This window comes from Tachypleus tridentatus, chromosome 5 (assembly GCF_004210375.1).
Source record: "Tachypleus tridentatus isolate NWPU-2018 chromosome 5, ASM421037v1, whole genome shotgun sequence".
NCBI classification, from domain to species: Eukaryota; Metazoa; Arthropoda; class Merostomata; order Xiphosura; family Limulidae; genus Tachypleus; species Tachypleus tridentatus.
In genome coordinates, this window is record NC_134829.1 from 13,862,244 (window position 1) to 14,006,422 (window position 144,179).

The 144,179-nt window shown below is 34.9% G+C and overlaps 2 protein-coding genes across 3 annotated transcripts; one reads left to right on the forward strand and one right to left on the reverse strand.

The window, feature by feature from the left end:
* Window positions 1–12,860: 12,860 nt before the first annotated feature.
* Window positions 12,861–35,015, reverse strand: LOC143250570 (protein SET-like). Its single transcript, XM_076501329.1, has 7 exons — window positions 34,459–35,015; window positions 22,894–23,083; window positions 17,706–17,884; window positions 17,289–17,386; window positions 16,042–16,127; window positions 14,735–14,782; window positions 12,861–13,936 (listed from the first exon to the last, which is right to left on the reverse strand). The coding sequence occupies exons 1-7, from the start codon at window positions 34,729–34,731 to the stop codon at window positions 13,920–13,922; spliced, it is 891 nt and encodes a 296-aa protein (XP_076357444.1). The 5' UTR covers window positions 34,732–35,015; the 3' UTR covers window positions 12,861–13,919.
* On the forward strand, window positions 35,009–113,135 carry LOC143250566 (uncharacterized). Of its 2 annotated transcripts, none has more exons than XM_076501312.1 (8): window positions 35,009–35,345; window positions 51,150–52,798; window positions 74,159–74,347; window positions 74,784–75,067; window positions 75,498–75,659; window positions 84,245–84,353; window positions 92,174–93,182; window positions 103,088–113,135. In XM_076501312.1, exons 1-7 carry the CDS (start codon window positions 35,060–35,062, stop codon window positions 92,684–92,686), a joined length of 3,192 nt encoding a protein of 1,063 aa, XP_076357427.1. In that variant the 5' UTR covers window positions 35,009–35,059; the 3' UTR covers window positions 92,687–93,182; window positions 103,088–113,135. The 2 variants fall into 2 exon arrangements, with proteins under 2 accessions (XP_076357427.1, XP_076357428.1); XM_076501313.1 differs by having other exon boundaries at window positions 104,114–113,135.
* The last annotated feature ends 31,044 nt before the right edge of the window (window positions 113,136–144,179 follow it).

Sequence of the window (144,179 nt, forward strand, 5' to 3'; positions counted from 1 at the left end):
CATAAAAGTGTGCATCTAAACTATTTCAAATGTAATTTTGACATACTAGAGAGAACATTTTTAGAGGTAGCTATAAGCATACACAAAAGAAAATTAAAGCAATTTCATAATGGTAAACAGGAGCATAAGATCAATTTATACCAAAAAAACAATCATACTGACATTGTGTAGAATGGTCAGCTAACTACAGATCGTGTTTTACAAAATGATCTGATTTATGGTCTGCTTATCAAAAGATGGCCTGCTTGCACTAATACCTACCTGTTCAAAGTCTGAGAGGAAACTTTTTGCCAATTAGATGTCTCGTGGATGCTTAGACCCTTGTTTACAAGGACGACAGCTACTCTCATTGACTCTTTAGAAAAGGTTCCGATCTGGATTTTTCTTCGTGATTATAAAGAATAAAAAGCCTATCAAAAGAAAATTATGTAAATAATTAAATACAATTCAAAAGATATTAATTAAAAACAAGGTAAAACATACAAAAATTGCTGTAGGACAGCGTCACAGTCTGTCCCATTTATGCTTCATCGTGCTTCACACCACACTGGACATTTTATCAAAAACAAGTATGCACTCAGAAGGTCTAAGCTTTTCTGTTTTCAGGCTACTTTTCCATGTGGATTTTTACAACAGTGTTATAATTATTTCACCCAATAACAGTATCACTGCTTTCTCTATATCTTTTCAGGGAAATGCGAAACCAAGAAATAACAGATAAATTACCTTGAGGTTCCGAAAAGGACCAATAGCTGAGCATTAAACTTGGTAGTATATGCTTACAAAATTGCTGATATGATGCAACACTTTTACATAATCAGCAGTAAAGAAGATGCTACGAAACAATGTAGAATTTAAATGTTACAACTTTTGTCTCACTGAGCCACATGTCTCGCTGCACCCCATTCTCTTCTATGTTTTTGTTTTAATTTAACAATTTAACCCGAATATTTCGTTTCTCAAACACTTTAAATTGTTTATTAAAACTGATAAAAATGTTATTTTTTATCTTAAGCCACATTTTTATGACTGCTTCACCATATATAGTATTAGTCATTAATTATAATGTGAACCATCATTTCGAACCTGCAGTACTCAGTAGAGTAAACTTTGATCCCATTATCTTACGCATTATTAACTCAACACTTGTACAAAAACCCATCATTATTTGGTATGTACAGTCATGTGAAAAAGTTAGGACACCCTATGAAAGCCTGTGTATTTTTGTAACAATTTTGGATATATAGATATTTAATCTCAATTTCAATAATACTGAGAGATTATAGAAATATGACTAAACAATTAAAACTGAAGAAAAGACTTTTCAAGATCTTCTGTAAATGTAATTCTACAAAATGCATATTCTAACTGAGGAAAAAGTTAGGACACCCTACCCCCTAATAGCTAGTGTTACCCTCTTTGGCTGAAATAACTGCAGTGAGACGCTTCTTGTAGCCATCTACCAGACTCTGACAAGCTTTCATAGGGTGTCCTAACTTTTTCACATAACTGTATAATCTAATACAGAAACATTGACCCAGTCACATTCTACATTATTATACATTATTTATTTTGTAGATACTTATTTACCTCTTGTAATACCATGTATGTGAAACTATGATCTAATCTCATGTATGTAACTCTTTGATGATGTACGATCGGTTTCTGTTTTTGATATTGGAAATTTAATCACATTACCTCATACAAGTATAGATCATGACTTTCGTGAGGAACCAAGGATTAACACTGTAATACCAGGTGCGGAAAACTCAAAGCCAATACCATATACATCACTAAACTTATTTTTTGATGTATATAAATATGTTCCCACCAAATTTGGATTAATTTCCAAATTATCATCTCTTTCATGTGAAGAAATCAGTCATATCACGAAATATCCTGCCCATTCTTTTCCGAACGTTGTTGACACTAAGATAGAAAATGAATTGATCCAATTTTCCACATTGACATTTCCAAAGTTTTGATTTTCATTCATACGACCTGAACCAACAGAATCAGTGGAATTAGACACGTCCATAGACACGTCCTTATCCAAACATTTTTAATGCTGATATACTGCTAAAAATATACTTATTAATAGTGGTAACACACTGCAGTGATCGTTTTCGACATTTAAACGAATAAAAAGTTAGGTCAGGAACAGTCTTTCTATAATAAACGTAGAATGTTACATACTTTAGAAACCGAACTCTTCGAAACTTATTGATGAGTTCACATATAATAAATCAGTAAAAGAAATTATAGCTCTATACAGGGACATGCAGGTCCTAATGAAGGTTTCTTCATTATCGTTCATGACTGAATAAAATGTGTTTGCGCATGTTTGTGGTTTATTTATATTGTTCTCAGTGTTACAAGGCTATGTATATCATTAAAATGTTCTCACATGTATATGTTTAATATTGTGATTTTGACAGTAAAGTCAACACAGTATGGTAGAGGTCACAACATCTATGACGGGAAAGGGGTAGAGGCTACTCTTCTTGGTCCAAGCCTCCCTTCATTCGTCACTGCTTCTGATAATGTAGTAACGAGTTTATGAAGTTCTGACTCTTAATACAAACATATTATAGAATATTCATACCATATCACAACATTAGGCAGTGGTTTTTGAACTGACCATTGTTTGGACCGTGTTCTATCGAGTAAAAAAATTCTGATTATCAAACCTTGTGTACATTATTAAAGTCACTGCTTCCATGATAGATTATTTTCAAGTATGTGCAATAATATCATGTCTGAAAATCGCTGATCTTAATACCTTATACTGCAATAAAGCCATTATTTGAGCGATCATTATTCGTTTATCCATATAAAAAAAAGAGATGCTGGAAATCCTGAATCCATCGCATAATACACTGTTAATTGAAGTTATGATTTTTCAGAGCGATAATCGCTTTGCACATTTAACACTGGACATAATCCGTTCTAACGTGAAAAAAGGAAAGGAAGAAGGGTACTCGGATCCAGAGCTAAGAGCAACGATAAAGGAAGGTACCTTGTAACACCAAACCAACATAATGTGCTGTGACTCTAATTTTTCTCTCTATATACGAGTGTGGGTATAGGAAAATTATAATGAATTACCTTGTATGTAATTAAAGTGATGAATTATGTATAATATTATCATTTAACTTGTAGCATCATCTACTTTATATTTTGTACATTTAACATCGATTTCAGTAAATTTTCATCCTACTTTATATACATCATTAAATTCAATACTTATGCGATGGATAAACGTTCTGTCCATGTTATAGATTTAAGGAAGTTCCAACATCAATAACCTATACATAATCAAAATTAATTACTTGTGTCATGAACTATCTATCCTTTTAAGCGATGTAACCATGAATTTAGGAAATGCTGACTCCAACGTATATACATAATTGAATTCATTAGTTTTTTAATGATCTACCAATTATTAATCTAATTACAAGCTTACGGAAATCTGGCTCCAGCAGATGTAAAACATTAATTCTTTATTTGGTGATAGAATATTTTTTACCCATGCAACACTGAATTTAGAAAATTCTGACTCTAATAACTACACAGGATTAAACACATTATTTGTATTTGGAATAGTCTGCTGACTTACAGCGCTAGAAACCGGGTTTCAATACTAGTGGTGGGCAGAGCACATCAAGCTCATTGTGTAACTTCGTGCTTAACTCCAAATAAACAGTATTTGGAATATTCCATTAGACTATATTTAGGAAAATTTAACTTCAAAATAGTCCTCATTACTACTTTTTGAGGCTGTATGTTTCCAGTGTAATCTCCACTTAAGACAATTCTAACCCAAATATAGATGTATTATTTGAAATATTCGCTTTCATAATGATCTATCATTTTGCCCATGTAGCTCTGAATGTGGGGAAGTCTGAATACAGCACATATACAAAATCAAATTCATTATTAATCTGATGGACAATTCTTCCAGGCTAAGTAACACCGAGCTTCTAAAAACTGACTACTACAAATGTTATTCACTAAATTAATTACTTGGATAATAAACTATTTCTGTTATCATATGCCATTCAATTCAAGAAATTTTAACTCCAAAATATATAGATAATTCATTTCATCACTTGTATGAAGAAATGACAATTCACATCCATGTAAAACCGAGTTAAGGAAGTTATGACTTCTAAATATATACATTTTAAATAATAAATTTCTCCAAGGATCCAAAAGTTGGGTAAAGATAACAGTAATTCTTTGTTAAAATATTTTTATCCTAAGCATTAATCTTCTGGTTCTGCAAGTGCATTGAAGACTTATATGTTCGATAAAACTCATTTTAAGGCATTAACTGGCATTTTTGCGAAACTCTTTGCTAAACTCGACCATTAAGTGGCTGAAAATACCCAAAACCAATGTAGTTTTTGCTTTATCAGTTTCTCCCGTGAATACATTTGTTCCACATGTGCAACCATCGAAAGTATTTGTCACTGTACCGTTGCAGCCAATAGCGATTAGAATGTCTGTATTAACGCCACTTTCTTCTTGAAATTAAACCATTGAATAAAATGTGTCCTTAATGCTTCCAGACAGTGAAGTTAGTGATGTGGCCAAGGTATATCGTCTGTGGTTCTTCAATAAGAATAATATGCTCTACTATATTATTTTTGAGATAATATTTCATATTCTATTTACACTTATTCCTGTCTTAGCCTTTCAACCATCAAAGTACAGTTCCTTATGCTGCAATTGTTTGGCACTATTTTACGCCTCTGTCCTCTGCTTATTTCTATCTATTATGTGTGAGGTGTCTTCTTTATGAATGATATCAAGAACTTCTGTCATAGCATTAAAGGTGACTACTGCAGAACAAATAGGAATAGAAACTCAATGAGTTACATCACGTTTGCAAATATTTAAATGCACTGGCAAGTAGCTACATCCAGCAATTTCAATTTTTCCTTGATAAAGTTTTGTCATTTAGAATCAAAAGTAGGTGTTCCTTTTATCCATAGGTCTTTTACATTAAAAGCAACTTTCTCGGCAATTTCAGCAACCTTTGATTTGGCATTTCGTAGTAAGGATTTCAATTTTAGTCTTATATGCTGATAGAGTGAAAAAACAAATGCAGTTGTTGGTAGAACATTGATTTTCAATGGCCGTGCATCTAATCCTAATACGTGTAAAACACTGCAGATGCTTATTTTTAGCTCGTTGGGTCAAGCTCATGATGAACGATGAAATAAATGAAAAAGGAAAACAAGTATAGCATTACAGCTGGGAGACAACCCTTCTTCAAATCATGTTTTACTCACAACTAAGTACTGACTCGAAAAGTGAAGTGCATTTGCGCAGTAGCTAATAGCTTAGTGAAAGTTAATAACTAATACATTATTATACCTACTTAACCATGAAAAATGGATTGAATGTTAGGGCATTATTTCCTAGACACGAATAATGCGAAAAACGAACGCAATTTTACTAATAACAAAACAAGACGAGTTGAGTATCAGAACATTACTTTCTTGGCATAAGCATCAGAAACTTAGGCGTCTTACAGAACCAGTAAATAAATACAAAACTGAATAATATTTCACACATTTATTACAAATATACAACTACTATGCCAATGAAGATTTTGATAGACAAAAAAATCGCTCCACTCTAATATATATTATTAAAACACATATTCATAATAAAATTCATTACTTTTATGTCAAACTATCATTTTGAGCCATGTAACGCAAAGACTATAAAACTATGACCCCAAGAGATATGCAGAATATGTTCCAATTGTGATTGGGAAACCATTTATACCAGATAATTTCGAGTTTAACAAATTACAGAAACACATATACATAATTTAAATTACCACATCTATGATGGGCTCTCCTTACAGGCCATGTAATAATGAAATTAAGAAATTTCTACATGCAACGCATAAACATTATCAAAGTCGAACAAGTGTTTGGACTGTTGCTTTTCCTATGTAACAGAGTTCAGGTTTAATCAGTGTGACAAGAAAACCCATTTGTACAGAAACAATATATATGTAAAAACCGCTCGTTTGGGTTGAGTTTAGGTTTATTTTGAATATCTCGCAAAGCTGCACTAGCTGTCTCTAATTTAACAGTGTAAGACTAGACTAGAGAGAAGGCAACTAGTCATCACCACACATAATGGAATATATATTCCCTGAGACATTGCACATGAAACAAAACAAAAATTCAACATATTAAAAACCCAACTAAACACAACCACAAAACTATGAACATTCGATAAAATTAACTGAATAAAACGATGTTTCATCAACAAATGTTCTTCAAAACCGTTGAAAAAAAAATCACCCACCTACATCAACAACAAACAAAGAATAATAAATTCAAACAACAACAAACATGTTACCTACATACATTCATAAAATATGGAAAACACAATTGTCGTTGTTGCTTAACAATTAACATCAAAGAGACACAGATCTGCAGAACTCAACGTCTTCATTAAGACGGAAGTATGTATCATGCGTCCCATAGCAACGTACTGAATGCCCTGATACTCATGCGCTGTGTAATGCCATTCTATCTTGAGCTTTGATGAAGATTAGACAACCACGCTGATTTCAAGTTACAACAGATCATCAGGGATTTTACTGGATAAACCAAAGATTTCACAGCTATTTTCCCATTAATTTCATTTATCTTTTATTGAAAAGTAAAACATAGCATGCATGTATACGTGTATTGTGTATAGGTCAAAACTATGAAGCATTTAGCTGGCGTTGTGTCTTCTGTGAGATCATTTTGCATTGTGTATCAACCATTAAAACTGTACTGATGATTGTGGCATACACTTAAAATTGTGACTTACAATCCAATTAATGTTATACTTATGATTAGATAATAACCTCACATGTTAACTGACCAAATATTTCTAAAAAATTCTAGAATGAATTTTGAAATTGTCATTGGGTTATTTAGAAGTGCCTAATTTAATGTAATGTAGTAGTTACATTATTGTAACAGGTGCTTGCCACACTTATGATAATAAGAACAATATCACAATCACAGTTTGGCATGTATGAATAATGTGAACTTATGAAGAAACCAGCCTTTCTGTGAAGGTCAACTGCAATTTAGACATTTTGTTTTGGTGCTACTATGACCATTCAATATCCAGGCTGCGGGTGTGCTTTGTTTGAGTGCACGATTCCTGCCTCAAATGCCTTAAGCGTATGATCCCCGAGCCGATAACCATGGTGTATGCTCTGCGTACGACTAACGATCGGCTCAGCCTGATCGAGATCCAGATGCCAGCCGCACACACCCGCAGTTTTATAACATGTCCTATCAAAGCTGTGATTGTGTTCCCTAATTAGCCCTGTAATTTTACATTATCACCACCCTCTAATTAAGTACTTGTGCTATATGGTTAAAGATAAACACTTTCTCTAACAATATTTCACGGATATGTTCTGGATTTTCATGTGCTATTAATATAATTTGGTGATTTCAATGCCGCAGAGCAGTTGTTCGTAATGTTGAACTATGTTCAGTTGTTATTTGTTCCTTATTCATGAAGTGACCAAATAGTATGTATGTTTTATCTTTTTCTTTAGATTCTGATGTTTAAAATGAATATCCTTTGTAAGCCCTAATGCCAATATAAAGAGAGAAATTCCCATTCGTTTCATATAAACTAACACAACTTGAAAGTAAGAAGTGGTACAAGCAGTCAGCTGGCTCAGGGGTCACATTGACGTTCGCGCGCTCTGTATAAAAAGGAGTTATGTTTGTTTACGCAGCTCTCGCACTCTCTTGTACTCGGCCTCCCACTGGAACACACACTCAGTTTGGATTAATAAAAAGAAATCAAAATCAGCATCTCGTTTTCAAACGAGGACACCAACACACAAGACAAGAGTCAGACATCACCCACCAAAACATAAACCGGTCATACTACACATAGAGTTGATCATGCAACACTACCTGCTACCCAAGAGGCAGCGAGTAGATGGTCCTACAAACACGTGGTGCAAGTGAGGACAGTGGTGATCGTGATGGTGAGAATGCAGACACGACTAGTGTGGGACCCCAGCCGCAAAAGGGCACCACTCACATCCAGGGTAAAACTACCACCAGGACCTGAGCCAGCTTCCAGATAGTATTTCTCCCTGTCCAAACTTGAAGAGATACCTGGCCACAGAATAGAGCAGCCAGTCAAGGTCATTCAACAAGAATTGGCGTGATCAGCACTAGTGGTTGGAGTACTCTGTGACACAAGATACTGCATTCTGCTTCGCATGTCGTCTTTTCAGTCACACACACTTCAGTAAAACTGAGAAGTCCTTTACCCATGAAGGCTTCCAGAACTGGAAGAAGGCGACCACATCAACTCCCATGATAACTCTGCAGGACACGTTTGCCATGCAAGCTTGGGCATAGTTTAAATTGCAGAAAACAAAGAGTGCAAGGATCCAACATGCTCTCGATGCAAGCCATGCTAAAACTGTGGAAGAAAACCAACATTACATAAGGGCCATGAAAGATCCACTGCTCTACACAGCCTGCCAGAATGAAGCCCAGAGAGGTCACAGGGAAGGTAGTCAGTCACATAACAGAGTCAATTTCTTGGAACTTCTTGACATGATTTCCAAGTATGATGAAATCGTGAAGAAGAAACTGAGTGGTCCTGGCAATGTCAAGTACATGCACCATGATATATAAAACAAAATGCTTGACATCATAGCTGGAATGATCAGGAAGGATATCAGCAAAGAGGTCATGGAAGCTGAGCATTTTGCTCTAATGGCAGATGAAACAAAGGATGTGAGCAAAGAAGAACAGCTGTCCATTGTGGTAAGGTACCTCCACCAACAGAGCCTTCATGAGGAGTTTCTGGACTTCACAGCTGCTGAGGGTCTGGATGTAGATTCATTGCTCAAGAAAATCGTGGAGACTGGCTAAATGTGGTATTGAGCATAATGCCTGCATTGGCCAGTGCTATGATGGAGCTGCAGTCATGTCATGGCACATCAGTGGCACACAGGAGAGAGATGTCTCACGCTGTGTATGCCCACAGATTCAACCTTGTGCTAGTTGTGTGCACAACGTCCAGGCTGCAGCAGAGTTCTTTGTGACAATTCAGAAGCTGTACAAATTCTTCTCTACATTGGTTGTGCATGAAGAATTTTTGAAGGTAGAGAAAGAGCTTGAACCAGTGAACTAGCACATAGAGTGGAAGCGACTGTCAGACATAAGATGGGCCTGCCAACATGCTGCTTGTGGAGGAGGACAATGTCCACAGAGCCACTGAATCAAAAGGCCTGCGCATCCTCCGAGATCAGCAATTCGTAACCAGTCTAGTGGCCATAAAAAACTACTGCTGATGACAAAAGAGCTATCAAACCACCTCCAGTCACCTGACCTGCAGCTTGCCTCTGCAGAGGATTTAGTACAATCTGTCATCTTTGGTCTCTCAGAAATGAGAACTGAAGCAGCATGGAAAGACTTGGAAGAGTCTGCTCAGGATATATGTAAGAAAGTGGGAATACGTACTGAGACGGTGCATCAAGATGGACAGTGATCTGCCCCAAACACCTGGACGAATTCATAATCACATCTAGTACTGCCATCATAGAGAAGATGCTCAATGAGCTGAATAGAAGATTCTCCTCTAATGCCTGCAGTGTTCTGATGGGTGCAACTGCATTGAACCCCAAACACTCCACATTTCTGGACAAGCAAGCACTCTTAAAAATGGCAGCAAACTATGGTGTGGCAGAGGATGACCTCGCAGTGGAGGTCCACCAGTTGAACCAGCTAATTGCCAGGAAAAAAAGACAAGAGGCAGGAAGTATCCACACCATTGGAGCTTGCAACCATGCTGGAGCCATACAAGGATGCCTTCACAAACTTGTATGCATCACTGTGACCCTGCCTGTCACTTCAGCTGCCTCTGAGAGATGTTTCTTATGTCTGTACCAGCAACCTTGCTGTCATATAAGTAAACTCCAAGAGGGCAAAACAACTCAATATTGATACTTTTAAAGACACATTTGCTACCAATTACCAGAACAGGCACATTGTTTTGAAGTAATACTGACTATAAACACAACATGATGAAAGATAGTTAGCCTGATAGTGACCTTACTTTTCCTCAGAGTGTATTAACTTTTCATGGAATAATTCGTTTCTGCTATGTAAACTATGTCTTTATGTTATATTTCTTTTGATTTGTAGCTTTACTCTTAATGGTATATTAAATGTTGAATATAAGCTAATCTTGATTTTCTTCATTACCTTGGGTGGAATTTAGGTGAGCTTCCTCTTTTACATATACGCATATTTTCATAAACAGATTTCTAATTTGTAATAATGAGTTAGTAATCAGAGTGAAACCTGAAAAACTTAAATATTACTAGAAAATTAATTTAAATGACACCAGAAATCTAAGAAAAATACACAATGAGCAACTATAATCTGATGATTGTAAAAAAAATTGATGTAATTCATAATCAGTAAAACACATGGTATACAAAATAATTAAAAACATTTTTATCTTCTAAGTGTTGAAACATAAGTGATTAACTTGACTTTCTCTTTCTTCAGCTTCTGATGATAGCCCTCACCATGGATGGTTGTTTTTTGAATTTCGCGCAAATCTATTTCAAGGGCTATCTGCGCTAGTCGTCCGTAATTTAGCAGTGTAAGACTAGCGGGAAGGCAGCTAGTCATTACACCCTCGCCAACTCTTTTACCAACGAATAGTGGGATTGACCGTAACATTAAAACGCCCCCACGGCTGAAAAGGCGAGCATGTTTGGCTCGACTGGAATTCAAACCCGCGACCCTCAGATTACGAGTCGAACGCCTTAACCCACCCGGCCACCTTGCATGAAAGTGCGATAGTAGAAAAAACGGTGTAGGAACATTCATTGTTTAAAACATGGTATATATTGGGTTGAGGAATAATTCGTGAGCGTTTTTTCAAGTTAAAAAAAATATATTCATAAATGAAACGCTTTCGCAAAATATTTCATGTCATTTGGTAGATAATTTTTTGCTCTAATAGATGGTGTGTTTGATTTTCATGTCTTTAATTTTTGCTTTCATTTTCAGCTCATTAAATGGAATGTCAAGTGGACAAAATCGAGCATTTTCGACACCATCTGCTTTTCGCATTTAATTTCTTGCAATTTCGTTTAAAACAATGCATACTATATACCTAGGTATTACATGAAATAAAGTATCATAATAAATGTTTTGGGTGTAATGTGTTCATGCATTGAAGTATTGTATAATCTTGCATGTAATGCTTGAATGAAATTATTTAAAAACGCTCACGAATTATTCCTCAACCTAATATTATATAGCCTTTATTTTTATTGTAAACTTTCTTTTGCATTTACTTTGTAGTACTTGCTCAGTCTTCACGACTTTCATACTTTAATTTTTAGACTTGTGCTTCATGACTTATTTAATGTATCTTAATAACATATTTATATTTTTAAATTTAATAACTAGTTGTATTGTTCTTTTTTCTATTAACTGCTAATTTTGTTTCAACTCGTCTTGTTTAGACGTTGTGCACGCTACCCTCGAGGACACTGAATACATTTTAGAACCCATTATCAATTTTGAGATTTATCCATTTATGCTGTTTTTAAATTTAGGATAAAAAGGTTACCTCTCAGCAAAAAGGAAGGAAATGTAATGACAAACATGAATTCCAAGCACCTGTAACTAAATAACGAATATATCTTCATCCATTTATACGAGTTTTTCAATTGCCATGTTCTTTCTGCACGTTTATGACATTCTCAATGTTGGATATCTCAAATTCGCACGTTTACCTTTTAACACTGTTAAAGGTGCATATTACACCATTTCTTATCCCAATGTCTCAAGCTAGCTTGTTCACGTTACATTATGGATATTTTAGCAAATATTAAATTCAAAATGTATTACAGAAATCTGTACACCTGGCTTATGTGTAGGTTATTAAACTTGAGTGAAAAGGACTTGTTATGTTTGAGTATTTTTCTTGCTGCTGTCAACTCCCGCAGACTAACAGTCTGACTTGCACTTTACAGAAACTTTTTGGGTTTTTTGTTGAACATCAGTAAAGCTGAGTACCACACGACCATATGTTTCACTTGCATGACAGACCAAGTTCAGAAATTGTGGTATTTGATATCCGAAATTCACCGATCACTTAAACAATTAAATACCTTTTCATAAGACAAACCAATGTTTGGAATACATAATACCACACCAAAACAGATCATATTTTTAACAATTATAAAAAATGCAGCATTCACATTTTTAATCCGCAAATTTTAAATTAAAAAGCACCTGTTCTTAAACTCTTTATCACTCTTTTGATAACCAACATTTCATATCTCAACAAAGTTTACTTTGGTATTACAATATGAAAAACAAAGGTGAATTGCAGATGTGAAAGCATAATTCATAATTTGTATTGGACCATCTTATGTTAATTTATTGGATTTGACAAAGTTAAAGATTAAAAATAAATTATGAATACAGTTTATTGGAGAAACTAACCAAGTTGTATTAGAGGAGCCACACATCAGAGCAATCCTCTATAGATATGGTCTGGTAACTAAAACTGTTGCATATAATTACAAGCAATAAATGTTCGTTTAATATGAATATCGTGTATTTTGACATTATAGTTTTCCTATCATCAAAGCATTATATATTGCATAAACGTCTAAAAGTTTATTAGAATCAATATTACGTGTGTACCCTTTTGGATGAATATTTTCTTAAAATGTTAAGATATATTATTCAAAATGCATTTAAATGACACTATGAAACCAAGAAAAACACACAAAGAATGAGCAACTCTAATTTGATGACTGAAAAAACTGATGTAATTCATAACCTGCAGAACACATGGTACACAGAATAAATCTAAAGAATACTTAAAACACTTTCATCTTCTTGGTGTTAAAGGATTTTCATAATTAATGATATTAAAAAACGTCTTCACACTGCAAATTTATGGTACGCATCAATCCCTCAAACATCATTCTAGAATAACAAAATGACCAAAGAATAATTTGAACATGAAAAATGTTTTGCTATGCTAAAATTGTACACCCACACCAATGTTTTTAACACTACTTCATATGTGTTGTTAAAAGGACTATGACAGAAACACAAGAAAAATTACTTTAAAACCAAGCACATGAAAGTTTGCATTAACCCTCACCTAGATGATCTACTGCATGAGGTGGGAGACCATATAATTGTGAAGTTTCCTGATGATACATACATGTGAAAGAATCCTTGTGTAACTGTACAAGTGAATTTGATAGCCAATGGTTCTAAGTGTTTATCCCCATATAACAATAAAATTAAAAACCTAACATACTATGAAAGGTGAATATGTATATAATGTTATAAAAAAAAACAGACAGGAAAAAGAGAAACAGCAGCTTTTAAACCCTTTTAACTTTATCAACTCTTAGTTGTATGGTAGAATATTTTCTTTTTACCATTAACCTGGCCTGTTTCATTTATACATACAAACTCACTTTTTTTATATTTAAGTTTAAATAATCTACACCACCAAAACACACAAATTAATTGAGAAATATAAATCACAAATTTCCACTATTCACAATGAAAAAAGCTGATCTACTTAGAGTAAAAGCAATGGTCTTGGTCATAAGCTTATATTGGTTCAGCTGCTTGCTTGTGTGTAGGTACGGATGTTGCAAATGAAATCTCAGTATAAAAGTTTGAACAATATTCTTCTGATAAAGAAATGAAACATTATGATGTGATGAAAAAGGTCTGGATAAAATGTTTCAATGGCTCCAAAGTCATGCCATTTTACGAGCTGTGTCCGTGAGGGATTAACTGCAACAGGTTGTACAACATATAACTGGACTTGACAAATCTTCACTCATCACCTTCTCCTACAACAATACAAAGCTTTCTGAAACTACATGAAATCTATAATACAAGATTTTACCTGTAAATAAAACAAGCTTAGAATAGCTAGGTTTCTTAACCTAATGCTTTACCTGAAAATAATACACAGAAAACAAATTCTCAAATACAAGTATACAAAAGGGGATAAAAACAGACATCTTTTTGTCAAAACCCGAGGTCTGGATTCTTGCACTGCCAGCCAAAGTAAAACAAAGAAATACAAGTAAATGATTTAGGTCTACAGGAAGACCTTCCAAATCAACAAGCTGGAAACTTAACTACATATTTAATAAGAAATATATTTTTTAAATGTATAAATTTTTTGTACAAATTTTTAAGCTTCAACAAACCTACAACAAGTTCTGAGCTCAAATTATATAAATTTCAAAAAAAAAAATCAATACATTAATTGAATTTACCAGATGATGGAATATTACACGTACATGGTAATAAAGAATATTTTTCTTGATATGTTGGTATTATCACTGATGGCTTCAGAAGCCAAAAGATAATAAAGCACTAAATATAATCTATACCAAATAATACCATGATATTGTAAATACTGATTTTACTTTTTTTTTTAGTAGTAGTTTTTCCATGTAACATTTTTATTCTTATTAATAATTTACCCTTCTAAGTGACAAAAACAGACACCTTAATATATACCTACCTAAACAATTTAAAAGAACAAGGTACCTTAATTAAGACAACCATAGTACTGTGTCCACATACATATTAATTATAATGTCAAAATATGAAAACAGCTCAATAAACATTTATACCTCCATCATCCTCTCCTTCTTCGTATGCTTCTTCATCATCAACATCTTCTGTAAGAAACAAGTTATAAAATCTTGTAATCATCCATATATCCATAACATCCCATTTCCCCTCTTAACATTACCAACATGGGTCAAAGGTTATCATACCACTGAGTTTGTTGACCTGCATTAAAAGTTTTAGTGTTGTACATTAGTTAATTTCTTCAACTGTGTGTGTGTGTGTAACCACCTAAATACTGATTTTTGTCTTTCACATTGTATCTTGAATGTGGCAATGATCCAAATTAAATGTTTGTGGTGTCCAAATATAAAGTCTAGCTTCTTACAAATTAGGAACTCAAATTATCAACATTAAAGAACTACGATATAAGAACCTCCCATCTTCTCTCGCTGAAATATTGCTACATTTACTAACTCATACACAGTGGCCACACAATCTCTTTCCAGTTTTGGAAACACATTTACTTCGGTCTATGAGATGTGAATAACCAAATATAAGCAGGTGATTTTGCTTAGCCGTTTTTCAATATATGGATATGAAACATTTTTATACAAGATTCAAAGTGGTAAGGTAAGACGTTATTAAGCTTGAAAAATCACATTTCTTTTTTCACCTAAATACAGTTTAGCTACTAAGCCTGAAAAATTAAAGTGGAATTCTCTAGTATTGACATAGTAATTTATGATTTCTGACTACTGTAAAATGTATATTTAAAACCTAATAAAATCAGTGTTTCACATCCTCCACATTCATAATCTGGTAAGGGTTAGCAACTTAATGCAAGGAGCAAACAAGTACAAAGTTTGTAACTAGAAGAGATAATTGTTTGCTGTACTTTATTTACTGTTCTATATTTTATTGCAAATAGTAATAATGTATATATACACATAATGTATAATTGAAAAGTGACTGTATTTTACAAAATTCCAATCCATTAAAACACAGCCAAAACAGGTGACTTTGTAAAAGTCAGTTTTATATTACTGGATACAGTAATATGAGTGAGCATGTGTCACATCATTGCAACTTCTATAATCTCAGTTAGGTATTACTGGAAGATCAGTATAATAAAAGTAATAAACATATATAAATGTATAATGTTATGAGAATTTAAGTAGTTAGACTAAACATGTATTTTCGTGTCACAATCTACAGTTATACTATAATGAAAAAAGAATAATTTTATTTATTTCTTAATTTTTTATAATGTTTATTATAGCATTGCTTGGTGTTATGTCTTAATTGTATCCTAGTATTTCTTAAAAGTCTCAACCACAGAGTTAAAAAAACACAAGACAGGACTCACCACCTTCTTCTCCATCATCATCATCATCATCTCCTTCTCCTTCTTCTTCAACTACAACTATTGAGTCATCTACTTCTTCCTCTTCACTGAATCATCACGAAAACCATATTTTTTAAAGCTTCATTTGATAGTGTTAAACACTTATTTTAACTTCAATTCCTTTTACATTTGAAACATTAATGTAGAATAATAACCATTTTAAAGTAGTTGTCAACTTTAACCCTCTTGCCATGCACATGACAGTTTTATGGTCTTACATTAAAAATTTTATTAAACTACTTTTTAGATTAAAGCAGTTAGTATAGTTTGAAATCTTTAATAATCCATATTTTAATAATACCAAAGTTTTAAGTTTTTAATTCTACAAGGCAATATTTAAAAAATATCTAAACTTCCCCTGGTATGACATTCTATAGGCATCTTTTCTCTACCAACCTTCCATTAAGTATAAAAGTAACTTAAATGTAACAATAGGGATTTTTTCTGGTTATATAAGATTATATTAGTTACAACTAATAACAACACGATAAAAGTGTTTCATGCTTGTATGCAAGCACCTCATGAGTAATGTAATTTGACAGCATAACATCAGATGCATGTGCTTTGAACAATATACAACCCACTAAAAGCTCAGGTAGTAGTTACAAACAGTTCAAGGGGCAATAACACAACAAAATTTAATTATAAATAGAGGTATACTGTTAAAAGCTTAAGACTACTTAGGATAAACATAGTTTAATTCTACAATCTGAAGTTATTTTAGAAAGCAAAAATGGGAATTTAAATTTTAGATTTTTATTGGTTGTTATGAGGTTGGTCACATTGACCAATCTTGTAGACAGAAAAAATAAGAAATAAAGTTTTACTGGAAAAAAAGAAAAATATATTTACTTGGGAGATTTATGGGGACTACACAAAGAAAATTTGACATGAGAAAAAGGTATTTAATCTTAACATGAAAATTACTTTTAACACAGACTATTCAAAACATATTAATGAACAAATCTATTTTAGTTTATTAAAAATATTTCACACAAAATTATGATTTTTATATGGGAGAAACATATAATCGTAAGAAAGACTGCCAAATTTTGTGATGATACACATGCTATATTGAAAAATAGATGTATCAAATCTATAGAGTTTAAACATGTACAAAGGGGTCATTGTCGCCAGTCAAATTGATCAAACCCATCTTAAAAGAGTTAATGAGTGTCAGTGTTCTGATAGACATGTGGAATACTAACCTGTCATCTTCATCTCCTTCTAGCCCATTTTCTTCCACCTCAATGTCTGGAACTAAGAAATATTGGAGAGGATTTGGCCACATGTCGTCTTTAATAACCTGAAGTGTAAAAAAAACTTGCATTATACTTTTTGTACCTGGCTAGACAAACTAATAACCAGTGTCAAAAGTTTAATGATTAAAAAAAAAGAGACAAACACTAAAAAATACTTTAATAAATCAAAGTTATTAAGAACTTAGGATAAACTATCTTATTCTATGTAGTAATTAGACACCAAATATACCAACTAAATAGAACAGAAAATATTAGATTAATCATAATTTGATTTGCACTGTATTTATAAGATGTCATCATAGTACTTAAAATATGACAAATCTAGTTATATCTTTACAAAAATTTACACTGAGTTTAAATAACCTCAGCAATGTCATCAGCTGAAGCATCTCCATGATCTGTGAACCAAGAGAAAAATGTTCGTGGTTGTTCAAGAGCCCTTTTACGATTATTCTTCATCAATGCTTGTCTTTCCTTCTGTTTCTTGGTTAGGTCCATTCCTTCTTTCCATTTGATTGGAGTAGACTGAGATGCTGGATCACCTAATTTAGAGTTTACAGCAATTAATTTCTCTAATAATGTCACAATGTGATAAAAAAATGAAATAGTTGGTAGCAGCTTGAACAGATAAAAGACTTTGAGAACAGTGTTTATACCAACTGGGGCACCATAACATACATCCCAAGCAGACAATTTTATATCCTAAATGTAAAACATTTTGTGGTAAAATAAGCTTAAAATAGCAACACAGAACAAGTAGTGCCTGTTGTTCTAAAAGGCCAAAAGAATGGTTTAAAGTTCAAACTGATATCAGTGATAAATTAAGAAAACAACTATCCTGAAGCACCAAATGAACACACAACAGCAGCATATTAATTCACATTGTTACAGGTTATTTACTAGGAATGTAAGGAACATTGCAAGAATGCTTTTGCAATAACAATTCCTCTTTTAACAATGACAATTTAACAATACCCAATATTTAGAAAGATTTCAAAACAGTTAACAGTCCAAATGCAAACATGCAAGTCCAAAATGAAGTTTGTGGCTGACAACCTACACACAAATAGAACAATGGTTTATTTTCAGGTATGAAGACAAGACTAATTTTCTGTCAAAACATAGTATATTTCCCCCAAAATAAATCACTTTCTTATGGTAATAAATTGTTTTTAATATTAGCCATATATGCTTCTTTAAGTATAAACAAAGCTTAGTAACAATGCCTATCACACAACATCAATACAGATAACTTTATGACACACACACACGTCAAGATCACTCTTCTGTTCCAATACTACTTCCCATACAATTGTTTTTTCTATTAGTATCACCCTTCAATTAACTATAAATCACTTGTGATATTTCAAATCAGCAACCCATTGGATGGTTCATATTATTCTACCAGCAGAAAAAAAGATGCATTCAAATAATTTGAAACTGGAAGGAAACATCTGCAAGTAACAAGATCTTATTTCTATACATACTTGTATGAATTACTGTTTCATAAACTTAAAAATATTTCACTGTAATGTCTCTTTGAAGAAACTATTAAAAATGCCTGCCTTTGTTGTAGATTTTAATTTCAAAAAATGATTTCTGTCTTCTTACATTATTGTAAAACTTCTAGCAAATATTTGCTAACATACTCCAATATCTTAATTCAATAAAGTATAAATAAAGTAATGAGAACTGTAACTTAAACACCTTTCACAAGAACTTTCATTATATGTTAAGGTCACTTTTCTATAACTTCCTAGAACTGAGATATGGACAATCATTTCACACCATGATAACCAAGATTCACAAACTGAGAATGCCCCAAAAAAAATGAAGCTTCACTTATAATGAAGTTACAGCATTCAAATTGGCATTATTTCAAAACAGAGTGACACTTCATTGGCATTTCATTTTCCAAATCTTCATTGCACTTCCATTTCTGGCTAGAATTTGATTCAAAGTTTTCCAAATATTTCATGTCAAACAAATTTTCTAGACACTCTGAGGAAATTAATAGTTAATATCATTATAAGAAAATCTAAGTTTGATATGACTGCAAGCTTCAAAGGTAATATCTGTAAATAACAAGTTACAGTAACTTTAGTACTTAATGGCATGTACCTTGCATGCTCTTCTTAATTATCAACACTTTTCTATAATCCACTGGTAATAATTAACCCAATTATGAAGTCAGTTTTTTTTTCCTTATTTAAATACAAACTTTTAATTCCAGCTAAAGCACATAATTGGTACTGACATTTTCTCTGCAAAGTGATTTGACTGAGTGTGTCAATAAGCACACCCAGTTGGTAAAGAATGGATAAATGTGTACTGTCTTAGTAATCCAATTAATTTTAAGCCAGTAATTTGGAAACCAAAAGTTTTACAATACTATTTGTCAAATTTTATCATTGGTAACTCACCATGCTCAAAAACACTAACTCAAACTTTCTCATACAGAGATGAAGTAAAATTGTCACTTTAAATGTAAAATTAAAGCCACTTCACCCACATGCATAACAATGTTTAGAGACAAGGGACCTACTGATCCATCTCAGCTATTTTATCTTCTAAAGTATTATACATTTTTAAAAATTCTAGAGTCAACCCTTATGATTCACATGAAAGTAGCCCATTCTAGAAGACAACACCTTATTGGAAAAATAAAAAAACTGTTTTAGCTGAAGATAATTCCTACCTTGCCAAATTTTGTATCTGTATGTCTTAACTCTATAATTCTTGCTGTACAATTTTAAACACTTCAATCAGATCCCTTCTTTTTTTTTCCCAAAGAAAACAATCTCAGAGATTTTAAATTCTCCTCACATGAAAAACCTCCATCCTAGCAAACCTCTTCTAAACTCTTTCCAACAATTTAGTGTCCTTCCTTAGGTAAGGAGTCCATGACTGAATACAGTACTTTAAATGTGGCCTAACCAGTAACCTATGTAATAAGATTCTTACCTATTCAGACTTGCATTTAACATTTCTATAGATACAACCTAAAATCCTATTTACCCTACCACTAGCAACAACATGGATGGGCTATGAGATCGATCAACCGTTACACCAAGATCCCTTTTGTTCATGATAATATTAAGGTTATTCCCATCCACATTATACTAATAATTCAAATTATATGATAACCCACATATATTATCTTGCATTTATTATAACTAAAATCCATTTATCATTCATTTGACAAACTCATAAAATGTTCTAAATCCTTTCGTGAATAAGCAGCATCTTCTTCACAACTAGCAACATCAAATACATTAACATCAGCAGCCTTAATCAATTTTTCAACTATGTCACTGATGTAAATAAAGAGCAAAGGTTCTAAGACCGAGTCCTGTGACACTAACCCAGTTTGACTGAGCTCCATTTATAAGAACCTCTGCTTATTTCATTCCAAGCACTCTTCTATCCAATTTACTAACTTATCCTACATACCTATAGAGATAACCTTATGTTGCATTTTGTCAAAGGGTTTTTGAAAATCCACATATACCAAATCTACTCCCTTAATCTGCCTACTCCCTCATCTGCCTGAGCAGTGACCTTTAAAAAAAAAGTCAAAAGATCTGTAAGGCAAGATTTTTCCTTACTGAAACCATATTGACTATCCAATAAAATTCCAAACTTCAAAGCATCTTCTAAAAGAACTTCAAAAATTGTCCCCATAACTGATGTAAGACAAATAAACCTATAATTACAATTTTTTATTACCTTCCTTGAAAAGAGGAGTAACATCATATAATTTTCAATCCTCTGGTACCTGCCCACTATTTAAGGGCTTTCAATAAACAGTAGCAAGTAGCTCACCTATCCAGTTCTGAACCAACTACAAAACTCTTGAGGAAATATTACCTGAAACATAAGCCTTATTGTTCTTTAAACTTCCCAATATTTTCTTAATAAGCTCAGAATTAATGCAATTGTCTTGTTCTAACTTGTTTTCACATATATGTTCAAGGTATGGAATACTACTTAATTAGGAAATACAGGGGGGAAAAAAAATCAGAATTTTATAACCTAGCCATCTAACTCAAAGCCTTTCTTTATCATCCCTAAAAGGTTCTACCCTATCCTAACATTTTATCTTTAATATGCTTAAAGAAATACTCTTAATTTTTACATTTTCTGCCAGCTTTTTAGATATTATAATTTCCTTTTTGACCAACTTTATCTTCTTTAATCTTCTAAATCTCTTGTCATTCCAGTCAACTTAAATTACTTAAATGTTACCTTTCATACCATTTGTGAGCCAACCTGGTTTTTCACTTGCAGCCATCATTTTCTTTCTATAGGGAATGTTTACCTTGAGTATTTAAAATAATTATCCTTGAAAATCATTTCTTTTAATTTTTAATCAAAATATTATTTCTGATCTCTTTACACAGCAAAGCATTAAACGTAATAGAGCAACAATCACTTTCATCAGTTTCTATTATAATATTGACCTTGACTACCCTATTATTTAACTTCAATAGGATGTAACTCATTTTGTTATTTAAAGCTACCTCCCCTCTCTTTAGTACTATATCCCAATTTAATAACAAACCTTTAACCCTAGTCAAATTTTTATTGAATAATTTCAATTTCAATTTTCTATCTATAGAATAAAGCTACAAATTTAATTTATACAATTTCAATTTAATGGTATGATTATGCCCTATAGACAGGATGAATTCTATGGAAGCCACAGAATTAATGTTTTCTTGCAACAATATCACCACCACCAATGCTTTTGTGTTGTTTTTTTAAACAGGCTTATTCCAGTAGCATTCTCACATACACATTATTGAATAAAAGTATCTTTCCCTCATTACAGCTTTTTATCCCAAAACCAACTACCTATCCCATTAGGTAATTAGTTGTTTTTGGTTTTTTTTTTATACCAGATATTCAGAAGTTACTGTCATGTAATGACTTATGTAGCTTTGGTGAAATGAAAAATTTAAAATTAAGGCAAGCAGCCTACTATGAAACATTTTATTAAGCTAGTACAATACTGTACCAATTATAATTTTTATGTAATAAAGAGGAAACTTGTTTTCGAAATAAACTGGTACATAATAAAAATACACAAAAACAAAAAAAGGACAATCTGATGTTGCCTCTTCATTCCAGACTAGCATTTGGATTGAACTAGAGTATCAGGTATCTAAAATAAAATTCTGACCACCAATATCATACGATCATGCAACAGTTTGTCTCACTATGCCACTAATATATGGAAATGAAACATTAAAAAAATCTGAAAGTTGTTGATCAGATTTGCTCTCAAACTAAAAGTAATAACAGGAAACAATCTTTTGATACTGTTTGAGACAAAAGTGACAATGCATCTGTTATTCTCAAGTTCTATAACAAAACACCCACCATTCTACATGTGGTTCCTTACAATACATTGATATATACATTTATTAAAAACAAAAGTACAATCTCTTATCACCTAAAACTATTTCTTACAACAGTAACACCATCTCACATACACACACATATATATATATATATATTAGAATTCCAAAACTAAACATTTTCTCACCTGATGAACCCAGATGAAATTCTTTGACAAGAATGTCATTTTGGAAATAAGGGTTTTCATCAAAAAAGAACTTAATTCTATAGCCAGACTTAATATCTTCAAACTCCTCAACTTCTAGCTTGCTCAGAAAATGTAAACACTCCTCTTCTTCTTCATCAAGGACAGCAGAGATTTGTGGATGATTAACAAACTACTGTTCATTAAGGACTAGTCATAAACAAAGTTAAAAACCTATGATAATACTATTCACTTATTCTTGCTAAACCAACTGAAGACATGAATTTAATAATGCACATTTTTTATACTTTTTATAAATATATTGGAGCTTACAAGATGTTAAATGATTATATTCCCTTTTAAAGACTATTAATCTTAATTCTTTTACTATTAGTGTAACAGATAAGCCTGGGTTCATCCAAAAAATTATGTATATTTACATAATGGGAAAATGCACTAAAGATTAGGGTGCAGTAGCCTTTGTAATGGTTTCATTAGATCTTTGTCATGTAAATTATACCATTTTTGGGGTTTACTGTGAATTCATTAAAGATTCTTTAATCCTTATAAAAGACTTCCCAAATTATTTACACAACAAATGACCTGGCCATGTACACATTTAAACAGTATTTGCATCAGTAAAATAACTTAAAACTCATTATCAATCAACAAGCTGTGGTTTTTCATTGTTTCTTCTATGAATTTTAAATTACACACTCAAGGGATTGACCTGGTTTCAGCAACTTAATCACAAAAATATACAATCTCATCATACAAAATTCATTATAATGAAGGTTAATGAATCAGCCAAATTTTTACCTAAAAGTTTTTTTTTTCTTAAACAACCATTTTCTTTTTGAATCAGAATTTCCTGAAAACATCCAGAGCAAAATAAAACCTGTACAATTTCACATAGTTGTGGAAAAGGTTCACATTTAACATAGAGAAATTAAAGATTATCTGGAGCTCATAATGTGACATATTTCACTATACAGTAAACTCTCGTTGTAACGAAGTCGTAGGGACCAAAGAGAATTGTTCGTTACAAAAGAAGGTCGTTAAAAAGGATTTTTTTTTTTTTCATTCACTAGCCAAGTCTGGTAATGGTAGGCCCTATAACTGATGGCTGTTGCAGTACCGGTAATTGGATTAAAGACTCAGAAGTCACACGTGTGTAAACACTTAAAACACATTTAATGAAATTTAAAAGGACAATTAACAGCACTTGTAAAAAAAAAAAATAACATTCATAATATAGACATATGTAATTATAATTTACAGGATACAAACACCAGCAAGAACGTCTAACTGGAGTCACTTGAAATATTGCACAATGCTTTTTTGCGAACTGCTGTCCCTCTGGCACTTGGTCACAAAATGCTCCATCATGTTTAATTGAGAGATAAACTGTCCTGCGTTAGCCTGGTGTTCAAGATATCTCTGAAGTTGCAGGCACATCTCACGAGCTGCAGAATGTGTTGGGACGGGGGGTTCCTCATTGTCGTCATCTTCACTTTCACTGTCATTTTCTGGTGTCTGTTTATTTTGCACCATGGCCACAATATCACTGTCTGTCAGGGGCACGCTAGTGATCAGATCATTATCAGCAGTCTCATAGTTCTCTGCTGTGCCATCCACCGTAAACCCAGCGTCATTCAGACGTGTCAAGAGCTGGGCCAATGGTATGTCATCCTCGGGGTCCTCACTGTTTTATGCTGGCTCTGGAGAGGAGAAGCCAAGAGTTCTGAAGCAATTGGCTATGGTTGATTGCTTTACCAATGACCAGGCAGAGCGTAGCAGTCGCATGGCTTCAAGCACAGTCACAGTGAAAACACTTTTATTGTCTATTGAATCAATAAGACTCTGTAGCAGTAGGGTGCGGTAATGATGTTTTAGATTGGCGATGATGCCTTGGTCCATGGGCTGTGTCTTGCTTGTGGTATTGGGAGGCAGGAACACCAGCTTGATGGCCTTAAGTCCAGTGGGGTTGGAGTGGGTGGGGCAGTTGTCAATTATCATAAGGACCTTTCTTTTCTGCAGCACAAACTTTCGGTCAAGTTCTCTCAGCCACTCAGTGAATAGATCTGATGTTATCCAAGCTCGCTTGTTGGCTTTGTATGATGTTGGCAGGATTTTGACATCTTTGAAGCAACGCGGTTTTGCTGCCTTTCCTAAAAAAAAAAAGAAAGAAAATGTACATGGTTAATGTCTTGAAATTAAAAATGAAACATTTACATGTCAATAATCTGAAGAAAATCATAGAATAACAACTTCTATAGAAAACACAGGAAAATATTTTTACCTGCTTTTGACACTCACCTATGACAAGTAAAGGAAGCTTCTCGGTGCCGTCCATATTGGCGCATACCAAAACAGACAGCCGCTTCTTTGCTCGCTTCCTGCCGTGACAGGAGTCTCCCTTGATAACAAGAGACTTGTCTGGCAGAAGTTTAAAGAATAAGCCAGACTCATCTGCATTGAAGACATCCGGTGGGCTGTAGTTTTCTAGTAGACATGGCAGTGTTGTTGATGTCCACTGGTTTGTTTGCTCTGGTTCTACACTACCAGACTCACCACAGATCGTACGAAATTGAATGTTGTGTCTTTTTTTTGAATTGGGTTAACCACCTATCACTCATGCAAAAGTCAGTGATTCCCATTTGATCAGCAAGTTTTTTTGCCTTTGCTTGCATAACAGGCCCAGAGATAGGAACATTCTCTGATGTAGCATTTTTGAACCACAGAAGCAATGCCGCTTCTAGGTCAGAATGTTTTGCAGTTCGCATGCGTTTTCTATTGGGACAAAAGTTGTCTTGAGAAGACAATATGGCCTCTTTATTTTTCAACCGTGTTGACAAAGTGTTCAGAGGCACATCAAATGCTTTTGCTATTTCTGTTTCAACTTTTTTTTTCAACTTCTTCTATTGCTGCAATTTTAGTTTCTATCGATACAAGCTTGTGCTTCGCCATGATCAATGATTAATGATCTGTTTAATTTGACTGTGATTAGCCTTTTATAGGCCACAGCATGCAGGCTGCCCAGGTGTAATCTACTCGAGCCATAATCTGAAAATTTTATATCTAAGCTAATTTTTGCTGGGAGGGCGGGTGAGTTGGGGCGGGCAGATGTTTAAAGTGTTATTGACCATAATTGTTGTAAAAACATTGCTAGGCTAATCTACTACCCCATCTGCAGTCCGCTATTTCTCAAGTGTAAGATTTTGATGGTGGCACCACACATTGTTGCGTGGAGACTGACTAATTGCACTTGCTAGCGGCGTAGCGGGTGGTCGGCAGCCGGCAGCGGTGACAATTAATTTAGAAAAGAAGAGAAAAATAAATATCTTCGTACCTGGTTCGATACAAAGGATGTAATATTGATGCTTTTCACACCCTAGGGACAATAATTATACATCGTTACAAGCCGACACTTCGATACATGCAGTTTGGTTCAAGGGGCTTTTGTTACTATGTATTTATATGGACAGTTGGCCGGACCAGACAACAACCTCGATACAAGTGATATATTCGGTTCTAGCGACTTCGAAACAATGACAGTTTACTGTATATCCCTAACGACTAATTTTCTTACCAATTCAAAAGACACACAACATTAAAGGACTGGAGTGCAACTCTGTTCCAAGTTACACTCATTACAGACTTTAAATTACCATTAACTTGAATGTACAATGATATAAAATTTTGTGTTGCTTGATTTAGTGTTTTATAGCATAAAGCAGCTAGGCTATCTGCACCAAATGTCCAGTAAAAAGTGAATTTAGTAAAATACGTAAAAAGAAATTAAGGTAAAACAAAACAAAGTTTAAAAAAAACATAAATAGCATTAACACCAATGTTTACATCTAATCTACAACATCAAGAAAAAACTACAGTAATTCAAATTGTAAAAAACTTTCTGTAGCATAACTAATAATCATAATTCCCCAGAAAGACTAACAGGTAAGTACAAAAACCACCAGTCACTTGAAGTTGGCCTCTCCAGTTCTGGTTTAAAGTTATTTAATGTGACGGCAAGTTTCTAATTTCAAATTGAACTAGATGAACTGTGATTTTTAAAAGGGAGCCACATTGAAAAGGTGTAATGTACAAAATAAAAAACTTAAATGGCATTAGAAAGGTTAATGGTCTTTTAAAACCTAAAAACATTACCAAGGTGGACAGTGTCACCATCACCAATAACAGTAACTTTATGGACAAACCTTGGGAGAGAACATTTTTAAAAAGGTACCATTGTTGAGAGTGATAACGACGGCAAGAAAGTACAATGTAGCTTATTGTGACCTAAGTGTTATACAAACTACACACTGGTGCATCAGTTCCAGATAAAAGAAAACGATGAGTTAAAAAACTGTGACCAATGCGTAATCTAGTTAAAACAACTTCCTCTTTCCAATCCTTACGGAAGCAAGATGGCCAAAGTCCAATATAAGGTTTTATTTGGAAAAGCTTGTTTTCACATTGCTCACACCAACTCAACTGCCAGCTGACACAGAGCCAAGCCTTGAATACAGGACCATAGTCCATGTATGGAACAGACACAGCAGTGATAGTGCCAGAATAGACAGACTTAGCTTCGGTATCGGCGAGCTCGTTCCTACGAATACCAACGTGGCCTAGTACCCAGAAGAAGTGAATAGAAGTAGATGTTAAAGAGAAATAGGCCAGTCGGTTTCCAATATCAGAAAGAACAGGGTGAGAACTAGCACGAAGCAATTCTAGAGCCGGTACAGAGCTAAGCGAGTCAGTGTAAATAGTACAATTCAAGTACTGCTTAGCTTCTATGTGATCCAGGGCAAGAGAAATGGCATCCAGTTCAGCAGTGAACACAGAAGCTGTAGAGGAAATTCTGCATGCAACCACCGAACCACAACAAACCATGGCAGAGCCACACAGTCACCTGATTTCAAACAATCTGTATAAATAGGAATGGAAGGATGGATTTCAAAAGATGTTCAGCAAATAGCAGACAGTATTTTCAATCGGGAGTGTCTACTTTTCTCAGATGACTTAAAAATAGGTCACATTTGGGGATGGTAAGAAGCCATGGTGGGATGGGCCGACCAGTGACTACAGCAATGTTATCCAAGGACAGTCCCAATTTATCCAACTGCACCTGGATACAAAGGTCAAAAGGAATAATGGTAGACTGGATTTAAATTTTTAGTCAGTAAAGTTGTGAAAATATACGTGTTCCTTGTGCTTAACAATAAACATTGCCATAATTTGATTACCTGGAATAATCAAACAGTAAATAATTCTCAATTTAACATTATACAAGTTTCTCATTTATTAATATCAAAATAGAACATTTATAAAATTTTCATTCATTTCTGTGTCATAAAGCAACTTCTGATTTCTTCCTCACAGATTTTATATTTTCCTTGATATGGCTTTGGAGGTGTCCATCAATTAGAAATAGACTGATAAACTCTATAAAATATGAACCTCATATCTTCTTGATTTGCTGAAATATCAAAAAAATTGTCAAACTCACCATAGAAGTACCTATGATCTTTTAAGTTTAAAGACAATTATCTAAGTCACATGCCATTATTTGATTGACAATTTTATAACCAAAAGAAAAACATTTTGTATCCTTTAAAACACTTACTATGATTCATTATTTTTGACAGGCATGTGTTGATAGCTGGCCTTAGATTCTTTTGTTATTCAAATCTGAGCAGCTCAGTAAAAGTTGATTGATTTAGTGCTTTATGGCACAAAGCAGCTAGGCTATCTGCCCCAAACATTCAGTAAAAAGGTAAAAATAAATTAAATGTAGTAAAATACATAAAAGGAAATGAAGGTAAAACAGCACTGAAAAACAGAAAAAGTATAAAACCAATGTTGACACCTAGTCAACAATGTTAAGAGAGAAAGCAAAGTAAGAGAAGTTGTAAAGGACTTTCTCTAGCAAAATGGTAATGATCATAAGACCCACCAGGAAGACTAACAGGTAAGTACAAGAACCACCATCAGTCACCTGAAGTTGGCCTTTCCAGTCCTGGTTTCGGGTTATGTTGTCATAACAGCCATTATCAAAAGGTAGAATAAGAAAAGTGTTAAAAGACATACAGCAAAATTGTAATAAAAATTAGCCAAATGTCCTGTAAAAAGGTAAAATTAAAGTAAATGTAGTAAACTTCGTAAAAGGAAACAAAGGTAAAAACAAAACAGCAATTAAAACATAAAATGGCATAAAACCAATGTTGACATCCAGTCTACAAAGTTGTAAAGGACTTCCTGTAGCATAATGGTAATGATCATAACCTGCCAGGAAGACTAACAGCCAAGTACAAGAACCACTGTCAGTCACCTGAAATTAGTCTTTCCAGTCCTGATCATGTGTCATTATGGCCAGTTCTAAAAGGCAAAGTAATAAAAGTGTTAAATTACATGCATCAAAAGTGTAATAACAACTCGCCAGGACAACTAACGGGTAGTTCAAACAGCAGCGTTAGTCACCTGAAGTTGGCCTTTCCAGCCCTGGTGTCGAGTTATTTAATGTTCTGGCCATTTTACAATGTCAAATTGAACTAGAGAGATTGAAACTTTGAAAAGGGAACCACAATTAAAAAGGTGTAATGAATAAATATCAAACACTTAAATGAGGTTAAAAAGATTAATGGCCGTTAAAAAACTAAAAACTTTATCAAGGTAGACAGTGTCACCATCACCAATAACACTGTACAATGTTACAGACAAACCCTGGGACAGAACATGTTTAAAATAGTTGAGAGTTGTAACAATGGCAGAAAAGTAAAATGTGGCTTACAGTGATTTCAGTGTTACACAAACCACACACTGGTTTAACAGTATCAGGTAAAAGAAAACGAAGAGTTAAAAAACTGTTACCAATGCTTAGCCTAGTCAGAACAACTTCCTCCTTCCGAACCTTATGGAAGCTAGAAGGCCAAAGCCCAATATAGGGTTTTATTTGAAAAAGCCTGTGTCACGTTGCTCACTCCAAGTAGACTGCCAGCTGGCACAGAGCCGAGCCTTGAATACAGGACCACAGTCCATGTACGGAATAGGCACAGTGGTGATAGTGCCAGAGCAGATAGATTTAGCTGCCATGTCTGCAAGCGCATTCCTGCGAATACCAATGTGGCCTGGTATCCAGAAAAACTAGATAGAAGTAGACGTTAACGAAAAATGGGCCAGTTGGTTTTGAATATCAGCGAGAACAGGGTGCGAGCCAACGTGAAGTGATTCCAAGGTCAGCAGAGAACTAAGGGAGTCAGTATAAATAGTGCAGTCGGAATGCTGCTCAGCTTCAATATGATCCAGGGCAAGAGATATGGCGTACAGTTCAGCAGCGAACACAGAAGCTGTAGAGGGGATTCTGCGCACAACCACCAAACCGCAACAAACCATGGCAGAGTCATCTGATTTTGAACCATCTGTATAAATTGGAATAGAAAGGCTGTTCAAAAGATGTTCAGCAAATAAAAGATGGTATTTCCAATCAAGAGTATCTGCCTTTTTCAGATGAATTAAAGAAAGGTCACATTTGGGGGCTGTAATAAGCCATGGGGGGATGGGCTGACCAGTGGATTCTGCAATGTTTTCCAAGGACAGACCCAATTCATCCAATTGCGCCTGGATGAGAACATCAAAAGGAGCAATGGCAGATCGTCTATGTAAGGCTCACTTAGGAAGGAAAACACATCCCCAAGTGGGATGCTTTGGTAAGGAGAGATGTTTCGAAGAATACAGTAAAGACAGTTGCAAACGGCAAAGGTGCAGAGAAGGTTTGTGAAATTACACAAAGCTCTGAACTGGGGAGGTGTGGAAAGCCCCAGTGCAGAGTTGAAGTCCTTGGTGATTTAATGGGGTCCAGCATCTTTAAGGCCGAGGGTCTGGCAGAGCCATAGACCATTGACCCATAGTTGAGTTTTGAATGAATAAGAGCACGATATATCTTTAACATAGATCTGCTCCCCAACTGGCAGTAGAAAGGACACGGAGGATGTTCATTGCTCTTGTGCATTTGACCTGTAGCTGCTTTAAGTGTGGTATAAAGGTCAGCTTACGGTCAAAGATAAGCCCCAAGAACTTGGTCTCAGGGACCACTGGCAGCGAAATTTCACCAATACGGAGTTCACAATCAGGTGGAATACCCCGTTGGCTGCAAAAGTGCATGCAAACGGTTTTAGAGAGAGAAAAATTAAAGCCTCTCGCTGTAGTCCACTTCAGTACACGATTGATGGCAGTTTGTAGTTGCCACTCAATATATCTCATGTTCGACGATTGACACGAGATGTGAAAGTCATCAACCAAGAGCCCGTTTGCAACAGTGAGTTGTTCAGTGATGACATTTATCTTTATACTGAAAAGTGTGACACTCAAAACACAGCCCTGAGGGACCCCAAGTTCCTGTACAAGAAAATGGGAAAGTGTCGAACCCACACAAACTTGGAATCTCCTATCCATTAAATTTTTTTAAATAAACATAGGTAAATGGCCACGTAACCCATATATATGGAGGTCTCACAAAATGGCATACCTGCATGTTGTGTCATAAGCCTTCTAAATGTCAAAGAATATTGATACAAGATGTTGGCATTTGAGAAAGGCTTCTCTGATTGACGTTTCAAGTCGAATTAGGTGGTCTGTGGTGGAGTGCTGTAGTCGGAACCTACACTGGGTGGGCGAGAGGAGGTTGTTTGAGTTGAGGTACCAAACAAGACGAGCATTAACCATCCTATCTAAGGTCTTACAGAGATAGCTCATCAAAGCAATTGGATGGTAGTGTGAAGGAATCTTTCCCAGGCTTAGAGAAAGGTAAGATAATGGCCTGGCACCAGGCAAACATTCTCCTGCCAGATCTGGTGCTCCATTAGTTGTCACACAAGTTTTGTGAAATCCAATGAAACACTACTACACAGTCGTACTGTCTCCTCAAACAGAGCAGACCCAGTTGTCTCACCCTTCATAAAACCCATGCCGATTAGTTCTCCACGATATCAAACAATGACAACACACCACAAACAAAAACTAGCAGCTGTGCTGTTGAACTGATGTCAGTCGACTCGTCTGCTGCCAAAAAGAAATAGACAAAGTTGGCTTGTTTAATTGTAAGCTGCCTTGTCATGTCTGCTGAGAGGTGTGAAACTCTTCGTTGAACTGTCATATGATTCAAAGCCACCACCTGTAGCTTGTGAACTGCTTCCTGGCACAACTTTTCTGATGCAGTAATCACACATTACTTGACAAAATCACCATCAGTGAATGGTCGGGCAGATTTTGCTCTCATCAACGAAATATCGTAACTGATCTCACATGCTGCACCTAAATCTGCTGACTACTTTGAGAAAACGTTCTGCTGGAAATTCAGAGACTGCCGCAGAGATTCAATTCGAGCTGTTCGTTCATCACTGACAACGTTGAGGAAATCTTTATGCTTCGACTCATAATGACACTTTATATTAGATACCTTCACCACTGCTACTGTCGAATGACACAACAGACAAATCACATTCTTCTTTTGTTGAACAAAACAGTATTGTGCAGTCCAATCATCATGAAACTGCCAGTTTTCGTCGTCAACTTCTTTTACAATTAGCTGCCATTTTTGTTATGAAATAATATCAAAATAGGGCTCGCAAGTAAATCTCAAAGAACAATTGGAATGCGCAAGATTTAGTAATTATGGAAATATTACGTCATTGCGTCAATGATTAAATGCCGATGCATTAACTAGATTTGCTTATTAAATTTTCTTTATTGCTCGACACAAATATGGAACCATCCAGTATATAATCTAATGCATATTCTTCTATAGTGCTTAATCTTTGCACAGGCTCAAACTCTCTCTGTTTGACTTTCCCGATGGACATCATGGGCCACTCAGCGACTCATAGCTGCCCTGACTTTGTGCACCATAGGTGTATACAAAATTGCAACTGAAAATACACAAGTCTCACATAAACAAAATACTAATTAATGTATATCAAACAACAAATGGAAAATGTCTAGTCCTTACACATTCATTTCAAGGTCACCACTTTCCCACTAGTTCTCGGCTTAAAAAACAACAAGAAAACAATGCAACGATTGCTAAATTCATCCTTTGTCATTTGGCAACTATCAGCAAGTGAATGTTAAAACCAAAACAGGGTATTGGTTAAAACTGGTTGAACAAATAAAGATCAGAGATCCATCAAACAATAGCTCTTTTCATGCTCTACTTGTTGGATCCATAAATATTTACTATTTGAAAACATACAAAAACTTCATAAAAAACACTTAAAATTCTTTTTAGCCACCAAATTTGTAGAAACATAGACACAAGATAAACTTTATAGTGCAAATTTCATAAACCAATACATAGATATATCTGTCCAAATCAAACCAATATGTCAAAAATAAAGAAAATGTAAAAAGACTACAAAATGGCTTAGTAACAAGTTGCTTTACATCGTATCCTCAAGTATAAATGGGCAATATTTTGTCCTAACAACAGTTTGCTATGCCATCGCTCTAAGTGCAACTAGAACAAAAGAATGTGTTGCAATAGTTTAAGAAACAAGAAACACCAGTAATAAAATTTTAATTTGATTCAGTATTCTTTGATAAGTGGTATCCATGATACATCAATTACAATATGACATGATGTAAACAGTTATAGGTTACTACTGGTATGTATCTGTCTTAGTATTTATAGTTTACAACTAACATGATTAGAATATTTATATTTTCACAGCTAAGCTCATTCTCTTTTATTACCATTTGGTTATTGACTATTTTGTTTATCCATGTATGAATTTACAAGTTTGAAAGTGATGGACTTTACTGGAATTACACTTCATTTTGCCTTGGCACAGGTGCCAAGCAGTATTAAGTTACTATGTAAAGCAATATATCAATCATTTCCATTTTGTTAACAATGTTTCAACAAGGTCCTATGCAAAAACTGATTTACAGGTACAATTTTTAATTCATTTTTCATTAATTATTAACTACATTATGAAATGCTACTGACAATAATTCAATGTAATGACAAGACATTTAAAGTATTTTAGTTCATAAATTTATTTAACTATTTTAGGAAATTTTAAGACAATACTTTAGTATTTCAGGCGTAATAATAGTAATAGAAATAACTACAATATAAAAATGTACTGTGCAATGTTTGTCCATACGAACGTAATTTCTAGTCCTAATGTTAGGGTTAAATATCCTATTGACTAACTATGTAAACGAACGCTTTTATTTGGGAACGCCTCTTCGTCCCCTTTCGTGGATTGTTATTAGGATTAAAGCGGTTTTAAATTATTATTTTAATAATTTAATTATCGTTATTTTTCTTGACTTTTTGGGTGAGGAATGTCTCATATTGACTAACCATGTAAACGAACGCTTTTATTTGGCGCGAAGCGACAAAAATACCGGTTAGCCGGCGGCAGGCTACACGGTGGCATGCTAACAACCACAGAACAAAGCATGGGAAAAGTACATTCACATAAGTTAGCTTCCATGTTGTTAGGCTTAGCTATAACAATATCTTTATAAAATAGAACCTAACAACAATGAAAAGGATACAGCTGTTACCCAAAAATTTGGGATTTTCTTAATAAGATCGTTCCTCTTCTCAAAAAAAGGTTTCCGTAACTTGTTGTATTTCTGTTCAACTTTGAGAATTTCTTCACTCGCCTTTTCATTGAGAGCGTCGATTTCGTTCTGACAAGCGTCAATCTCTTCTAAAGACTTCTGTGTCTCAGGGTCGAAATCCCTACTACTTTCGTCTGTATCTACTCCAGGACCTGCTCCCTCAACTTTTCTGATCTTCTTGGGAGCTGCTGCGCTCTCAGACATTTTGATATTTATTTAATGAATTATATGCAATAAAAATTAGTTAAAACAAACAACAACCGTACCACAACAAGTCTAAGCTATTAATCTATCTTCTCGCCAGCGTAATATTATTGAGAAAGATTTCATAGTATACGCATGCGTTTAAACAATCCGTCGACAGCCTAGCAAAGTTTCGCGCTCCTAAGTTACACAGGTTCCAATTGGTCGAATAGATAGCTCGAATCCAATCACGTTTTAGATGAAAAATCATGAACCTTTCACAGTAAGGCTTGAAAATAGAGTTTAGGTTAACATTTAATATCCGGGCTGTTAGAGATTTAAATACAAGATGGCTTCGTATAATGACTGCGAGACAAAGTCTAGCTATTTTAACGATGAATCAGATATCAAGGAGATACGAAAGAAAAAGGCAAAATTTATTAATTACACCAAAGAAGATCCAGGAAAAAAAGAAATTAATTTTGATACGAAGCATTTTATAAAAAGAGAACCCAATAGTTATCGTAACTTGCCAGGACTACCTCCCCAGAAGCACCATAATTCGCGCAGCGACACCGAAGGCGCGAGTTCGATGTGTACGTTGGATACTGATGGACTGCTATGGCTGGGTTTAGGTAAATAAGTCGTGTGGTATTGTTATAACGTGTATTGCTGGTTATTTTGTATTTGCGGCAGGTGTTGTACAATTAAAAAAGCATGATAGACGTATTTTTCTGCGTTTTCTAATTGATTTCATTCGAAATGATTTATGGATAAATTATATGTTGGCTTATTCTTTGTTATTATTTGAGACACATCACAGGAAATCAAAATATGTTTGTGTAATTATAAATACAAGTGTGAAACGTATTTTTCACAATATTTTGAAGTTAAACTTTGTGATCAATTTAAGCTGGTTATTATTTTTGATAGATTTATATGGAATTCATATGTTAACTGTGACATTAGGGGTGTTTAATTGTTAAATAGAAAAACAAATCTTATAAACTCGCAAATATGATAAATTACTATTGTCTAATATTGTGATTAATTATGTTTGATACAGAATGGATATGTTTATGAAACATGAAAAAAATGAGGATTGAATAGTTGGGAGGGGAGGCAGCTAGATTCAGTAGTTAATTTTCTGTTTTTTAAGGGAGATGGGATGTACTAGATGGGTCAACATGCTTGAACTCACTTGATATGTAAATTGGAACTACTATATGTTCTGTTAGACAGGAAAAGAGAATTTGGTTTCACTTTACATATAAGTTGAATGTTAATTATGTTTCTAAACACATATCTAGTGTTTATTATATGTTTTCTCTGTTGCACTGTAATACATGCATGGGACTTGTTTAAAAAATGCCTTTTTTAAATTGAAATTTAACTTTTGCCAAGTTAAAACTATATCAAACAACAACAATTGTAGTTTCTATTTCATTTTCAAGGGTTCATTTGACTCATTTAAGATGTTCCATTTTATGCTACCATTCAAACTGCATATAAAAACTCATTTTCTTGTATTCAATTCTGACCTTTAAAATACTTATCCAGTCCTTTAACCTTCTTCAGTGTTGCAGCATCTGTCTCACCTAAATGTAAACTCTCCACAGACTTAATTCTCTATTATAAAATTAACCTTTAACTTGATCTGCTATTAGTGAATTAGGGTGATGAAGTAAAGCTGATGTGGGAAAAAGTTGGGAAATTTCCTAAAGTAAATTGCTTTTAATTTAAAAATAGACAATTTCTTAGTTCCCCAGCTATCCAGGGCACGGTCAGGGTAGATTATTCGGCGCCCTGATCGTGAAAGTGGGTTTTCTCGGGATACTCCCGTTTATCCCCACAGCACAATTTTGGGTATTTCTTTACCCAGGCCCTGAAAAGGTGATCTGTTACCCTGTGCCTTCTCTTCATTTCATGCAGAATCTAAGTTTATACATTTCCCTACTCTACCCTACTTACCTACACCTGCTTGTTATGTTAGTTTTGTTATTTTTTCCTCACTCCAAGTTAGCTTGCTCCTCCTTTTCTCCTCTGACTCTCTGGCCTTCATTGCAACTATGCCTGAATGACCCCAAGTCGACCAGCAGAAATCTACCAAGTCGCTAAGCTACCAAGTGTTTATCCTACAATTCCTGATGACTTTAACCTTCTTTCATGCACGGGCCTGAAGAGAAACAGAAGTTTCTGAGTGCCCCAGGTTTGCTTTTGGGGTCTCCCCAAAGGTCTTTAAAACCTAAATGCCTACCCAGTTTAAAATAAATAAATAAACAGGAAGAAGAATTAGATAATAGATAATTGGCTAACTAATTATATTAAGAAGAAAATAGGAGTTAAATTGCACAAGCTTAAGAATATTAAATTGATGGATAGGATGGATGATTTACTGAACTTTAAGAAACTAGGAATTTGTTAGAACATGTTGAAATGGAATTATAAGAAACAGCTATCTAATATCATTGTAACTAACAAGGTGGATTTAAGGATCACAGGACACATCTTTTCAAATTTTGAGAAAAATGAGTTAGATTCTGGTTGAAAGAGTTATATTTTTCTAACACTGATTTAGTTTCCAGCAGTAGTAGTGGATGCCAAAACTTAAGAGTAGGATCTGATTTTAAAAAAAAATAGAGTGGTTTTTAGTTTCCACTTTTCTGAATGGAGATCATGAGGAACCATATGGCCTATTTTGTTATATATGTTATATTGAGCAAATGCTTAAAGGATGTTGGTGCAAAAACACTACATAACATATGTATTTTTTTCATTTGAAGTGGGTTTGGATTAAAATATAATGCAAATATTGCTTCCTGCTGAATATCTGAACTGTCAGTAATACTATCAGATTACAATATAAAATAAATTAGTCTCACACAAAGCTTTAACAAATATTCAAATCAAAATTTGTTGTTCAAATATTAGTTTTATTTTTTAATATTCAGTGGTTTCAAATACTTTTACTGCCTTTAAATGGCCTAGACATTACTTGAATACAAAGTGCAAGGTAATGTCACCAGTTAAAACTTCAGAATATATATGTTCATATCTGTTCCTTCATCATAATGTAAAGTGGCATATTAATCAACAAAGCTAACTTCACCATAGTACATAATGCAGAATGCTACAGTTATGGTGATCTGCACATAAATGAAGTGTGATAATTTTCTCTGAGGACTTATTTGCCTTCCTCAGTTTGAACATGTGAAGCATAATTATCTCTGGGAGATTGGAATTATAGGTAAAACAACTCAGATTTTGTGAAAGATACAAATATATGTGTAACATCCTAAATACTGATTTTATTTTGCTTCAAATTTAGGAATGAAATATATAAAAAGACATATTTTTTATTGTTGAATATTTAAATACAGGTAGTGAGTATTTGAAGAGTAAATTCTACTTCCTGTTTCAGCTTTAGTATTACCACTAAAATTCTGTAAGCCTTTTTTGTTAAGTTTGCTCTCATGCTCTTAACAGATATATCTCTCATAATTTTGAATGCCCTTTACTCATTGCATAGCATGTCAATTACCAATAATTTTCCACTTTCCACCCAGTTAACTTATATGTATATTACATAAATCTTACATAAGCTCTGCTTTCCCACAATAATTCATGCTTTGTTGTTGCATGCGTGCCATTTTTCCGCTGAAACGCGGATTTCCTCGGTTTTTAAACGGCCAACGATCACCCACGAGATTCGTGTAAATTCGAGGAGAAAATATGAGCGATTTGGGGGCCTGGTAGGTGGTTTTTGAGGAGAAATCGTATTTTTTCAATGTTTATTGCAGAAAAAAAAAATCTGACCGCCATCTTGGAGGTAGTCTCGTTTCGTCTCGTTGCAGGTCTCGTGGTCTGGTATCGTGTGCATACCAGGCGATAAAATATTCTCTACGCTCCAAAGAAACAACAGCGATTGAAATGTTTAAAAGGAAAGATGTTCATTTTGATCCTGTAGACAAGAGAATGTGTAAGGACATTAGATCAGCAGCTTCAAAGTATATCTCAAAGCTGAGAAGAAAAGGCTTGAGGCCTATGGTTCTGTGAAATCTGGCCCAGCCACCTTGGCTAAAGAAAAAGTCCAGAAAGCCGCAGAGGCACAGAGAGCTGCCCATTCAGAGAAGGAGAGAAAAAAAGCTTGGAAGAGAGCACTGGAAACCCTTGTCTCAAAAAAAGAGGAAAGTAGCCAAGATTGATTAAAGGAAATTAAGTGATTTGAAATTTGACTGTAATTTATGCAGCAGAGCAGAAGTTGATATCAGTGACTGAAAAACATTTTATTATTATCTGCAGCATACAGTGCCAGTGGTTTATTTTAAAGCATATCATTAATTTTATTTTGAAGCAATGTCAAAGCTTTCCTTGATTTGCTGTTTCAGTTTGTATTGTGAAATAATGAAACATATACTGATATTGAGGTACCAGTAATTTACTGACAAGATTGTATAGATGAACAAGTTTTACTGTAGGTAGTCATGTAGAGTAATTTTAAGTAATTTGATATTTTAATGGAATACATGCAGCAGAGCAGTAGTTGTTGATGTCAGTGACTGTACAAAATTTAATTTCTGAGGCATATCACTGATACCAGTAGTTTAATATTGAACCATATCAGTAGTTGAATTTTTAAGCAATGTCATAGCTTTCCTTCATATGCTGTTTTAGTTTGTATTGTCAATTTGTGAAAGAATGGAAAATTCACTGACATTAAGGTACCAGTAGTATAATGACAAGATTGCATAGATGAACAATTTGAACTGTAGGTAGTCATGATTAGTCAAAAGAGTAATTTTATGTGATTTGAAAATTGTATGGAATATATGCAGCAGAGAAGTAGTTATTAGCAATGACTGTAAAACATTTAATTGGCAGCATACCAGTAGTTCATGATGATGATGTTATTGATGACAAAAAGGATAATAATGAAATGATTTGTATTTGAAATATTTACTGAGTTATTTTGGCTTTATTAACTCATATTACTAATATATTTTGATTTAGAAAAAAATTAAACTGAATAAATAGCAAATAAACAATCTTAAATTTCATTTATTTACTTTTTATTTTATTTGTTAATTTTAGATATTTTGATATCTTCTAAAAAATGAATGCAAATTAAAAGAATAAATCAATCTGCTAAAAACTGTAAATGAAAGTTATATGAATGACCTTGGAGTCATTCCTGATATTTTTAGAATTCATATTACTGTTTCAGCATGGAGATATTTTCAGCTCTTTGTACTTGAGTTCTTAAACTCTGTTTTTTTTGTTTAGAAAAGAAGAGGATGGGTAGCTTTCTACCCTGCGTGTTAAGGTTTGTCTCATTTTGGGATTTTTCTCTTTCAGAATATTTATTTGCTATCAGCTGTTCTTGTTCTCCTGATTATTTAAGTCAGGAAAACAAACAAGCTGAATTCATTTGCAGTACCACTCTGATGGGGCTTTCACTGGTTTAATTTTTAGTATCCCTCATGGCTCTTATATTTTAATGATGCCATGGCACATCCTGCTATGTTATAAATCATTTCTCTTGATCAACATTTCAGAATTTTACTTGCACTACTTGGTTTGGAGAAACATGCCACCATGGCTGGTTGGAGTCTCAGTATTTCATATTATTTCTGACATTAATTTCTTTCAAAATGATCAGTTAGTAATGTTTGTCATCTGCCCTGTCTCTCTTACTGCTCCTCAATGGACCTCAATAACTTTGCATATTTCTTTTGCATCTACTGACTGGGTAAAAGTAGATGTTTTTGATCCATAAGTTGTTGTTTTCTGTTCTGAATGAATATTCCATCTGCATTATTGAGAATTGTCTCAGAACACTAGGTATTTGCAGCTCTGTATAAGGTTTTAAAGTTTGTAACTATTCTTTTATTCTGTTACAGTCACAAATTCTAGATCAAGAAGTCTCAAATCTGCTTCACGAAAGAGCAGTCAAGATCTTTTATCACATCTCTTCAGGATCCTACTTAACTTCTGTATGGTTTTGAAGATATTAGGAAATTGGCAATATAAACATCATTTAAGCTATTCTTAGAGGAAACTTCTGCTAAAAGGAAATTGTGAAATTGGTTTGAAAATTTCTTCAAGTTGGCCCTTGGAGAAATATATTGTATGCTTATTTTGATATTCCTATTCATCCGTTATTTCTTAATTTTGCCATTATAGTTAGTCGGTTCATGGCCATTTCCTTTTGCTCTGTCCATTTTTTGTTCAGTAGTCTGGTGTTTGATGGTTTTTTCCAGTCACTTGACATCTGCTGTGAAGGCAAAGTCAGCTCCTTTAAATGAGTTCCCATATGAAAACATTTTTGGGGATTTTGCTTCTCAGTGGCATATATTTCCAGGCTTGTTGTCTCAAAAAATGTCTTCCTCCCTCACTAATTTTATTTATCTACAATATTGATTAAATTTTTTTTCCACCTTTTCACTGATGCCTGTCTCAGAGGATGGAATACCATTTTGAAAGTACATCTTTTTGTTCTTTTTTGTCTTAAATAAGAGTGTTACATTTATCCTTTAGAACATTTGGTAGTTCAGTATACTTGCAAAGAGTTCCTGCTCTTGTTATATTGCTACTATGCATTAATTTGCAATGATAGTTCTTTAATGGTAATGCATATTAGCAGTGATGAAAGAATTCCATCTCCCAGCCTTCAACTTGCAGGGGTCGAATTTTCATTTTTAGCTCTATTCACATCATCTATATTTCTGAGCCTTTCTTTAACCAGATATTATAAAACTTATTCAGATTGTTTTTGTAGAGTTCAACAGGTTAATACAAAGTTGTCCTTTTCTGTTTCAGTTTTCCTTTGGTTGTCTATAAGCTGGGCATTCAATTCTATTGATTAGTGTCATGTAAAATAATCAGTTTATTGAAATTCTAATTAGGTTTATTAATGCTATAGAAATTATGAACCAATTAAAATTAGTTTTTCAAATTATTACTGTTTTTTGTTTCCTAACTACCCCCCCTCGGTGTGGATTCCTGTACGTGGTGAGGGGACCTCCCAGGGAAGGTTCTGTTCTATCTGGTTACCTTCTCTGGGATCTAAACATCCACCCACGTGTTTGCCGTGCGTGGCGACCCATGAAGGGGAGGAGAGGATCCTGGTGGTTGAGGGGTCCAACCCTAACACACCACTTTGGCCTCGAATTCCTGTAGACGGGCTGCCTTTGGGTGGCCCCTGGGTCAATCGGCTGGTCCACTTGGGCTAGAGTCAACCAAGTACCAGTGTTGGAAGTTCTCAACGGGTGTTGTGGACATTGTGCCTGATACTGGTGTTTGGGTATAGTGCTCACGAAACCCTGGCGTTGCTGCATTGTCCTTGCGTGACTTTGTAGTGCATCCCCTTGTAGGGCTCCATGGTGCGTGGGGTCAGTGAGTACCAAAATTTTTTCTTTTTCCTATGGATCCTCTAAAAAATTTAAATAAAATTGTAAAAAAACGGTCAATGGGTAAGTGACCACGCCTTGAATACTCAGAACAGCAATCTTCAACATCAGTAACACACGCACCTCATTTTCTTATATTACATTCTCTTTCGAAAACCTTTAGGGCAAATGTCCCCTTTTTTATTCAAAAGGGACTAGAGGGACTTGCTGGCTCTCCAAAGTCAGTAAAGAAACTTCGATCTGGTGACATATTGGTTGAAACATCCACATCCCAACACAGTGAACTCCTCTTGAATTCAAAGGCAATTGGGGATATACCTATTGAGGTTACACCCCATACTACCTTGAATTCTTCACGAGGAGTTATTGTTGAAAGGGATTTGAAGAACGTTCCCGAGTCAGAGATTCTCGCTGGTCTCTCCACTTAAGGAGTTTCTGCAGTGAGGCGCATCTCCACTCGCAAAGATGGAGTTACACTGCCAACATATACCCTCGTTTTAACATTTACTTCACCACGTGCACCTGCCACCATCAAGGCAGGTTATCTCATTTGCAGGGTTCGGCCATACATACCAAACCCTCTTCGATGTTTCCAATGTCAGAGATTCGGCCACTCAAAGACATCTTGTCGTGGTTCCCTAACATGTGCTCGTTGTGGAGGCAAGGACCACGATGCCTATGACTGTGACATAAACCCACATTGCGTAAACTGCAATGGTTCTCATCCCTCTTACTTTCATTTTTGCCCAAAATGGTTGGAGGAAAAAAGAGGTGCAGAATTTGAAAACGACACATAACATTAGTTATCTTGAGGCTCAGAAATTGCTGTCCACAACTCCATCTCGGACATATGCTGCTGCACTTCATTCCACAACTACAGTGGGAGTGCAGACAGATCTCTCTGTGCCTCCAAGAGAATCATTTTCAAAACAAATGAAAAGCCTTTTGACCTCCGTGGTTAAAAAGGTTGATGAATCGACTTCCACACCCATCTCTGTTCCTCCCATACCTTCCAACAAACCTCAAGATCCATGTCCTTCAGTTTCAAATACAGGCATTTCTTCTGATACATCTTTTTCTCCCACCACAAGAGACAAAACAATTATTCGTTCGCATCCTCAGTCACTGGATTCCCTTCCAATAACAAAACCTGCCCACCCACCCAGAGCAGGATCCATGGAGGTTGATAGACCTCCTCCGACTAAAGACAGTAAAGAAAAAAACGCGTGGTCGTAAACCGAAGGGTTCTCCAGCCACTTCACCTACCCGTTCTTAAAATGGCCACCTTGATACAATGGAACTGTCGAGATTTACGTTCTAATCTGGATGATATCAAAACGCTGATTGCTTCCTACCATCCTGTTTGTCTTTCTTTACAAGAAACATTTCTCAAAACTGCTGATACTGTCTCCATTCGGCAGTTTTCTCTGTACAGAAATCACAGGTTGTGTGATGGTCGAGTACATGGAGGAGTGGCACTGTTGGTTGATCAACACGTGCCCACCCTGTCTTTGTCACTCAACACACCCTTGGAGGCTGTAGCCATCTGTGTTTCCTTGGGTCATACCATCACTGTTTGTTCTCTGTACCTGTCCCCTGGAGAGACATATGATCAATCAGATCTTGATGCTCGTTGAACAGTTGCCATCTCCATTTCTAATCCTAGGGGATTTTAATGGACGTCATCCCCTCTGGGAAGTGCTATTATTGATGTGAGAGGCCGATCTGTAGAGCGGATGCTCTCTGATCACAACCTTTCTCTTTTCAATACTGGTTCTTCCACTTACTTTCATGCACCTAGTCAGTCCTTTACCATTATTGATCTCTCAGTTTGCTCCCCTTCATTATTCTCCCATTTTCATGGAGGGTTGACAGTAATCCACTAGGCAGTGATCATTTTCCCATCCTTTGAGAGAGACTGGCGTGGTCGATGCCACCCTACCTGCGTGCCCCGTGGAAGCTGGATCAGGCAGACTGGTCCACTTTCACTGCTCTCGCAGAACTTGATCCTGCCATCGTAAATCAGCCATCAATAGACGACTGTGTAGCAGCGGTAACTGACTGTATTACACATGCAGCTGCTCAGTGTATTCCTAAAACCTCGACACGCTTCCACGATATCCTCGCCTGTGGTGGAATCCTGCTTGCCACTTAGCACGGAAGGCTCAAAAGCGGGCCTGGGATACTTTTCGTAGATATCCCACACTTTCAAACCGGGTTGCTTTCCAACGGGCCGTGCACGCAGCTAGGTGGGTAAGACGCCAAAGCCAGAAGGAATCTTGGATTAAGTTCACAACCAGCATATCTTCTAAGACCAGTTCCAAGATCATATGGGACAGGATTCGAAAGGTTAATGGGCACTACAATTCTGTCCCCCTCTCGATCTTACTCTCTGATGGTCAGGAGGTGACTGATGTTCGAACATCGCTAACACTCTAGGTGAAAGCTTTTGCCGGGTATCTAGCATTTCTGCTTGTTCCTCCACCTTCCTGGCCATCAAGACTCGGGCAGAGCGATCACCTCTTTCCTTTCGAACCGACTGTTTCTTTGACTATAATTGTCCCTTTACCCTGGTGGAACTAAAATGGCCCTTCATCGGTCTGCCAGTACGCCTGTTGGACCTGATGATATTTATTATGACATGCTGCACCATCTATCTCCTGCTTCTCTTGATGTCCTTCTGATTGTTTTCAACCGGATCTGGCAGGAGAATGTTTTTCGTGATGCCTGGCGCCAGACTATTATTTTACCTTTCTCTAAGCCAGGGAAAGATCCCAAGATTCCTTCAAACTACCGTCCAATTGCTTTGACGAGCTGTCTCTGTAAGACATTAGAAAGGATGGTTAATGCTCGTCTTGTTTGGTTCCTTGAATCAAACAACCTCCTCTCGCCCACCCAGTGTGGGTTCCGTCGACAGCACTCCACCACAGACCACCTAATTCGTCTTGAAACATCTATCAGAGAAGCCTTTCTCAACCACCAACATCTTGTATCAATATTCTTTGACATAGAGAAGGCTTACGACACAACATGGAGGTATGGCGTTTTGCGAGACCTCCATACATATGGGTTACGTGGCCATCTACCCATGTTTATTAAAAATTTTTTAATGGATAGGAGATTCCAAGTTCGTGTGGGTTCAACACTTTCCCATTCTTTTGTACAGGAACTTGGAGTCCCTCGAGGCTGTGTATTGAGTGTTACACTCTTCAGTATAAAGATAAATGCCATCACTGAACAACTCCCTCTCACTATTGCGAATGGGCTGTATGTCGACGACTTTCACATCTAATGTCAGTCGTCAAACATGAGATATATTGAGCGGCAACTACAAACCGCCCTCAATTGTGTACGGAAGTGGACTTTGGCGAACGGCCTTAATTTCTCTCTCTCCAAAACTGTATGCATGCACTTTTGCCGTCAATGGGGTATTCACCCTGATCCTTAACTTCATATCGGTGAAGTTTTGCTGCCAGTGGTCCCGGAGACCAAGTTCTTGGGGCTTATCTTTGATCATAAACTGACCTTTATACCACACTTAAAGCAGCTTCGGGTCAAATGCACAAGAGCACTGAACATCCTCCGTGTTCTCTCTTCTACCAGTTGGGAGGCAGATCGCTGTTCAATGTTAAAGGTATATCGTGCTCTTATTAGATCGAAACTCGATTATGGATCAATGGTCTATGGCTCTGCCAGACCCTCGGCCTTAAGGATGCTGGACCCCATTCACCACCAAGGACTTCGACTCTGCACTGGGGCTTTTCGCATTCTCTCCAGTTCAAAGTATATACATTGAATCTCATGAACCTTCTCTACACCTTCGCCGTTTGCAACTATCTTTACAATATACTTCGAAACTTCATTCCTTACCAAAGCATCCCACCTGGAAATGTGTTTTTCTTCCTTGGTGGGCAGTACTTTTTCAGAACAGACGATCTGTCATTGCTCCGTTTGGCCTTCGCATCCGGGTGCAATTGGATGAATTGGGTCTGTCCTGGGATAACATTGCAGATTCCACAGGTTGGCCCATCCCACCATGGCTTATTACAGCCCCCAAATGTGATCTTTCTTTCAATCACCTAAAAAAGGCAGATACTCCAGATTGGAAGTACCGTCTTTTATTCAATGAATATCTTTCAAACAATCATTCAGTTCCCATTTATACAGATGGTTTCAAATCAGGTATTTCAGTGGGCTCTGCTATGGTTTGCTATGGGTCAGTAGTTGCGTGCAGAATCCCTTCTACAGCTTCTGTGTTCACTGCTGAACTGTATGCCATATCTCTTGCCCTGGATCATATTGCAGCTGAGCAGTACTCCAACTGCACTATTTATACTGATTCGCTTAGTTCTATACTTGCCTTGGAATCGCTACACGTTAGCTCACATTCTATTCTCGCTGATATTCGAAACAACTGGCCCATTTCTCATTAGCAGCTACTTCAATCCAGTTTTTCTGGATACCAGGCCATGTAGGTATTCGCAGGAACGAGCTTGCAGACATGGCAGCTAAATATGTCTGCTTCAGCACCATCACTCCTATGCCTATTCCATACATGGACTATTGTGTTGTCTTCAAGGCTCAGCTCCGTGCCAGCTGGCAGTCCACTTGGAGTGAGCAACGGGACAACAAACTTTTTCAAATCAAACCCAAAATTGGACTTTGGCCATCTAGCTTCCGTAAAGTTCGAAGGAGGAAGTTGTTCTCACTAGGCTACGATTGGTCACAGTTTTTAACTCATCATTTTCTTTTATCTGGAACTGATGCACCAATGTGTAGTTTGTGTAACACTCAAATCACTATCAGCCACGTTTTACTTTCTTGCCATCGTTACAATTCTCAACGACGGCAATATTTTAAGCATATTTTTTCCCAGGGTCAGTCTGTAACATTGGACAGAGTTATTGGTGATGGTGACTCTGTCCACCTTGATAATGTTTTTAATTTTTTAATGGCCATTAATCTTTTTAATCTCACTTAAGTGTTGCATATTTATTCATTACACCTTTTTAATTGTGGTTCCTTTTTCACAGTTTTAATCTCTCTCCTTCAATTTGACATTGGACAATGGCCAGAACATTAAATAACTCGACACCAGGACTGGAAAGGCCAACTTCAGGTGACTAACGCTACTGTTTGAACTACTCGTTAGTCGTCCTGGCGAGTTGTTATTATACTTTTGCTGCATATCATTTCACACTTTTACTACTTAACTTTTTAGTACTGGCCATATTGACTCATAACCCAGAACCAGGACTGGAAAGACCAACTTCAGGTGACTGACGGTGGTTTTTATACTTACCTGTTAGTCTTCCTGGCGGGTTATGATCATTATCATTCTGCTACAGGTAGTTCTTTACAACTTTGTTGACTGGATGTCAACATTGGTTTTTACGCCATTTTCTGTTTTAATTGCCGTTTTGCTTTTATCTTCAATTACTTTTACAAATTTTACTCCATTTACTTGACTTTTATCTTTTTACTGGACATTTGGCTACTCATTATTACGATTTTGCGGAGTGTCTTTTAAAACTTTTATTCTTTTACATTTTGATAATAGCTGCTATGACACATAACCCGGAACCAGGACTGGAAAGGCCAACTTCAGGTGATTGACGGTGGTTCTTGAACTTACCTGTTAGTCTTCCTGGTGGGTTATGATCATACCTTTTTGCTAGAGTAAATACCTTACAAGTTCTTATACTCTGCCTTCTATCTTAACATTGTAGACTAGGTGTCAACATTGGTTTTATACTTTTATGTTTTACCTTCATTTCCATTTACGTCTATTACTACATTTATTTATTTATTTTTTTACATTTTTACCGAATGTCTGGCACAGATAGCCTCGCTGCTTTGTGCCATAAAACACTAAATCAATCAATCAATCTAACTACCCAAAGTTGTTGAAATATTGGTGGTATAATTTTTGAGTAATCCAAGGTTGTTGAACTTAATCATTTAGTGTTGTGGCTTATCTCTTAATTTACTGGTCCACATTTGTGCTCTCCACTTTTCTAGTGATTTATACTTTTAGACAATCATGCTCTCCACAATTGTGTCATCTACCACCAGAGGACCACTTCCTGTTATCTTTTTGTACACATTTTCCATGCAAATCTCAAGTGTTCATCATCAACAGCTTTATTACTGGCTGATATATGGTCCTTTATTAAATAAGCTGAATTATCTTTTAGAAGCTAAAATTGTGTCACATTCTTGTGTATGTTTTTTTCTAGTCATCTACTAGTGTTGTTTAGCTATCTTCAGGGTATAATGCATTAGAAATTCTGGTTTCTGTCTTTCTCTATCTGCTGTATTGATTACTTTATTTTTCATACTCTTATTTCATGATTGTGAGTTGTCTACATTTTTTTCTATTACAGACTACAAAGTTGCCTTCACTATCACCTTTAGGTGGCACAGCAAAGTTCACGAGTCAAGCTTAAAACACTATAAACCTTGATTAATGAATCTAACACTACACCCTTCCCTTACTCTAAACCAGTATTGCCAAGAAACAATAATGTGAATAAAGATAACAACAAATCTCTCCTTCTTTAGGTGAACGTGAGAACAATGATAGCATCAAGCAAGAGATACACTCAAGTTACTCGGGCCTTGAATTTAATGTAACCATGAAAGTAAAAGTATAAAGAAAATGTGGTAGAAACTGAAGGGATACATACTAAAATACATCTGTGGAAAACAACAGAAGATCATGGGTAACTGAAAACTGTGAAAATTCCATGTAAAATTTGCTCTCTCAAGCCTCAAACCAACTTAAATATACAATAAACTCACAAGTTTCTGACACCAAAAACTGATTGGTTCTCATTAGATCAACTGGCCAATGGGCAGTAAAGATCAAGGGTGACTAGGTTTTCAACTGTTTGCTGATTCAAAATGTTGTTATTGGTATAAGAAGATTGGAGAAGTACTTAATCCTCATTTAGCCTAGTCTGCCCCTAAAGGAAAGTGAAAAGTATTAATGCACTTGAGTGCTTTTGTGCATCCACTTGAACTGTGAAAAACAACATAGTTTTAAGATTTTAATTTTAACTATAAGAGTAAAAACATAGTATAACTTTCTACTTTACAGTCAATATGACTGGGCTGTGGTTCAAAATGTTATTACCTAACCATCAGTAATTATTTAGTAATGGTATAATTTAAACAATGATGACTATTATTATGTAGTGCTTGGTTGTAATCAAGGCTCAAAATTGTAAAAAATATACATGATCGTGCATGCATAGTAGTAATAGCATAAAAGTGTTGAAATTTTGAAACATTTTTTTCATCTTGTATTTAGTAACCATGCACTGTTCTTACTCATAGCCTGCATTGAATGAATAAATAATTCTTTATCGTGGTATAAAACAGTTTATTCAAATAGGCCATTATCAACTCATAACTGGAACTTTCTCAGTAAGGTAAAACATGTAAAAATAAGTTATTGGAGTAATATATTCAAAAGGACTGCTCAATTCTATGGATTAACAGTGTAAATAAAATACCAGGTAAGATGGTTAAATAGCCAATTTATGATGATGCAATCTGTAATATTTGCTTTCATGCAACAAGATACCAGTGCAGGTTATAAAAATCACAATCAACAGAGGAAAAAGAAGAGAAACAGAAGATAAATGTAGCAACAAATTAGCATAATTTTATAGATTCCCATTATCATCATGCCATGTAACAGATACTTGTCAGTTCAGTAATGGAAAAGAGGAGAGCATCTAGCAGTAACTTAGTGTTAATAAGTGAAAATAACCATGTCTTGAGTCATCACTGACTATCAAGTTAGAGCAAAATTGTATAAACAATTGCTAGTTGACTTGTAATAAGTATAAAAGCAGTGTTTGCCCAAGTTTGGTCATTAGTGCAAGGATAAGGAAGGAAGTGTTAATTTGAGGCATCATTAGATTGTTTTGAAATGATCCTTTATATCAAGTATTATGGAAGGGGATAGTTCCCAATGTGTAAGTGAAATGAGCATCATTGAAAAAGTTCTTACTTTTTTAATTACTTCAGTAGGCTTTAATATATGAATCTATGCGATTGGTGAAACTAACACGAAAGAAAAAGTACAATGTAACTCACAAAACATAAAAACTAGTTTGCTTTATGCACTATGATCAATTTCCAACCCTTTCCAAAAAAATATGTCACCAGAGTTAACAAAACTTTAAATAATTCTCCCTAACAATGACAAGTAACCAATGAAAGGCCATTAAATATCTTTGACAGTGCAATTTTAGGGTAGTTCATTTGATACAAGTTACTATTACATATTGCAACTGTAGGAGAATGGTACAGATACTACAGTAAAAAGGTAAGATTAATGAAGAAGAAGAATGAATAATTGGATAAAAAATAGTGCAGTAAAACTATTAGTTATTTATTTAAAACAGTGGTTCCCAACCTTTTTTATGCTCCACATTCCTAAAAAAAATTTTAATATGTTCACGCACCCCTCACAGTAATTATTTATTTAAGAATAAAGGTGAAGGTGGCCAAAACAAATGTTATCTCACACCCCCTAGAATGCTATCTTGCACCTCTGGTTGAGAACCACTGATTGATATGAACTGTGTCTAACACAACTAACTAAATTTTAACTGACTCTGACATGTATAGTCCATTTATAGAGCAAGCAGTTAGAAAAAGTTAACCCTTATAATTAGACAAAATGCCTAAACAATAACAATGTATAAGAAACATTACAGTTATAACAATTCTTTAATGAAGAAATAACTAATGATCAATATGAAGTAATTAATATAATATTATGTAAGAAATTGTTTAATGTTATTGAATATAAGAAAGTGGCATATGAAATTATTTGTTAGGGTACAAATTTAAGCATTTATGTAAGTTGCTATTTAAACTGTTAATTTTAGTGCATTACTCAATATATAATATATTCATTGTTCTGAAATGTGTTTATTGGTTGTTTTGGGTTATTTACTTTATTTAAGAATTAGTTTGTTTCTCCAAAGTTTTGTATTTTGTTATTGGCAGGAAATAAAACTAAGAGAGAAGCACAAAGGTATGAACATGGCATGAAAAAGAAAAAGAAGAAACACAAAACAGCAGATAAACCAACTATGAAGAAGTCACATTCAGAGAAAAGGAGACAAAAATATGATAAGCAAGTTGATCATTCAAAGTACTCAATTCCAAAACATTCTTCTGAGAAAGAGTTGGAGACTAAAGAATTCAAACCTTCTAATACTTTGAAAAATTCTGTTGATGTCCAGGCTTGTGCTAAGGATGCCCATCAAATATGTTGTGGTAAAATTGTCCACTTGCCATTTTACTGCAGGATTCACCAACTTGATGATGATTTTCAGGAAAAGAGTGTTTGTAGTACAAGCCACTTTAAAGGGACAGAACTTAAGCAAATTCCTGGAGAAGCTTTTCAAAGAAAATTTATTGAACAGGATCTAATTAAGCAAGTATCACAGACAGGAGTAACTGAAAATTTGAATAAACTGCATTCAAGTAATGTAACATCCAAGGATGGTAGTCAGTGGTTATTAAAGAAGATGGGTTTGAGTGAAGTGGATAGGCCAATAGCAAACACTTTTGTAGAAGACAAACATATCATTACACAAGGGTATTTTGTAAGCCCAGTTGACATGACATATAAATGCAGAAACAAAGAACAACAACAAAAACAAAGTGTCAATGAACCAAACTGTACTTTCAATGTTATTTGTGATGACCTTGAAGTCTGTAAAGGAACTGTTCCATTTACTGATACAAATAGAACTTTCTCTGTAAGCCCACAAAATTGCAAAAAATCTGAAAATGTACAACTCAGCAGTGTTTGGAAGAAGTTTTCTGAAGAAGAAGGAAAAAAAGATTTATTAACAAAAACCTGGAAGAAGAAGGAAACTTGTACTGCTTGTACCTCAGGAGATCTTAAGCCTCAGGATACTTTATGTATTGGAAAACATAATAGGAAAACAACAGGTTATGGTAAATGTGACAAGATGTTACTTACAAAGTATTCCAAATCTAGCAAAGAAAAAGAGAAAATTATCAACAAAAAAATAAAATGTGAGGTCAGTGATATCAGAGTTCCCATGGAAACAAATCCAAAGTGCCCTGTATCAAAACAGTCTTATAGTCACAGTGTCATACCAAACAGTGGGGTAGTGAGAAAGAGGCTTGAATCAAGGACAAACCAAATTAAACACACACCAATATCATCTTCACAAAGCAAAAATCATTCACTACAGCAAGGTAGGGTTAATATATCTCATAGAAAGATAGGACTAAAATCTGTTGAGAAATTGGAAGAAAAAAATATTCCACAAGTAGGAGAGATGGCAGTGACAGGTAAATATACATTTAAAAATATCTGTAGCCAATGTAACAAGAAAATTTCCTGTTGTGAGAACACTGGTGTTCAGTGTAAACAGGAATTACGTGTGAAAGTATGTCATCATCTAGCTGATTCAAAACCTGTTAAAGAGATAGAGCTCTCACAAAAGATATCCCGTTTATTGCCTTCCTCAGACTTTGAACATCTAAAATATGGTAAATACATAAGGAAAGAAACTGACCCAAATGGTGGAGCCTCTTTGTTGCACATGTACTGGGATGAGATTTGTCATCTCAGTAATTCTGAAATGGAAGATCTTGCCCAGGAATTCCTTCAGGTATGTAACAGTTAATAATAGTTTCTTTTTTATTTTATTAAAAATAATATAAAATATTTTTTCTAGGAATGGTAGTACAAATCTCATATAGTTGTTATTTCTGTCTCAGTATGTACATGTTGAAACAATAGTCAAACTTATAAATAGAAAGGTATAACATAAATGTTAGTTCTTAATGTACAACAATGAATATTAAACTTTTTTGTGAAGAACTTGTTTTTCAATTTGTTGGTGAAATTACATCTATTCCATAACTATGTTTGTGCTGTCAAAAATTGTGGTTGATTTTGAGTGTGAAATGGTCTGAACATTTCTTTGTATAATAGTATTTTCAACCTAAATAGTATTTCAAACAACATGATATAAAGATCCAAGTCAAAGACTTAGAATCTGTCAGCAGTATGAACCACCTACATGGTGATTTTTAATTGAATAGTACAATGTACTATTATTTGTAAAATACTGCCACAGCTAAAAGCATGAAATGTGTTCACCAGTATACTGTGAACTTGAATCTTATGCTTTACATTGCTTGTAGGAGATATTTTCAGTTTATTTTCACATGATTGGTTATTTTTATCTAAATTTTAGCCTGTGAAAGATGAAAATACAGTTGCAGCTACATAAAAGGTAATTGCATTGAGAGACGAATACTGAGATATGTGCATCATGCTGGCCAATTCTTACATATCAGATGCTGTTTGAGTGTCATGATGCATCACTTTGCACACCACATTCAACATGATGTTTTGTATGGCAACATGAATTTCATTTAGTGTTAGCTGTAGTTAATAAATGTCAGTGCTACAAAAATTAACTAACTGAAATTAGTGTTTTAAGTTATTCCTACAATCAGTTAATGAAAATTAACTCAATCAATTGTCACAAAATTAAAATGACTTTCTGATTATCCCAACTATCCAAGTATTTGAAATATTGCCGTTATGCATCTTTTTAAGTGCAGAGTTGTATAATGAAAGAGTGAGGACTGTTTTGTGAGCTGAGAATCTGGGATTTGGTTCCCATTGCCTCTGAACTTGTTTGCCCAGTCTTTGTAATTGCAAAGCTACTGGGGGCATATGCTGCTGTTGCTGATTTTGAACTATTACACAGAGAGAATTGCAACTCTGTGTCTACTTAGTGTTAAATAAAGTGCAAATAAGCTATTTTTTTATATTGTTTAATGTTTGTAATACATTTTTGTTTTCAAACATTAGTGAATAATAGTTGTACATCTTTACCACTAAATGTTTCTGTTCTTATTTGACTTTTTAATTACCATAACATCATTTTTAAGGTTGTTTTGAAATCAATACAGCTGGAATCTTCAACAGTCCAGTTAAGGCCTTATGCCAGTAACCCATTATTTCTAAGCTAATACAACTATATGAATATCAGTTAAACATTGTTATGGTAAATTTTCATACCTTGGCTTTTTCCAGAAATTAAATGAAATAATATAATAATAGACTTCACATGTTTCTTTTCATCAACATTTATATTAAAGACACCTGCAGCTCTCAAACTTCCAGAATCTGTTTTTTATTGTTTATAAGTTAGAATCTCATGAAAAATTGTTTTAAATATTTCGTTGATGCCTAAAATAAACTAAAACACGTGGTGTAGCTCTATAAATAATGACTTTGAAATAAATGATTTTTGATAATAAGTGATTAAAACTATTTAATATTAATTTTAAAAAGTGAAATACTTGTGTTTCACTGTTTGTTTTCATGAACACTTACTAGAATTAGAAGTATAAGCTTTGAAATCAGCAATTATAATCCAATTGAGCTAATCATTTACAGAATGTATTAACATTATTTTAACATGTTTTGGTTACTTTGGGACTATATTGTTAATAGTGATTAATCCAAATTGTTATGCTATTATAGTGGAAGTCTCTTCTTACATGTGAAAATACTGAATATGTGGTTGAAATGTTACACAGCAAACCTTTTTAAGAAATGATTTCCAAACTTTATGATATAAAATTAACTAAAGTTTTACTGCAAAAAGCAAATGAGGAATACATGCCAGGTCTATAATTTAATAAATAGATTATATATAGTGTACTTCTAACATGTTGCTGGTATAAAATATGGTTTTTAATATCTTACTATGATCATCAATTTAATGTTGTACTTATAAAAGAGGAACCTGAAGGTCAGAGCATTTGCTGTGTGATTGAAAAGGCACGGGATCAAACCTGTTGACACCAAACTTGATCCAAACACTTGAAATGTATTTAGGAGGTTTTAGAGATTACACAAATATTATTTGAGGTTTTTGGGACAAAAAATAGTTTTTTTTATCATAACATGAAATCACTTTGCACTCGGACTAGTAACAAAACCGATTCAATATTTTCACCAACAGATCTTTATTAACAATACTTCATTTAAAAATCTGATTTTTATGTACAAAAATTTGCAAATTTTACTAAAAGGTTACTAGATTTTGTGAAGATCCACATACTGCCTCAAAAGTTATAGTATAAATAATTAACTTGTACAAATACATGTATAAACTTGTGTATATTATACCAAGCTCATTGTGAAAGGGCTAATTACATAAAGATATTTTTATTAACCAGGCCATGCATCAATTTCAACTGTAATGAAACAATTTTAATTGTTCATTATGAAATATTTATATTCACAAAATCCAAGTTGCACAATAAATTGAAAAAACTTTATAGAAAGATGACACTTCTAGCTTTTAATTCCGAAAAAACATATTTTCTGGTAGGTATCTAACTTTTCAGCAGTCTCATGTTTATTTAAAATAGTTGTCAAATTAGCAAATCTTTCTTGAGTCATTGTTGATGTAATATAATTTGTTATGATTTGCAATTTGGAAAATTACATTTCTCCTGGTGCTGCTGATAATATAATAATTCTTAATACAACAAACTTTCATAAATACTAAATACAAATTATTTTCCAGTGGTATGACAGTCTTGTCATGGTGATTATCAGCTGTCTGTATGCAGTGCATATGTTGCACCTGTACACAAAATAACCATGGTTAATAAGGAAGAATTCAAAGTTTAAATATTTCTTGACAAAGTTTTTTATTTATGCACTTTTCTCAAAACAAGAGTTTATAATCTCAGTTCCAAGTCAATAGTCTCTCATTAATTTCTCAGTGTAAGGTATTGGTAGTCTGTAACCCTTTACAAAGTGTTTTTTGATGCAATAAGAGAAAGCTTGGTATTCATGATTCTTTGTAGAAATAAAAACTAATAAACTACACTAGTGAAAGCATAAGATGCAAGTGATCTACAATTATTACATGCTTTAATTTCACTTAAAATCATTTCTTATATAGCCATACTGGTTACAACCTGCAATGAACTGGCATCCCATCCAGGGAGAATGCATCACCATTCTCAACTGCTTGTGTCACTTGAAACTGGAGATCAAAAGTACTGTCTCTGTACTTTTGCAAAAGAACCTAAAGTATTTGACTTTGCATTCTGATACGGCACTTCTCTCTTCTCACTAAATTACCTTTTCCCATTTTGTGCAAACTTTTTTGTAATGCATGCCACTAGCTTTCCGCAACCCCATTCCCCATTAGAATTAAAGATTCCAACATGTCTTTCATGCAAATCAACATGCATAATCTCCACCAATAAGGGAGCAACATTATCAGATCATTATTTCTTATCTGGTAGTGCTCAAGATTTGAGATTTTTTTTCCTTTTTCCAGTTCTGTTGTGGAGTGGTTTATCTTGTTTTAACTTACACTTTATTTTATTTCATTTGTTTTCAAGAAATTTTTACTTTCATTTTGAAAGCATGCATTTACCCAAGGTTTGCCAGCAAATCTTTTGCTTGTTTACTTGATGACATACATGAATTCTGAAGTTAACATTACCACTTTGGGTTCATCTTATTCATTTGATGCAACATACTTCATGCCACAGGTGTCAGTGATCTGTTGGGGGATTTATTAGCATTTATTCGCAAGGAGAGTGAGTATTATATGGAACAACCTTTGTCTTCTCTCATTGCCCCTCTTTCTCCTGAGCCCTTAAATTTGGACATGCTGATGAGAATTTCAATCATTTCTCCCACTCTGTCTGAGAATTCCCTTCACAGTCATTGGCTTTTTTGGATTTTATTTCTTTGTGTTTGTGATGTTTTGTCTTTTATGTTTATTATGACCCTTTTACATGGTTCTGTCTCCCAACCTAATTTAGTTTTTCCCACATCCCATCTGTCATCTTTGGCTCTAGCTTGCAAATGTAATTTCTTTGTTGTTGGAACCTTTAGGGTCATGACACTATATTGTCACAGACATGGGTTCTTATTTATGAGACCTTTGTATGACCCTGATTTTGAGACATCATGTGTTGAGCATGATTTCACAGTCTTTGGAGTCAAGAGTCACTTCAGTCCAACAACAATTCACCCTATCTCATGTGGTGTCCTGTTTATCCCAGTCAGGTTTGAGCATGGCATCGATTCATGTATCCTAACTCTCCCTTTTTCAGTCCCTGTCTGTTCCTTCTTCCCACAGTGCCACTGTTTTGTTGTTTTCATGATGGTGGATGGTATGTCAACAGTGATTCTGATGATTACCTGATGGGTTTGGGTCCAGTGGGAGCTTCACTGATGGTCTTTGTTCATTGGTGGAGCCCTTTTATATCCAAAGTTCGGGTTCACATAGTATTGTTAGAAGATTTTGTCATCCCATTTCTTACTCCTCTTCCATTATCCAGTGTGCCTGTTTCCTTTCCACCTCCTCAGGATCTCTTTTCAAGCCAATGTCTTTCAAGGCAGTACAAAACACACAACAAGCTATTGAACCTGCTCCATGCAGTTCAGGGAGATTTTAATTTCTGCCTCTTTGTAGTTTCCATAAAGAGTAGGGACTGGAGTCTTGTCGTCAACGTGCCCTATCTCAGTTAGTGCATTCACACCATGCCATACATTTTGGTAAACTTTTTCTCTGGGTCTTTGGATTACCAAGGCTTACGTATTATGGGGTGGTGTACCAGTTTTGTGCTTTACCCTTCTGACTGGCTTTGGCACCATGTCATTCGTTGGATGGTACAGACCTTTACTTTATATCTTTGTGCCTTGGGGTTGCATGCTTATTTCTGTGTGGACAAACTGGCTTTTTCTCACTCATTTCAAACAGGAACTGGCCTGTCCTACTAATTAGCTTCTTCTAGTTGCTGCTTGGGTTGGCTGTTTTATGAAGTTGGAGAAATCCAGTTGTTATACCCAATACCTTATTCATTTAGGCATTTTCTTCCATGCCCATCTCAATTATGACCTACCTTTTCCTCTCTGTTCCATGGAACTAGCAACTTGGAATGCCCTTCTGCTCTTTCACTTTCTACTTGTGCAGTGGAGGTTCTATCACTTTTGGGTATGTGGTCTTCAATACCTCCTTCCATACCTCTTAGTTGAGCTTAACTCATTATTACCCTTCCTTCTGATCATAGTTGGAAAAGATGCATCCTTTGGCAGGTATCCTGCTTCCTCTTCCATATCCAGATTTACATCTATTCATGGATTCATTTCTTCAGAGCTTGGGTGCATCAATCATTAGTCTATGTCAGAACATTCTCTTCCTATCAGGTCCTTTGCTGTTTGTCTGGCTTTAGATCATTTCCTTTCTATCTCCATGGGTCAGTTGATCATTATACGTTTTGTTTTTGAATTTTGCACAAAGCTACTCGAGGGCTAATCATTATACACTAAGAGTACAATAGTGGTGGCTCATGCCAATCGCCAAGGGGGCACCCAGTTGAGATTCCTGGATTTTCTAACCTCAGATCTCCTCTTTTGGGCCCATTATCATCACAATATCAAGAGTGTGGAAATTAGCTAATGCCACTCCTGTGTTTAACACTTTCATGCCCCTCAATGTGGATTTCTGTACATGGTGAGGGGACCTCCCAGGAAAGGTTCTGTTCTTTCAGTTTACCCCCTCTGGGATCTAAACATCCACCCACATGTTTGCCGTGCTTGGCAACCTGTGAAGTGGAGGAGAGGATCCCGGTGGTTGAGGGGTCCAACCCTAACAAACAACTTCGACCTAGAATTCCTGTAGACAGGTGGCCTTTGGGTGGCCCACCTTGGGTCAGTAAGATGGTCCACTTAGGCTAAGGTCAACCAAGTACCAGTGTTGGATATTCTCAACAGGTGGATGTTGTATCTGATGCTAATGTTTGGGTATAGTGCTCAGAAAACCCTGGTATTGCTGCAGTGTCCTTGTTTGACATTGCAGTGCCTCCCCTTGTAGAGCTCCATGGTGGGTGGGATCAGTGGGCACCAAAATTTACCTTTTTTTATGGATCCTCCAGATAAGATCTTAAATAAAATAGTGAAAAAAACAGTCCATAAGTAGACAACCATATTTTAAGATTCTGTGCAGCAATCTTCAACATCTGTAACACTAGTTGTACCTCATTTTCTTATCCTACATTCTCTTTCAGACAAACCTTTAGGGTAAATGTCCCCCTTTTTCATTCAGAAGGGACTAGAAAGACTTGCTGGCACTCCAATGTCAGTAAAGAATCTTTGATCTGGTGACATATTGGTGAAAACATCTGCATCTCAACACAGTGAATTCCTCTTGCATTCGTAGGCAATTGGGGATACATCTATAGAGGTTACACCTCATGCTACTTTGAATTCATCACAAGTAGTTTTTGTTGAGAGGGATGTGAAGAACATCCCTGAGTCAGAGATTCTCACTTGTTTCTCCACTCAAGGAGTTTCTGTATTGAGGCATATCTCCACTTCCAAAGATGGAATTATAGTGCTGATCAATATACTCATTCTGACATTTACATCACCTCATTCACCTGCCACCATGAAGGCAGGTTGTCATAATTGCAGGGTACAGCCATACATTTCAAACCCTCTCAGATGTTTTGAGTTTCAGTGGTTCTGCCACTCAAAGATGTCATTTGTGGTTCCTTGACATGTACTCGTTGCAGTGGCAAGGACCACGATACTTGTGAGTGTGGAATGGACCCTCATTGCATCAGTTGCAATGGCTCTCACCCATCCTACTTTTGTTCTTGCCCTAAGTGGTTGGAAGAAAAAGAGGTGCAGCAATTGAAAACAGTTCATAACATTACTTATCCTGAGGCTCAATTCCATCACTTCATCTTGGGCGTATGCTGCTGCACTTCATTCCACAACTACAGTGGGAGTGCAGACAGATCTCTCTGTGCCTCCAGAAGAATCGTTCTCTAAACAAATGAAAAGTCTTTTGACCTCCATGGCTAAAAAAGTTGATTAATCAACTTGAACACCCATTTTTGTCCCTTACATACATTTCAACAAATCCCAAGATCCACTTCCTTTGTTTCCGGGTACAGGCATTCCCTTGGATACATCTTCTCCTACCTGAAGGTGCAAAACAATCATTCATTCATGTCCACAGTCACTGGAATCCCCTTCCAACAGCAAATACCTTCCCAATCAACTCAGCACAGGATCCTTGGAGGTTGAAAGACCTCCCTTGAATAAGGACACTAAGGAAAAAAGACATAGTTGTAAACAGAATGGTTCTCCACCCAATTAACCTACACATAAATAAAAATAGCTTGACACAATGGAACTGTTAAAGTTTACATTTCAATCTGGATGACATCAAAACATTGATTGCTTCTTACTCTTACCATCCTGTATGTCTTTCCTTACAGGAATCATTTCTGAAACCTCCCGAGACAATCACCTTTTGGCAGTTTTCTTTGTACAGAAATGGCAGGCTGTGTGATGAACAAGTATATGGAGGGGTGACACCGTTGGTTGATCAGCATGTGCCCACTCAACACACCCTTGGAGGCCGTAGCCATCCGTGTTTCCTTGGGTCATACCATCACTGTTTGTTCTCTCTACCTGTTGTCTGAGACCTATGTTCAATCAGACCTTGATGCTCTCACTGAATAGTTGCTGTCTCTCTTTTTAATCCTGGGGGACTTTAATGGACATCATCTCCTCTGGGGAAGTGCTGATATTGATAGAAAGGGTTGCTTCATAGAGCATATGCTCTCTGATCATTTACTGCTATTGATCCCATCAATGTGCTCCCCTTCTTTATTTTCCTGTTTTTCATGGAGGGTTGACAATAATCAGTGATCATTTTCCTATAATTTTGAGAGAGACTGGCTATGGTCATTGCCACCTGACCCGCATGTCCTGGTGGAAGCTGGATCATGCAAACTGGCTCTCTTTCACTGCTCTCACAGAACTTGATCCTACCAATGTCTGTAAGCCATCAGTAGATGACTGTGTGGTAGCTGTAACTGACTGTATTATACAAGCAGCTGCTCAATGTATTCCTAAAACCAGGACATGTTTTCCACTATATCCTCTTCTGTGGTGGAATCCTGCCTGCCACATGGCACGGAAGGGTCAAATACGGGTTTGGGATACTTTCCATAGATATTCCATGGTCTCAAACCACATTGCTTTCCAACAGGCCCATGCACATGCTCAGTGGGAAGATGTCAAAGCCAGAAGGAATCTGTGATTAATTTCACAACCAACATATTTTCTACCACCAGTTCCAAAGTCATATGGGACAAGATTCAGAAGATCAGTGGGCAGTATAATTCTGCCCCCTCTTGATCTTGTTCTCTGATGGCCAGGAAGTAGCTGATACCCAGAGCATTACTGACACTCTAGATGAAAGCTTTTGTCAGTTATCTAGCACTTCTACTTCTTCCTCCACCTTCTTAGCCATCAAGATTTGAGCAAAGCAATTACCTCTTTCCTTTTGAGCTGATTGTCTCTATGACTATAATAGTCCCCTTACATTGGTGGAACTCAAACTGGTCCTTCATCAGTTTGGGAGTGCATCAGTTGGACCTGATGATGTACACTATGAAATGCTGCTCCATCTGTCTCCAGCTTTTCTTGCTATTCTTCTGATTGTTTTTAACCGGATCTAGCAGGAGAATGTTTTTCCTGATGCCTGGAACCAGGCTATTGTCCTACCTATCTCTAAGCCTGGAAAGGATCACAAGATTCCTTCAAACGACCACCCAATTGCATTGACAAGATGTCCCTGTAAGACCTTAGAGAGGATGGTTAATGCTCGTCTTGTTTGGTTCCTCCAATCAAACAACCACCTCTTGCCCACCCAGTGTGGGTTCCAAAAACAGAGCTCCACCATGGACCACCTGATTTGACTTGAAAAGTCAATCAGAGAAGCCTTTCTTAAATGGCAACATCTTGTATCAATATTCTTTGATGTTGAGAAGGCTTATGATACAACCTGGAGGTATGGCATTTTGCGAGACATACATATATATGGGTTATGTGGCCATTTGCCCATTTTTATTAAAAATTTTTAATGGACAGGAGATTTTAAGTTCATGTGGGATTGACACTTTCCCGTTCTTTTCTACAGGAGCTTGGAGTCCCTCAGAGCTGTGTTTTGAGTGTCACACTTTTCAGTATAAAAACTAATGCCATCACTTAACAACTCCCTCTCACTGTTGCAAATGGGCTTTATGTTGATGACTTTCACATCTCGTGTCAGTCATTGAACATGAGGTATATTGAATGGCAGCTATATAATGCCCTCAATTGTATATTGAAGTGGATCACAGCAAATGGCTTTAATTTTTCTCTCTCTCTAAAACTGTTTGCATGCACTTTTGACACTAACGGGGTATTCCACCTGATTGTGAACTCCGTATTGGTGAAGTTGTGCTGCATGTGTTCCCTGAAACAAAGTTCTTTGGGCTTATTTTTGACCGCAAGCTATTCTTTATACCACACATCAAGTAGCTATGGGTCAAATGTACAAGAGCATTGAACATCCTCTGTGTCCTCTTCCACCACTTGGATGTTCTATGCTAAAGATATATCGTGCTCTTTTAGTCAATTGAAACTCGACTATGGATCACTGGTCTTTGACTCTGCCAGACCCTCGGCCTTGAAGATGCTGGACCCCATTCATCATCAAGGACTTCAGCTCTGCACTGGGGCATTCTGCACTACCCCAGTTCAGAGCTTATACATAGAGTCTCCGAAACCTTCTTTGCACCTCCACCATTTGCAACTGTCTTTACTGTATGTTTTGAAACTTTGTTCTTTACAAAAGCATCCCAACTGGGGTCATGTTTTCCTTCCTTGGTGAGCCATACTTTTTCAGAACAGACGATCTGCCATTGCTCCTTTTGGCCTTTGTATCCAGGCGCAGTTGGATGAATTGGGTTTGTCCTTGGATAACATTGCTTATTTACTGGTCAGCCCATCCCACCATTTCTTCTTCCAGTCCCCATATGTGACGTATCTTTGAGTCATCTGAGAAAAGCAGACACTCCTGATTGGAAATACTGTCTGCTATTTGCTGAACATTTTTCAAACCACCCTTCCATTCCTATTTATACAGATGATTTGAAATTGGGGGACTGTGTGGGCTTTTTTTGTTGTGGTTTAGTAGTTGCGTGCAGAATTCCCTCTACAGTGTCTGTGTTCACTGCTGAACTGTATGCTGTTTCTCTTGCCCGGATCACATAGAAACTTAGCAATACTCACACTGCAATATTTATACTGACTCGCTTAGTTCTATACTGGCCCTGGAATCACTTCACGTAAGTTAACATCCTGTTCTGGCCGATATTCAAAACCAACTGGCCTATTTTGTTTTAACGTCTACTTCTATCCACGCCACATTGGTATTTACGGGAACGAGCTCGCTGACACTGCAGCTAAATCTTTCTGCTCTGGTACTGTCACTGCTGTGCTTGTTCCATACATGGACTTATGGTCCTGTGTTCAAGGCTTGGCTCCATGCCAGCTGACAGTCAACTTGGAGTGAGCAAAGTGAAAACAGGCTTTTCCAAATAAAACCCTATATTTGACTTTGGCTGTCTTGCTTCTTTGAGGATAGGAAAGAGGAGGTTGTTCTAACTAGACTACGCATTGGTCACAGTTTTTTAACTCATGCTTTTTTTTTTTTTATCTGGAACTGATGCACCAGTGTGTAGTCTGTGTTATACTCAGGTCACAAAAAGCCACATTTTACTTTCTTTCCTTCATTACAACTCTCAACGATGTCACCATTTTAAGCATGTTCTGTCCCATGGTTTGTCCATAACATCAGGCAGTGTTATTGGTGATGGTGACACTGTCCACCTTGGTAATGTTTTTAGTTTTTTAAAGGCCATTAATCTTTTTAATGCTATTTAAGTTTTTTAATTTATACATTAGACCTTTTTAATGTGAATCCCTTTTAAGAATCATAGTCCATCTGGTTCAATTTGAAATTAGAAAATGGCCATAATGTTAAATAACTTGAAACCAGGACTGGAAAGGCCAACTTAGGGGACTAACTAGGGTTTTTGAACTACCCATTGGTCATCCTGGTGAGTTATAATTAAAATTTTGCTGCAAGTCTTTGAAAACTTTTATTACTTTACTTTTTGAAAATGGCCTTAACATCAAATAACTCAGAACCAGGACTGGAAAGGCAAACTTTCGGTGACTGATGGTGGTTTTTGTACTTACCTGTTAGTCTTCCTGGTGAGTTTTGATAATTACAGTTATACTACAGAAAGTCATTTACAACTTGTATTACCATAGTTTTTCTCTTAACGTTGTAGACTAGATGTAAACATTGGTTTTTTGCTATTTATGTTTTTTTTAAACTTTGTTTTGTTTTACCTTACTTTCCTTTCATGAATTTTACTAAATTTACTTTAATTTTAACTTTTTACCAGATGTTTGGCACAGATAGCCTAGCTGCTTTGTGCCATAAAACACTAAATCAACCAACCAACCAACACTTTCATGACAGGTCACAGGCAAAAGATCATGTCATTGCATTTGTTGACTTACATTCAATATTGTATTGAACTACCATGTTATGAATTTATTGTAGTAAGTTTGGAATCAAATTGTAGATTATAATTCAAACTTATATGTTATATATGAGTTAATTTCTTAATTTAAAAGTAAATATTAAAAGAACACACTTAAATATAGATTTTAATGAGTCACATGATGAATACAGCATTATTTAAAATTAGATGTTTGTTATGGCAAAATACCAAGTCTATAGTTTTGTACAAACTAGTAACTCCAATTACTAATATTGATGAGCTAGAATATAAAATAACCTCATTTCCTTTCTATTTTTTGAGATGTGGCTTATGTACTGAATCAGTCACAGTGGCTCCATTCAGTTCTTTCCATTTTTTGAAACAGTGCCTGATGTACTCTTACTGCAATACATGACATGTGAATAACCTGTGTTAAGGCTTCCATGTTTCTTCAATTCAACATTTAATGAAAGTCAATTGTGTCTTTATTGTGCTTGAAGAATCATATCTTTTAAACCTAAATACATTTTAGTAGTTAAGCTTAATAAATTATGGTGGAATTCTATTGTATGAGTATAGTTATTTATGTTTTTTATGGTTTTTCAACTGTGTTTATAAAACTAAAAATTTTGTTTGATATCTTCCATGTGCAAAATTTTTTAAAGGCTTAGCAACCTGTGTCCAACAGCAACCGAGTTTAAAAGTTGTAGTTAGAAGAGATAATTGTTTGCTTTATTTCTAGATTTATTGTTCTGCATTTTAAGTAAAATAATGATTTATTTCTAACTAGTAATAATGTATATACATATATAATGTATAATAATTGAGATGTGGCTGTATATTACAAAATACTAGTCCACTAAAACACAGGAAAGTGTAAAGGTCATTTTTATATAACTGGATTTGTAACATGAGTACATGTGCACCACATCAATGTAAACTATGTCATGTTAACTGGGCATACTGGAAGGTCAATACAATTAAAAATACACACACATAGTATTAGGAGACTTAAGTAATTAAATGAAACATTTGTATTTTAGTGTTATAATATATAGTCATTCTAGGATGAAAAAAGTGTAATTTATATTTACTTCCTAATTTTTTATGATGATTACAAGGTTGTTCAAGTGACATACCCCACATAGTTAGAGTATAGAAAATAACATAAAATATAAAGTCTTACTGAAAACAAACATTTGAAATATATTTAGGAGGTTTTAGAGATTATGCATATAATATTTAAGATTTTTGTGATGAACAGTTTTCTTATAACATGAAATCAGTTTGCACTGATATTAGTAACAAAACATACTCTCTTTTCACAAACAATTCTTTAGTAAAAGTATTTCATTAAACAATCTGAATTTTTGTGTACAAAAATCTTGTAATCCTGCATCAAAGGTTACGGGGCAATTACGTAACTGTGCAGATGTGTAGACAAACTTGTGTATATTATACTAAGCCTGTCACAGAAGGGTTAAGGGAGGTAATAAAAGTTGTACCAGTAATCATGGACAGATAGAGAGAAAACTTACTTTGCATTTTATCTGATAATATTTTGTTTTAATATCTATCATCTTTTATTCCATGGAGTAGGAAAATAATGGATCTTTTTAAGTCACTAAATGCAATATCAGTAATAAGAAATACAATAAATCATATTTTCAGTGTGCATCTTGCATATTGCAGACTTATTTTTCTACAATTAAGATTTATTTTGCACGAAGGATACAAATTTTTGTAATAACTGCATAACTGAAATTTGCATGAAGTGTACAAGTTTTTGTAATAACTATATAACTGAAATTATTGCAAAAATTTGCACCCTTGATACTAAATTAATCAACTGGATGGGATTTACAAAATAAAAATAAAAGGAGATACACTTGTAATAAAGTAAGATGCATATTAAACCTTTCCAGACAATAGGTATCATACCATAATTATGAAAAAATGCTTTACTGCAAAACACTTGTCAACTCTTTCAATGGTAGGACCAAATGATGAACATTTCAAATATAGATGTGTGAGTTTTGAATTTAAACATCCATAATAGCTTCATTTGAAACCTACAGTTTTTGTAATCTTTACAGCACATAATAACCTTGTGGAAATTCATTTTGTGTTAGTTAGTGTTAAACTATTAAATATTTGCATTGTAATTTTTAAGCTGATTTTCATTAAATGTCTTAAAATACAAAATTATTTTAATAAAGTATTACTTATTTTGTAATTTAGTTATGAGAATTTTTACAATGCTTGCAGAAATGTCTTACAACATGATCCAAACCATTCAACTCAGCATTTACATTTTATTCAAATTAAATCTAACTATTAAAAAATCAACGTATTAATTATAATCTTGGTAAACTCTTACCGTATGTTACTAACTGTCCCTCAGTAGATCAGTAGTAAGTTTACATACTTATAATGCTGAAATTGTGGGTATAACAGAGTACAGATAGCCTGTTTTGTAGCTTTCAGCTGAAATAAAAACATTGTTAAAGTAATATATTAAAAAATCATTGCTGAAATATTTATTGAAATAATAGTTTTACAAATCAAAACTTAATACATGTCATTTTTACATTTTAATTGTGCATTTCCTGTTTGTATGTTTTGGTGAGCTTTGCAAGTTATGAGCTTTAAAGAAAATCTAGTCCAGGTTATATCCGTAACTCTGAATGAATGTTTATGATCAATGTGTAGTTAGTTGCTTTGTGCAAGTAATTGAAAATATCAGATTTGAATTTCTTAAAACCACTGAACAATATATTTGCTCTATAGGTTGAACTGCAATAAAAGTAAGAAAACTTTCATGTTTCAATTTTGTATTGTTTAAAATCTTTTTTATTTATTAATTACTGGTGTAATTTATTGTAAGGTAATATTGTATAAATCGTGGCCATAATATTGTTTAGGTTGATCTTATTTTGACAGTTCTTAGATTCAAGACAAAAGGTTAGGAATTGTGTATAATCATGTTTTTGATGAAGTGTGTTCATCTCAGCAAAACAGAAAGGTTGCATTCATTTTCTGTAAACAAGTATTACTGAAATATTTTTAAACAAAACAGTAAAGATTGAATGCATATTTTCCGATAACAGTACATTACCTCTATTCATATTCTCATTTAGTGCTTCCTTCTGCCATAAGCCTTTTACCTATACTCCATTGGAATTAATTCCAATGCATGTCTTGTACCAGTCATGTGAAAATCTTCCACCAAAATGAATGTAACTCCCTCTAATCAATTCTACCTAACTGTCACTTATTGTCATATGTAAAAACTACACTGACAAACACAACACCAACATAATTTATAAAATACAATGCAACAACTGCCATAACTTCTGTATTTGAGAAACAAGCAGAAAAATGGAAAAAAAAATTCAAAGAACACAAAAAACATCTTTACTGTAAGTTTTTGAACACTGTAAGTCAAACACAACATAACCATAGAAAACACCCAGATACTAAGTAGGGAAACAAATGCAAAATCGAAGAAGCTCTACTTATACAACAACTAAAACCAAAATTAAACAAGTGTAAAGGAACATCTTTATACCCGTACTAATTAAAAACGTAACATCCAACTGCAACACACCCTACAATCCCTTGCCTGTTTATACTCTTGTACCTAAGACATGTCTGGCAACAGTCAGTTGCAAACTCTTTTTGTTAACCTGAAGATGATCTACGAAGGTTGAAACGTTATTCTCTGTTTATCAGTAAATGTGTTAATACCCACACCAGCCATTCTGAGATACGTTTTGTCATTTATTGTTTTGCAGTTCTTGTGTTCAGATGTTTTTTACTTCTGTGCTTTTCATGTGTATCACATTCATAAAAATAACAGTTATATTTCTGAAGAAGATTTCCTTATTGATTGTTCATGGTTATATTTCTAATGCCTTTTACTTTAAATACATTTTCCAGTCTTTATTTTTAAAAATTTCTTACATTTACATTTATCTATTAAACATTTACCCTTTCATCATTTGTAGCTTGCTTATTGCAGTTGAAACCATAACAAGTCCCTATTCCCAGTTCCCATCTGAGTTCTTATCAACCCCATCATCTGCTCTATTTCCTCCAGGGGGTTTATCTCATCATTTTAATCAACATAGATTGGCATGATACCAACAGTATCGGTGACTAGTCGATGGTTTCTGGTGCAAAGGGAACTCAGCTGTGCAAATTTGTTTCCTTTTGGTATTTTTACCACAGATCAATGGGTTATTTGGGTTTTAAAAGAAGGATTTAACTTGCATTTTATTTCCCCAGCTCTTTTATCTCAAGTACCCATTTCCTTAACTCTTCCTTGGGTTCTCATCACCAGCCAGCATCTATCAGAGGCTGTACAAGATCGTTTGTTTCAGCAGGCCATGAAACCTGCTCTTTATCTTTCTTTAGGTTTTTATTCCAGGCTGTTTTTTGTTCTAAAGAAACCAGAAACTAGCAGCCTGTAGTAGATTTGTCACACCTCAAACACTTTATCAATCTCCCTGAAATTTATCATGGATTGTCTCCAGGATTGTGGATGACCAAGGTGGACAATGCAGATGCTTACTTGCATATCACAATATTTGGATAGTTATGACCATATCTTTGGTGTGTTCATCAGTGATTTATCAGTTTTGCACACTACCCTTTCGACTTGTTTGAGTCCCATATGTGTTTGTTCAAGTGGCTTGAGCATTTGATTCATCTACATGCTCTCGGGTTGTGCTTTCATTATCATATGGATGACTGGCTACTGTTGGCTCATTTTTAACAGGAGTCTGCTTCATCAGCTGCTCCAGGAGATGGCTCAGGTTGCCTGGTTAATTGTATTGGAGAAGTCATTCCTTCAATTTATCTATTATTTGATCAATTTAGGTGTTTTTCAACACTCATCTCACTTTGGCCCAACCTTCTGTTCTTTAACTTATTTCAATGGAGTTTTCAGATCTCTGTGCTCTTACTGCTACATTTATTACAGCTTGCGTGGTTCTCTTGCATTTGGGGTTGTAGTCTTCCATGGCATCCTTTATTCCTTTTGATCATGTTCATATGTGTGTCTTTATTTGGTTCTTCACAACTAGCGGAATCTAGCATGGAATCTTTTGATGGCTCTTACCACCCTTCCTCCAACAGTAGTCAACAATTTGTAATAGTGGTTGCACAGGACCTACACATTGGTGGATGTCTTGCTTCTTCCTCTTCTTCCAGATTTACATATTTTCACCACCCATTCAGGGATGAGGGGAGGTGAGTCATCCAACAGAAGGCTGAGAGTTCTTATCATATCCACAATCTTCTAGTTGTATGTTGGGCCTTGTTTTATTTTACCATCTGGCCAGACGTTGTTAATGATTTATTTTGTTAATTTTATGGTGGTTGCTTATCTCAATAATGTTTTTGTATGTTGCTTTTTCATTTCTTTGGCACCCATATATGATATTCAAATTGTCTTTCCGAGCAAAACAAAATCATCTATTTGACAGAGTTGGTGCATGATCCAATTTTTTTTCAAGTAGCTTTGCCATTAATAGGGGGCTACTCCTCACATAGATACCTTTGCTATGTCTTTCATCCACACATTACATCTGTTTTTTGGTCTCCCATCCCTCAACCTCATGCTCTGACTGTTGATGCTTTCAGTCAGGATTTTAACAACAAATATCTACATGTTTATCCTTCTATTCAGCTTTTTCAGCAGATGATTTTGGTCATCCATGCCACTTTGTGTCAAGTCTTTCTTATTGCTCCTTAATTGCTGGCTCAGACATTTTTTTTGTTGCTTTTCCAGCTCTAACTTACTCCTCCACTACCTCTTCCTCTGTCTCCTTCCTACTTCTTCAAGCTTGATCACTGGCACATGATCCATTTCTTAATATCTTCCATTATCGGGCTTAGTTTTTGTCTGATTCTTGACAAGTAGCTTCATTTCTGGCTTGCTCCATTCATTATTTCTCCATGGCAGTTTATCAGCATAAATGGAATGTTTTTCATGAGTGATCTCTGGGCCAAAGGATTTTAGCTGATTGGCTCACTATAACTCATATTACAGATATTTTTACTTGGCTTCTCAATCATGGAGTGATCTGTCTTCTTGATCTTAGGTTATTGAGTGGCTTTGTCCCATACTTTTTGTTTTTTAGGTTATTGAGTGGCTTTGTCCCATACTTTTTGTTTTTCCTGATACTCTAGTGTATTTATCTCTTACACTTTTCCTTTTGATATGTTCCTTTTAGGTTCATTCTTCTCTGTGGTTGGCTACCCTTCTCAAGTGGGATGTTAGTGTTCTTCACTGCTTAACTTTGTCTCCTTTCAAACCACTTTCCATGCACCTGCTTTTTGTTTCACCTTTCCCATAAGACTTGTTTAATATTTGTCTTAGCCTGTGGATATTGGAGGTATTATTTACTTGCCATCAGTGTTTTATGTACTCTTCATCATCCTACATATATTCTCTTTATCAGCATTATTTTTCCCTCTCTGTAACTTCACCAACTATTTAAGGTATCTCCTTCTTTTCACTGATTTCCCTTCCATCCATTTCTCACCTTTATTCTCAGCCTCCTATTGATAGAATTCTTTGTCCTATACATTCTTGTATTGCCTAAGTGGCTTTTTTCTGTGATGCCCATTATCACTTCTTTTATTCCTTGGCAACCTTCCTCTGTTCATGATCTTCCTCCTTCACTCGTTGGTTACAGCTTTTGATTGGGTTTTGGATTGGCCTATTCCTCTCTATCATTTTCCTTTTTTATTTTGTTCCAGGTGTCTTTTCATCATATTCAACACCTTCTTTTCTTGCATCCAGTCTTCATTGTATATGGGAAGAAATTCTTCAGTTGGGCATGTGTGCTACTCCTAATGTATTCATTTTTCACTATTTGCATAGATTGCAGTTTCTTCATCTTCAAGCTATTGTCTTCCACTGTAGACATTCTTTGGACTTCAGTGCAACTTTGACCTTATAAGTTATGTTTTTTATTTTTCATTATTGTCTTTTCAGGCACCTTATTTCATTTTTATTGTTATTCCTCATTGTTTGGATACTGTTTTGTGGGCAGTGGCACCTGAACATGTATTCTTTAATCATTTTAGTCTGCACTGTCAAACTATGTTACTTTGCATGTTTTAATTTCATGGCTAGGTAATGCACATTGCATTACCAGAAGGTTGCTGGTAGGTTTATCCTTGTGATAAAAAGTTGCTTCATAAATTTGCCCATTCTGGACCATACCCCAATGGACAACATGGGTGAACAGAAAGGAATAACTACCCATCCCTGCCATACCTCATATTGAGTAAATCAGTATGGTATGCTTTCAAAAATAGGGTTTTGTGGTCACCCATTGTGCTGTTTATGGTATTGACATTCCTCTGGACTCTCCATTAAGTTAAACCCCCTTTTCTTCCAAGGGAGTTAGAGAGTTCTTACCATTTTCCAGTTCCAAGCTTCTGGGGTGGTGGGTCATGGAGACATCCTCCTGAATGTGATAATGAAATACAAACAAAATGTAGAATGATTAAAAAAATTCAGTTGAGAGTAGAGGGGTGGTTTTTTGCTGGTGTAAATGATGTGATATCCTCCAATATGAAACACAAATACCAAGGAGTGAGATGTAAAAATTGCAGTTCACCTCTCATCCTACCCCCTTTTGGAAGTTGGTCCACAGTAGCCAGGTTTTGGATTTAAAGTAGAACCAATCAACACAAGTCCTTACACACGTTTTATGGATGTCTGTACTCATAAATTGCTTCATATATTTTTTATGATAATACTCATATATTTTTTCTGTGTTGAAGGTCATGTTGGAGGTGCTGTGGATTGTTATGATTTTTTTTCCTTTCTGCTATCCTTCAATGTATCTTATTTTGAAGATGATATTGCTTGGGGGTTGGTTCTGGTCAGTTTCACTTTTGAAGGAGTTATGTAGACATTTTTTGTTTCAGTTGTTAGATACCTGGGCCAATATATCACTTTGTGTTACTTACGTGTGCCCTGTTTATATATTGGAGGAGAGAGATTCCATTAAGTATTTTGAACTAGAAGTGAAGACAGTATGATAGTTTGATCCTCTTTCCTATTCCTGCCAGATGGCCAGGTTTTGGACTGTAGTTAACTTGCTGATGATAGGATTCTTATCCTACCCCTTCGTGGATGTTTTTAGCAGCATGGGTTTTGAAAGTAGTTGACTTGCCATGTATGGTGTTTCATGCCCTAACCACTCTACACCTAGGGGCACATCCATTACATTTACCCACTTTTATAATTTATGGAATTGAGTTTCATAAATATGGCAGGGTTTGGATCACTGTCTCGCTATAGCCCTCTCCTACTTAGATGTAGTCCTCTCATCTTCTGCCAGTAATTACTACATCCTTTTTCATATGGGAAAAGATTATGCCTACTTCAGAAGTAGTCAGTCTCCCATATCAGATCTTAGAATCTTATCTGAAGGAGAGTCCTTTAGATGCTTCTTTCATTCCCTTGCACATGCCTCTCCATCTATTCAGAGTGAGATTCTATTTATGTGAGAGAAGGTAATGTACCATGTCAGAAGTTATAATTTTGCTACACTGAAAATGTATTTTTGATATGTACGTACCTCATCTCACACTCCCCATCTTTTTTCCATACTTAAATCAGTGCTTCCATTTTCTGACAAAACTCAGTGATAAGTAGGTAGAATTGAATAGAGGAAGTCATTTATTTACTGTTCTATGTTTTAAGAAAAATAAATTTAAGAATTTATTTGCAAGTACCAACAAGATATTATAATTGAAATGTGACTGTATTTTACCAAATAGTAGTCCACCAAAACACAGCTAAGATAATCCACTTTGTAAAAACTAAAGGTCAGTTTTATATCACTGGGTACAGTAACATGAGTGCATGTGTGCTGCATCATTGGGACCTTATATGATGTAAGCCAGCAATGGCTAAAAGTTCAATGTAATAAAAATAATAAATCTATAGAAATGTATAATGTTATAACATTTAAGATATTTAGACAAAACATTTGTGTTTTTGAGTTATAATTTGTAGTCATTTTAGAATGAAAAAAGCATAATTTATTTTCTAATTTTTATAATAGATCTACCAAATATGAACAGAGGTTCTAATTTCACAGTGCAAATGGCAGATAAAATATACACTTTTTTAAAAAACATTTGGTAATTATCTGGAAGTTATGAAGATCTCACACATGAAACTTGAAAATTTTCTGTTTCATTAAAGTATATTTAATATTAAAATGAAAGTTACTCTATATGTTTGATAGTGACATTGTCCAAAAAAAAATCTTTATTTAAAAAATCTTAAAACTTAATTTGAAACCTGATATATTGTGTATGAGGAGAGCATTGTGATGTTTACCAATGACCTGCAAAATCTTGTTAATATATGTATATATTATTAAAAATTGTAATATAATTATTCTCATGGATACCTTGTGATTATGAGCTGGGAAAATTACACCTAACATGTAAAAGGAAGGGTTAATGAGTGTATGTCTCAGCACATCGATTATTTATTTGTACAGGAAAGTTTTAAAGAAGACCCACCTGGGGTGGCTCATTATGTTATTTCTGTTGTACACAATGGTGCTTATTTCATACCTGATTTGCTGGAATACATGACTGAAAACTATCCTCAACTGGTGGTCAAAGCAGGTTCCTTGGGTCGCCACTCAGATATTAAAACTACCACTTTGTCCAAGTATCGAGAACAGGTTTGTTAAAGCTGATTCTTTTGTTATCATAATATTTTTTGCTTTAGTTATTGATCAGTACCAAGTTTATTAGGTCATCAAAAACAAGTGTTGCTTCACCATTTTGTCAGTTCTCTCAAGAAGCAAAACAACAAAAAACCAAGCAGGAAATTAATGGAATATTATATTGATATTGTCTAAAAACAGTAGTAGAATAAAGAAATTTGGAGTTTAGTGAAAATAGTTAGATGTTTTGAATCTGTAAATGAAGTGACACAGTGCCCATTCTATAGAAATATGTAAAGATGGTTTAATTTATTTATAAGTAAAGCAAAGTTCTCTACCAAAAACTGTGTAGAGATTTTGTCTATTACCAGTTTCCATATAAAACTGATACATGCATGAACTTTTGCATATTTCTGTGTGAACTTTACCATAACTAATTTCTTATTGTTAGGTCCACAAGAGTTACAGTAGTGGCACTTTTCGTGCCGGACCCTTACATCAAATCAGCTTGGTTGGAACAGTTCATGAGGAGGTTGGTGGATATTTTCCAGAGTTTCTTCAAATGTTGGAAAGCTGTCCTTTCTTACGATTGACTATGCCTTGGGGTGAGATGTCTTCTGTACAAATGGAATCACCTCAAGAGAGCAATGATGGCCCAATCTTATGGATCCGTCCAGGAGAGCAGTTGGTCCCAACAGCTGATATGACACCAAAACCTTCTGTGAAAAGAAAATGGTAGATTTTAATTACTGATAATTTATTCCAAACTGAAGCATCTACTTTTAACATTGTACAAGGTAGAAAGTTTTATGTGCTAACAAATCCATATCTTTATTTTTATTAAGGATTTGTTATCAAGTCTAAGAAATAGTCTTTATTATTGTGTGGAAGTAGAATTTGAATATGTTTATTTCATTTTTAATGTTAGAGCTGTTGTATCACAGTATGTTCCACTTTAGAATGAAGCAACTAACTTGGATGCTATAACTATTTTATTGTAATATGTTCTGTATAAGATTAAAGCAGCTAATTTGTATGCTCAGAGCTATTGCATATTACAATATGTTCCATCTTAGAGTATTTGTTTTGGATGCTTGAGCTGTTGTATTACAGTATGTTTTATCTTAAATTTTAGCAGCTGACATAAACGTCCTTTGGTTTTTAGGAGTGAGTTACAAAACCTTCAATACTTACGTCGCTCTTCAGAGCCAAGAGAAATTATGTTTGAAGACCGGACTAAGTGTCATGCTGACCAGGTTGGCCAAGGTTTTGACAGGCTTACTACTGCTGCTGTAGGCCTTTTAAAGGCTGTTCATTGTGGTCATGAGTGAGTATCTGTGTATTATCTATTTGTACTATTGTTAGAATGATTGATGTGTAACAAATTTGTAAATGATTGAAATCAGTATTTCTTGGATTTAATTAATATGTGGACTGACATTTTTAAGACAGAAATTCTTTAGGCATGCCACAAGCCTCTCTCCTCTTGTTGGAATTGGAAGATTCTAACATGTCTCTTAATCAATAGAAGCATGATATGCTCACATCATGCATGTGAATTCCTCCACACCCCTCTATTGAACCTACACTTCCTGTATGGCATTATTTGAGTTAAGACATGCTCTTTTGTTCTTTATTGCTACATGTTCGACTTTATTTTACTCCCAAGGTGGTTAATTTTCAACTTAATATGATTTCTTCAACTTGATTATTATATTCATTTTAATAAGTTCATTCAAGTCAATTTTACTGCACTTGTGTTTTGTGTTAACTTTCTGTGCTGTGTATTCCGAAGTTTACATTACCACTTCAGGGGTTGCAGACAGCCTGACGTAGGATTTATTTGCTTTTTGCATTGAGAGATCAAACATTATATGATCCATTCTTTATCACCTCACTTCTCCATGACTCACACTAGCACTTCTGAGTCTTTACCCGTTGACAAGGGATTTGTCTGTCATTTTCTGTTTCCAGTATTTGCCGATCCTTGTCATTTTCCATCTTATGATATATACTAGGCTTTATTCTGTCTTCATGGAATTATGTTGCAGGTTGTGATATTTTCTCTGTGTCATTTAATTATTCTTCACCCATTTCTTCCTTATTACTTTTAATGTTTCTTCTTTTGCCTGATATTTAAGTTTGTGCTGATCATTTAGCCTTCTTGTAATGTGGGGGAGAATTAGCGTGCCATACTTTTTAAGAACTTAGCTTATTTTGTCCTTCACTTCCTTTGGGCTGTCTGTTATTTTTATATCAGTAGTTCTTTGGCTTCTCGTTAACTATTTGTGGAGCAGGTCCCAAATTATATTTTAGCAGCTTTCCATACATGGCTTCTTTCTTATCAGCACATTAGCGGCAGTGATGCTATATTGGTTCAGGTTTGTTTGCCTTCGATTTATCATAGGGTTTTCAGTGGGATCCCAATGCCTTGTCTATGATGATCCTGAACTTTACCAGGCCATGTTAATATATTTTGTAACCCTTTGTCTTCATTGGAACCATCAGTTTCCTCCATTTCTTTCCCAAAAAAAAACATCATTACTTCTGGTTTCTTCTTTTCCCATCACTTTCTCCTCTTCTCCTCAAGCTTCCACGTTCAACCAAAACTTGTCTTTAGTAATTCAGTAATTACTCTGGCATTGGGCACTAGAATCTGTTTCCATTCTTCCTGAGATGTTTTGTTAATGCTTTTTGTTGTCCCCATAACATCTGGATTTAGTGGCTGGTAATCCATTGTTTCTGCTTCAGTCTCTTTATATCAATATCCAACTTTACCTTGGATTCCTTCTTTCTCTGTTATAAGTGTTTTCTCCTGGGTGTGGATATCATCCACAAATGTCTTCAATGCTTACCTCTTACTCATCCTTCTCTTTGGTTTGTCCCTCTCGGATTGGTTAGCTAATATCAGGCCTACCCTTTGAACATGCTCTGACACTTTACATGTATGGTTAAAAGGTCTTGGCTTTTGCATGTCATCTGCATCTTCAGAGACTGTAATCTTTTGTTTTAATATGAGTTGTCTGGTATCTTCTGGCCTCACTTTTACATGGCAGCTACTTTCTGTAGCAGCTCAGATAGGCTGATTAGATAATATCTAGATATTCTACCTTGGACACACTCACTATCCTGTCCAGTTAAGGGTCTTTTTGACCCTAATATCTGTCAAGCTCTGTCTTCTCCTTTGCAGCTTGGTTTGATGGAATTTTAGTTCACCACCCTGTCTTGGCTCAGTCACTTACTGCTTGCAAAGTTCTATTGCATTTGAGGATTTGATCTTCCATGACTTCACTGTCCCAAAGGTTTTCCATGGGAAGTTGTCCCTCATTCTGTCAACAGTCATGTGACTTAGCATTTAAATGTATCTGATACAATACAGAATGGGCATCAACTGCTCTCACCTTCATTGTGATTTATTATTTTAATGTCAAGAGAATGTGCATAAACTCTACTTTCCTGCGATAATCTAGTTTGTTTCTTTGGTTTTTTTACAATATTGCTGTTAACTTTATTGTCTCCTTACATTTACTTCTGGTGTAAACACTGACTGTTACACATGCTTTTATCTATATTAAAAATTCTGCAACTTCTTTGGGGAGCTTACTTCACACTTTCTTGATATTTAGATCAGTTATTTGGGGGTTCCTTGTCATGGTCTCTTAATTTAATTTGTGCTCTTTATAGTTTTCATACAATAACTTCCAATGCAGTATGAGGATATTAACAAAATATTTTGCAGAGTACATGTAAACTTCACATGACTTTTGTTCACAAAATTTCAGATTTTTTAGGTTATGATTTACTTGTGTATTTTTTTTTTATTTTTGACAGGCAAGGTAATTTTAAATGTACTTTTATGTATGATAAAATTGTAAGATTTCACATGGGAAATCTAAATAACCTTCCGATAATTATAAAGCACTTTTATTTTGAAAAACTTTATATTTTAGCTGTTACTTTCAGCATTGTGTCTCTGCATGGGTGTGATAAATTTGACCAATTCTGTAACCAACATAAAAATTTGGAAGTAGATATAAATTATGTTTTTTATTCTAAAATGACTATAAGAAACTGCAAATGTTCAGATTAAATACCTTAAATCTTGTAACATTATACATCTGCATATAATATACCTATATTATTTTTATTTTATTAACCTTTCAGCAGTGTTTAACTAACATTGCACAAGTTGCAATGGTGTGATGCATGTTTATTCACACTTTTTTTTTTATTTTGTCAAAGCTGCGTGAGGGCTATCTGTGCTAGTCGTCCCTAATTTAGCAGTACAGGACTAGAGGGAAGGAAGCTAGTCATCACCACCCACAGCCAACTCTTGGTCTACTCTTTTTACCAACGAATAGTGGGATTGATCGTCACGTTATATTGCACCCATGGCTGAAAGAGCAAGCATATATGTTTGTGTTTAATTGTGATAAAGAATGTGAATTTAGTTTTACTCTATATGGCATGGTTTGTTTTGAATTTCATGCAAAGTTACTCGAGGGCTGTGTGCTCTAGCTGTTTCTAATTTTGTAGAATAAGACTAGAGGGAAGGCTGCTAGTCTTCACCACCCACTGCCAACTCTTGGGCTACTCTTTTACCAACAAATAGTGTGATTGTCTGTAACATTATAATGCCCCCACGGCTGAAAGGGCAAACATATTTGGTGTGACGGGGATTCGAACCCATGACCCTCAGATTACGAGTTGAGTGCCTTAACCATCTGGCCATGCCTGGCCTTACATTTAAAATTGGACTTTTCAAAGTGGCCTGTCTGTGGTTTATCCTAGTGAACCAGTATTTTGTAAAATAGTCGTATTTTTATTATAGTACATTACCCATGTATATATATATTATTACAAATACATTCATAAATTTCAGTTATTTTTCTTAAAACATAGAACAGTAAATAAAGAAATATAGAAAACTGATTTTTTTTTTCCTACTTACAAATTTTTACTAATTTGCTTGCTTGCCATTTACTGAGCCTTATCAACTTTTCATGATGAAGATGTGAAACAAAATAATTTTTTTAGGTTTCATATAGGCATTATGAAGTAACTAAATATTATAAATTTCTCTATCAGTATTGTGGAATTCCACTGTAATTTATCAGGAATACTAACTAAATTATTTTTCACTTACCATTTACCTCTGAGATCTGAGACAAAGAAATAATCTTGGGGACTTTCCTTCTACCTTCAAAAGTAAGCAAGAATTTCTGGAAATGAAAGAGGTGGACAGGATCCACTGTGTTTGATTTGTTACATGTACTTGTATCTCAGCAAATATCAATGATAGGAAGTCCTCATTTATATTCTAGCTTGTGAATATTAGTAAATTGAGTCTTTAAGTTGTAAGAAACTATAGACTTTGTATTTGGACATGACAAGCATCTAATTTGAACCAAAACTGTTTTCAAGATCTCACGTGACAAACATAAATTGATATGTAGGAATTTTGTTTAATAGCTACTTTTAACTAAGAAATTACCTGATGTATAGTACTAAAATTTGAATTATAATCAACTCTGTGATACCAAACTTTTTGGCATACATTCATAAAATAATAGATCAATAAAATTTTGAATGTAAATTAATAAATGTAATTACATGACATTTAACCCCTGACCATAGAAAGACCCATAGTGAGAGGATCAACTTGTCATCAGTTTTTCTGCTCTATATGCTGTGACTTGACTTATTTTGAGACTTTTTAATGCAGTTTTTAGCTTTTGTTTTGCTTCTCATGCTCTACTTTTCTTTAGTTAGTATTAAACATATACCTTGCAATGTTCCTATGCTGTTGTGTTCTTTTAGCGTATTTACGTGTTGTGTTAATAATAGTCATCATCACCCTCATCTCTAAACATTTTAACTGGTCTCCTAGAACTTCTTTCTATTGTTGGTTTGTCTTTACAGGAATTTCACCTGAAGTAATTTCTACTTTTCTTTAGTTAGTATTAAACATATACCTTGCAATGTTCCTATGCTGTTGTGTTCTTTTAGCGTATTTACGTGTTGTGTTAATAATAGTCATCGTCACCCTCATCTCTAAACATTTTAACTGGTCTCCTAGAACTTCTTTCTATTGTTGGTTTGTCTTTACAGGAATTTCACCTGAAGTAATTTCTTTTTCAGGAAAAGCATGCCAATAGTAACTGTTTAGGATTTTAGCACCTGTAAATTCTGCTAGTCGTTCTTTTTTTGAGAAAATCAGCATGTGATTTTTGCCCTCCTGTTTTCTCTCACTCATGTATGTCTTAGGTGATCTCAAGTGCTTTGATTTGTTGATTTTGAGCTTAGTCAGAATTTAAAAGTGTAACTAATCACAGTTTATCTTCTCAAGCCACTCGATAGCTTTTCTGTTGTGGATGAATCTCTAAACTGTTTGGGAGGATTGTCTCCAGTCATATCTTCATCTATCAGACAGTTGGGTTTACAGATTCCAATCTACACTTTTTGCCAGGTAGTCAAGGTGTTTGCTGGTCTTTTCCATTTATTCAACATTGGCTTTATTTTCATACATGAATAGTTGGCTTATTCTGACCATTTCGATCACCTAGTTTTCAAATCCCATCCATTATCAATATAATATTAAGTATATATGTAGGGATTTAGACAAAAGAACACTTCAGTCTTCCCCAGTGCTGTTGCAAGCCTTGGAGTCTTGTAAATATTTTTTCATGCTTTCCTCACCTGTTAACAAAGGCCTCTTTTCTGCTTTGGAAATGATGGCTTTCTTGAACAAAGCACACTTTGTTGAGCACACTTACATGCAACACCTCCAGCAAGACTTCGTTTCTCAGTGGTGTCTGTCTTCAGACCCTTTGTCACACCAAAGTATATCATTTCTTTCACCATTTTGAAGCTCTTTTATCAAGAGTACAAGAGCAGGATCTTCTCTTCTTTGTTATCCTATAGATCTTTATCTTTTTGCAGTTGTGTCTTTCTTGTGTTATTTCTGGTTCTTGAACTGGCTTCTCAGAAGCAAGAGATCAAATCAAAGGAAATACACTGATGCAAAATCATCAAATTTTGTACAATCACAACATGTGTTCTGTCTGCAATATATTTCAATTTTAAAAATGCCCAAATTAAAACATGCTCATTCAGCTTAGTAGGGTTAACAAAGCCAAAACCAGGAAAGCAATCCAAAGAGAAGACCCCAAACTTCATAATAAAATAAAAATCACTGCCTTTACCATCGCAATTAATATTTTGCAGGGTCGTACAGTTGACCAAGTAGGAATATGATTTTGAGAATCAGTTTTTTGCATTTTTCAATCTTGAAGGATTTAAATATACATAACTTATAAATATACAAAAGTCAAAATGTTAATCTTAAAGGAGATAATGAAATTTACTTTAAAAATGTTTTTGAGAAATACTAGAAGTAGAATAGTCAATATTCACACATATATTGTTACTACATTATAATTAATTTTTAGAAAATATGTACATAAACCATTTATTTAGGTATAATATCTGACAAGGTACCTTACTTCACATGATTCTAAAATTATTGATAATTTATGATTTATCAGACCATACACAACAAATGCAGTTTATCCAATTAAATTTTCTTATCAAAAGTTATAATTTTCCTACACTGAAAAGTATTTCCAACAGTTACTTCCTTTCACACATGTAGTTGGAGCCAGAGTCCAAACTAACTTTGTCTCCTGATATTGTACATACTTATTGTTAGGCTAGTGGTTTTAAATTAGAGCTTAGTGATAGAGTTTGATTAGGAGTAACAGATGCCTTTGTTATTTTTGGTTTACCTCTAGTTCACCTTATAAATAAATCGGTAAGTATGTTCAATATTTTGTTTTCTTCAACAATAATCTGTAATGTATATGTTTATTTCACCATGCACTTACTTAAGTTTACATTATATCGACTATTTCATTTTTGGAATTCTTTATAATTTATACTTTTTACAATTAATTTAGTGAGGTTACACCCAACTTTCTTCCGATACTGCTGCTCTCCTTCCTCCTACCACTGACAAAATCTAGGTCATCTTAAATGTCCTTCACCTGATTCTGGCTTATCTTTCTAGGTCTCTCCTGTGGAATCTGCAAGGGTTTCTTTTATACATTTCACAGTTTAATTTTCCCTGCTATCTTCAGATATGTTTTGTGATGAGCATTTTTGTCCCTCTCTCTTTTAAGAGGGAGCACTTGTATGCCTTGCCCTACAAAGACTTTGATTGATTTAATCTTAGCTTACCATCAGACAATTTATGTATTTTTTGATTCTATACACGTAGAATCCCTATCACCTGTATGAGGTGCAGTCTGTTAATCCTATCCTTTTTATCCTTTACCATGTTTTCCAGCTTCTTCTTACCTTATCAATACTTTTAGAGGATATTTCTACCTTACACTTCCTTTCTTAGGCATTCCATGTATACAGTACTGTGCAAAAGTATAGGACAAAGTAAAAAATTAGATTTCAGACCTCTTTCAAAGAACAGTGGAAGGTAAATCATAGGTGAAACATCAACATTTTATTGATCTTCATTTTTAATACAACAGACACTCAGTAGAAATGTTTGAGTTCAGCAAACAGTTAATATTTTGTGTGTTCATCTTTTGTTTAATAAGTACAGACTGTCTTTCAGACATTGCTGAAACATATTTTATCAAATTGTTTTTGATAGTTTACTCCAAATGCATCTAATACACTCACATAAAGTTTCTTTGGAAGTAGTTTTTGATTTTTCAAGCTTTTTATCCATCAAATCCCAAATCTGCTCAATTGGTTTGAGATTATGGCTCTGTGGGGGACAATGCATCATTTAAGTGACCCCAGCAGCTTCCTTCATAGTTAAATAATTTCTGCATCTGTTGGATGAGTGTTTGAGGTCATTATCTTCTTGATAGTAGAATCCTTTACCAATAATACAAAAACCACTGGGTGTACCATGACGGATCAGTATCTGATGGTACTTGCACCAGTTCATTATTCCATGTTGCCTTAGCAGAAAAACATCCCCAACCCGTGTTACATAATTAAAGTTAACGTTTTACTTATGTGAAAATGTATTTCTGATGGATACCCTTTCACACACACTTGCTTCTTTCCTCCTCACTTCTAGTGCAATTTAGAATTCCTTGCCTCATTAAAGAATGAAGATCATGAGTGCAAAAGCATAGAATGAGCTAGTGTGCCCTTTTATTTATTTATATATATGTGAAGCTTTTACTGCTTTATAAAGTCATTATCTAGAAATGCAATTAATGAGAAATCTCACGAGTTTAGATGGGAGTTGCATAAAAGTTAGTGGCATGCAAGATATCAAAGCAGGTGCACAGTTAAGATAGCTTTGTCTGTGAAGTGGTATCTCATGTATATATATTTTCAAGTAAGAAATATGTTAAATTTAATTATTTAACCTGTTTTAAAAGTTCCTCTTTAATGCTAAAGAAGTCAAAGTATTTTTTTAATTATGTGATATGGGCAAAATGTCTCCTTAGAAATAAAAATACTTAAAAGAGTATTTTTTGGTGATATGATATAATCTAAATGTTTTGCTATAAAAGTAGTCAAGGCAGTATGTTTCACTTATGTAATGCTTACAAATTGTTCTACTTAAAACTAAATTAATGAAAAGTTTTGGTTGAGTAATATGTTTCGAACTTTAATACTTAGAACTGAAATGTAATTAAAGCAAGGTTCTTTGTGATTAAAATATATTTAAAAGCACACTGTGTAAAAACAAAGGCATAACAGGTTTCTACATATAATTTGCTTTCTTCCTGAAATTGATGTTGTTGTAAAATCTCTACTCTCTTTGTATAGTTATAGAAGTAACAAGGCCGTGTTTTACTGTATAAGATTACTTCTGTTATAAAATGAGAGATAATGACAATTTATTATTAAACATCTAACTCTGTTTAGGTACAGCAGTAACAGAATCACCAAAGATGTTGTTGCTTTTCATGCTGGTGATTTTTCAGAATTAGTGAAAAAGCTACACTTGGATCTTCATGAGCCTCCAGTTTCACAAGTAAGGAAATTTTAAAACTATTTTGAGTATTAAAACAAAGGTATCTCATAAGCTTTAGCAATGGGGTCAAATGTAGGTTGCTACTTAAGATTATTTATTTTGTACAGCATCTCATTTTCACCAATTTAGTGCAAAGCTTGCAATTGGTTTAACATTCAATGTGAATCTTCTCAAAATCCAAGGTCAGTTCTGTGATAGTTTTGTAGCCACAGTTGATCTTCTTGGAGCACAGCTAGATTCCTTCTGCAACTTGAGAATTATGTTTAGGATTATTCAGTGATATTAATGTCTAGCAATGTCAGCTAACCTATAAATGTTTCTTACTAGCCTAACCAAGTATGAGTAGCTGGTCACAGTAAAAAAATTTTATGGAAACGAATTTAATCTATTGAAATTCTGCGTCATTCTTTAATAAAAGTTATAGCAAGAAAATGTTTAAAATTGCTTGAATTTTATTGTATTTATAACAACAGGGTTTTTCTGGTTTGTTTGCTTTTTTTCTTATTGTTTATTAGAAAAGCAACTGAATAAAGCAACAAAGGACCTTCAGACATTGGATCTGTGCATACATAATTTTCTGTTTAGAAGTCTTGTAGAGACAATCACCACACTGAAGGCAGATGATTACATTTTTTATATTTGTTATTAGAATATGATGTAGAAAAGAATGCATTTTTTATGCTATACCTGCATAAACTCTAATAATTACAACATATTTTGCTACAGGCAAATGTTCTAGAGCAATTTAAAATTCACCTAGCATTAAGAAGTTATGAGTAAAAGCAAAGAGGAACAAGTAATAATATATCAATTGTGTATTATCTAGTACTAAGTATGGATTTATAAAAACTCAAAATGAGTACCTGAGATATATTTTTAACTACAAAAGATACATATATTGTTGGCTTTGTTTTTGATAACCCTAATTAAAATTTAAGGATTTTCTCTTCTACAATAAAATTAGAGATATTAAAATTTTTTTCTTATGCTTCAGAGGCAGGCAAGTAATTTAGTAATTTGGTTAAGAGTCCCCCTTTCTGCACAGTTTTCCACATGACACAAACTTTTATTGAGTTAAATTTAAAATTTAATTAATCCTGTAAGCAGTATCCAATGAGCATCACTCATATGGAAAATGACTTACAGTACAACAATATTTATGATAACTGAGCTTTATTCATGATGTTAGAAAACCACATAGGTTCAAAAAGTCTTGATAGAAATAAAGTAAAAACCCTATAACCAAGTTTTTTTCAAAAGGTGGACCTTTCTTCATCATGGGCATACAGCTTTTTTCACATATCTTCACAACAAGTAGTAAGATTTTGTTAAAAATTGCAAGTATTTTGTACACAAAGAATGAGCATTTTAATTATTTTAAAGATTTATTTTTTAATTATAGTTATTTGCACTTGCTCTGTATTGTGCTGTGAAATGTTTAAAACTCAAAAACAATTGTGCATACTTTAACTTTTCATCAAATTATCTTGAAAATATTCTTAGTTGATATTATCATTTGTAAGTTTTACTTTTTCATGTATAGTTTATTTTTGATGTTTTCTTTTCCTGTCCTTCAGCATTGTTTCATATTGCAACACATATCAATTGGCATTCTTAGGGTTTTCTTGGTAGTGACAATTTAGCCTTTATCAGAATGATGGGGCATTTGCCTAGTAAATTAAGCTTGATAAACTGAGGAAATTTGACTTATATTTTAAAACATTATTAAACAATTTTAAGATGCATTTTAAAACATAAGTAACATGTAATTAAGTAAAATATAAAGCTTAAACCTAACTAGAATTTAATTATCTGTCTAACTAAAATACTTGCGTAGGAGAAACATCATATTCTTCTTTCATAGGGCACATTTGGAAAATGGAGAAATAAACTTCTTGGGTCTTTTGATAGAAGCCAAGACAGTGCCCTCTTTCTACACACTGAGTTGCATTTTCTCATCCAGTCATACTTATTTGAGCTAGATGTTTATAACCATAGAAAGAGTGCACAACTTAACATATAATTTTCCAGTAGTTATTTAAAAGTTTGTATGAATAACTCCAGTAGAGAACTTGTTAAACTGATCTAAGTATTATGTCCAATTTAGTTTTTGCTAAGCACTTTGCATTGTTTCTCACCTAGAAATATGTTAGTTAGAAAGACAGATGAATTACATATATGTTTTAGTTTTAAGATGCTTATTTTAAAGGTATAAAATTTTTTAATATAACCCATCTCCTCGGTTCACGAGGGTTATTTACTTAGATAGTGTAACAACATTTTGCTGAAGGCTAAAGTATATCTGCCAGCAGTACCACAATATTGGCAAGGGATGCTCATTAATATGCAGTACAATAAATTATGATAATGATTAAGGACAGGGAAGGAAAATAAATCACTAAGAATAAACTCTATATGAAATTGTAAAACAGTCACTAGCTTTGAATTTTCTGTTTAGTGCATGAGGTAATCATCACGCAACAATAGCCCTCCAGTAGGAGAGCAATACATTCTCCATGTGCAGTAGATCCACATAAGCATTTGCACTGAAAATTAACTTCATTATTTTCTTCAACACAGTACATATTTAACAAAGTTTAACTGTTCGGTGTAGTGAGATTTGTGCTTCCTCTATTCATGTGTTAGCCATCATTCCTTTTAGTTGATTTGATTTCAGTGTATATCACTTATCAATTACTGCACACAGAAGAAAAGACTGATATGAAGAATCCTTTTAATAGCACTGAATCCTCAAGTGATGATGACTACTACCTCCTCCTGATGCTCTGATGTAACTATCACTGGCCCTACTTATCTGTGATCACTAGTGACTAATTGACTGTGGAGGACATTATGGTAATTGTTAACTGTCATGGGTTTGTTGGTGTCTTCATTACTTTATCTCTCAGTTCTTGCATCTGAAGTAAATTCCTCTTTTCCTAAACCTGAACACAAAGATAATGTTTGTGATCAGCTCTCCAAACCCACAAGGCTTGTACCAAGCTTCTCTTCACTTATAAGTGATAATATTCTCCCTCCAAATATCTTTGCTTTCTCTTTCACAAACCCTCTCAGTGGCACAGCAATGTGTCTGCTAACTCATACCACTAGAAACCAGTGCTTTGTGTTAAATTCCAAATAATCAACCAATGATTAGCTCTCTTTCACTTTGATTGTTTTGTTGTTCCTTATTATGTGCTTTCCATGCTGAGGATTATTTGGTTTTTCCTTCTTTTCCAGACAAATAAGTAGATCCTGATGCATTTTTGGATCAGTTTTGTTTGTATACTGAAATTCCTCATCCTTCTGAACTCTTCTGCTATAGCGTATAGCAATTCCTTTTCCATTGTTGGATTCTCAATTCTTGGAGTCCCTGTTACCTGCTTAGAGACTGATCCATTTCTCCTGTAACATTCTCATCTCAGACATCTTTCCACTTATTCCTATTGTTCAGTGCTTCTTTTGTTCATTGGGACCTGGTGTGCCATTTTCAATATCTCCATTTTATCCTTGCTTTGAATCCTTAATTTTTATATTAACATTAAAATCACTTTGCATGTAGAGCAGTCAACCACCTTACTCCATATATTTAGTAAAAATGCTTAATTAAAAATTTTGATTTTTTTGTTTATATGAAAGTAAGGCTCCAGTAACATTCCCATGTCAGGCACCTTTCTACTTATTACTATTGCCCAGTGCTCCATTTGTTCCCTTGGATCTGGTGTACCAGTTTCAAGCTCTACACTTTAACATTGCTTCAGTTCCTTGTGTATTCAACCAAGTGATGGGAGACTTGCTTGCTACTACATCCACAGTTTTGGACCCTGTTTCCATTATTAGCTGGATAATTGGTTCCTTACTTCTTCTGAGCAGGCTTCTTTATCTTCCACATTATTTCACCATAAAATTCCTCATCTGAGTGAGTTAGTCAAAGCTTTTGAGTCAATTCTCATTCCCACCTAAGTAATTTTCACTCCTTGACACTGTTGAGCTCAGTCACTCAGGATTGGTTTATGTGGAGGGTACTTTCCACATCAGTGTTCTGAAAGTCTTCACTACCCATCAAGCATGACCCTATTTCCGACCTACACTTATATATCATTTGGTTATGATCCATTTGAACAATTTAATAGTCATTTCTCATATTACTCTTCAAGATGGGACTTGCTTCAGAGGTCTTTGCTTTTGCATCTTGAACTTTGTTTCAGGCCCACTCACATCTGTTTCATCTACCTGCCTGTCACATACCAATGGCTTTGAACTTAGTAGTAGATCATCTCTCTCGACCTGACAATTCTTTTTACAGAGAAGTCACTCCATTGTCACGTGTTTGAGTATTCCTTGTTGAACACATCAAAGGTTAGTGTCTTTGTCACTCCTTTCAGTGCTAACCTCCCTTCATTTGGTCCCTGGTACCTCACCCAACTGTTGTAGCTGTAGGTGCCCTTAATCAGGACTGGTTTTATCTCTTTATTTGTTTGTACTCTTAGCCACAACCTCATACATTTCTCTTATCTGGGAGTGTCATCCATACATCTTCACATATGAGATTTGGCTGATCCCTTGCTCCATTGTATATTCAGTCTTAAAGATCTTGTTTTATTTCTTTTCTGTGATCTTTATGCATTCTCTGCCATTCCCATATTTTATTTTACATATCTTTCTTGATCTTTTTCCCTAGCTACATATTTTGTCTTATTGCTTGGCTGAGTCAGAAGGAAGATCATTCATTTTGTCCCATTTTTCTTCTGTTGATCTCAGCCCTTTGTGATCATACTCATTCTGATTGTTTTTTGTCCAGTTTCAGTGGTCAGAGACTATTTGGCATCACAGCTTCATTTTAGGGTTCCCACAATTGTATATTCTTGCCATGGGATTCATCTTCTTTTAACGATCTCTTATCATTTATGCATACTTGATGAATTTGACACATCTTTCAGATCATACAATCCTCTCTGGATAAGAGATGTTCACAGGCTCTGCTATGTTTCACCACATCAAATTTGTCACATGACTCACTTTTGATGATCTTCAGACAAGATTGTCCACACCTTAGAATGTGGATTATACCTAACACATTTTGTCTCCCATTGACTCAGCCATTTGGTAGTTTTGTCTCCCTCAGGATATCACCTACTTCTAGTTGCAGTTCTCCACTCTGTCCACTGTCTCATGGATAAGTTCCTCTTTTACTTCCTTACCTAGTTCTACTCATATGTGGCTTTTTTCTCAAATCTCACCCAGTGAGAAGTGTTGCTTCACAAAGTACTTACTTCCCTATATCAGCATTGAATCAGTGGTAATGGAAAAATGTTAAAGTTGTGCCACTGTGGCTTCAAATCTGTTCACTGTTGAAATGAGGTTTTTCCATAAGACTGCTGAGATAGTGTTTATGTCTGTGTTTTTTACTGTACATTCCAGGCTGTATCTTTCATGGACTAACATGGGAAAAACTAGCACTGGAGGGAGTGTCTGCCCACTTCTTTGGCTTATGCATACCAGTTTTTCAGCATAGGTTTCACGTTTTCTCATTACACTTCATTAAAAGACCTTTGTGGTCATCATCTTTCTGGTGTCTCACCACTTGTGTAATCTCTCCAGAGAGAGTCCAGGAGGACAGCACAATGTAGTAAGAAGTATTATAAGGATGTCCATGCCAGTGTAACACAAGCCAACAATTTTTATACAGTATACCAATTTCCTAGTGGTTTGCTGGCTAGGTGAGGCAAAGTTTTCTCCTCCTACACTAGGAGCAAGTAAATGGTTAACAGGATACACATGAAAATGTGCAGTCTGATCTTTGCTTTAACCACACTATGTATCTGTCCAACTGACTATTTGTATGCTTAGTTGGTCGTGTACTTTTTTGCTCATTCTTGCAACACATTGACTTCTTTGTCTTCCTTCTGTCATACTTCCATTCAGGCAAAGAGATAGATACCATTCAAGTAAGCCTCTTGCTGTAGGGCTTTCCTTTGCAGAAGAAAACTCATCTATATGGTTTTACAGTTGCAACAGCCCATCTACCAAGAATTGTTGGATTCTAGTTAATGTGTGCAAAGAGAAAAGGATGTTGTTTTGGAAGTTAACATTTTTCTTACCTGAAAAAGGATTTCTGATAGATACTTAACTCTCTTCACACCTACTCACCCTTCCTCCCTATTACTGGTGCACATTATTGTTGCCTTGTCTAAGAATGAAGTTCATTTTGAATAAAGGTACTTGGAATCTACTACACAGAGAAAAAGATGTCACCCTCTTGTTGTTGAAGGGGTGTTGTTGCATAATGGTTACATCATGCACTGGCACAATTTAAGTTAAAATGTGTCTTTGATGTGGGGTAGCTCAAAGCTAATGGAATGTGTAAAATTTAAAGGCACATGAATGAGAAATATCTTCTATTGTGTGCATAAAGGTAAATATCTGTTGGAAGTGCACTTTCCAGTAAGAAAAATGTTAACTTCTGTCATAGGTGATAGGAGTTTCTTCACAGTTTCTGTCAAATACATGTCTATAGTAGTTTATGTAAAAGAAATAAAGCCATGCTACTTAAACAATCAAGAAATTGCTCATCTTTTAATACTATGCACGTAATTTATTCTTCCTCATTATAGAACGTATTGTATGAATAGAATGGAAGAATCAAATTAATAAGACTTAACTGATGTACTTTGGAAGATACAAAGATGAGAAATAGTAATATCTTGGAATATTTTTATTATTTCGAGGTAGCCATTTTTTATAATTTTTTTTTTTGTTTCAGAATCTTAGTTCATATAGCTGGCATTCTTTTTTTACCCTTTATTTGCTCTGAACATCTCAGGATTATGTAATTCCTCCAATATGCCCTCTCTTTCATTCTTATTCTTTTTACTGTAAGAAACACTGACAGAGAAAAGTTTGACAAAAATTTTTTTATTTATGCTGTCCTTTTTTTTTACATGTGAGGTTCATCTGTTTAAGTGGTATCATCTCTGGTATTTTTTAAAACTTTTGTTGTATCTTGGACAATAAGTTTGTAATTATAAAGAGTTTCTCAGTCTGGGTTCTACAGACTGGTTTCAGGGGATTTCAAAGAAAAAATCTGTTAACAGTACCAAAAAAAAAGCTGAGACTATTCTGTAATTGTTACAGTTTTTCTGGCTCTTTAAGTGCTAAAAATATATGGCAATCAATTGGTTGAAATCTAGGATATTTATTAGTTATAAATATAATGATGTTGAATATTAGGGAAACTTCTTAGGAAACTGTAGAAGAAAGGATGTCACTAGTAGGTGTTGACAGGAGGGGATTGAATTTTTATTGGATTGCTCTTAAACAAATAAGTATAAAGGATATAAAAATTTTCTATCATGTCAACTAGAAGATATAATAGAGGCATTTTATGTGAAATATTTTAGTTCTTGGTTGAGAAGTAAGTAAATTAAAGGAGAGACAATTTACTATAAAAGATGATACAATTCTCACACTAGTAAACTTTGAGGTTGCTTTAAATATTTATTTTTTATAAAAGTAAGTGCTTCAAACTTGTGTAATATTATGATTACTGTGTAATCAAAAGTTATGTTTCAATTCCACCTATAATAATAAAATATGTGTTTCGTGTGTGTGTGTGAGATAGGGTTCCACTGCAAGTAAATATTTGAACAAATGGTTCCGTGGTAAGTGTTTGAAACACCTGTAAAAATCAGTTAACATGGCCTTTCTCTATTTATCAATGTTTGATCTATTATTTATAAACAGATATTTTCTTTACATTAGATATTAATCATTTTTCTTTTTTATAAGCAATGCTTGATGCATTTTTTTTGTTTATTTAGTGTGTCAAATGGGTAGAGGATGCCAAACTCAATCAACTTCGTCGTGAAGGAGTTCGCTATGCACGTGTTCAACTTTGTGACAATGACATTTATTTTCTACCCAGAAACATCATACATCAGTTTCGAACTGTGACTGCTGTTACAAGTATTGCCTGGCATGTGCGATTAAAACCATACCATCCCAACTTTAAGCTAGGAAATGCTTCAGAAAAGAACAGTCTTTCAGCTACCAATGGACAAACTAGAAAATTCACAAACAGTGTGAGTAGTGTTGAAACTGTAGAGCTGCTATCATGTAAACTTGAGGAAAATGAAGACTCTTCTAAAAAGCATCATCTTGCAAAAGATAAAAGTGTGGGGAAACCAAATGAACTTTTGCAGAAGAGGTCTTTACTTAAAAAAAGGAAAACTGAAAATAAACTTCATACAGTCCTGACATTCAGCAATAAAAATAAAACTGAGCAGAAAATCCAAAGTTCCAGGGAAATAGAAACATGTGAAAAAAACAGTTAATAGCAAATCTTTCATATCAATTTCTTCAGTACGTTCAGTAGAGAAAGAATAACAAACTGCCAACTCTTGAACAGTTGAAAAATTAAAAAAAACAAGCAGTTAATCAGGATCCAAGTTAAAAAAATACCAAAGGCATAAAACATACCCTTGAATGTTGCAGTATTAGGCAAATATCTCTGAGGTTCCTTGTTTGCTAAGGAAAACTGACATCTCTAAGGTACCTTAAGTGTTATAGTAACAGAAACAGATATTTTTGGGGTATGTTGATTGTTACAATAACAAGAACAAGCATCTTCGAGGTGCCTTGAATATCGAAATAATAGAAAAAAAGACATCTCCAAGGTGCCTTGTATGTTCCAATGGTAGAAAACATACATCTCCGAGGTGCCTTGAATATTATAAAAACAGACATAGATATATTCAAAGTGCCTTAGATGTTGAAGAATACAGTCTGAATGAAAAAATGACTTCTTTAAACTTTGTTATCTAGCCACAGGTAGGTGCTTTTATAGTTTGTAATATTGTTGCTCAGAAAACACATTATTGTAGTATTCCTGAGGATACATGTTGCTTATATATACCAATTGGTAATTAACCTTGAAAATAAAAGTTATCAAACAAGAACATTTGATTTAATTTATGCCATAAGATTAGCTATTCCTGTTCAGTGCTACCCTCTATATGTAAACATTTACTTTATGCATACCACAAGTCTTCTGCTCTCCATGTTGGAATTGGAAGATTCCAACATGTCTCTTGTGCAAATCATCGTGTTATGCTTACATGACATGTGACTCCCTCTACTTCTCTACTGAAGTATCAAATCCATGTTTTGACAGCATTTAAGTTCAGACATGCTCCTTTGCGTTCTTGAAGCTTCTTGTTTGAATTTGTTTTCATCATGAAGTGCTTATTTTTCAACTTAATTTACTTTCATTCAGCCTAATTTCTACATTAATATTTATCAGTTGATTCTAATTGCTTTATTTCTGCATTTAATTTTGATAAATCTTTTCTATGCAGTGAATTATGAAGTTAATGTTATTACACCATCAGCTAGCATTTTTTCCTCAGGCCTCAGGTGTGGAAAACATGATGGTGGATTTATCTGTTTTTATACATTGAGAGATTAGACATTATGTGGGACAACCATTGTTCCCAGACATCACCCAGATTCCTCCTGAGCTGGTTGAACCTGTGCAGGCTGACAAAGACTCTGATCATCCTTTTTAACTTCCAGAGTTTGCCATTCCTTCCCATTCCCAACCTGAGAAGCCTCCTAGGTCTAATTTGATCTTTTTGAACCGACACCTTCCTTCTTGTCTTTGTTGTCCAGTGGAGGAAATTCTGCAATATGGCATATGAATCACCCACAGTTCAAAAAGATCAAATTAGACCTAGGAGGCTTCTCAGGTTGGGAAGGAAGAATTTGATGTGACTCTAACTAGTATGTTTTATGGATACTTTCATTCTTTCTAGGGCTTTTATTTAGTTCTAATTGCATAGATCCCATTCTGTAATGAGTAATGCCTGAACATGTAATCTTTAACTCTAACTCTGCCCTGCCCAGCCATGTTGACTTGTGCTTTATCTTTCATGGCTTCACATTGTCATTGTAGAGATAGGATGTTTCACTAGATTGCTTTACAGTAAATAGGCTTGTGATATTTTGCTTCACAAATATGCCCTTCCTGGACCGTACCACCCATAGACTGCATGGGTTAAGGAGAAGGGGATTGTTGCTTGTCCCTACCATGCTTTGATTAAATAATTTGGTGTGGTCTGCTTCGCAGATAAGGTTCTATGGTTACCCATTGCACTTTCTCTGATAATGATGTTTCTCTGAACTCTCCACTGCATTGTCACACTACTCATTGAATAGAGTATGGGAATTCTTGCCATTTTCCAGTTCCAAGCTGCTGGGTTGGTAGTGTTCTGCAGACATAGATTACATAATATGCTATCCTATTTGTGATAATAAATGCGATGTAAGTGAGACATCGGAATGTGGTTCATCTCTTTGAATGCGGCCCTCATAGTATCCTTGCATAGATGTCAGTACCTTGCAAGAAGGTTTCAGATTAGAATGAACCAATTAGCACAAGTCCTCCAATGGGCTCAGGCTGTCTATCATTCACCCATGATTTCCTTCATCTGTGTTGTGGGTCACAGTAGTGATATATGGAATTATTACAGTTCTGTCCTTGACTATCTTTCATTTTCTTCTTACAAGGATGTTATAGCAATTATGATTGTCCAGTGCCACAGTTGGGGAAGTTGATTCCATGCAATAGACATTCTGTTGTTACTACATGTCAGCTTTCCAGATTGATAGGTCTAAGCTAATCCTTGTGTCATACATACCTGAGAATCAGAGTGGTTCTAAAGCCCTGCTTCTTGGGTTTGAGGTAAAGACATAATAATCTTCATCCTACCCTCACACTGATGTTGGTACTTTGCAAGGAGGTTTTGGATGTAGTTGACTTACCAAGTATGGTTCACTGCACCCTAACAATTTTTCACCCAGGCACGTATTCTTGTTTACCCACCTTTTTCTTTGTGAGATTGAGATACAATATCTTTCTTTGGTTAGGATCACTTTTCTACCACATTCTCTTCCACTCAGATGTGTTCTTTTCAGTTTTGCCCTTATATCTTACACATCCTGCAAATAAGTGAAAATTGCACCTGGCTCAGAAGTGGTGCAGTTCCTGTTAGATCTGAATCTCTCATATTCAGAGGTATCCTTCAGATAATTCATGGGATACTTCTGTCATTCCCTCACACCTATCCCTTCTTATCAGTGTTGGATTCTGTTTAATCTTGTAAAAGGAGTTAAATACCATATTGGAAGATATAATTTTCCTATACTTAAAATGTATTTCTGATAGGTACTTACCTCCCCTTACACTTCTCACTCTTTCTCGCTACTTTTCTTTGGTGCTGATGTCTTCTTCCAAACTTCAAAGTGAAAGTTTGGTAAAAGAGTGTTGAGGGGGTCACATGCATCATATGGTTATGTCAATTTTCTGTTAGTGAGGATGTAATGCAGGAGAGAATGTTGGAATCTTTCAATTCCAATACAGGGGAACAGAAGACTTTTGTTGTCCATTAAGAAAACATTTGGATATAGAGTAATAATTTTTAGTATGGGAAAATTATAACTTTCTAAGGAAGTTTAACAAGTAAGTAGTTAGAAATTGTTATGAAAGTTACATCCATGAGTAATTTGAAAATAATAAGATGGTTCCAGGTTTTCAGTAGTGAATATGGAATAAATATAAAATCATTTTATTCATTCATAACTAACTTGTGCTTAAAACATGTTATTAGATCAGGTTATAGTTTCATGACTAACTTTTGGCTGAAGCATAAGTTGTGAAATCAGTCTCTAAGTTCACATCTAATTTTTGTTTAAAACATAGGATGTAAGATCACTTTATAGGTTCCCAGCAAATTTGGGCTTGAATTAGATATCATGAGATCAGTTTACAGGTTCACACCTATGTATGAGATAACTGTATGTTTACAATGAACTTGTTTTTCAAATACATTGAGATCAGTTTACAGGCTCAAACTAAAATTGTGCTTGAAGAGATCAGCTTATAGGTTCAGAGTTATTTTGTGTATTTAGTAGGTTTAAAAAGATGCAGAAATTTGAGTACTTTCAAGTGGTTAACTACTTGTGATCAGGAGTAAAATTGGTAGAGTTAAAGAATGGAAGATAATAAATATAGAAAAGGTGTGCATGTCACATGAACAGAATATGTTTATCATGAAAGATAACAACATTTGATGAAGGGTTTGTCATTTGGTAATGGAAATGTTGAAAGTGAATACAGTGAGGTTCAAAATAATAAGTTTATGAAAGGTGTGATGATGGTGGCAGAAAGAAATGTTAGTTTATAAGTAATGATGATAATAATTATTCTGTAATATATAAAGTGAGAAAAGAGCTTACTGAAAATAGCAAAAACACCAGATTTTAGAGACCAAAACATAATAAAATCAAAAAGTAAATATTTAAGTATTTATTTGTTCTTTAAGGAGTGGGGAACAATAAAGCAATAGAATTGCGTAAAACATAGAATAATTCTGCAAGATTAAGATACTGATAGTAATCAGGAAAGGAATGGATGGTTACCAACTGTAGATTATATAGGGTTATCATTTGGCATTACATTATTCACAATTATTATTTAGAAAGCTACTTACTTTGTCTTATTTTGATGTGAAACCATTGTCTATGCCTGTAAGTTTAAAGTTGTGAATGGAGTGGTGAGACATGTTTAGGTGCTTAACCACAGGAAGTTCTTTGCTCATGGTGATGGAAAATTGTGGTTATTAAAACCTTTTCTTACATTTCTCTTAACATGAACTAGATATGATTTGACAGTTTTGTTTTTCTGAGGTAAAACAACATAAGTGTTGAGAAAAAAAATTCATTATAGTCTGTAATTGAGCTGAAGCAAGTACAAATACAGGGTGTTTGGAAAGTCACTGTGCACTTATATATTTATTAACAGACATGTTTCAATATAGAATACAGGAGGCAAATATGAATGACAATTATAAACAATGTTGAAAGTGACCCTCGTTGGCATCAATACAGGCCTGGATCCTTCTTATTTTGTTTCTAAACACTGCTATCAGTTGCTGGCTTGAAATAGACTGAATAGAATATGATTACAAAACTGCACAGTGACTTTCTGAACACCCTGTATTTCTTCATGATCCAGCATATGTCTCAGAATTTTGGGAGATAGGTAGTAGTCGGTGAAATACAGGAGGAGTTTGTATCTGTTCCAGGTCACTGTTATATGATATATTAATTTTGTCAGTTTGTTTGTTAATGTGTTTTTGTGGTTATAACCTCTTTTTTTGTCATTTTTTTAAAGTTTTAGTTCATTACTTTACTATCAAAGCAGATTTTCAAGAATCTGAGGGCTTGGTTTAATGTAATACTTTGCTTATAATAGGGAAGGTATCAGCCTTTATATAGTGCAGGAATTATGGTCTTTCAGTAATTATCAATACTAATCATGTGGACAACTATTCTTCAGTGTAAGAGTGATATCTAAAACATTGGTTTAATTAGCAGAGAAATCCAAAGTAAATTTGAATTATATAAAGAACTTGCATGTCTATAAACCAAAGATAAATTTTCTGTATGTATTGGCTTTGTCAAATTTTGATAGGGCAGATTCAAGAGTTCTCAGGTCTTCTATGCATAGAATGTTTGTTTAAAAAGAATACACAGCCATAGTGCAAAGAAGAGTGTTTGAAGGGAGTGAGCCTTTACTGTTAATGTTATAAATCAAGTTAAAAAATGTGTTATGTCTTGATGTAACAGAGTAAACATGGAGGGATGTCATTGATGTGGTGGTTAAAATAAATATTTTTTTAGAAGGCAAACCAGTGCTGTAAATAATAAAATGACCAGACTTATTAGTTTTTGTTTTCTGGGAGAAGGTAAGTATAAGGAATGTTTCGAATTTCTCAGTTGACTTGTCTGTCAAGTATAGGCTGAGAGATCAGTTTATAGGTTCCCAGCAAACTTTTGCTGGAAGTATAGGTTAGATAATTTTATTCATTGGTAGCTAACATGCTGGAAGTATAATTTAAGAGATCATTTTATATATTTATTGTTAACATCTGTGAGAAGTACAGGTTGAGATTATTTTATACATTCATAGATAACGACTACTGGAAGTATAGGTTAAGAGATCAGTTTATAGGTGCATGGCTAACACTTGTTTTGAAACACAGGTTATGATGTCATTTTATTGTTTCACAGCAAATCTGTGCTCAAATGACACTAAGCAGTTTTACAGATTTTCAGTGAGCTTGTGTTCAAAGTACACTGAGATCAGCTTATAGGTTTATAGCTAGCTTACATTTCAAGTACATTGAGAATAGTTTATTAGCTCACAGCTAACTTGTCTTTAAAACTCAAATTATAAAATCAGTTTTTAGCTTCTCAACTAGTTTTTGATTGAAGCATAGTTGTCAGATCAATTTTATACACCTCTACAGCTAACTTGCAATTGAGGTATAAGCCATGACTTCAGTTTATAATGTTCAAAGCCAACTTGTGTTTGAAACAAGCTGTGATATCAGTTGATAGGTTCATGGCAATCTTTTATTTAACCATAAACTGTGAGATTGATTTGTAGGTTCACAGCTAATTTGTATGTGAAGTATACATTGTATGTTCAGTTTATATGTTCACAATTTGTATATGCAGTGTAGGTTGTAAGATCAGTTCAAAGGTTCACAGCTATCCTGGGATTTACACACAATATGAGATCTGTAGAAGGCATTAGCTAACTTGTGTATTAAACATGTTATAAGATCATTATAGAAGTTCATAGCAAATATGTATTGGTTGAAAACTTACTCATCTGTGAACAGGTTATTGGATCATTTTAAAAGTTCAGTGTATCATGTTTTTAAAGTATATATATTATGAGATCAATTTAAAGATTCACAACTAACTTGCACATAAAACAGGTTTTGAGATCAGCTTATAGGTTTACTACTAATTTGTATTTTAAACAGGTTTAGGGATAAAAAAAAATAACCACTACTCTTGAGAGTTTCTAAGTTTTCACATGTTTTTTCTAGTGTGTTGTTACTATTTCTGAGGGATCATTTGTCTTCCAGTTTTTATAAGTTGAACAAATATATGGATTTTTGGAATCCTACTGCAAACAATATTCAGGTGAAACATCTGTGATTCTGATTTTTAGCTCATGTACAGAACTGGTTTTGTCATTATTTCTAAACTGTATAGTAAAATTTGGTTTTAATATAGCATTGCAATTCTGTTTATACATACAGATTTTGTTACTCACTGTATTGGCAACTGTATATATCCAGAGTTGCTTTATCATATTTGGTGAATGGTCTGTGTGAGTGTGTGTGTGTGTATTATATTAGTCTGTAACACAGATTACATTCCATATAATATACCATACTTATACTGCATACATAGACAGTGAGTATCACATGTTTGCATCACATTCTAACTTAAATATATGTAGTTTTTTTTGCAGATTTGGTAGCTTTATTTTTTATTGCTGTTGTTTGGTATTCACAGTTTACAAAAATGATTGTATTTCCTCCTGTGTTGTTGTTTATGAAGGATGTTTGTTTTCCATGAAATTATTATTAAAGTAATACCAGATATTTAGTTCTACTTAACACAAGATACAAGAAAGAACAGGCTATTAAGTTGTTGGAAATATTTTTAGTTTACATTTTGTTATTGTCAGCATTATTTTATTATTAGACCTAAGAGAGTGGGGAGTTATTTCAGACTAAGCTGTAATTTCATAAGAGTGATGATGAATCAGCTCACTTTTGCAGTGATTCAATTGGAACATTTTTTACTCGCATTTTCAGTCATAATGGTACTGAAGTTTGATTTAAATTGAGTTCTGAACTAGCCTAAAGCATCTTATTACAATCATCTAAATTTATAATTAATTTTTTTTACTATAGACTAGGTGGAATCCACCAAATCTGTAACCACCAAATTATCCATGAGAAAATTCATACTATAATTTTTGATAATGTATGAATATCCTCCCAAACTTTTTATAAATGATCAGTAAACATTACAAGGCTTCCATACACAAAATATCATGTTTTTTAATTAAGTATAAAGATCTTTAATTATTTTCATTTGGAATGTTGACTATCCAGCATGTAAAGCTATTTTGATTTTAAGATTAAAAGTATTTTACCTGAAAATTGTAAAGTTTCATTTGCATAATCTTTGTAACCTCATAAATATCTGTCAAATGTTTGTTTCTTTTGTATAAGTAAAATTTTATATTTTATGTTATTTCCTCTACCTTAGCTCTACACAGGGTTGATTGATTTGACCAACTCTGTAACCACCTTAAAAAAAACTTATAAATAAATTTAAATTGTGCTTTTTTCGTTCTAGAATGACTGTACAGGAAATTACAAATGTTTATTATAAGTAGCTTAAATCTTGTAATATTATACATCTGTTTTGGTTTATTATTTTTTTATTGATCTCTCAGCCATATTTGACTAACAATAGTACTACAGAAGTTTCACTCATAAGGTGCATGTGCACTTCATATTACTGTATCCAATAGCATAAAACTGGCCTTTACAAAATGCAACTGTCTTAGCTTCGTACTACTACTGTACAAGTATTTTGTAAAATACAATCACATTTTGATTATAATATACTAAAATATATATTATTATTATTATAAATAAATTCTTAAATTTCAGTTGTTCATAAAACATAGAACAGTAGTTAAAGAAATATACAAAACAATGATCTCTGCCACTTATGGTTGTTAGTAGTAAGTTTGTACTACTTTGCCATAAACTGCTAAGTCTTGTCTAATTTCAAATGTAGAGGATGTAAGCAAAATAATCTCTTTAGGTTTTATATATGCATTTTGAAATAACAGAAAATTATAAACTTCTATATGAATACCACAGATTTTACTTAATTTATTAAACTTACTTAGTGAGCTGTATTTAGACTAAAAATAAAATATGGTATCAAATCACCATTTTGTTTTACCCTTCTATTCAAACATCAAAAGCAGAAAACAGTTATTCAGCTACTAAAACTTTCCAAAGGCTAAGAAAACCACACGTAGGAAAATGTGATCATTCTGTTAGTTATAAATATGTAATAATGTGCAGTGGATGTATGTAAGCAAGTATTGGCAAAAAATTGCCAAATTTACTATAGTGGATTCACTAAATAGAATGATATCTCAGCAAATAGAAAAGATGGGGAGTTCTTATTTAACATTGCAGTTTGCCAATATGAATAATTTGCGTTTAGAATTCATTTGAAAACTTATAGATGTTGTATTGTGGGAATTATGAAATGTAATCTAATTTTCTTATATGGTTTTCATTTTGGGTTTCCTATTATTTTCCACATACAGATAGATATAAATTTGGGATCAAATTGTAGATTATAATTCAAACATTAATATATATTAGTTAATTTCTTAATTTAAAAGTAAATATTAAAAGAACACATCAAAATACAGATTTTAGTGAGTCATGATGTGTTGAATGCATCACTGTTTGTGATGTCAAAATACTAGTTTACAATTTCATACAAATTAGGAACTTAACTTACTAATATTGACAAGCTAGAATGTAAAATAAGAACTTTGTATCTTTTTATTTTGCTGAGATATGGCTTATGTACTGAATCAAACACAGTAGCTCTGATCAACTCTTTTAATTTTTTTGAAACAGTCCATTGTATACACTTACTTCAATATATGATGTGAATAACCAATCAATAGCTTGGAATGTCCCCAGAGTGGTTTCACTGTCATTTTAATATTTGAAAAGTCTACATGTTCTTTCAATCCAAGATTTCAATGACGTAGGGTGCGTCTTTATAGTCTGCTCAAAGTCCATATTTTATAAAATCTAAATAAATCTTTAGTTAATAAGCTTAATATTTTATAAAATATAAATAAATCTTAGTTAATAAGCTTAATAAATTATTGTGAAATTCTGTGGTATTATTGTAGCTATTTATGATTTTTAGGTTATTCAACTATATATATAAAACCTAAAAAAAATTTTATCTTCCACATGCAAAATTTTAAAATGCTTAGCAACCTATATCCAGTACTGAGTACAAATATCATAAGAGAAGAGATAATTGTTTGCTTTACTTTTATATTTATTGTTCTATACTTTAAGAAAAATATGTTTAATTTATATCTAAATAGTAATAATCTATATACATATATGATGTATAATAATTGAAATGTGGCTGTATATTACAAAATACTGGTCTACTAAAATACAGCTGAGACAGAGAAGACTAATGGTCAGTTTTATATTACTAGATTGGTGACCTGCATGCATGTGCACTGCATCAATGCAAGCTTTGTAATGTTAGCTAGGTATGACTTGAAGGTTAATTGTTTGTTTTGAATTTCATGCAAAGCTACATGAGGGCTATCTTCAAGGAAAGTTAATATGATATAAAATAATAAATGTATGTGCTCATATGTAGAATTATGAGACTCAAGCTACTTAGACTAAACATTTGTATTTTTGTGTTATAATATGTAGTCATTCTAGAAGGAAAAAAACATCATTTATATTTACTTCTTAATTTTTTATGATGGTTCTGAGGTTGTTTAAGTTACAAACCCCACATAGTTAGAGTATAGAAAGTAACAAGTAACATACAATATAAAGTCTTGCTGAAAACAAACATTTGAAATTTATTTTGAAAGTTTTCAAGATTACACGAATAATATACAAGATTTTTGGGATGAAGAATAGTTGTTTTTTTTATCATAACATGAAATCACTTTGCATTCAAACTAGTAATGAAAACATACTCTATTTTCGCAGACAAATCTTTAGCAAGAAGATGAAAGGCGGAAGACTTTCAAAACGTTGTCCTCTACACTTGTGTCTCCACAACAGAGTAAAAACTCTGGTGTTTTGAATACAAAATACTTGTAACTTTTGCTAAAAGCTTACAAAATTTTATGAAGATACACATGCTGTATCAAAAGTTATAATGTAGATACTTAATACATGCAAGTGTGTATACAAATTTGTGTTTATTATACCAAAATGGATTAAATAGAAAGATTGTAAAGAATTAATAAGTTTTCAGCTGTTGTAACACTGATGTTTGACTTCTTTTCAGGAATAATGAAAATTTGGTGTGTACAAAATTTTGACTTCTAATGTTCAATCCATGTTTGGTGTTTCCCTTGATTTTACTTCTTGTCATAACCAATCCAGGTTTGATGTACATCACAATTTAACTTGCTGTTATGAGCAATCTAATTGTTGTGCACAAAGAATTTGCTTTTTGTAATAGGTAATACAAGTTTGGTAAACACCAAAATTTTAATTGTCTTTATCAATCCAAGTTTGTTGCAAATGAATATTTGAATTTGTATTTTAATAAATCCAAGTTTGGTGTACACAGTAACATTTGGATGATTGTCATGGTCAAATCAAATTTTGTACACTAAGATCTGAATTAGTTTTAATCAGCGTGTAATACCCACAGTGATTTAGCCTTACAAGATACTATAAATAGAAGTGTAAATAATTCATGCAAGTAAAAACTGGTACTGATAAATACATGACTTTTTATGTTAAGTTTTGTATGTGAATTTTTTCAGTATCGTGTACCAGTCAAATACATTAATTTTTCTGTCCACATAACATGTTCTGTATTGAATTGCACTTTGCTCTAACTTAACAGTGACAAATGGTTCTGTGGAGTAAGAATTGTAAATTATGTTAAATACTTCTATTAAGTATGCTTTAGGTGAAAAAGTAAAGTACAGAATATTTTTGATGATCCAGATAAAATTATTTGGCATATTTTAAAATCTTTAACTAAATTTTTTTCAGACACATATTTCTGATAACATTGCCATGGAAACTAAAGGTGACATTGACTCAGCATCTTGAATAGGCCTGCATCTTCACTTCTTATTAGTTCAGGTCAATAAATGGAATTGTGTCATCATCATTTTAGAAACTGCCTTGTCAGTGGTGTCTTACCCACATTATTGTATTGTTGTTGATGATATCTGCATAACTTGCTTTTATAATTGGTTATTTCTGTTCTGAGATTTTACAAGATAATTGTTTAGGAAATGTTTCTGTTAACTCTAAAGCTTATCAAAATAATTTATAATTTAGAGGGAATTTTATTGTTAAATGCATTGAGAAATCTTGCTGATATATATATATATTTTTTTTTGTTCAAAATAGTTATTTCTTTTCCTATAGTCTTTGTGCAAGTTCAAATGATTTTTTTTAAACATAAACTGTAATAAGTATTTTCTTATACTTCTAATGTATTTATTTAATGTTGTATGTATTAATCTGTATATTTAAGTTTGATATTTTACCACATTATGTCTACGTATAAATTCATAATATATTATTATTTTATTTTATTTCAAAAGAATAGTCTCCATTATTTTAATTATTATATTTAAAAAAACACATTTTGTTTTTAATGAGCATTGCTTTGTGTTATGATTGTTGTTATCATATTTTTAGGATCTTCTTGTTTTACCGATTTTAACTCTTTAAACTTCCCTTGAAAAAAAATTAAAGTTATAAGTTAACTTTAGGCCATTGATGTATTAAATAGGAGTGGTAATCTTTGGAGTATACAAGTTTATTGTAACATACATAGTTTTTTTTTTTTTTTTATCTTCTGCTAAACAAATAAGTTAGCTATATTTCCAACAGACTTTTTCCAAATAGAGAAAACTGAATATTTTTAAATAAGTTTAGCAGAAGATAAAAAAAAAAGATATGACATGCATAGTTTGTGAATTTAAAGTTACATGGATTACATCCTGTCACTGCTAAAACATGACCTGTACTTTAAGAGCAATAATTACATCTCACTATTTGGTTTGACAAGAGTAACCAAAGAGTTAATGATATTAACTTTTAACTACTTGCCTTCCCTTTAATTTATCAGTTCAAAATTAAGCATGGGTATGTACATATGAATATTTGTATAGCTTTATATAAGATATTTATCCAAAGCAATTAATTTTGTTCCCAACATTCACTATGACAATTCTCATTTCAAGGAATTCTTTTTTTTATAGAAAAAAAAGTAATGGCTAATAATAACTGCTCCTTAAGTAATTGTAGCTATGAAAACCATTACTGCTATTTGTACAACTAAATTTTTGTGTAAATTTCTTATAAGTTATAAACAAGTATATGTAGGTTAGAAATAAACTATTTTCTTTAACATTATAGCATATGCAACAGTTAATTGGCTTTGCATAAATTTTTTGGATGTATTATGATGTGTTATATGTGTATTGATTAGAAATTGACCTTCGGTGTAGGACATGTGAATGTATGTATGTATTATAACTTGGGTAATATGGGCAGTTAGTGGAACTTGCTAAACAAATAGTCATGAAGTTCAGCAAGTACATTCAACCAACTGATTATTTTCACAAGAATTGAATGGTTCTAATAATCAAAAGTAATTTAATCATGAACGCTAGTTTCCATTACTGTATCTTACCTTCTTTCACAGATAGTTTTTCTCAATTTATATTGTCCTCTAAAAGTGTAGATTTCTGCTCACCACCAGCCTTGATACTTACACTTTTGTATTCACATGAGACATCTGTATGTTGTCATGCAAATGATCATTCAGTAACCTTTCACCAATAGCAGTGTGACATAACTTCTTTTGTCACTAGCACCTTCTCTTTTGTACGGTCCTTAATCACTTCGAGATGAACGTGTTTTTGCTCATATTTTATGACTGTTTTTTGCTTATTTACTCAAGTTACAGTTTAAATTTTTTGACTGCATAATTTTTTTTCTTAAAATTTTCCTTTTTCCCAATGAGTTCCTCTCATCATACACATGTAATTCCATGTGGCATCTACCATAGATGCTGTAACTCAGGAAGTAATGGTACTTATTCGTACGGAATTGGTTTCTTGTATGTGGAATTTTGAGCACCTGATGATTGTCCTCTCATGCCATATGAGGGTTTGGCTTAACATGACAATTAGGACTTTGCCAACCCATTTCCTCCTCTTGTATATTCATATGTCATTTTGAAGGAGGTGTTTGGGCCTCCTTTCTCATTATTAGATGTAATCCATTGGGTATATTAGATTTTATCCTTATCTCCAGTTTCCTTTGATTCTACCACTGTTATTCTCATTGAAGAACCATTGTATCAGTATTTAATGTTTTCCTAACCCTCTCGGGATATTGGGGCTCATGTGAGTTGTTTTGGGGACTCAGTTGCTTTTGGATGTCAGTATGTCTTGACTCTCTCATAATTTCAATGAACATGCTCTGATGTCATTTTTCTGACTTTTTCTACTTATACTCATAGCATTTGGAATTACTTGCCCTTTGTAGGGAGTGGATCTTACTTTTTCAGTTTCTTTTATCTGTAAGCTCTGCATACATCTATTTCCTAACTCTTGCAGCTTGTGTCCAAACACTTGCACTGACTAGACTTGCCATAATTTCCAAGCCTCAAACTGGGACTGTTTTTAATTTTTATTACAAGTACTGGCACTGGTATAACAAAGAAGTGCTTTCATAACTTTACTCCCCTTAAGCTTTAATGCTGCTACAAAACAAAAAGGAATACTGGTAGTTTATATCTCTAACATTTATTTAAATTCAGCAAGAGAAGGAACATCAAAATTTTATTAATTTTTCATTGAACACTTTTTTGTGACCATTCATATTTTTCACTTGAATGAACTTTCTTCAAAAATCTTTATTAGTTTTATTTTTGCAAAAACTGCAGTGCAACTCAAGTCAATATTGAGTTTACTATGCAACAGTACTTTTACTGTTGATTCATTCATTAGACTTCTTTCTTGAGACAAAATGCTATTCATCACTGAAAATACTCTTTCAACAGGGACAGAAGTGCCTGGCAAACAGAAAATGTACTCCATAACGTGCCTGAGATTAGGTACAGAAATACTTTGCTTTTTGAAGTGGTTGAAAAGTTTTACCCATTTTTCTTCACAACTTATTTCTTTTGCTATCCACTTGTCACATTTTGATGACCAGAAGAATTTACCAAGAACAACTTCATCAAACAGATCATCAACATTAGTTGCAGCATTTCATTAATTTTTTTCAGCAGCTGTTTCTATGTCAGGCCACACAAAAATACTGTTTTTTTATCCAAACAGAGTATTCCTCACCACCAAAACTTTTCCTACAGCTCAGTATAAGACAGGCAGCAATAATAAAAACTGGTAAATTTCTTCCTAATCAAGTCTACCTGGCATCTTCCTCTAGCACACTGAGTACTTTGATTGTACCAAAGGGTGTAAAGTTATTATATTAAAGTTATTTCTTTCAGATTAGTTTTCAACTTATTAAATTCTGCAACAATATTACTGGCAGTTCTTTTGTTTTCTCCATGGCTAAAATCACTTTGTTGAACAAGCCTAGTTGTCCATAAACAAACCAAAGATACATTTCTCCACATTTACTCTCTAAAAAATTTTTTATCAACAATGGGCACTGTTCTTGTGAACAAAAATATGACTTCAGTCCTTCATAAATCTGGAGAATTCTCTCAACAGCTGGTAACAAAGACAGAAATCGTTTATTTCCATATTGGAGAACCTTCTTGTAGTCAATTTTTGCAAACTCACAGAATTCTTTTAGGTGTGTAATATGCACAGTGTAAATACAGAAATGCTTTTAAATTTTGACCACCAAGCTTTCCACTTTAATAGGAAAGACAACAAATGCAGTTTGAAGACAGTTACGTACAATATGAGCACCACAACCAACACCCACAATATTTTTGCTAAGTTCATTCTTCATTTGACCATATACATTGTTTTTTCCCTCTCTCTTTACACCTTTAAAATTTGTATTGCAGCTGTCACTACAATAAGCAAAATTTTTTTAAATAAATCATGTTTTTTTTAAAGTGGACACTAAGCATTTCGTCAGGATTTCTGACACCACTCCAGGAACCGACTGAAAGTCTAAAAGTTTTACATTCGCTTCTTCCTCTGGCAAGAAATATCACACCATGACAGGTATAATTTTGGTATCTTTTCAGTTTGAAGCATCTGTTGTAAGTGAAACAAATTGGGCATCCATTAAGTCTCTCTTCAATTCCTCTGCTGCTAAAGGAACAATTGCATTCAAAATAATAGCCTCATTCTTTGTTCTGGCATAACTGAACTTTGGTTCAAATAACTTTGCTATCAGTTTGGAAAAGCAATCAGCTGTTTTAAAGCTTATGTTATGGACAGCTCTGTAATAAGCAAATGTTGCTTCTTTAGCAGCTATTAACAAGTCACTCTCTTCAGCCACAGGTTTTTTTGAAGAACACATCAACTCTTGAACTTTGAGCAGCTACTGAAAGACTAGCTGCATGTTTGGCACTTTTTAAATGGTCTTTTATGTCTGAGCTGCCACCATGTGAAACAGAGAACTCAGATGAACACTGCAAACATTTGACTCTGTCCTTTTTGCCACAACTTTTTTTCAAGAATGGATATTCTTTTTGTAATTCACTGTTGAATGTGCACTTTCTTCTACAAGCTTTGAACATAATGACTAGAATTAACTTATAAAATAAAAGAACACAAATAATTCAGCATGTACTGTATGACTAATATAATAAATAAAACAATCACAAAGCACTAACACTTGCTCAAAGATAGCTTTGTATACGAGGGCTGTTCAAAAAATACGCGGACTGACGTCATAAAACAAAATGTACTTTATTTAGAAGTTACAGGTCTTGGACCCCTTCAAAGTACTCTCCTCCCCAACGCACACACTTATCCCAACGGTGTTTCCACTTGTTGAAACAGTCCTGGTGCGCTTCTTTTGTAATGTCCTCCAGCTCCTTCGTCGCATTTGCCTTAATCTCGGGGGAATCGTCTCAAATCTTCTTCCTTTCAAGGGTCTTTTGAGTTTGGGGAACAAGAAAAAATCGCAAGGAGCAAGGTCAGGTGAGTAGGGTGGGTGGGGAAGAACAATGATCGAGTGTTTGGCCAAAAACTCACGAGTCCTGAGGGCTGAATGGGCACAAATTTCGCAGCAACGTGGTGCATCTTCAATTTTTCGGTCAAAATCTCGTAACAAGATCCAACTGATATCCCACACTATTCAGCAAGCTCCCTGACAGTCAGACGTCGATTTGCCCGCACCAGGGTGTTGATTTTGTCGACGTGTGGGTCGTCAGTTGACGTGGAAGGACGCCCAGGATGCTCATCATCTTCAATGGATTGTCAACCATCCTTAAAACGTTCATGCCAATTGAAACATGCCGTATGCTTCATAGCAACATCACCATAAGCTGTGTTAAGCATAGCAAAAAGTTTCAGTCGCAGATTTTCCAAGTTTAACATAAAATTTCACAGCAAGTCGTTGCTCCTTCAGGTCATTCATTCTGAAATACGCCAAACGAAAAAATCGCACTTCACTTAAAACCGCGTAGCTAATACACAAATGAAGATATCTGCAATCGCGAAATGGCGTCATAATCAGCTGATCTGTGTGAACCTAGCAACACCAAGCGGATTCCCCTGGAACCAACTGAAGCCGCGCAATTCAAACAGTCCGCTTATTTTTTGAACAGACCTCATATACTGTCGCTCTCCGCTTGTGAAGCTACCATTACGTTTTTACCACCAGTAGCAGCCCATTTGTACAGGTACCATATCAGCTGTCTTTGAATTTTGTCTGATGCAATACCTTTGAAAATTTGCATGCTACAGCACTATGGCTCCCCATATCCATCAAATAATAAATGAAAACTTAATTTATTTTTTGTCAACACCAAGTCAGGACTCTATGCAGATATTAATATTTTCCATTTATCCTTTTTAAAGTACATGCTCTTTCTTCAAAAACTAGGACATTCCGAGCTGGACAGGACACCTGGATTGACCTCTCAAACCGGGACTGTCCTGGCCAAAGTAGGACGTATGGTAAGCCTAGCAGTGACTCTACTCATTGCTGAGTCAAACCACACATCTGTGTGAGAATTGTATTTGATGTTTCTCACTTTCTATAATCTTCTACAAACATTTGTGCTAAATACTGAAAATTTACAGTTTCACACAGTTTGTTTGAAGTGCATCTTGTACACCAAAAAATATGGTAGTTTCATGTACAGATTCTTTGCTTTGAATAACTGATACCAGTCTTTTTGCCCAAAACATGGATTCTTGTACTGAATCTTCCTTGTGTTTTTATTACTTTCCAAATAGTGTGCACACATACTTGCAAACTGATCAGATACTTGATTGATTTTTGCAGTCTCATTATGATTCTCAGAACCAAAACTGTTTGACCATGAAAATAGTAATTGACAACCTACATGATTGTATCTGTTCTCACATTCTTGATATGGAACCCCTATCAAAGTTCCATTGGATCCCTTTTTTTCATTACTGTGTCAAAATTAATGTAAACATTTTCTATAGCTTTTGCTCTGCTACTGTGTCATCAGTCTGTTGATAATTATCTCACTCTGTCTCTCTAAAATGGCTTTCTCAAAGAATGTCATGGCTGTAGTAGCATTGTTTATAGATATTATAAACATCTACTTTGTTAAAGTATTTTTGGTTGGCCTTCATTATATAACTACTCTTATAGTGTAAGACAGGCAGGCTAACCATTGGAGTTTTGACCAGTTCTGACAGTCTTCACTGCACATATATTAATTGAGGAATAAGTGGCACTGACAGGATATTTTTGTTGGAGGAGGAGCTGAGGTAAACTGTGGAGGGGCTTCCCAAAATGCCATCAATATGAAGTACAGATGGTAAATTATAATAATGTAAGTACCAAGGTATATTTCAGAAAGGTGTGCTATTTTGAACTGCATTTTCAATGCAGTTTTCATTGGAAACTCATACTCTGATTATTAATTATATATATTCATTATTACAAATTAGAAATAACACTGTGCAACAAATTTCAGGTTCAAAAAAAGTACAAGTTAAGTAAGACTTGTTTCTGGGTCAAAAATTTGTCCTGATTCTGAATCTGACCTTTATTCCTCCAGATTAGGCACCGTTTTATAATATACTGCAAAATATCGCGTATTGAACACAACATTGCAAATACTGAAAGTTACAAAAAACAAAACAAAAATTTAGTTGGTATAACAAAACATTTATTGGTTATGAATTAAAAACACACACTTGTCAGTTTAAACAACTTTTGTTCTTCTAAGCCTCTTGTGTGGAGTGTGATCTTCTTTTTTTATACCCCAGCAGTAGTCTGCCAACATGCCAGGGTTCCATTTTCCTTTAAATCGTCGCTCCATCACTGAAATATCCTGATGGAATCTTTCACCATGTTCATCACTCACATCACCAAGATTTTCCGCAAAAAAGTCCAAATGAGAGTAGAGCACATTAACTTTTAGAGACATGTTGCATCCAATATCATGATAATGACTCAGCAGATCATTCACAACTTGCACATAGTCTTCTGAACGATGGTTCCCCAGGAAGTTATCACAAACTTTCTTGAATGACTCAAAGGCAAGCTTCTCTTTTCTCTTGAGATGTGTGATGAAGGTTTCATCAAGTACAATTTTTCGAATTTGGGGACCTATGAAGATACCTTCTTTAATTTTAGCTTGACTCAGGGAAGGAATCTTCTCTGCAAGATATGCAAATGTGGAGGATTCCTTGTCCAAGGCTTTCACAAATTGCTTAAACAAACCAAGTTTAATATGCAAAGGTGGTAAAAGAATTCTATCACTTTTCACAAGTGGTTTGTGCATGATGTTGTGTTCTCCTTGCTCAATTTCATCTCGGATCGGCCAATCCTTGCATACATAATGTTCAGTTCTTGCTCTGGAGTTCCATAAGCACAGAAAGCAGCAAAAGTTAGTATAGCCAAGCTGAAGGCCAGTAAGCATGGCCACAACCTTGAAATTTGCATAAATATGCCAGTTATGGTCATCATACTGTATGCTTGTTAGAATTGCTTTCAGATTTTCGTAAGATTCTTTCATGGTTGTGCTATAAGCTATGGGAACAGAAGGCAGAGTGTTACCATTGTGTAGCAGAACAGCTTTGATGCTGTCCTTGGATGCATCTATGCAAAGTTGCCAGTTGGTCTTATCATGTGGTATTTCCAGTTGCTCAAAAAGTTCAGTGATGTCATTACAAAAGCATAAGTCATCCTTCATGATGAATAATGCAAGCAGATCCTCTGTACGTTTCCTGTATAGTGTTATCTTCTCTCCTTTTTCAAGAAGATTACGTTCTTGAAGCCTTGATGCCAGAAACTCACTTTTGTCTTTCGTTAAATAGAGATCCCTGCAAAAGTCATTTAGAGCCTCTTGAGAAAATGGTATTGGTTTATTCTCGCTTTCTGGATGATTGGGCTCCACATATTCACCACTGGAATGTTCAGCTGCACTGCTGGAACTCTGCATTTCTTGATCTGGAGGTTTGGGCACAGGTAAATTTTCTGAGTGCTCTACTGGGCACATTGCTGATTGCAAATTTGGGTAAACAATGTGTTTCTTTTTCTTTGCTGTAGTACAGCCTGTAAAGTCTTGCTGACAGAAATAGCAATCATTAGAGTGATCTTTCTGCTCACGCCAAATCATTGGCACACCAAACTTCATGTGAACATTTTTTCCTGCATACCAGGCACTCAATGTCTTCACACATGTAAGGCAACACACATGAGGAGCCCATGACTTGTCCTGGTCTCCTAAGTCACAAACGAAGTACGCCTTGTACATTTTCTTGATATGGCGTGTAATACTGCACTTTTCTTTAGCAAAAGTTAATTCCCCACATATGTAACAGAATCTGTTTGGATCATTTTTGCACTGTCTTGCACTCATTGTTGAAAACAAATAAGATCTGAAAGAAAAAAAAATAAATAACATCAAACACAAGCTTTGATGTATAAAGTATTAAGTGATAAACTCAATTAAATATAAGCACACAATAATAAACCAGAAAATATGATTTTAAACTGTACTGTGCTATTTATCATATCACATTGTAGGTGTTACTAAGATTGGTCTCTAGCCCTGGGTTGAAAACCATTTTACAATGCGGTAGAGACATTTATTTAATAATAATAATGACAAAAAGGGTATACAGTGACAATTCTGCAAAAACCATGCCTAATTCAACAAAAAGAAGGCCAAAATGGATTTCCCATGTCATTTTTCATATACAAATGGCCACAGATATCTTGTGCTTTTTTGAGTGTTGCACAGTGTAAGCTGTTTATGAAAATATGTGTATATGTAAAAAAGGAAGCTCACCTAAATTCCACCCAAGGTTATACATAATAATAAAGATAATCAAGGTTAGCTTAGATCAGGGGTGTGCAACATTTTTCATCGGTGGGCCATATAACCAACTTCATCAATCAAGCGGGGCCACTTAAAAAACAAGCTTATTCGTGTACATGCACAATAAATTAAAAAAAATTCTCAAAATGCAAGCAATAATATTTTATATTTTTGCATGAGTGATCATTTTAGTGCGACACTTGAAATTTAGAGTCCTTGCAGAGCTTGTCAATATCAGCTTTGACAGAAGTGGTTGCCACTCTTAACTGACTGGTCAAATGTTCATCAGTCAGCTGACTTCTACATTTGGTTTTGATGAGCTTCATTTTGGAGAAAAATTGCTCACAGCAGTAGGTGCTACCAAAAAGGGAGGCAATTCTTTGTGCATGACGGGACAAATTGGGAAACTTTTCACGTACACAGAGTTTGTAAAAGTCTAGCAAACTGTTTTCAGAGAATTTCCTTTTAGTGTCCATGTCAGCCTGCAGTTCAATGAGTTCCATTTGGCAATCATCAGGACTGTCTTCCACTGCCAAATCAAAAGGTTGAGCGAACAATTTCAATCTAATTTCAGTTTGTCTGAAATCTGGAAATCTGTTTGCAAACTCATCACACAGCTTTTGTACACTGGTTCCATATTTGGTGCAATCCAGATTAGGAAATTCCACTTTCCTGGTTGCAAGACATGTAAAATGGGTCAATATGGCTCTTCTCAACTGAACCTGGAAAAGTTCCAAATTCTTCTCAAAAGCACAAATATGCTCAAACAACTTATTCACAAGTTGACTTTTCCCTTGTAGTTTTAAGTTTAAATCAGACAGATGCTGTGTAATGTCTGTGAGGAATGCTAAGTCATTCAGCCAGTTCTCATTGCTCAAGAAGTCCACATTCTGACGTTTGCTCTCCATGAAGAACTTAATCTCCTCTCGCAGATTCCAGAATCTCTTCAAAGTAGCAGCTCTACTAAGCCAACTTACAGCAGAGAAGTATAAAACATCTGAATACTCACTGTCCAGCTCATCTAAAAAAGTTTTAAATTGTCGATGATTTAATCCTAGTGTTCGAATATAATTTACGCATTGGACGACATTTTTCATGACTTCTGCAAAATCCAGAACTTTGGTGCACAAGCTCTCTTGGTGAATAATGCAATGGCTCACAACTACGTCTTGTGCTCCAATTGCAGTTAGAAATTTCTTGGTGAATCCATTTGTCCTACCTGTCATGGAAGGAGCACCATCTGTTGTAACACCACATAATTTATAAGGATTCAGTTCAAACTTTTCTACAACCTTAAGCACTTGTTCACAAATATCCTGTCCTGTGGTTGTGGAGGAAAGGCTTGCCATATCTAAAAACTCTTCGAAAACATCAAAGCCTGCAGTAACAGCTCTGATGAAAATGACAAGTTGGGATGTGTCATTGATATCAGTGCTTTCATCCAAAGCCAGACTGAAAGCTTCACACGAGTTCAATCTCTCTTTCAAAGTTTCTTTGATGTCCTCTGAAAGATCTTTTGTCCTGCGTGAGACAGTAAAGCGGGAAAGGCTAGTTTGCTCCACCAAATATTTTTTCTCTGGACATGCATATTCTGTGAATATTGTTAAACAATTTTTAATAAATTCTCCATCACTGAAAGGCTTTCCCTTTTCTGCCATACATTCACAAAGCTTAAAACTCAGTTTTGTCACCAGTTCTGAATTTTTCTTGAAAGTGGTAAAAACACCTTGTTGCTTTTCAATGGATGTTTTAAATGTTCAATTTTGTCCTTTCGTGCCTGACCAACAATTTCATCAAACTGGGAGGAGTGCTTAGTTGCGTAATGTCGCTTAATATTGTACTCTTTTATGACTGCAATTGTAGTTTGACAGACGAGGCAGACAACACCTTGATTATGTGGGACAACAAGATATTTTGTGCACCATTCACTGTTGAATAACCTTCCCTCATTATCAATTTTTCGTTTCTTAACTGCTGACTTAAGCAAAGTAGAAAAAAACATAGAATTTATTTACACATGGAACCTCTTATGGACAGAAACACATGTTTCTAAATTGGCATCCCGATCATAGCCTTCCGGTACTTAAATTAATTGAGAATAGCAAAATACAGTGTGACCTCGCCTATTCGCGGGTTATGCGCGAACTGCGTTTTTGTAGGTCACAGAGACTGAAAGGGCTTTTCGAGGAGATTTCTGTTGTATTTACTCAATCAAGCCGTTTTATCAATTGTCGTCTTCACCAAACAAGATTGGACTGCTATTGGCTGACTGCCTCAGCTTCCCCAACAACGCAAACGGCAAAGCACAGCCCGGTAACGCACGGTACAATTTAGTGAAATACATAACAGTATGCAATATTGCTACATTATTACTGCATCAATGACTATAAGTATCATTAGTGTTTGGGAAGCATTTCATATAGTATATAATCGCATACATATACGTTTTAAAACTGCGTCCAATATTCGCGGTTTTTCGCTATTCGCGGGAGGGTAAAGAACGTAACCCCCGCGAATAACGAGGTCACACTGTACATAGAATCAGATGCATCTGAAAGCAAAAATTTTAATAAATTCAGTAAAGTCACAACAATATGCTAAATAATAATCAATTTACCTTCAATCTCTTGTAGTAACTGTAAAAGGTAATAAAATTTTCACCAATAATAAATGACGGACAGCAGAGGTTAGGGAAAATTGTCGCCAGCGGGCGAAGGCGAGGTTCAGGACATGACGTTGAGTCGTAGACAATAGTGCTAGTGCACGTCACCTATTCATGCCCTAAGGAGGCCGACCAATCGAATTCGGCCTGCTCTTCTCTAGCAAAGATAATTTTAGAAGTTTGTCGAGTCGAAGCCTGGGAATCCCGTAGGATCGATGCTTTTAAAAATATTCCATTTGCGTTGGATTACAGATCAGGTCACATGGTTAGATTACAACAACTAGGGCCACACTAAATGGCTTGGCGGGCCGGGTTGTGGCCCGCGGGTCGCCTGTTGCACACCCCTGGCTTAGATTGAACATTTAATATACCATTAAGATTAAAACTACAAATCAAAAGAAATATAACATAAACACATAGTTTACATAGCAGAAATGAATTATCCCATGTGAAAGTAATACGCTCTGAGGAAAAGTAAGGTCACTATCAGGCTAACTATCTTTCATCATGTTGTGTTTATAGTCAATATTACTTCAAAACAATGTGCCTGTTCTGGTGATTGGCAGCAAATGTGTCTATAACAGTATCAATATTGAGTTGTTTTGCCCTCCTGGAATTTACTGATATGACAGCAAGGTTGCTGGTGTGGTTGTTACCACTGCTGTTGTGCAAGTATGTCTTGAGAAGCTTCAAATATGAGAAACTTCTCTCACAGGCAGCTGAAGTGACAGGCAGGGTCACAGCAATGCATACAAGTTTGTAGAGATCCATGAAGGCATCCTTGTATGGCTTCAGCATAGTTGCAAGCTCCAATGGTGTGGATACTTCCTGCCCCTTGTCTTTCTTCCTGGCAATTATCTGGTTCAACTGGTGGACCTCCACTGCGAGGTCATCCTCTGCCACACCATAGTTTGCTGCCATTTCTAAGAGTGCTTGCTTGTCCAGAAATGTGGAGTGTTTGGGGTTCAATGCAGTTGCACCCATCAGAACACTGCAGGCATCAGAGGAGAATCTTCTATTCAGCTCATTGAGCATCCTCTCTATGATGGCATAGAAGGTGTGTCTCCTGGCATCTGGTGTTGGTTCATCTCTTTGGCCAGTACTAGATGTGATTATGAATTCGTCCAGGTGTTTGGGGGGCAGATCACTGTCCATCTTGATGCACCGTCTCAGTGCGTTTTCCCACTTTCTTACATATATCCTGAGCAGACTCTTCCAAGTCTTTCCATGCTGCTTCAGTTCTCATTTCTGAGAGACCAGAGATGACAGATTGTACTCAGTTCTCTGCATAGACCATTGTGGACATTGTTCTCCTCCACAAGTAGCATGTTGGCAGGCCCATCTTGTGTCTGACAGTCGCTTCAACTCTATGTGCCAGTTCACGGGTTCAATCTCCTTCTGTACCTTCAGAAATTCTTCATGCACAACTGATTAGAGAGAGAAGAATTTGTATAGCTTCTGAATTGTCACAAAGAACTCTGCTGCAGCCTGGATGTTGTGCACACAATCAACTAGCACAAGGTTGAGCCTGTGTGCATAGCAGTGGGCATACACAGCCTGAGACATCTCTCTCCTGTATGCCACTGATGTGCCGTGACATGACTGCAGCTCCGTCATAGCACTGGCCAATGCAGGCATTATGGTCAATACCACATTCAGCCAGTCTCCATGATTTTCTTGAGCAATGAATCTGCATCCAGATCCTCAGCAGCTGTGAAGTCCAGGAATTCCTCGTGAAGGCTCTGTTGGTGGAGGTACCTTACCACAATGGACAGTTGTTCTTGTTTGCTCATATCCTCTGTTTCATCCACCATTAGAGCAAAATGCTCAGCTTCCATGACCTCTCTGCTGATATCTTTTCTAATCATTGCAGCTATGTTGTCAAGCAGTTCGTTTTGGATATCATGGTGCGTGTACTTGGCATTGCCAGGACCACTCAGCTTCTTCTTCACAATTTTATCATACCTGAAAATCATGTCAAGAAGTTCCAGGAAATTGACCCTGTTATCTGACTGACTACCTTCCCTGTGACCTCTCTGGTCTTCATTCTGGCAGGCTGTGTAGAGCAGTGCATCTATTACAGCTCTTATGTAATGTCAGTTTTCCTCCACAGTTTTAGCATGGCTTACATCAAGAGCATGTTGGATCCTTGCACCCTTTGTTTTATGCAATTTAAACTATGCCCAAGCTTGCATGGCAAACTTGTGTCCTGCAGAGTTATCATAGGACTTCATGTGGTCGCCTTCTTCCAGTTCCGGAAGCCTTCATGGGTAAAGGACTTCTCAGTTTTACTGAAGTGTGTGTGACTGACGACATGCGATGCAGAATGCAGCATTTTGGATCACAGAGTACTCCAACCACGAGTGCTGATCACGCCAATTCTCGTTGAATGACCTTGACTGACTGCTGTATTCTGTAGTCGGGTATCTCTTTACGTTTGGACAGGTAGGACCACTATCTAGAAGCTGGCTAAGGTCCTTGGACCCTGGTGGTAGTTTTTCACCCTGGGTGTGAGTGGTGCCCTCTTGTCATGTCAGCATTCTTGCCATCATTATCACCACTGTTTTCCTCACTTGCACCACGTGTTTGTAGGACCATCTACTTGCTGTTTTTTCTTGGGTAGAAGGTAGTGTTGCATAATCAACCCTATGTGTAGTATGACTGGTTTATGTTTTGGTGGGTGATGTCTGACTCTTGTCTTGTGTGTTGGTGTCCTTGTTTGAAAATGAGTTGCTGATTTTGATTTCTTTTTATTAATCCAAACTGTGTGTGTGTTCCAGTGTGAGGCCAAGTACTAGAGAGAGCGAGAGCCGTGTAAACAAACCTAACTCTCTTTTATACAGAGTGCACGAACGTCAAAGTGACCCCTGAGCCGGCTGACTGCTAGTACCACTTCTTACTTTAAAGTTGTGTTAGTTTATATGAAAAGAATGGGAATTTTTCTCCTTACATTGGCATTAGGGCTTACAAAGGATATTCATTTTAAACATCAGAATCTAAGGAAAAAGATAAAACATACATACTATTTGGTCACTTCATGAATAAGGAACAAATAACAACTAAACATAGTTGAACATTATGAACAACTGCTCTGTGGCATTGAAATCACCAAATTATATTAATAGCACGTGAAAATCCAGAACATATCCGTGAAATACTGTTAGAGAAAGTGTTTATCTTTAACCATATAGCACAAGTACTTAATTAGATGGTAGTGATAATGTAAAATTACAGGACTAATTAGGGAACGCAAACACAGCTTTGATAGGGCATGTTGTAAAAGTGTGGGCAGCCAATGAGAGTGAGTGGGTGGGGTGGTGTGCGGCTGGCATTTGGATCTTGATCAGGCTGAGCCGATCATTAGCCATACGCAGAGCGTACACCATGGTTATCGGCTCGGGGGATCATACGCTTAAGGCATTTGAGGCAGGAATCGTGCACTCAAACAAAGCACACCCGCAGCCTGGATATTGAATGGTCATAGTAGCACCAAAACAAAATGTCTAAATTGCAGTTGACCTTCACAGAAAGGCTGGTTTCTTCATAAGTTCACATTATTCATACATGCCAAACTGTGATTGTGATATTGTTCTTATTATCATAAGTGTGGCAAGCACCTGTTACAATAATGTAACTACTACATTGTATTAAATTAGGCACTTCTAAATAGCCCAGTGACAATTTCAAAATTCATTCTAGAATTGTTTAGAAATATTTGGTCAGTTAACATGTAAGGTTATTGTCTAATCATAAGTATAACATTAATTGTATTGTAAGTCACAATTTTAAGTGTATGCCACAATCATCAGTACAATTTTGGATGGCTGATACACAATGCAAAATGATCTCACAGAGGACACAACACTGGCTAAATGCTTCATAGTTTTGATCTATACACAATACACTTATACATGCATGCTATGTTTTACTTTTCAATAAAAGAAATGAAATTAATTGACAAATATCTGTGAAGCCTTTGGTTTATCAAGTAAAATCCCTGATGATCTGTTGTAACTTGAAATCAATGTGGTTGTCTAATCTTCGTCAAAGCTCAAGATAGAATGGCATTACACAGGGAGCGGCAATACAGCGCATGAGTTTCAGTGCATTCAGTACGTTGCTATGGGACGCATGACACATACTTCCATCTTAATGAAGACGTTGATTTCTACAGATATATGTCTCTTTGATGTTAATTGTTAAGCAACAACGACGATTGTGTTTTCCATATTTTATGAATATATGTAGTTAACAATATTGGGGGGTGGGGGCTGAGGTGAGCTTGGCTTATTTGGGGGGACTCAGGCCTCACCCTGGTGCTGCCACTGTGAGGAATGCAGTGGTAAGTGAATCAACAAGAACTAAGTTGAGGAATTTGCACTTAAAGAATCTAACTCTTGAGACTAAGTTTCACACATGGTCTGAGTAAAATTGTCAGTGGTGGATGTCTCATATTAACTGGGATTTTATTCAGTCCATTGATATTGCTGAGAAGCCATTTCTTGCCTTTTTCATATATCTTTTTCGTGTAAACATCTACTGGTCTGCGACTCCTGCTCCTTCTAGTTGTAGAAAGATCACCTATAGTACCTTGAGGAACAGAGTAAAAGTTCATACTACTAGTTTTTTGTTATATTTCTCATTATGTGTTTTATCATTCCTACCAAAAGATGTACTCCTCGTAGTCATCCAGAATTGCAACTCATGTCCAGATAAATGCCACTTTTTTTTAAAAGTATCCACTGGTTGTGTAATTCCCCAGTGTTTACTGTTCATACGTTCGTACATTAATTTGTTAGAATTATCTGCATCATTATCGAATTGATAACCCCATTGCAGATCAGCATTGGTTGTGGATTTCAGTGATAATACTGATCTATCTTGATGATTGTTCGCAGACATAAGATAGGTAGTAATGCAGTAGTTGCATACACACCAGTTGTGAGAATATGATTCTCATCAAGGGATATTTCCACGTATGGTGTAAGATTAGTTGATATAGATGGAACTGTAATAACTGGTGTAGATTTCAAATTGTCAGTTAACAGTATAATATGTGAGATTTTAAAAACATATTTTCTTTGGCAGTCTATAAAATATCGTGTAGTATCATTGCAGATGCAAAATGAGCTTACAGAAGATACTGCTAATTATTATTGTTTCATTTCCCAAATGTTTGTTGGAGCTGGTCTCTTTGTTTACTTACTCCTTGAATTTCGCTGGTTGTGACTAATGTCAAAATTTTACTTTGGAATTGGTAGTGGTATGTTTTTGATTTCTTGTTTTAGACAAAATACGAGGGAACTTTGTGCTCCCCCTCACTTGTCATCTGGATTGGAATGTCCCCTACCTCCATCAGTGATGCTTTTTTCTGATTTAGACAGTTTTGGTGAAAGTTCTCCTTCTGTGATATCTCCATAGGAACCTTCTCATCTGGTGTGTTCCATTGTGCTATAATGTCCTGATGTATTAACTCTTGCACTTGAGCACAGCTGTCACGAGCAAATGAACTGTCTGAGCTTAGTTAAAATGGACTTCCTGGTAGTTAAAATCATCTATCGGTGTAATAATCAGTTGCTTTTTTGCAGTTGATGCCTCATGACACAAAAAATTCAGCAATTCCACCAACTTCTCTAGCCCGGTCAACAAACAGCTAGTTGCTAGATCGATAGTCAAGTATAGGGTCTTCAGAATCTCAGCCAGGTTCAAGTACTTGTAGCCAGGCAAATGGGGCGTTCACGTTGCTCATGTAGATCTTGTGGAATATTGTGGCTGTTGGGACAGAATGCTTTGAATTTGTAGTGGGCAACTTATTTTTCATAGCGGTCATAGCTGTGGCTAATGAAAACAATATTGGCCCCACTATTAAAAAAAATATATATTAGTTTAATCAAAATAATTACATTTAAACAAATCTTCAATGTGAAATTTGATGAGGGTTTTCATCAACAAGTTTCATGAAATTTGGCTTAATATCTATGTTCAATGAGCATCTTAGCTGTACCTCTAAATTTATGTCAGCAAGCTGAGGTCTGTATTTCAACTCGAGAAAATCTAGTTTAGAAAATGTTTACTCACACACCCATGTGGATCCAAACATGGAAAATAATTTTGAAATTGCTATCTTTAAATTTGGAAGGCTCTTATTTATCATAATAGTGAGTCACATCTCTCTGATAGAACATTTTTGTGTACCTTTTATGTGTCCTACACTTTGCAGGGAAAGCATCTCATCTTCAAATCCATACTCATCTAAAGACAAAAAAGACGTAATTTTCCTTACTGAAATTTCTTAAGTCAAATTGAAATGGGTCATGCAAAAATTCAAATATAAATTTCAAATTTTTAAATTCGTAGAAACGTAATTCAGATTTTTGAGACAGTTTTCTGATCCACTTTATATAGAGATCATCTTTAGCATCAGAGGAATCATAGTCCTTGTTATTTTCTAGAAAACTATCCAACTTTGAAAAATGTGTCAAATCATTCTTTTGTAATTGTTCCATAAGGAGGTTTAGCTTTAATTGAAATTTATGAATAGAATGTGATTGCTCGCTTATTATTTCACGTCTTTCCTAAAGCTTTGTATTCAAATTATTCAAGTAGGCCATCATGTTACGCAGAAAGTACAAATCACACTGCTATGACAAAGTTTCAATTTCAGATAAATTTTCAATCTTACCTTTTTCAACAAGGTACTCTTATTTGAGAAAATAAGGAAGTAAATCATTCCAAGACTTTTCCTCTACTTAAACATCTTTTAGATGGCTAATTTCATTCATATGATTTTTGTTGTCAGTTGGAAATTTTACATCAAATTTGTTATGAAATTTGTTAAAGTGTTGCTTAAGGTTGTATACTGTATTATTCCTAAAAACTTTGTTACAAAAAAGACTTATTACTTGCTTCAGTCACTACAAATTTCAACTTACAACTTTCATTAAATTCTCATTTCACGTTTTTCTGGTCGTGCTCCATTCTCTTTTTGGCAGAAATATCAGAATCAATTAAATTGTCTTTATTTTCTGAGTGTTCACCATCATCTGAATTCTGTTGTTTTTTAATTATCCACTTATCCATATTATGGGATTAAAAACAAAATATATTTAAACATTCGAAAGTTGCACAGTAAAAATATATTTGCAAGTCTGTGGCAGTAATGAAGCACAGGACATTAGCAATGACATAAAGCAGAGCAGTTGCTGATTATCAAATTTGCAATAAAAAATAAATGATGGAAAAAGATAATTCCTAAACTAAAGCTGGCCACAGTTGTGCTATTCATTGGCCACATGTGGCCAGTGGCCATGGAGTTGCCCACCACTACTTTAAATAATTCTTTGAGACACTTTCTGCCCTTTAGCTGAGTATTTCCAGTCAGCCAGTGCCACAGCCACAAAGGGTTACGTTTCAATTTTTGTCTCTCTGTAATGGTACTAGGCAATGTTTCGAGTTCACTGTTTGCGTAGCTTCTATTTATAAAAGCTTCTTTAGTACTTGGATCTTGATTCCAGATGTCGGTGTTAGTTGTTATAATTATTGGTGTCCTGGTTAGCATGACATTCGATGTACATTTCTTTTTCACCATAGTATTGGCACCCTTACACACTAGTTTCAGTTCTTCCAAGATATCTCTTGGATAGTAAAGTTCTTCAACAAGTATACACCTTCTACCAACACAGTCCTGCCACAAAAACAAGTATCCACATGTAGAACCGTTTGTTTGACATAGATAAACACATAAATCTGCACGTGATCTAGCAATAGAAAACTTTCCTGAGTTCTGTTATCATGTAAGGTCATTGCATTGTTCTTATTCAACAAATTATTGAGTAATAATTCATGACTGTACACAAATAGTCCACCATGAATCATTTGATGTGTAAACCAGAAATCTGTGGATTCTACACTCTTATGGTAGCACATGTAGCCTTTGTGAGGCTCCTTGCCTTTTGACAAATGTAGTATATCCTTCAATTTGTAGTTTGAAACTTTTAATATAACATTGGTTAATACTTTAATATGTTTTTAGAATATTATAGGTAACAATCAGTTTTGGTATACTTTGATTAAACTAACAAAACTCTGAACTCCTTTAGTACAACCAGCAAAACATTCTTTAAAAAACTTTCCATAACATCACTAAATTATTACTGTATCAACTCAACTATATTTTAACTATGCTATCCAAGGTTAGGAGTAGTGGCAGTACGTTAGTTAAAGAGAGTTTGAGTAAGAAACGTTTGATAGACTTATCATTGGAATGGTCATGAATGTTCTTCAGCTTCAGAGATTTGGCTAGCCATGGCTGCAACTGCTTCTCACTCTTTGGGTTTGAAACACAAGTTCAGCAGACCTGTAAGCTCATGAAGAACTGACTTTTGAGCTCCAAATGCTAGTTTTTATGCAAACTTTTTCTGGTATTCGTACAGTCTTCCAAGTATTGTACAAGGTCTGTTCAAAAAATACGCGGACTGACGTCATAAAACAAAATGTACTTTATTTAGAAGTTACAGGTCTTGGACCTCTTCAAAGTACTCTCCTCCCCAAAGCATACACTTATCCCAATGGTGTTTCCACTTGTTGAAACAGTTCTGGTACGCTTCTTTTGTAATATTCTCCAGCTCCTTCGTCGTATTTGCCTTGATCTCGGGAATCGTTTCAAATCTTCTTCGTTTCAAGGGTCTTTTGAGTTTGGGGAACAAGAAAAAATTGCAAGGAGCAAGGTCAGGTGAGAAGGAGGTTCGGGAAGAACAGTGATCGAGTGTTTGACCAAAAACTCACGAGTTCTGAGGGCTGAATAGGCTGGAGCATTGTCGTGATGGAAAAACCAGTTGCCACTCCTCCACATTTCTGGCCTTTTGCGACGGATGTCGTCCCTCAGACGTTTCAGAACTTCAACGTAGTAAGTCTGGTTCACTGTGGAGCCTTCGGGAGGTACTCTTGGTGAACAACACCCTTAGCATCGAAGAAAACTGTCAGCATCACCTTGACCTTGGATCGAACTTGGCGAGATTTTTTGGATCTGGGGGACGTTTCACCCATCCACTGGGACGATTGGACCTTCGTTTCAATGTCATAACATTAAACCCATGATTCATCACCTGTTATGAACCTCGACAAGAAGTTTTCATCTTCTTCTGAACGATCAAGCAGTTCCTGACAAACCTGGACGCGATGGGCTTTTTGTTTGTCCGTCATCTGGCGTGGCACAAATTTCGCAGCAATGAGGTGCATCTTCAATTTTTCGGTCAAAATCTCGTAACAAGATCCAACTGATATCCCACACTCTTCAGCAAGCTCCCTGACAGTCAGACGTCGATTTGCCCGCACCAGGATGTTGATTTTGTCAACGTGTGGGTTGTCAGTTGATGTGGAAGGACGTCCAGGACGCTCATCATCTTCAGTGGACTGTCGATCATCCTTAAAACGTTCATGCTACTTGAAACATGCCGTACGCTTCATAGCAACATCACCGTAAGCCGTGTTAAGCATAGCAAAAGTTTCAGTCTCAGATTTTTCAAGTTTAACATAAAATTTCGCAGCAAGTCGTTGCTCCTTCAGGTCATTCATTCTGAAATCCGCCAAACAAAAAAATCGAACTTCAATTAAAACCGCGTAGCTAATACACAAATGAAGATATCTGCAATCGGGAAATGGCGTCGTAATCAGCTGATCTGTGCGAACCTAGCGACACCAAGCGGATTTCCCTGGAACCAACTGGAGCCACGCAATTCAAACAGTCCGTGTATTTTTTGAACAGACCTCGTATGCTACTACCTACATATAGATATGACACTTAATTGTTGTTGTTTTTTTCTTGATCATTTTGCAGTACTCAAAAATAAAATTATATTTTCATTGGTTGTAGATTGTGTCAGTAACTTGGCAGCCTTATCACTTGTGTCCATCCTTTGAAATGGATACTACATCAAAATTCTGACTTACTTCCTCTCTTGGCAGTTTTGTGCATGATAATGTAAACATTTGCCATAACATCTGACATGCTGCAATGGTGCCAGTCTTTCAGTAACAATATCAGTTCTTTCTAATAAGCTTTCATAACTCTTCTAATAATCTTGATAGTATCACTTGTAGTTAGCATAAATGGACAAGTAGGAACATTTCTTAACATATTTCTTATGCAATTGCTGTTATATAATCATTTTTTTTTACATTTTGTCAATATACATCACATTTCTCCTTTTCAATATATTCACTACTGAGGTGTGCACTAGAATTTTTCTTATTGCATATATCTATGGCATACATGCAACTTTTTGTAATATGTATACTTGTCAATACTTGAAGCAATTGAATTATGAAAAATGTCCCAAATGCTTCAGTTGGACCCACAAGCATTTCAGGAGCTCTGTGTCCAGGGGGAGATTCCAGATCTGGTTGCCCTCATCACTCGTCTCAATTCCTACTTTCTCTTGATTTGGTCTTCTGTTCTACATCCTTTACAAAGATCTTTGGTTGATCTCACTAAGGATTGAATGGGCTTGTCCCTATATACCTACCTTCCCATGTGTCTGCTTTTCCACAGTCCTCTCTGTTATTTAGCCCTCTCTGAGTCAGGTTCTGCAGATGCCTCTACTTTAGCCAGCTCCACTATGGTTTCCACTACTGGGGTAACCTCAACCTTTTTTCCCTATTCACTTTCCACCCTCTTACAACTACCCTGCTACAAAATGAATCTGTTTCCAATCACCATCTTCATGCATGGCTTTAGTCCAGTTTCTGGAATGACAGGTCATGTTTTCACAGCAGGATGCATCCTTATTGCCTCTTTATGTTTGTCTTTTCTCCATAGGCTGTGTATCATATTAATGTTTTAATTTTCCAATGTGTTTATTTTCACAAACTTTCCTTTCTGCTGAAAACTGTTGATATCCAGGTGAGTATTTCTGTGTGCTCTGATTTCTTCTGTTGCTCTTGCTTCCATTACACTGGTTTACAAAAAAATATTTTTTGTCTGAGGCAAGAATGTGAATAGGTGTTTTTTACTAATTTGGGTGTGCTGAATTCAAATTTATAAACAGTTTTGCTCTATCACCTCTATTTTTCTGGCTTTTAAATAGTCTCATTTTAGTATATACAGAGTATATACGTGCTTATTTCAACAGTTGCAGCAGCTTATTACAGATAAAACAGGATAGATAAAGAACATTGATGGAATAAATATACTTGGATGACACAATGTACACAATTCATAGTACTGCAGACAGTTAGAAGTGTGTTTTCTTAGATGATCTGGTGTATTTTGCCTCCGGGATGTCACGCAAGAGCATCCAGCAGAAGTCTCCCATCATGCTGGGGTTCCACTTGCCTTGGTAGTTGCTCTCCACCTTCGTAATGTCTTGGTGGAATCTTTCTCCGTGCTCATCACTCACTGCTCCAAGGTTTGGGGGAAGAAGTTGAGGTGGGAATGGAGAAAATGAATTTTGAGTGACATTCGGCATCCCATATCCTCATAAGTCTTTAGCAGCTTCTCAATACAGGCTTGATAATTTGGTACGCGTGTGTTACCAAGGAAGCCACTACAGACTGACTTGAATACTTCCCATGCTCTCAGTTCCTTTAAGGTAATAAGCTCCTCAAAATCAGTATTCTTCAGCACTTCTCGGATTTGAGGTCCGACAAAGATGCCCTCTTTGAGCTTAGCAGCACTGAGACCTGGGAACACAGTAGACAAGTGTTGGAAGGCAGCACCATTTTTGTCCATGGCCTTCATGAAATTCTTCATCAAACCAAGCTTGATGTGAAGAGGAGGAAGAAGCACCTTCTTCATGTCAACCAGAGGATTCTCCTTGACGCTGTGTTCGCCAGGAAAGAAAGTGCTTCTAGACCCCCAGTCTTTCTGCTTGTAATGCTGGGATACAGCTCGACTATCCCAGAGACAGAGAAAGCAACAGTACTTTGTGAAGCCCGCTTGCATATCCATAAGAAGACCAATGACCTTGAGGTCCCCACACAGACTCCACTGGTACTGGTTGTACTTAACAGCTTCTAAAAGAAGCTCCATATTGTCATAGGACTCCTTTAGATGGACGGAGTGTGCAGTGGGAATGCTGGGATATTTATTCCCGTTGTGCAGAAGCACAGCCTTGAGACTTCGCTTGGAAGAGTCTATGAAAAGACGCCAGTCTGAAGGATTATGTGGCAAACCAAGGAAAGTGAACAAGCCAGGTACATTTGTGCAGTAGCACAACTTGTTTTCCATGTCAAAAAATGAAGCAAGGTCTTTGTTCCAATTCCTGAAACTGGTGATCCTTACATCTTCCTGGACTAGGTTCCACTGTTTAAGCCGAGAAGCCAAGAGCTCTGACTGTTGTTTTGACAGATACAAATCACGAGCAAGGTCATTCAGGTCTTCTTGTGTGATCCAGTGTGGCTCGCTGCCACTTGTTCCTGAATAAGAAGAGTCAATATCTTCGGAAGAGATTGACTTGGCACAATCTTCCCTTGGAGGCATTTCTTCATCTGATGAGGAAAGAAGATCCTTATTTACTGAAGGTGTTGGGACAGGAAGATCATCTGAATGGGGAACGGGTCTCATAGCAGATGGAAGGTTGGGATATTTGATTTTTTTTCTAGAAGATGCATTGAAACCAGTTATATTTGTTAGACAAAAATAACAATCATCTGCATGGCTTCGTGGCTCTCTCCAAACCATCGGGACTGCAAAGTTGAAAGCCGCTTTCTTGCCATTAAACCAAGCAGTTAGTCCATTGTAGCAGGGTTTACAACAGATGTGTGGAGCCCAAGATTTGTCCTGATCACCAATTTTACAGTCAAAATAATGAAAGTAGGCAGTTCTGAGGAGGGAAGTGATGGTTCGATGCTGTGCAACTGTCATGAAGTCCTCACACACGTAGCAGAAAGAATTGGCCTTGTTGATGCATCCTCGGTGTTTTGACGAGCTTGAAGCCATTGGAGAATCTGAAAAAAAACAAAGTAAAATTAAATCATATGTAAGGCAATAATAATTATGTGCATCGTTGGAAATTTTAATACAAATATATACCCAAAAGATTGTGTAACACAATTGTCGAGGGACACTAACCTCCTGCGCTGCCTGCCAGTGCACTACTGGCTGTTGATTGAGATGTGTTGGCTACGCTTAACTGCCAAAATCCGTCTTGATATATAGCTATATATATATATATATATATATATATAATGTAATGCTATCACTTACATTTATTGCATAATAACTAAAAAAGGAGACGTAAGTCACACAGTATTAGAAATTAACCCTGAATGCATATACGCCTTTATGTACAGTATGTGTACAAAATGTACAGTATGCATATCTAAAAAACTAGAGGTGATGAGTAAAAACGGATTTCAAATCTGAATTCAGCACCCCCAAATTAGTTTAAAACAGCTATTTTTGTGCTTGCCTCAATTTCTTCGTAAACCAGTGTTATTTATTCATTGGAATCCTTCCAGTTCCATGGTATTTATCCTGTTACTCTTACATATTGAATTCACCAGTTTTATCTGACTTATTCTTCCCTACCTCCTGATGACTGTAACCTATTCTATGTTTCTTTCATTCCAATTTGTTATCTATGGTGGGCATCATTAGTGTCAACATATGACCCACTCTCCATACCTTTACTGGTCATTATCTTCACCACATTACCATTGTTTGTTTTACAACATTTTGCACTTCATGGTTTCTCTTTGAGTGGATAAGTGCTACTTTTTACTTCGTAGGGAACTTTGTTACATACTTTAATCCTGCTCCATAGCAAGTGTTGCCTGGCCAGGCATACTTATGCTTAAATCTGCACTGTATATGACCCATGTTTCATATACAGCCTCTATTGATGGAATATTTAACAAGACCAGTGATAGGTAAACCTTGCTGTATTTTACTTTATAAAGGTGTTCATCTTGGATCATACCTTTTTTGGATAAACATGAGTAAAACAGACAAGGATTATCACCCATCTTATATGATTTGTGTATTGTAAGTCATAAAATCAACTTGCTTTTCAAAATAAGGTATCACAGTCACCTATTGTACTGCATCCAATACATCATTTCTTCAGACTCTTCAATACACTATTTCCACCATTCTTCTAGTGGAGTTTTTGAGCCCTTGCCACCAGTTCCTGGTTGCTGGGGTGGTGCATCATATAGGCATCTGCCTGAGTGTGCTCAATTCCATTCATTTGAAAGTAGGATGGTGGTGTTTTGCTACTGTTGAGTGCCTTGATGCTCATCTTATATGCCATTAGATAGTGATGGTGCAGTCCACCAACATGCAGTTTGATCTTCTGACTGAAGCACTCTCCTTTTTACCTTATCCTTTTGATTCCTAGCTGATATGTTGATGGTTGTAGGTGGACCAGTCACGTGAATACTCACACACGAGTGACATGGTATCCAAATCCTGCTATGGACTAGACATTATGTTCCCAGTGCTGGTTGGTGAAGAACTGGAGATGCACATTCACTTTGTTCTCAACTTTCCTACCATTTATCAGATGTCAGTTCTTAGTGGATATGGTGTGGTTGTGTTATACAGGGCGAGCCAAAAGTAGGTGGACAGTAAAAAAACATTTATTTAAAGATCACGTATACGTACAACTATATGTAATAAGACAATTATATTAATGAAAATAAAATGTTATTTATTAACGCAAATGCTCAAATTGTTTTCCTTCTTGATTTACACAGCTTTGAAGTCTACCTCTTACGCTTCGACAACCATTTTTGCACAAGTCACTCTGGGCATTAATTTCTTGAAATGCATCTCTTATGTAATTTTTTAAATCACCGACACTTCTTGGTTTTTGACTATAAACTTTTTCCTTGAGTACTCCCCAAAAGAAAAAAATCCATAGGGGTCAAGTCCGGTGAACGTGCCGGCCAATCGATTGTACCTCTTCGACCAATCCATTTCAATGGAAATGTTTCATCAAGATACTCACGAACCCCTTTGGAATAATGTGGAGGGGCCCCATCTTGTTGAAAATAAAAGTCATGTAAATTAGGTTGTTGCTGTAACTGGGGAACAACTTGATTCCTTAGAATTTCGAGATACTTATCTCCTGTAATTGTTCCGTCCAAAAAAAATGGTCCATAAACGCCAGAACTTGAAATACCACCCCAAACATTGACACCAGGCTGATTTAGCTGTTGTTCTAATGTTAAATGCATGTTATCACTATACCAGTAAACACAATTATGTCTATTGACATGACCGGATAATTTAAAAGAAGCTTCATCACTCCACACAATGTTATCTAAAATTCCTGGGTTTTCTTCAATCTTGTTCAGCATAATTTCACTAAATTGCAGTCGCCTGTCTGGATCATCCTCCAATAAGCCATGAATTAGTTGTGGTCGATAGGGTTTCAACCCAATTTGCGTTATAATTCGCTTAATAGAGGTTTGTGATATGTTCAATTCCATAGAAGCTCTTCTGGTGGATTTGTTTGGACTTTGAACAAATGCATCGACAACACGTTGCTTATTATTCTCTGTACAGACTGTTTTGGGTCGACCAGTTTTAGCAGCATTAAGGATTGAGCCAGTGGCGTCGAATTTGTCACGGATACGGTAAATGGTTTGTCTTTTTGGAGCTGGAGTATCAAATGTTTCAACCCACTTTCTCCTTACGGTTTCAGTATTTTGAGATTTCCAATACTCTTTTAACACCCATATTCTTTTATCTGTATTTAAAGTATTTGACATTATGGATTCTATTAACAATTTAAAAAAAAAAGAAAACAGATTAAATTAAAACAAATGTAATTATAAAATTGTAATTATATAACACGAATAATATAGTTGCAACATAGTTATAATATACAATTGCATTAATATAACCGATACATAAACCTATTCCAAATGCTGTCCACCTACTTTTGGCTCACCCTGTATGTGTGCACATGTTGAGTACTTGCTGGTAAAAAGTAGAGGTGAAGAGTAGAGGTACCTCTTCATACCATGAGTGAGATATTCCTATCTTGGTTCACCTGGTTATTTGAGGTTAATATCCAATTTCCAGCCCAACTATACCTTAGCCACTCTATATTAGAAGGGTTTTTTTTCCTTTGTTTCCTTCCTTATTGGACACATTTTTATGTGGGTGAAGAGTATACCTGGCTCAGAAGTGATGCAGTTTCCCACAGAGGTATTGGCTTTCATTTATTTGCACATCCAATAATCTTTCTTTGGGTGCTTTCTAAATGAGGATCATCTTTTCACCAGATCCTCTCAGCATGAGATTCTAGAGAAGGCACTAGGCAGTGATAGGAGTTGTGTCACACTCCTGTTGGTGGAAAGCTGCTGCAGATGTCTTGTGTGAATGCACATGAGGGTAGCTGGGAGTTTAAAGGCTTGTGGTGAGCAAAAATTTGCATTTATAGAGAGACTAGTGTAAGTCAAGAGAAGTTATTTGTGAGTTAAGGCAAATATCTGTTTGAAATAAATTTTCAGTGTAGGAAAATGTTAACCTTTGGTTAGTAGATTATTAGTGCAAGTAATGATGCTACTTGATTAATAATAACAACCTTGAATTTATCAAAACTAAGAAGAAATCATAATAGCAATATTTTGCTTATTTAAATATTTAGATTATTTGATTGTTTTATCACTTCAGTTGATGTAATCATAATTTTGATTAACTGGTTATTTTTTATGACTGATCTATGTAATCAGTGTTTGTAGATAATTGATTTAAAGCAATATGTGATTTATTTTAACTTCCCAGTGAATTAAGGTTACTACAACTACATATACTATTTTGACTCTGTTGGTTTTTAAACGTATGATTGATTTAATGAAATACTTTCTGACTTTCACGTTTGGTTTTGCACTTGTGCAGTCAACTGATAAGTGTATCATTCTAACAAAACATCTTATCAGATGTGTAATGTTATTTGGGATGATTAGTTTTATGTTGTGTACAGGACAGTGTTATTTTTACTTCAAAAAGTAAAGAATTTAACTGTGATGGGTAAATACCCTTTCAGTGTTTTGGTCTAAACCATAGGTAACTTAATAAGCATAAGAGCTTTAAATACATCTATATTAGTTATTTTGAATGTTAAATTTTTCAGAGTGTTAAACACATATTATCAATAAGAATGCAAGAACAATGAAACTAAACATGTATTATGTGAAATCTTATATTCATAACATAGAAGGTCAAGAACTCTATAAACAGTTTTTCTGAAGTCTTATATTCTTAGTAAGAATGTAACAACAATGAAATTTTAAAAATTATTTTAAATCATATTTTCACAAGAGCAAGAAAGCTGTTAAAGTACTATTTCTGTAGAATTAAAAAACTTTACAGCATTAAGCAGTTTAACATTTTATGATGCTTGTGATACTTCACCAGTGTGTGTGTGTGTGTGAATATATATATATATATATATGCATATATAGTATTTTAGAATTAAATATTGTAGACAGCCATTTTTAATATAATGTTTTTCTTTTTGACAACTTTTCATAGATACATAAAATGTATTAGTTCTGTTTAGAATAGAAAGAAAAAGATGTTGCTTTCATTATGTGATTTCATAATACTGTGTTTAAATTCATATTTCATGTCATTTTAACACATATTTTTTATTGGTTCATATTTTGAAATACATCAATGTGAATATTTTTCACTGTTATCATAGTGATAACTGATTTGTAAGATAAAACAAAAAATTGCTGCAACTAATTTGCATTTCACATTATTGATTACTTAGAGTTTTATTTGTAATAAAAATGAATGTTTAAGATTTGTATTTTATGTGATTTGTTTATTTTATACAGGAAGGTTTCAGCACACATTTCTTGTTCATTTTAACCAGTTAATAAATATTACTGAGCAAATACTTGGTTATGGTTGAAAACACAATCAGACCTAAAGGTTTTCTTTCTTTCCTTATAATTTCTGAAAGTTTTATGTACTTTCATAAAGTTACATTAATTAGACAGCAAGGTTTGATACAGTAACTTTATTTTTAAGTGAATGTTAAGTACGTATATTTTCTCCTATAAATTGTTAGAAACCAAAATACTGGAACTCTCTACCTGCAAAATAGAACAGTCTTCACTCTTTATTTATATGAAGTAGGTATTGATGTTAAAAAAGGAAAAACCATATGAAATTTCCAAACATAGACATAAATTTATGGCATCAGTTGCTGCTATAACAGGAAAGACAAAATATAAAGTTTTGAACAAGGTGCTATTATTGGGAAGGAATTTCAGTTATAATTAGTATTCTGTTGCAGGTACACTGAATTTTTCTTCATGTAGTATTCACAGATAATGGAAAATTTAATCAAAGAAATGTATTTATGCAATAAATCCAGAATGACATGAGTTTAAGCAAAAAAGGAACTGTAAACATTGTGATATTTTAAAAAGAAACATAAATAAATGCATTGGGTGTACTTACCTTGACTAGGGATCTGAAAATATCCCTTAATGAGTTAAACTAGAGGAACAAAAAGTGCTGAAATTTATTTACTTTTAAACTTAAGGACAACAATTGTTACTTGGCCTTTTTCAGAGTAAGTGAGCAGAAACATTATAGAAGATTCTATAATGATGTTCCTCATATGTTTGTGTACCACCCATGTTACTGATGTTTGTTCCAACAGAAAAATAAGAAAGGGTGTATCTTCAAGATTACCTGACCCACCAATGGAAAGTATCTTCTTCCAACTTTACAGATTATATTTACTAACAATGTCTTTCTTGACTAGCCTCACACTGGTTAGAAGCTCGCTTTTTACTGAAGAAGACCTTTAATGTCCTCATTGAAACAATAACGTCCAAAGTAATTTCACTGAAGTTGAATGGTTTGTAATGTTTGAAATCTATAAATATTTCTGGACAAATTTTGTAGTTTTCTCATTAATAGACATTAATCACAATTATAACTTCCTAGGCCTATAGCACACTACTGTAGCTTTCCAATAATATTCTTTGTCTCTCGGTGTGTTGATTTTTATATGAGAATCACTCTAATTTTTCTACGTTTTGGCAATATTTTAATGCATTTTCTTAAAACAAATATTGTTGATTCTTAGTTTTAAGAACCTTCTACAAATTCCCAAGAACTTTATTTTGGCAAATGAAAATGATATAGACATACATGTAGAAGTCATGCTGTATGTCTAACAAGTTTCACTTATAAAACAATAATAATTGTAATTGACCTTGGTTCTGGATTCATCATTCTAGAAATAGGTTCACTGCAGAACCTGTTGGCCAGTTTTACCTGTGCAATGGGTGAGATCAGTTCCATTGTGGGGTTATCAAGTGTTGACTAAACTGACCCCAGGAACAGTGCACTGCACAATTGGTCTGGCATATATTGGTGTATATAAGTGATATTCTGTGGGTTGCTACAGACAAGGTCTAGTGTGTCAGTGCTGGGTAATTTTTGTATTGACCTTACACATGAAATAGATTATTTCCAGTCTGAAAAGTAATATACAATATTATCATCAGCTTTTATCTGTTCAAGGAGGGAATGAAGTTCAAGTGTTTTGTTTTTTTTAACTTGTGAACACTCAGCTATTCAGCTGCATGCTAAAATGATCAGTGAGTTGGTGAATGAATGAAAGTAAAAAACATGAGGGTTGCATCTGTCATGATGTACAAAAGTGAATATAAGGGTACCAACACATCTTAGATCACTAGTTTATGACAGTCAGACAATCTAGACTCAACAACAGCAGCAATTCAGTGACTTGTTAATTGGTTATGCCAATATATATGTGGTACCAGATGGCCATTTGAGGCAAATAAAAGTCACAAAACATCACATAGATATAGGTGGTGTATGTCTGATTCAACAAAACCCACACAATATTCCCTTGAGCACTAAAGATATTGTTAGTTTTGAAGTACAGTGAATCCTAAAGAATGGAACCATGCAGACTTTGAAAAGTACTTGATCTTCTCCAGTAGTGATTTTCAAGAGGAAGAAAGAGGTGGTCTGGTTTTGCATTGATTTTAAATTGGTAAACATTAACTCACACTGATGTATCTTCACAACCATAAGCAGAGGAATATGTGGATGTATTTTACAAAGTACTAGTTGGTTACACTGGTATTCAGACAGTTGCAAGTTGAAGAGAATGGCAAGAGCCGGTTAGCAACTGTTTTTAGCATAAAGATTGTTTGGATGAGGTTTGTGTCATGCCAGTTGGTTTATGCAATATGTTTACTGCATATGAGAGACTAATAAAGCTTACACTGATGTGACTAGAATGACAGAAGTGTATGCTCTATGTAAAGCATGTCTTGGTGTTTGGTTGCTGGTTCAAATCTTTGATTGAGAACTTGAAAAATGGCATTTTAATGAATAACAAAAGGCAGGATTGAACCTGAAACCCAGAAAATGTGTAACAAAAGTGGAATATCTCACATAAATTAGTGGTAGAAAAGGAATTTCTATGGATCCTGCCAAAAACGTTGTAGTGTAAGTGACACTGGCCTCAACCTGTAACTAAATTCTCTGCTTCATGTCATGTTATCAATGGTTTGTGATCAAATTCTCCAAGATTCCCTCACCGTTATTGGCTTTTAGTAAGACAGGTATGCACTTAAAATATAGGAAAGAATACAAGCAAACATTACAGTTCCAGAAGTGTGCTTTATTAGAAGCTCCAGTGTTAGTATATCCACATGGTTGTGAATTTCTGCTACACACTGCCAGTGATAGTGGAATTTGAATAGTGTAATTACGTATATCAGTCAGGTGTACAAGGATCCTGAATGCAGGTACTATATGAAAAAAACAACTGCTTCTTGTTGTTTTCATAAAATACTTTTGCCACTAATTGTCAGAAAGAAAGTTTTTCAGTTCACCATAAATTGCTGAAGTAGTTTATGAACTTTCAAAATTTTTAAGAGGTTATGTCATTCTCAATAGCAACATTTTATGAATATGGTTCAGTCATATACTCTTACATGAGCCTACAACATGGAAACACAAATAGATTGTCTTTACAGACAATAAGACTGTATCAGTTTGTTTGAATTTTTGGTGTTGTGTGGAAGTTAAGATAACTTCTTCTATAATGACATACTTCATCCTATATATGTATACAGTATGAAATTCCATTAGTACAAGGATGACATGACTAATAATGTGGAAGCTAAAAAGAGTGACTAAAGAACCTAGATCTAGTGTTGACAGTCATTGCTGTGAATCAAGGTAAAGCACTTCAGACACAGATTTAGGACTGTAGCATGGATGCAACAATCTAGTGTACAGGTAATGAGCATTTACAAGTACAAGAATTTGAGATATACCATTGTTATCAACACCAAAGATGTGAATTTTATCTTGTGTTACAGCTAGAAGCCTGCATATCACAAAGACTAGAGGGCACTTGTGTTAACATTCGTGGATGGTTCTTTTAGCCACACTGGGATTAAGACGTTCAATGTTTATGTGAACAACGTATGGTATGTGATAACCAGAGAAAAGTCGATCTAAACAGGTTAAACTTCAGCATAGAATTGTACGTTTCCTTTACAGCTACTGGGGGGTCGTGAAGCCTTGGCAGGGGAGTCACGTAGCCTTGTTAGAAGTAGCTTGGGATAACATTAATTTTATTTCATCAATTACAATTTCAAGTTGCGAGTGCCAAAAGGTTGTGGATTTCTGCTCTACAGAAAGATAATACGAGATATTGCTGTTGCACTTCCAGAGATGGAAAGAGGTCACCTGTATAACTCATGGTCTTCAACCACTTTGCAAAGTGGGCTTACATTTATCTGTTGGCCAATACATATGCACAGTCAGTTGCTGATAAATTAGCAGAGCACCTGAAGAGATCCACACAGATCAGAAAACTAACTGTAATAACAGATAAAATTTATAATGTTGCACAGCATAGCTTAATGAACATTGAGATGCTAATTACCAAAGAGGCTAATGTTCAGTCCAGAATTCTTGCTTTCTATAAGTATGATGTATAGTAAATGTACCCTAGGAATCACATGAATATGTGGAATGGTTAAGTTCTGTATTAATTTACATGCATGAGTTTTTGTAGCAACAACTAGAAAGGACTGTCGTATGAGAGAAGAAATGCTACAATGAGATGTTAAAGCAATACATACTACCAAAGTGGACACTGCACTTTGATTTGGTTAGTATGTGCCAACAGAACAGAAGCATTTAGACTCCAGGTTGATAAGGCCCCATCTTGTGATTTGAGCAGTTGGTCTATTACAGCAGTAGAGGAGCATGCAAAAGTGCATAACATCATACCATTCAGCTGTAACTTTACATGACTAATGATCCATTGTTAAGCTTTTATAATCTCAAGTCAGAAGAGGTGGTAGCTGACTTGGATGAAGTCATTGTCTTATTCCACTCCAGCACTGAAGATGAGGAAGAGTGTGTGAGTTTTTTCTTGTAGTAAAGCCACATCAGGTTATCTGCTGAGTCCACTGAGGGGAATTGAACCCCTGATTTTAGCATTGTAAACCTATAACCTTACCGCTGTACTAGCAGGGGATGATGAGGAAGAAAAAGATAGAATTACCTATCTGATTGTTCAGTACAAGTCAGAAGAAGCATTGTATCTTGAGGGGACACTTATCTCTGACAGTCTAAATAACTGCTGCTACTTACCTCTCAAGCAATTTGGTTGGAATTGCAACTGAAGACAAAATTTAGAAGGGTCGTATCGTTATGAAGCTAATAATGGAAAATAAATAATGCTTCTAGCTTTTTGAGCTACCAAACAGTATGTGAGGTACAATGTATGCACTGCCCTGTATGAATACCATTCAGTCATCAAAGAGTTATGACAGTCGATGATTGTATTATTACTGGTTGATAGGAAGTAACATTCCTTTGTTTAAAAATTACCATTTAATGTATACACTATATTGTGTGATTTCCATTTGATTACCAAGAAAGCTAGAATAGCTTTTATCAGCAGATGTATTGCTTAAAACATAAACAATTTGCACATTTGAAAATTATAGTTATGAGTTCAAAAATTCAGTTAAAAGACTTCGTGATCTATACCTTCTGATGTATTGAACAGAGTTTCACTATAGGATATATAAATATGATATTAGACAATAGTCCTTTGAGTAACATGGTTTAAGACAACTAATACCATATTAACTGAGGATAATAGGATCTCAAAAGCACAGTTGAAAGGAGTTTACTCCATGTGCTTTCTAAGTTAATGAATGATGTTTCTGAGGCAAAATGTCCGAGATGTTTTTCGAGAATCACCTGCTTGATCTAGTTGAATGGCAAGAATTCTATGGAGAATATTGCATAATTCCTCTTTCCAGTACACACAAACTTGGAAGTTACCTACTTTAAGTGAGGTAGTTGTGTTTAATTTGAATTTATATCAATATACTACAATAATTGCACTATTAATTAATTTTGACTTTAGATAATTCTAGCTGAAATATCTTAATTCATCTGAACTTGTCAGTAGCTATTTATTAAGTGATTCCTAAAAAGTTAAATGTACAAATTTGATGGGTCGCAAGTGACAGCCTTTGTTAATTAAAGCTACAAACAGTAGCTTTAGAACATAACCTGATGTGGCTACAAAGTAACAAGATTAAGACCAGAGATAATTTATTCAAAAAGCATTAGTGTATGTGATGATGAGTAATGAAGGTAAATATATATTGTAATACATGCACGTATGTGTGTGTGCTTGCAGGAACATTAAATCACGTTATTCCTCAGTGGTTTATAACATAACTGGATCAATTTTGTAACAAATATAATTATTAAGTCACATGTGAATGGAAACAGATAATTTGATCTGGGTGTTATGGTTTTGTGATGTGGAGTGGCCCATGATTACTCACCTGCAAGGTATTATTTGAAGATAAAGTGTGCCTGTTTTTTTCATAAATAATCCTGATAAAATGTTTCAGTTTCTGCACTGATATATTTAGCAGGAAGTGAATTTTCATGTAAAATAAGAATAAGGAAAGTCTCACACTAGGCTGAGAAAAAACACAGTTTGCCTTTTTCTTCAGTGGAAGTGGTACAAGAAATTTCATTTGCCTGAAAATTATTTTTTACCCTATAGGATCCATGGATGAAAATGTATTGTTAGTTTATGCATCAGACATTAAGGATCTGGTATGGCTTTAAAATATACTGGGGCTTGAAAGCTCCATTAATTAGTAAACCAACTAAACACTCTGGAGACAAAACCACAGTTCACCACTTCTACACCTGTGAAATCCTATCTACGAGTGCAATCAGGAGCAAGGGCCTTAATGTCTGCAGTGGTGGTAGTGAAGAAGGAATCAATGCACACATCAGAAGGATCTGATCAAACGTCTGTAAGATATTTAAAATTATAAGACAAAGGCACCAAGTATGCATTTAACTGCAGGGGGAATATTACATACTGAAGCCAAAGAAACTCTTCCTTGTATACATAGGGGCAGCAACAAGAGTTGCAAAAAGGGCAAGATTTTCTTCAGTGCATTGATACATTACCAATATCTACCACCACAGTGAAAGACATTCTAGCATTCAGAGTATGTACTTGCAATCCTAGGAAAAAGATGACAGTAAATGTTTCACAGGCAGTTGCAACACCAGCAGTAGCAACTGGAGAGAAAAGCCAGGTGAATGAAGGAAGTTTTACTTCAAAAATTCACCAGATGACTGGTGAAATGAAGTAAGGAGCCTCCTCAGCATCAGCAGTTGAGCCATTGTCAAAGAGGTCTCAAGAACTGACTTAGAACAAGTATGAACTCACCTTTTAGCAGATCCCTAACTTAAATAACATTTTCTGGAGATATCAGTGTTGAAGCTGAGGTCTGGGCTCTCTATAACAAAAAAGGGACAACTGTGGTGCAGAACCACACTTTAACCAAGCTTTGAAGAAGAAGTCTGTCATTTAAATGTTAAACTAGTAGACATAAAGAGGACACTGGCTAAAATCCAGTGATTTAAACTCATAACTTGACAAATGCAATGTTGAAGGAATTAATTTGCTTTGATGATTGAAGTAGGGGCAAAGGAGGTTAGATCTCATGATTACCCTGCTTCATGAAGTATAATTGTTTAAGCTAATTTAATGTAAGCTGTTGCAAGTGTATGCATTTTCCTTATGGTATTTTGCTTAGGTGTTATTTATATATATATATATACACCTGTGTCTTTCCTTTATTTTAGTCTAGGTCTTTCCAGTTATCATTATTAAAGCTGTTATGTTGTATTTTTAATGTTATAATTAGTTTTATGAACTTTTTTTGTGTGTGGTTCATTGTAAAAGTTAATATTTTTATGTCCATTGTTGTGTACAGCAAATACTTTGGTGCTCAAAGGTTACAATAATAAGCATGATTGTATATGTAACTGTTAAGTAACCTTATGGTAATGTTTGTTAAAGGGTTTGCGTTGAGATATAATATTATGGATCAACATTGATTTTTTATTCCATAATATATTAGCATATAATTGTGGTCTATTGAATTATGAGTTTTTTATGTTATTTATTCTTGGTTAAGGATTTAATTTTGCATTATATGCAGCTTCAGTAGTAGTGATTTATATGAATTACAATCTATGTTAGATGGTATTTTTGTCTATTGTGACCGTGCTATAGTTTTCTTTGCTCAGTGGTTGTAATATATGCATGTCATGGGTTTTAAGGAGCAACAGATCATTACTAAAATCTTCCATCAGCTCCCAAATAAAGTTTATTGGATTTATAATTAAAGTTAATTGTCAAATTCAAGACAGCCTGGCATAGCCAGGTGGTTAAGACACTTGACTTGTAATCCAAGGGTCACGGGTTCATATCCCTCTCACACCAAACATGCTTGCCCTTTCAGCTGTGGGGATGTCATAATGTGTGGTCAATCCCACTATTCATTGGTAAATGAGTTACCCAAGAGTTGGCAGTGAGTGGTGATGACTAGTTGCCTTCCCTCTAGTCTTGCACTGTTAAATTAGGGATAGTTAGCACAGATAACCCTCATGTAGTTTTGCACGAAATTCAAACCAATCAAATTAAAAACAAGTCTGAAGTAAGTAAAATGAGAAGTGTGGTATTTGAAAACAACATGTATCTCTCTCTTTTTTTAGCATTTATTTTGAATTTATTTTTTGTTGCATATATATGCATGTTTCAAATAACATAGCTTATAAAGCTGTCAAATTAATTTTGTTTATCAGCACCTTTGTTGTTCTCAAAGTGAATAATATCTCTGGGATACGCAAGGGTATCCATATCACATGTTTTCCACTATTTTTAGTGATAAAATAATGTTTAAATTTTTCATTTAGTTTGACTGAAATTGCTTAGTTTTAATTACTTTTGTGTCTGTTGTTCTTGGAGCATATAAGAACTCTCATACTTCACCTGTGAAAACGTACATGCATTCTTTCACTGGACAAGTGAATGATGTCTGTGTGTTGCACCCAACAAATGCTCTGAGAAAATGAACTATCTTGTATTGATGCTATAAAGAGGAGAAATGCAGTTTCTGCCATTCTAGATCCTATATTCTTTCTCAACTCTAATTGGCTTATGCTATAACTAATTCTAGAAAGATGCATCTAGAGAGAACAAAAGCTGAAGTTATATTTATGAATCTAGAAGATGATTGTCTAAGAATGTACACAAGTAAGCATAATATTTTTTTTTTTGCTTTGTTAGTAATAAAGATTATTTTACTTAACACAAATCAAGTCCACTTTGTTTATTTCTCACACAAGTTAAAACTCAGTCAATATTTCAAAGTTGGATTATTCCACAAACATTTCTTGTTTGTTCCTTGTTATGGCATATATATCATGAGTAGACACTGCTTCTGTGAAAGTGGGAATTCCCCTTACTCTTGGGTGCTGTCTTAAAAGCTTATTCGAAAATCACTCAATGAATTTACCAGCCAGAACACCTTCTGTGTTTGTAGAAGCCATTGTCAGGTATGTCTTTCCATGCAATTGGTTCAAATTGCTCACATGGGTGGCCAGTTCTTTGGTGACAGTCCTCTTCCAATCTTTCAACTTAGCTCAATAGAGCATTTGATTCTTTACTCAGTCTAATTGGCAATGCAATTGAAACACTGCTAAGTTGTTCTGTTACTCCTCATCCATATGTTTGATAGTATTCAGGGCTGGATTGTTTAAGCTCACAACTGGGCACTGAACAATCTGTTCCTGAGGTACCTGCTCCAGTTTGGAAACTCCTAAAACAGTTTAGGAACTGATCTGTGTCCTCTGTCACTGTTCCTTTTCGATTAAGAAGCCTTTCACTGGTACTCTGTCACCAAAATAGGTGATCAGTCTAATTCAAGGCTACAAAACAACTGTTATTCAAGATGCCTCATTATACAACCCTGTGTGACCCCTGGTGTTGTGAGTTTCCACTGATGATTTGGTGAACATTTAAGTTTGAAAAGGTATGTGACCCTATGTGTTGTTTTCATTCAAGGGTTGCTGTTGTCTCACCTATCAGAAAGAAGATTCTGACCAGTGGAATTCATCCATCATTAGCTCATCCAGCCTTTGTCCATTAGTCAGCAGTGGTGTTCACCAGATCTGGGGCTGTTGGACAACCGGCAACAGCCTAGGAATCCAGTAAAAACCTCTGCATGCATTTCAAACCAGTGCCAATTCAGTCTAGTTAATCTCAGTCATCTGCATTTACCCCAAAGAAATTATTTGCTCAAATAGTCTAATTACACCACACTCTAGCAACTTTCCTTGTATGAAAAGTTGCAAGCTGAATGGTAATGACAAAAGTCTCATGTCCTATCCTAGACTTGATGTCTCTCCCATGCTGCTAATGAATTGTTTATTTTGTTTGATTATAAATACTTTCACTTTCAACAAATGTTATTCTTTTTGCAAGGAACAAGTATTTAAATAAAGTAAACTTAAGAAATCAAACAGATGCTAGTTTACATGTTGTCATATAAAAAAAACTTTGCAATAAATTGTG

Bases quoted from the DNA above. Each gene is read 5' to 3' on its own strand.
- LOC143250570 (XM_076501329.1), bottom strand. From the start codon at position 34,731: ATGTCTGAGAGCGCAGCAGCTCCCAAGAAGATCAGAAAAGTTGAGGGA. The intron at 23,084-34,458 runs GTATCCTTTTCA...AATGAACAGTAG, and splicing joins CAAATTTTTGGGTAACAGCT to TTTGTTAATCATCCACAAAT. The intron at 17,387-17,705 runs GTTATTTAAACT...TTTACACTTCAG, and splicing joins CAGCTGATGACATTGCTGAG to GTTATTAAAGACGACATGTG.
- LOC143250566 (XM_076501312.1), top strand. From the start codon at position 35,060: ATGGCTTCGTATAATGACTGCGAGACAAAGTCTAGCTATTTTAACGAT. The intron at 35,346-51,149 runs GTAAATAAGTCG...TGTTATTGGCAG, and splicing joins ACTGCTATGGCTGGGTTTAG to GAAATAAAACTAAGAGAGAA. The intron at 74,348-74,783 runs GTTTGTTAAAGC...TCTTATTGTTAG, and splicing joins TGTCCAAGTATCGAGAACAG to GTCCACAAGAGTTACAGTAG.